This window comes from Dipodomys merriami, unplaced genomic scaffold (assembly GCF_024711535.1).
Source record: "Dipodomys merriami isolate MVZ:Mamm:240054 unplaced genomic scaffold, mDipMer1.0.p SCAF_103, whole genome shotgun sequence".
Lineage (NCBI taxonomy): Eukaryota > Metazoa > Chordata > Mammalia > Rodentia > Heteromyidae > Dipodomys > Dipodomys merriami.
Genome location: NW_027202305.1, coordinates 2151310 through 2292978, shown reverse-complemented (window position 1 = coordinate 2292978; position 141669 = coordinate 2151310). Strand labels below are relative to the sequence as shown.

Below are 141669 nucleotides of genomic sequence, written 5' to 3'. Positions count from 1 at the left end.
ACAGGAGACTAACCTTTACTATAGATTTGGTTGGTAGGAAAAAAAAAAAAGGCTCATTGGGGGTGGGGGGGTGGGGGGTGGGGGGTGGAGGGCAGCACAGAAAACTCCCCAGCAGGGCACTGTCATCTCTGCTTTTCTCCTTGAATGATGCACTTAAAACACCACCCGGTATCACGTTTAAGGAGGTACCAGTAACATGAAAGGCTGGTCAATTTTTACAGTGGAGAACACAGGGAAAATCAGGACGGCTGCCCCTAGATCAGCCTGATCCTGCTAAGATCAGACCTGTACTCCTAACCATGAAGGGAAATAGATTTCTGAGGAAAGTGACAACCAGCATCTGGCCCAGAGAACCTGCCTTAAATGGCATGGATTCCCTGGGAGAGCAGCAAGCCAATCAAGGCAAGGTCCGTTCCCCGGTGGTCTTGCTCCGCAGTGGGAAACCCATTCCAGGGGGCTGGTCTGGAAGTGGGGGGCTGGGGCCCTCACTAGCTTTCTTCACAGAGTCAGGACGCAGGGCACAAGAACACGAACCCTTCCCTCTCTCCAAGTCCTGGCAGGGCAGGTAGACGGGTGGGGTGGTTTCTAAAAGCAGAATGGCCTGCAGTCTAGCAGTCCTGAGATAGATTCTACACCAGAGGTCTGCACAGCTTAGAATTCCCCGAACTTCAGGGCCGCTCAGACTTCCTACTCCTCTTGGCATAATTTTCAAATATTAAACATGAGCGGGTGGTTCGGGGAGTCACAGCGAACGAGGGATCCTGTGCCATTTAGTGGGCCAGGGACAGGGACGATGGTACTGCATCTGTGAGGCTCTGAGTTCAGTCCTCCAGGACAGAAAGGGAAGAAGGAAGGGAAGGAGGGAGGGAGGGAGGGAGGGAGGGAGGGAGGGAGGGAGGGAGGGAGGGAGGGAGGGAGGGATTTTCCTCTTCAGGCCAAAGTGAAGTTTATCTGTCAGTGATTGTTGGTTAGCAGTAATTCTTTTCACTTCAACATAAAAGAAACATCACCTTTTCCTCTCTGTCCTAAGGAGTTAATATAATCAAAACCAAGAAACGATGACAGTCTAGGATTCCCAGGAAAGATAAAAAAGCTGGCAAGGGAAACAAATTGTCTTCAATACATGGATGCCAAGCAATCTGCCCTTCTGATAAAACTCAAATGGCCAAATGGCATCCCCCCCCCCTTCCCAGCTCACCAGCACAGAAGTTAGAGTTTCTGAAGCACCCAGAGTTTTACCCTTATCGCTGATAAGGAGAGATTTGGGGCTGGCCAATACTGAATCTTAGGATAGTTAATGAGATGATTGATGTCTTAGGGTTAAAATTTCTAAGAGATATTTAATTACTTATATTTATTTTACCTTGGACAGAAAAATGTCCTGTACAACTTTTGGCTTTAGGGACCTATTTTACTAAAAGAAAATTTTGTCAGTATGTAAGTTTGAACTCAACAGAATACTGCGCCACTCGAACCATGCCTCAGCTTTTCTTCACATTATTATGCTTTATATCCAAGTCACAATCCACCTACTTATGCTTCCTGCATAGATGAAAGGGGGTCTCACAAATTTCACCTGGAACCATCTTGCCTCCTAGATAACTGGGATTACAGGAGTAAGAATCCATGCCCAACTTTCTGTTGGTTAAAATAGGGTCTCGTGAACATTTTCCTGGGCTGGTCTTAAACTAAATCTTCCAGATCTCAAGTGGCTGGGGCTACAGTACAGGCATCACCCACCAGGGTCTGGTTTGGGGCTAGCCTTCAGCTGAAGAGCTGAGACACAGCGCCCAGGCTGAGTTCAGGCCCTATGACTGGCAAAAAAAAAAAAAAGAAAAAAGAAAAAAGAAAATGTGGAAATGAAGGGTGAAAATTAACATCTGAGTTTTAACTACCTTTGACATTTCCCAGCATAAAACTTTCTGTGCCCGAACTGTAGTAAGGAATGACAGGGTATTCTAATCTCCAGTGAACAAGCCAAAAAGCCAGAAGTAGGGCCATGGCTCAAGTGGTAGAACATTAGCCTTGAACAAAAAAGCTCAAGGACAGTGCCCAGGCCCTGAGCTCAAGCCCAGGATAAGCAATGATTCATATATATATATCAGCAGGCCCTGGAGTTTTTTCTGTTTTCCTTTTTTTTGGCGGCGGGGGGGGGGGGGGGGGGGTGTCCGGTCGTGGGGCCTTAACTCTGGGCCTGGGCACTGTCCCTCAGCTCTTCAGCTCAAGGCTAGCGCTCTACCACTTGAGCCACAGCACCACTTCCAGCTTTTTTCTTATGTGGTGCTGAGGCATCGAACCCAGGGCCTCGAGCATGCAAGGAAAGTGCTCTACCACTGAGCCACCTTCCCAGCCCCCCTGTTTTCCTTTTTTTTTTTTGGAACCAGGATCCCAGATCTCAGCCTTGTGAGTAGCTAGGATTACAGGTGCGAGCCACCGGCACCCAGCTTAAACATTCTTCCTTAAAAGCCCTGTAAGTATCTGCATCCACATTGACATTTGGTCACAACTGATGATCTGTTAAATATTACTAGTAAATTTTCTAAAACAATGTACAGACATAGTTTTTTAATGTTAAATGAATAAGAACACCATAAAAATTTACTAATCCCAACCCGTTATTTAATTTCCTAATTTCAGATAATGCATTTAAACTTTGTGAGAGATATGAAGGAATGGTTATCTTAATGCTCTAGGTTGAAGGGCCTGATTAGAAATATAAAAAGGATCCACACTGAAGGGGGTGACCTAGTTAACACTCACACAGAGGTATAGCCTTCCCTCCAACCCATCACAACTCGAATAGCCGACATTTAAATACAGACTTGGAAAATACAGGGAAACAAACTCTAGAACCCTAAGAGCAATAACCGAATACCATTTGCAGAGCCTGCTGGGCTCAGGGGGGTCGAAATAGGGGTGGGGGGAAGGTGGCTCAGTGGAAGAGCGCTTGCCTAGCATGCATGAAGCCCTGGGTTCCATTCCTCAGTACCACATACAAAGAAAAAGCCAGAAACAGTGCTGTGGCTCATTTGATAGAGCTCTATCTTCGAGCAGGGACAGCACCCAGGCCCTAAGTTGAAGCCCCAGGACTGGCAAAAAAAAAAAGTAGGGGAAAGCGAAAGCGGGGGGGGGGGGGGGGGGGGGGGAGAGGAGGAATAATCCACTACATAGAACAGAACTTCAGGTTGAAGGAAGTCTTCAAAATCCAGCATCTAACAGCTTGTCTCTATCTGCAGTCACTCCAGATCAGAGCACTAATTCCCCCTGTTGTCTCTCCCCTACCCCTTCAGTTACACTTGAGCTCTCTGACTGAAAAGGTCTGGAACAGATTAAAAGCCCAGCCACAAAATAAAGAGCACTGGCATGCTGACAAGCCTGTCTGGGACACACATCCACAGTGGGCCCAGAAAGGGGAACGAGGCAGGAAGAGAATTTCATGAGACTTTTTTGGCACATCTAATCATAAGCTTGTGTGTGCATGTGTGTTTCAGAGGTAGGAGTGGTTTTGTTTTTGTTTTTTTGGTTCTTACTGTTTCACTGAAAACATGCCTTTAAAAATCTTAAATACTGATCTCAGTAAAGAGTTAATCATTTTTCATGAGCCTAAAATTTCCAAAATGCAGATGAATTCATTTCATTAAAAATGACCCCAAGAAACGTGGCCTCCGTCACCCCAGTCCTTAGAACTAATGGCAACATTTATTAAATTTCCTACCTCTCATGGGCTCCTATTTCAACCACAAGGCCTTATTCAAATATTAAAATAGGACCTGAAGTTGTGAATTACTAACATGCCACATTACCTTTTATTTTTAACCCTCAAACAGGTCCAGAAGCCAAAAAGACTGGCATTTAAGCCAAACTGGTTATCTGTCAAAATAACCATCTCTGCCCAGGACCAACTTTGATTTTACTTTGCATTAATCCATAAAGTTGACATTTGAGGCAAACAACACAAGTACTGTTTGGTTGAACTTTTCTGTTTTTGGGGGTTTTTTTGGTTGGTCGTGGAGCTTGAACTCTGGGCCTGGGCCCTGTCCCACAGCTCTTCACCTCAAAAGTGAGTACTCTACTACCTGAGCTACAGCGCCACTTCTGGTTTTTTGATGGTTCACCGGAGATAAGAGTCTTAGGGACTTTCCTGCGCGGGCTGGCTTTGAACCCCGATGCTCAGATCTCAGCCTCCTGAGTGGCTAGGATGACAGGCGTGAGCCGCCAGTGCCCACTTTGTTTTTTCTCGAGGTAGACCCAAGAGGCAGAAAGGTTCCTAGGACTGCTGACGAGGAAGTTACTTGGTGTAGCCGCTCTATATGGTTATTTCTGCTTTCCGCGAGGCATGCGGGAGATGGCATCCGCAGAGTTAACTCCTCTCCCCTGTAAGGCCCATGGAGGCTGCGAGGTCAGCCTCAGGAGGCTTCAAGCGTCCGCTCGGAGCCTGACCCACTGTGTGATCGATGTTGCACATGGTTTCAGTTAGCTGCGTCTAGCTCAAGACGACAGCTTCAAAACCACAGTTTTTAGATTCATTTTCCATGGCTTTGGAAAAAGATCCCAGAAACCCAACTGAGGAGACTGAAACAGTGCAAAAATATATATAACTATGGATAAACAGGCACAAAGACCCTTAGGCACGCTTATGAAATAAACAAGCACGCTCTGCTTTGTGCGAGGTACAATCATTTAGCCATGCAATGTGACAGGAACCTAGCTTACTCTTTTGTTTCCTACATTATTTAAAAGGGAAGGGGCCTTTGCTATGGAGGGAAAAAAGCCAAGAAGTGTGAGGGGATGCTTCCTTTGGACCATTTCTAAAGCCAAGGGCTGCCCCGCCCCCGCTACCACCTAAAGCCGGACCTCTCTTCACCATTTATCACCAGCCCTGGATGGTGCTCATCCCTCTGAGTTAAGACCAGGTCACTGAGAGCCAGTATTCCAGGTTTTCCATGTGGCCCAACAGCCTGGTTTTGTACAAGGTCACTGTGCTTCCCACACAACCAAGAGGAGCAGGGATTCTGGTCTGTCAGCTGTTACAACATCCCCCTCTCCGCCCAGACTGACAAGCCGACTTAGAGCTCAGCGTCTCAAGTTTAAATGAAGAGGTTGGGAAAAAAAAAAAAACAAAAACAAAAACCAGTACTTGGGAAAGTTGGAAAGGCAGTCATTTTGTACAACTACATAACTATGTAACCACATTTAAATGCACTTTCCAAAATTCACACACTCAAGAATTTGAAATGAACCTTTACCAAAGCGAGGGTCGATCCTGGGGTCCAGCCAGGAGGTGGTCTTGTCCTTGTGGTTGATGTAGTAAATCTCTCCATCCTGAGTGGTGGCTTGCTCCCAGCCGTCAGGTAGAGGGCCTGTAACACCAGAGGAAAAGAATCATGGTTAGTTTTCCATTATTGTTACCTAAAAACAGGAAAGGGTGCAAATTTAAACACAAAACACCTCTAGACGCACAACAATGCATGGGACAGATTTTAGCTTGTATTCAGAGGAAAGATACACTTATATACCTGATTCTTCTCCTCAGAGAGGAAACGGAAGAACAATAAAACCCACATCCCCCAAAGACACAAACAAAAACCACACTTCACCTACGACTGCCACGTTCCTCTTATTTCTACTATGTATGTGACTGGCCCCCACCCACCAAGAAAACTGCAATACACTATCATCCCCCACCCCCAAAACCTTAGTGGATATGGTGGGAAGTGGGTCTGTGGATAGAATCTTCAGCTTGCTGGAGTGTGGGAGACGGGCATGGAACAGGAAAGTTTTGCAAGGCAACTGTCTCAAGAAGTGAAAGGAGGTGCCATTTTGAAGCGACAGAATAATATAAAATGGGCAGTTAGCACTTGGGAGTATTTTTCTACTTTCATGAGGATGCGGAAGCCAGGTGATTGGCTTCAGGGAGATGAGGTCCAAAATAACGAAGTATTGGGACACTTCCACCGGAAACACGGACAGTAGCATTGCTTCTACCCTTGTGAAAATGGCTCAAGTTTAAAACGATTTTGAAAGCCGTGTTCACCGCTTAAGAACGCCAAAGTCCTAAGACACACATGTGACTACCCCATGAGCAAGTCCACAGCAGCCCCGGTTCAATCCCAGGACGCCAATAACCCTAGCTGCTTCCAGGCTTGGGTCGGGAAGATCCCAGTTCAAGACCAAGCTGGCGATTCATGCAAGATCCGTCAGCCAGCAGCAGGGGCGCTGAGCTGCCGCCGCCATCCCAACATGGGAGTGTAAGAGCAGAGACGCCTCCACACTCTCTCTACAGAGCTGGATGTGGGGCTGCGTGTGGTGCCTGTTGTCCCAGCGAAGAATTAGCCCCACACAGGCTGGGACAGAAGTACAGCCCCAGCCGGGCTTCTGTGGCTCACACCTGTCATTCTAGCTACTCAGGAGGCTGAAATCTGAGGATTGCGGCTCGAAGCTAGCCCAGGCAGGAAAGTCCACAGGATGGACTTTCATTTATTCCATTTACTAAAAAGCCGGGAATTTGAGCTGTGGCTAAAAGTGGTAGAGCGTTAGCCTTGAGCACAAAACCTCAGGGACAGTGCCCCAGCCCTGAGTTCAAACCCTTGGACTGGCATCAAAAAAACGCAAAACCTAAATCCAACAGTGTAAAAGGGGCTGGAAGCGTGGGCTCCTGAGTTCAAACACCAATAAAGAGAAGGGAGAAGGTGAAGAAAAACAAAACTTTCCATCCTTTAATTAAGTAAAAGGACCGATGGATAACATGTTGGGACTACTATTTCTATAACAGCATTTCTCCCAAATCATAGACAACCTTTAGACTAGTCAAGAGAGACAATAAATTTTTCATCCAAATTCACTTTTTGCTACTGGAGTGACACATTGGGTCTTTTAAGGCTGAACTGCCATACCCTGGTCCTTACACGAAAACCTTTATAACACTTTAAGAAACAAAGGAGGGCTAGGCGCCGGTGGCTCACGCCTGTCATCCTAGCTACTCAGGAGGCTGAGATCTGAGGATAGCGGTTCAAAGCCAGACTGGGCAGGAAAGTCCATAAGACTCTGATTTCCAATAAACCACTAGAAAATTGGAAGTGGCACTGTGGTTCAAGCAGTAGCGCGGTCACCTTGAGCTGAAGAGCACAAGGACAGCACCCAAGCCCAGAGTTCAAGCCCCATGACCGACAAAAAACAAAAGATGGCTGGGAATGTGGCTCAGTGGTAGAGTGCTCGTCTGGCATGCACGAAGCCCTAAGTTAGATTCCTCAATGCCACGTACACAGAAAAGGCCAGAAGTGGAACTCAAGTTCAAGTGGTAGAGTTCTATCCTTGAGCGAAAGCTAAAGGACAATGCCAGGCCCTGAGTTCAAGCCACAGGGCTGGCAAAGAAAGAGAGAGAGAGAGGGAGAGAGGGAGAGAGAGAGAGAGGAAGAGAGAGAGGGAGAGAGGGAGAGAGAGGGAGAGAGAGGGAGAGAGAGGGAGAGAGAGGGAGAGAAGGGGGGTGAGATAAAGCATGTGAGAAATTAGAATTTGGGTAAACAGAAGGAAGTAGTGTGCTATCATTAAACAATGGTTACAATTATTTATCCTTAGGGAAGATACATTTCTAGACGGGATATAAGAACACAGCCTGACTGACAACCCATCCACCACAGCCACCACTCACTTCCTGCAATATTTTCAGAACAAACAAAATACTCTGTCGTAATCTGAGGGTGACAGGACATCCACTCCTGATCTTGCCTAAGAATGCTTGCATTAGTAATAACTAACTAAAACCACCTGCAATGTCTAATCAAACAGGAAAGTCTTGATCACAAGGGTGGAGTGATTAGTATCTCCTCACCTGCCCTGCAACTCAGGAAGGAAGGAAGAAGTCTCCAGGGACACACAACACACCCAGGTGACCGGCTCAAAGTGCATACAGGTCTATCAAGAAATCCTTTCCTTAGAAAGTAGATTCAGTGACCTTTCCAGAATTCTGATCCACACACCAAGGTACTGTTCTAAGTTCTTTGCAAGAAAATTAGTAACTGTGCAATAATTTTATTACATATGGACAATTATTTTCCCCTGCTAAACACACAAGGAAGTTAAGGCCTAAAAACAGTTTACCCAAAGGATGGGAATGTGGCTTAGTTGTAGAATGCTTGCCTAGCATGCAGGTAGCCCTGGGTTTGATTCCTCAGTAACAAACAGAAAAGGCCGGAAGTGATGTTCTGGCTGGGCTTGAGCAAAAGAAGCTCAGAGACAGTGCCCAGGGCCTGAGTTCAAGCCCAGAACTGGCACCAAAAAAAAAAAAAGAGAGCTAGCAAGTAGCAATGACACACATGCATATGTACTTCTTCTTTATGTTCTTTAATACTTTCTAAAATTAGTTTGGTGATTAAATTGGTACTTTTAAGAAGCACCTTATAGGCAGGTGCCATTGGCTCTCAGGCCTGTACTACTATCTACTTAGGGGGCAGAGATCTGAAGGTTGCAGTTTGAAGTCAGCATGGGCAGGTAAGTCTGTGAGACTCTCATCTCCAATAAACTACTGAAAAAAGCTGATTAATGGCAGCATGGCTCAAGTGGTATAGCACTAACCTTGAGCATAAACAAGATCAGGGATGGCATCTAGGCCCCGAGTTCAAGCCCCAGGACCAGCAAAAAATAAAATAAAATTAGTAAGGCACCAATGGCTCACACCTGTAATCCTAGCTACTTAGGAGGCTGAGATGAGGACTGTGGTTCAAAGCCAGCCTGGGCAGGAAAGTCCATGGGACTCCCATCTCCAATTAACCACCACAAAAAGCTGAAAGTGGAGCTATGGCTCAAGTGGTACAGCACTAGTCTTGAGCACAAAAGCTCAGGGGCAGAACCCAGGCTCTGAGTATGAGCCCCAGGACTAGCATTAAAAAAAAAACAACTAAATCTATATTTAACATTTTAATGCCTATATGAAACAAACTCAAGTAAATCTGAAAGCCAGAGATAAACTGATTACTTGGGTAAAGAACCAATAGCCTTGTATTTGAAGAAAGTTTGTAGAAATAAACAGCCTCAAACTATTCTGAGGGCTGGGAAGGTGGCTCAGCAGTAGAGCACTTGCCTTGCATGCACGAGGCCCTGGGTTCGATTCCTCAGCACCACATAAGCAAAAAGAAAAAAAGCCGGAAGTGGCGCGGTGGCGCAAGTGGTAGAGCGCTAGCCTTGAGCTGAAGAGCTGAGGGACAGCGCCTAGGCCCAGAGTTCAGGCCCCACGGCTGGACCCAAAAAAACAAAACAAAACAAAACAAAAAAACTATTCTGAATGAACAGTGACTTAAATTCTTGCACTGTATCAGCTCATATTTACTTACACATGTATATGTACATATACACATACATGTATGAGGACATGTACACAATGCTCTACAAGTAAGATAATGGCACCAGTTGTGTCCATTTGCGGATTGCAAGTGAATTCTCATCTAATCGCCGTAATAGCTCTAGGGAGGACTTCATTATTGAAATTGAGACATAGTAACGTCGAAGATCCCACAAGGCCCACGGTGACCCTGAGGATTCAAACCCATATCCCTGACTCCAAGGCCTCTTGATCTCAGCCCCGACTCCGCGCGGTCTTGTCAGAGGCGGGAATCAGGTTGTTCCTGAGACAGAACACGCATGGGAGGCCGTGTCCAGTGAAGGCACCCAGTTGCTGTTCCGTCCTGAGCACCGAAGGGTCTGCTGTCTCCAGGCTGGGGGGCTGAGGAGCCAGCTGTTCCTGAGTCAAGTGGCCTTGTTCTCCAGTGTCAACTCTGAACTCTAATATTCAAGTGTTCAACCCACAGAGAGCTGTGGAAGCAGACGCACTGTGCAATCCTGGCTTCCTTCTCTCCATGAGCTCCCCACACCAGCCACCACTCCACCCTCCACCGTCAGGTGACAACACGCCCTGCAGAGCTGCTGCCAGGTTCCCTAAGCCAGGGCAGCCGGCAAGGGCACAGGAATAGATCCAGAACGCAGCCTTGAGGAAGGAGTGATGGGCAAAGGTGTCTTTTTAATGAGAGAACCTTGACCCTGACCCACCTCACAAAGGGCAAAGTCACCCAGCACCAACTGCACAGGGAAAGTGAGAAATGAAATGCTGACACCGGGACTCTTCTTTAGTGGATTGAAACAGAGCTCTGTGTGTTACATTTCCTTTTCTTCTCACTCTCTATCCTAAGGGACAGCCTTACTCCTCATTATGCAAATGAGAAAAGCTGCAGATTCAAGTCACTTCAGAAAGAATAATTTAGCCTGTCGCTTTATGCAGGCGTTTTGTCTGTTCATGTGAAATAACACATGCTCAGTCTGGGATAAGTATTTTTGGATTTACAAGCTGCTGCTTTCCTAGTGTCTTGAGGACGTAGAAATATTGCTTTAAAAGGTAGACTAGCCAGATGCTGGTGGCTCACGCCTGGAATCGTAGCTGCTCAGGAGGTTGAGATCTGAGGATCATGGTTCAAAGCCAGCCCGGGCAGGAAAAGTCTGTTAGACTCTTACCTCCAATAAACCACTCAGAAAACTGGATGTGGTGCTGTAGCTCAAGTAGTAGAGCGCTTGCCTTGAGCTGAAGAGCTGAGGGACAGCACCCAGGCCCAGAGTTCAAACCCCATGACCGACCAAAAAAAAAAAAAAAAAAGGTAGATTAAATGGCCCATGGTGGTGACCCTCCGCCCCCACCCATGGTGCCATCACTCCAGAGGCAGAAGATGACACGTTTGAAGCCCTGGAGGTCTCAAGCCCCCTGATCCTCCCACAAATGTAGGCTAAGAACATCACAGCTTGGAGTCCACAGATACACACTCAACCTGAAACCTCCTGCATGGCGGGGAAGGTGGCTCAGTGGAGGAGTGCTGGCCTAGCATGCGTGAAGCCCTGGGTTTGATTCCTCAGCACCACATACACAGAAAAACAGGAAGTGGCGCTGTGGCTCAAGTACCAGCCTTGAGCAAAAGCAGCTCAGGGACAGTGTCCAGGCACAGGACTGGCCAAAAACAAACAAACAAACAAACAAACTTCACACATTCTCTTCACCCTTTACAAAAAAAAAAAAAAGCATGCTCGAAGCTGTCTTCCATCTAGAGCCCAAAAAGTAAAGGAGACTTCAGATACAAGAGAGTAGTGAAAGAACACAAAACCAGAGATCTGTGATGCCTGCTTCATAGCCAAAACTTCAGTCATGTCTGGCTTAAAAGTTACAGATTGCCTTATGAATTAACAACCGAACAAGTCTCTATCGTATAGTGCATGTTATTCTGAAATAAAATGTCTCCAAGTGAAACAGGAAGGACATGAGCAGAGCATGGCTCAGACTGCAGGGTCTGTAAGAAAATAATGACTGTTCTGCGCAGCGAGTTCCGAAGATGCACAGGCATTAGTGAGTGCTCTAATGACCAGTGTCTGGCTCACCTGAGGTCATCAAGGTCTGCTGCACGGAGGGGCTGGTGGAGGCAGCGACGCTCATCTGGGAGAACAGGGCCTTCCTGGGATCCTGCCATGTTGTCGTCTGATCCATGTGACTGTGACAAACCAAACCACAGAGTCAGGGAGTAAATACTGTCGGTGGTACCCTAAAAACACTGGTCTAGCTAGGCCCGGGGACTCACACCTGTCGTCCCAACTAGTCAAACCTAGAGGAGGTCATGGTTTGAAGCCAGCCAGGGGAGAAATCTGAGAAGACTCCTGTCTCTATGAGATAGCAAAAGGCCTGCCTGGAGGCTCGGTTGACTCCTCGGCCCAGCAAGGCACTTCTCACCAGGCTCATTCAATACTGACCTCTTCCACCTTGTAAGTGCAAGCTGGGAAAAAATTACACCTGGACTTTTCAGTGATAATATCTTATAGACCCATAAGACAGTAGCCCAAAGATAAAATGTAGGGTGAACAAACGCAGCAGTGGTACTCACTAGACACTATGTGGAAAATGAACTATACAGCTGGGCACCGGTGGCTCATGCCTGTGATCCCAGCTACTCAGGAGGCTGAGATCTGAGGATCATGGTTCAAAGCCAGCCTGGGCAACAAAGTCCACAAGATTCTCATCTCCAATAAGCAACCAGAAAACCAGAAGTGGTGCTGTGGTTCAAATGGTAGAGCTCTAGGCCTTGAGCTGAAGAGCTCAGGGACAGTACCCAGACCCAGAGTTCAAAGCCCATGACCAAAAGAAAAGAAAATGAACTCTACAACTTGTGGGTGAGGGGAGGGGGTGCATTGTCCAAAAAGAACTGCACTCGTAGCCGGGCGCCGGTGGCTCACGCCTGGCATCCCAGCTGCTCAGGAGGCTGAGACCTGAGGATCGCGGTTCAAAGCCAGACCAGCAGCAATAAACCACAGAAAACTGCAAGGGATGCTGTGCCTCAAGTTGTAGAGCACTCGACTTGAGCTGAAGAGCTGAGGGACAGCGCCCAGGCCCAGAGTTCAAGCCCCGCGACTGACCCCCCCCAAAAAAAAAAAAAAAAAAAAAGAAAAAGAAAAAGACCTGCACTCATTACCTGGCTCATGTAACTATAACCTCTGTATATCACCTTTATAATAAAACTTTTTTTTTTTTTTGGTCGGTTGTGAGGCTTGAACTCTGGGCCTGGGCGCTGTCCCTCAGCTCTTCAGCTCAAGGCAAGCGCTCTACCACTTGAGCTACAGCGCCACTTCCGGTTTTCTGGTGGTTTATTGGAGATAGGAGTCTCACGGTCTCTCCTGCCTGGGCTGGCTTTGAACCGCGATCCTCAGATCTCAGCCTCCTGAGTAGCTAGGATTACAGGCGTGAGCCACCAGCGCCCGGCTATAATAAAACATTTTTAAAGATAAAAAGCAGGGGCTGGGAAGGTGGCTCAGTGGTAGAGTGCTTGCCTTGCATGCCTGAGGCCCTGGGTTCGATTCCTCAGCACCACATTAAGCAAAAAGAAAAAAAAGCCGGAAGTGGCGCTGTGGCTCAAGTGGTAGAGCGCTAGCCTTGAGCTGAAGAGCTGAGGGACAGCGCCCAGGCCCAGAGTTCAGGCCCCACGACCGGACCCAAAAAAAAAAAAAAAAAAAAAAGATAAAAAGTAATCTGCAAATCAGCCATCTAAAAAAAGAAAATCACAAAACCAACACTCAAAGACTTACAAACTTACAAGAGAACCATCTCCTTTTTTTATCTCCTGAAATACCAAATAACATCATTAAAATCTATGAAGTCCAAGTAGAGTTTCCATCTTGGAGCAGGACTGACCGGACATGGGCGTGAAGAAGGTCTGCGTTCTGAGCTGTCCTGTGCTGGCCCTCAGCACACCATGGTGGCGTGCGGGTGTGGGCAGCCCGCCCAGAGCTGCACTCGGGGATCAGGCCCATGTTTGTTGTGCAAGTGTTATTTATAGAGTCACATGCTAGAGGCTGCTCCCAACCCAGCTAAACCTACATGCTTAATTGGCTCTAGGAACAAAGACACATTGTTCAATCTAATCCTGCTTGGAGCTACAGTTTCTATGCCAGAACCATATGCTTTCTACATCTGTATAAGTACCTCCACTTCCAATTACTATTTTTAGAAGTATCAAAAGATCAGAGCTATGCACAGGAGAATCCCTTCATAAGGAGACAACAGTGTTTAGTTAATATTTTTGGTGAGAGAGAGGAGTTTGAGTGTTGCTGCAATGCCCAGCTTGGCCTAGAACTCACAATCCTGACTCAGCCTCCCAAGTCCCGGGTGTACAGGCATGTATCACCATGCCTGGTTGGTAACCATTTCCTATCACCAGGAATCAAACTCTTAAATTCAAGTTTAACTGGGATATCACTGAAGGCTATTAAAAATGAGCAAAAATTAGGAAGAAACACACTGGAAATTACACCATAACACACTGGAAATTATACCATACTGCAAGCCTTTTGTTTCTTGTCCTAACAGAAAAGTCCAGAAAGCACTGCTATGCTGTATGTACTCAGGTGGTTTCAAATATACAAGTACTTCTGGAAGATTCATTGTAGATTCCAAGCTCCACATCAAATAGAAAAAGAGCTCAACGTGTTCAGTGATTACTAAACCTAACTAGATAGAAGAAAAGAAGAGCAATAAAAAGCATGAGGCTAAGCTCAAACCCCAGCACCCCCAAAAGGAAAACGAGGAGGGAAAGAACACAGCTGGGCATCTTTGGTCCATTCCCATAATCAGGATCAGATCACCACTCGAGCCCAGCCTGGGCATTGAAGTCTGAGATTCCACCTCTAAAATAACCAGCAAAAAGCAGGGCTGGGGATGTGGCTCAAGTGGTAGAGCACCAGCAGAGGAAGCAAGTCCAAGGTCCTGAGTCAAACCCTAGCACTGACAAGAACAATCACAAAAAAGATGCTACACAACCTATCATATCTGCTATCAAAGAATACAGAAGTTAATAAACATGGAAATGTATTTCACTGTTACAAGTATAAGCTAATGAAAAATGCTAGAAAGAAGCTGTGGAAATTAAGTATTGGGAGAGTATAACTGCTTGAATGTAAAGTGGTACACTGTGGAGAACAAACCAAACATGCAACATGCAACAACATAAAACTACATAAAAACACATGACCCAACAATCCCACTTCTGGAAGTTACTCACAATCATTGGAAGCAGAGGTTCAGCATAGACTGCTGTACCAATGTTCAAAGCAGCCTTCTTCACAATCGCCAAACATCCATTCACAACCCAAACATCCATCAACACAGACTGCTGTACTAATAATGGTCAAAGCAGCCTTCTTCACAATCGCCAAAGTTACAAACAACCCAAACATCCATCAGCAAATGAACAAACAAATTGTGGTGTGTGTGTGTGTTAAGGAGAACTTAGCCATAAACAGAAAGAATCCAAGACTATTACAGAAAAGGACAGATATTGTATTATTCTACATACTTAAGTATCTGAGAAAGAACAAAGAAGAAAAGACGGTTACTAGGAGGTGTGGGAAATGAAGTAGGAACAGATTTCTATGTGGGATATTCTGAGAAGGCTACTAATGGTGGCTGGGAAAAATGCCAATGAAGTGCGTACTTTTAAATAACTTAAATGGTAATCTTGTGTACGTACATACTACATCTACATGTAGCCTATCACAACTTTTTCTTTCCTTGGTGGTGTTATGGTTTGAACCCAGGGCCTTGCCCTTGGTGGGCAGGCTCTCTACCCCTTGAGCCATACCCTGGACTTTTTTACTTTAGCTTTTTGCCAGGTCCCTCCTGGACAATCCTGCCTTCCACCCACGAGGTGAGATGAGATGTGCACATCACCACAGCCAGCTCTGTTATCAAGAACTCTTTGCAGGTAGGTGAGCAATCAATCATGCAGACAAGCTGGTTTCATTGGTAACCTTCTAAGCACATGCTTTTTTTTTTTTTTCTTAATTTGGTCGGTCATGGGGCTTGAACTCTAAGCCTGGGCGCTGTCCCTCAGCTCTTCAGTTCAAGGCGAGAGCTCTACCGGTTGACCCACAGCACCACTCCCGTTTTTCTTGGTTTATTGGAGATAAGAGTCTCACGGACTTTCCTGCCGGGGCTGGCTTTGAACCGTGATCCTCAGATCTCAGCCTCCGGAGTAGCTAGGATGGCAGGTGTGAGCCATGGGCGCCCGGCTCTAAGCATGCTTTTGAGCTGCACGCTCACCCGTCCTCTGCCCGCCGGCTGACAGACTTGAGAGCATGGCTGTTCGTAATAGCAGGTGGAGGGACTAGTCGAAGGAAAACCAAGGACCCCATGCACCCCGTGCTGACTTTGTAACCACAGTGGCTCCCAGATCAGGGGCTGTTGGCAGGTACACTTGGTTCCTCAGGACTTGTATGGAGTGAGGCAAGGGAATCCCTGGCAGGCAGGGTAGAAGCAGAGCCACAAAGCCACAACAGCAGCAGCACCTCGACGAGCAATCAGCAAGGAGACAGAAACACTCCATAGATACAGGCTTTTGGCTTACTTCCATGCAGAAGGCACATTTTAACTGACGTGGAGAACAGTAGACTTGGGTCCAAGTCAGGGCAAAACAGAGCTGTGGAGGGTGAGCGCTGGGCGCCCGCCCACCGTGGAATCATTACAACCCAGCAGGCCTGCCATTCCCGAGGCTGGGGTCTAGTCCAGGAGGGAGGGGACCGGGAGTCCAACCAAGTCAGCTTATCCTATATGTCACCCCATGCCACTAAAGCCTTGGTACAAATAATGATGATAACAACAAGAACAATAATAAAATATATCTGTTCTTTTGATATTCCCGTTTTTTCTAGTTCCTATCCTCTTTTAATAAATCTCTGATAAGTAGCTGAGCTCTGAGGACTGTGCTTCAAAGCTAGGCCTGCAGTAAAGTCTGAGATTCTTATGTCTAATAAGCTAGCAAAACTGTGGCTCTGGTGGCAGAGTGACAGCCTTCAGCAAAAAACCTCAGGGACTGTACTCAGGGCCTGGGTCAAGCCCCAGTACCTACCCTCTATACACAGAAAACAATTATTTTTGTGTGTGTGTGTGGGGTCAGTCATGGGGCCTGAACTCTGGGCCTGGGTGCTGTCCCTCAGCTCTTCAGCTCAAGGCTAGCGCTCTACCACCTGAGCCACAGCACACTTGTGGTTTTCTGGTGGTTTGTTGGAGATAAGAGTCTCACAGGCATTCCTGCCTGGGCTGGCTTTGAACCAAGATCCTCATATCTCAGCCTCCTGAGTAGCTAGGATGACAGGCGTGAGCCACTGGCACCCGGCTCAAATCAAATATTTTATAATGATTTCAGTGCTATGTAGCTACCCCAGATAAGACACCAATACAGTATGACAAAGACAATAAGTACACTCCTTACACTCCCTCCAATGGGATTCTTGCACCCCCCCACCCTAAGCCTACCAGGAGCCTGCAGGGGGCAGTGCTGAGCACAGGGATGTAGGGAACTGAAGGAACGAACCTAAGCCACTCAGGTCTTGGGTGTAGCTGGTTCTCAGGGCCTGGGAATGTGGGCCCTCAGATCAATCAGCTAAGGCTCCACGTGTTTCTGGAGAGATCAGCTGCTAGCTCTGAGATCAAAGCCCCCAACTCTCTTCCAAGCCAGCCAACAACAAATTTCCCTAGGCTTAAAGCATGCTCTATTAATTTTACATGCTATGAAACAAGCTACAACTTACAAGAATTAAAACATTTAAACTATCTCAAGTTCCAAAACAGACCATGCCCCACTATTCTAAATAACCAAGGACAATCATAAACTTAGTCATAAAATTCACAGATGCTTTGAAAAGCTTCCTTTTTTACTATTTTACCAAAATTCCACAACATTCCTAATTCCTAAAATCGACATTGTAATGTTTTTCTTTCATTATGGCTAATTTCGCTTTCTAAAACTGCGTCCTTTTTGAGGGGGGAGGGGAAGAGGGGTGCCAGGCCTGAGCACTGTCCTTGAGCTTTGTTGCTCAAGGCTAGTGTTCTACCACTTGAGCCACAGTGACACTTCCAGTATTCTTGGTGCTTGACTTGAGATTAGATTCTTATGGACTTTTCTGAACAAGCTGGCTTTGAACCACAATTCTCAGATATCAGCTAAGATTGTAGGTGTGAGCCACTAGTGCCCACTTATACCAATTTTTTCAATTAATAGTATGGCTGACAAAAAAAATGGCTCATAGTATATGCATTTCTAAACGTTTAGAATGGTTGAACACCACTAATATATAACCAATAGAGAGCTACTGCTTCTTAGGACAAGTTTCTGAGTCTAAAATATGAAAAACATACAAAATAGAGTTGAAATAATGTTACAGGAATAAAATGAGGTAGGATAATGCCATAGAAGCTGAGGGGGAAAAGACTCAAATATGACTACACATTTGAGCCTTAGCTCTTCGCATAATGAAGTTAAAAATGATGGGAAGGAATCAAAGCAGTCAAAAAAAAATTTTTTTTGGGGGGGGGGGTCCGGTCATGGGGCCTGAACTCTGGGCCTGGGCACTATCCCTCAGCTCTTCAGCTCAAGGCTAGCGCTCTACCACTTGAGCCACAGCACCACTTCCAGCTTTTTTTCTTTTTGCTTATGTGGTGCTGAGGAATTGAACCCAGGGCCTCTGGCATGCAAGGCAAGCGCTCTACCACTGAGCCACCTTCCCAGCCCCAGCAGTCAAAATTTTGATGAAGCCCAAAGATAATGAGTGAGCAAAGGAGTGTGGGAAGAAGACATCCAAGCAAAGCAGCTTGGATCTGTGTACAGGAATGCTGAAAACACAATCAACATTCTTGAAGTCTTTCATGCTGCACAGACAACCAGTTCTGTGGTCCTAACCATCTTGTTTTCCAGCTTCAATCTAGAGACCTTGATAATACATTTATTTTCAAACTGGCTGACATAACAATGGACAGAACTTTCTACATTTGAGGAGTGTCTGCGGGAAGGGCAGAGTAAGTCTAATGTACCAGTGGCATTTCTGCTATACTAGAACCCTTCAGGAATCCTTGGATTCCTCCTCCAAAGGGAAATACTTGTTCGATTCTTGAGAACTCAGAGGAGCCCTGTGTGCGGATCTGGATCCTGGCGGCTGGCGAGAGTAAATTGCACTCTGATCACTGGGCAGAGCTGTGTTCTATTCTTAGCCAGCAGCAGGGCTGGGCTCCACGCGCCTCACTCTGGCCTCACTCTGGCCTCGGGAGCCAGAGGTCAGTCTCACATTTCACTTTATAATGCTCGCTAGCGGACTGAAGAGGCATGAAAATGACAGCCCCATCAAAACGCAGATCTAGAAATAAAATTCTGCACTAGTCCCTACAAAGGGAAGACCCTGTTTAGCAAAAGGTAAGGAGAAACTCCAGCCAACGATTTAGGGATAAATGCACTGTATCTCAGAACCACAGCGACCAGGTGTCTTAAACTCTGGCCCATCATTTCCTGAAGGTCATGACAATACCTGCAAGATCACTAAAACAAAGCCTCTTCAATCCCTGAACTTCAAACCCAGGTGGTGGGATAATCACAGGCACAAAATTCCTGCAGGCCTGTGAGGCACTATCAAGTGATGTCCCACAGACAATCCACCCGCCCAACACAGACAGGGTGGCACCAAGTGATTAGCAGCCCTTTACAAAAATAGACAAATAATGTTGCAACGCGAGAGCGCTCATTACTGAAAGCAGAAGTTTATCCTGTACTTTAAAATAGGTACTGTAGTAAAATCAGTATGACACGTTGAAAGAACACTGGAGGGAGGGACTTAAGCACCTCGTGTTCAACTGCCTTGATACATTTTTAATTTTCTCTACTTAAAATTACATCTTCAATGAATGTGTGGCTGCCATGGGAGAAATTTGGCCATTCTACCTTGCAAAGAATTTAATTTATAAATTGAATTAATTCTGCACACTGATGGGGAAAAATCATTTGCGAATACCGAGGATGTGTGTGTGCACACATACGCAATCATGAGGCTTGAACTCTAGACCTGGACTGTCCCTGAGCTCTTTCACTCAAGGCTAGCTAGTGCTCTACACCACTTTGAGCCTCAGTGCCACTTTGGGTTTTCTGATAGTTGGAAATACAAGTCTCATGGACTCTCCTGCCCCAGCAGGCTTTGAACCGTGAGCCTCAGATCTCAGCCTTCTGAGTAGCTAAGATTACAGGCACCCAGCACAAATGCTCTTAAGAAATATGCTTTTAAGATCGGCTTGTTGGTGCCACTCTTCTGAGGGCCACAGCTCTGGAGCCGGGCAGCACCCTGCTCCTCCAGGCTGGCTGTCCCTCTCTCCAGTGGAGGCCCCTGGCTGCAGGCGCCTGCACACTGCCACCCTCGGCCAGCCAGTCCGCCTCCATCCTGGGAATGAAGGCCACTCTGTCTTAGACAGGAACTATCAGAGAAACCATTCCTCTGCTCATCGTTCCCACAAGTGGGACATTCCCGCCAGGACAGTTTCCTGGAGGAAACCAACAACTGTCCATCAGAACTTGCTCTTTTCACAGCTACTATTGAAAAGCAGGGGGCATCACAGGCCTAAAGTGAAACCCTCATCCAACTGTAACCCCCAGGCCGGGGACAATGATACAGGACCTGGCTCAGGCTCCAGACTCAGCGAGCACAGACCAGTCCACAAGACGTCTGCATGCCCTCTTCCCTAGTGGCGTCTACACCACGTGAGCTGATAGCAATGAACAAACACTGGAGTAAGACACTGGCACTGCCCTTTACAGCTCATGCGCACTGAGGGAAAATCAGGTCTACTAGCAGCAGCTAAGGACCAGGACGTGGAAGGGAGGAGCACAGGGTGTTTCTGAACTGTGGGAGGAAGACCCACCCTCTCAGATCTGATCCTGCTGCGTGACTACACACCAAGCACATGCTTGTCCACGCTTGCAGCAGCCATGTGACAAAGAGATGCACACATGCAAACTCTCCAAGGACCCTCCAGGCTGTCATCAATGGTGCATCCTCTTACGGAAGCCTTTTTAAAGGATCAGAGCTTTACTTGTGGACAAGGACTGTCCATCACCAAACAATTCAGGGTATGAAGGAGACACCAGAGTGGTTGTGAAGAGCTGGGCATTCATGGTGGCTCACACCTGTAATCCTAACTACTCAGAAGGCTGAGATCTGAGGATCACGGTTCAAAGCCAGCCCAAGCAATCCATGAGACTCTCATTTACAATTAACTAACCACCCAAAAAAGCCAAAAGGGGAGCTGAGGTCAAGGCTAGCAGAATGCTACCCTTGAACACAAAAGCTCAGGGACTGCCCAGGCCCTGCGTTCAAGCCCCAGAGTAGGCACACGGAAAAAAAGGAGTCAAGAGATTAATACAAACTCTCAGCTGTGCATGAAGAGGGAACCCAAACTCCCAGGGCTATAAAATAGTTTTATCTGGACAGAGCTAAATGAGGTAGCTCCTGCTAAGACACGGAGTCACACAAGCAAGCACTCACACACAATACTCCCGCTTCAAGCAGATTTGCACAGGCAAAAGGAAGTTTCTCAGGCTGGAGATGTCAGTCATGCAGTGGAGTGCCTGCCCATTGAGCACAAAGCCTTAGTACCCTCCCAGCAAGGGACGGAGGTTTCTTAAACACCAAATTACCAAGGACTGGACATTACATTTCCTATGAAATCAAAGTGGAAGTCATGTACCCACTGACAAAATATTAACTCTTTCATTCAATTGAATGAATACAGTAACAAAACCATCATGAGCAAGTCGACCATTGCCTGTAAAGGTTAAAGACAATTTTTAAGTTGTATGTGCCCATGAAAATTGGCTCAAAATTAGCTGGATGCCAGTGGCTCACACCTGTCATCCTAACTACTCAGGAGGCTGAGATATGAGGATCATGGTTCAAGGCCAGCCTGGGCAGAAAAGTCCATGAGAGTCATCTCCAATAAACTACTCAGACAAAGCTGGAAGTGGTGCTGTGGCTCAAGAGGTAGAGCGCTAGCCTTGAGCTGAAGAGCTGAGGGACAGCGCCCAGGCCCAGAGTTCAAGCCCCATGACTAACCAAAAAAAAAAAAAAAAGGCTCAAAATTAAAATGGATTGTGGAGGTGATTCCAAATGATGCACAGCATCTATCTGTACTGCGGCTCTTTTATCAGCACCTTTCTCTCCAGACACCGCAAAACTCCTTTTCTGGGTGCCCAAAAAGGAGAATGCATCTGGGTTTTGTGCCAAGAGAAGAGGTGCAAACAAGGGTGGGCCACAGTTCACACTTGACACTTCATTTCCTTTGCAAGTTTGATAAATAAAACTATGAGCTGATGTGGAGTAGTATTTCCTCAAACAGGACAAGTATTTCTTAAAACCAGTTTGCATTCTTAACAAAACAATACCCAAAAGTCAACTATTGGCTCTTTCTGTAGAAAGTTTGGTCTTATAGCTTTCTAGATCTTTCCTACTGAACTACCCAGTCCTCTTGGGGCTCGTCTATCTAGACCCTGTATAGCCTCCTGACCAGAGCTGTCACTTTCCCATTTCCCTCCAGGACCAGTTAAATCAAAGTAAGAAAAGTTCCTCTTTCAAATTATTCCTCCTATTGCCAATACTACTGCTCTGAACTCAATTATGAGTAGTACTTTGAACAATTATAACATCAAGTGGCATGTGGTCAAGTTATAAAGACTTTCAAATATAATGCTAAGTCAACACAAGAATTTAGTAGAGTAAAAGTATTCTTTCAAACAGATCCAAAGACCAACTCTTCTATGAACCTTCAACAATCCCAACACGGGCATCTTATCCAGTTTCCGTCGTCTGGCTTGAGTTAACTAAGAGCAGGGACGGTCCCTGCTCCCATAGTTGGACAGGCTGAGCCAAGCACATGCAAACACCAAACCTGTGAGAACTCAACAGCCATGGAATGAAGGGCCCATGACCGCAGAGGATGCCCAGCACATCTGCTCACGCTCACTATGTGCTGTCACTCCGGTAGACAGGGGGTGTGCCTTGGGGAGGCTAAGCCTCAGCTCTCCAAAGAGGAAGCTGGAAAGCAGAACTGGAGCTAAGAAAAACACAGGGAGACCTGCACAGGCGCTCAGGGACACCGTGAAGGCATGGGAAGTTCATTTAAGTCACCAAAACACCAATGTCCTCAATCTCATGCCACATAAGCCAAACTGTTGGTAGAGTTTTATTTAAATTGGGCAAAATGGTCTCATTTCATTTTTTCTTTTGTTTTGCTGTGGATTGAACCCAGGGCCTCATACAGGGTAGGCAAGAGCTCTACCACAGAGCTAGACTCCAGCCCTAAACGACTTGATTTAATTCACCAAAAGGGATTAGCGGAATGGAGAAATCACTGTACGCTTGGATACTGAACAATTTCCTGGAATCTGAAAGACAGTTTAAGTCCCGTAACCACAAAATCTGTCAACAAAGTGGGTTTAGCAGACATTTAGGCCCACTTGTTCCTGACTGAGGTGACTCTGGGACCTTCCTCCTCTGCTCCACGCAAGGCTCGGGATGACAATGGCACAGCACCGACTTAATCAGCAACTTCGAATCACGGTCTGAGGAAACGCGCCATAAATAGCAGTTCTTGGCCTTACAAAGCTCTTCACAGAACCAATAAAAGTCTACTACCAAAAATGGATGAGCACTGCTTTTTTTTTCTTCTTGTTTTAGGTCAAGAGAACCACTAGGGATTTAGTGCTAATTACATTACTCATTACCCATTTTGGGAGCATGAATCACAGCACTGAAATCTGATTCATTGTTTAAACCCAATTTGGGGATAACAAAAAAAAAAGTTACAGTGAATTCAATCAGTTTTCATAACCACTCAATTCACAAAGAGAAAGGAAAAACAACCTACTTTTTTGTTTCTGTTTTTTAATTGCCAGTCCTGGGACTTGAACTCAGGGCCTGGGCACTGTCCCTGAGTTTCTTTTGCTCATGGATAGCACTCTACCACTTGAGCCACAGCACCACTTACTTTTTCTGTTTATATGGTACTGAGGAATTGAACCCAGGACTTCATACATGCTAGGCAAGCACACTACCACTGAGTCACCTTCCCAGCCCCCAACCTAGTTTTTTAACGCACACAGTGTTGAGAGAAGGTCTTCATTACCTCCTACCTAGTGAAGAGTGCCGAAAGGTTTAGGGCACCCCTCCAACTCTACTGTGGGCACCCACTGCCCTGTGACCTGTGTGCACATGGACACACACACCCCAGCTGGACAATCTGGACAACTTACTAGGCTACAATCTAATCCCCAAAATCAATGAACAGTAAACTAACAGTCTAACTCATGAGTGATAGTATCATGAGTGACAAAACAATGAATACTTTGTTGATTTAACTCAAGAAGGAAAAGAAATCAACAGCCATTAGCACACACATCAGTAAACCTGGTGCCAGTGTCTTTGTCTTGCCCTGAGAGGAGGCACACACTGCTCTTGCTCCTCCTCTATGCACAAGGACAGGCTGTGTGCAAAATCCAAGATGGCAGCCATCTGCAGCCCCCCCAGACCTCAAGGTGACATTGCCTTGTCCATGCCAACCCGGCGCTTCCCAACCTCCACCAGCCTGATTCTGCTCTGGCCATACAAGTTACAATTACCAGGAACAGAAAAGTACCGCCACACAGCATGTTACACAGGACAGAACCCAATCATTACAGCTTCTAAGCTGCTATCCCTATATTCACTTTGCAGTTATTGTCACAAGGAAACTCCTAACTTCCACTCAAAATACTAAACTCTGGGTGTAACAACTGTTACGTGTTTCACAAAGTTTTATTAATAAATTTAAAACCCTAATGCTTGACATTGCATATTCTATACACAAGAGAGAAAGATAGAAGCGGGGAGAGGGGAGAAGAGAGGGAGACATCAAAACTAATGAATGTGGTCCCAACTTCACAAAACAAACCTTTAAAACACCTGCTGCTTAAACCCAGCAAAGATGTTTATGAAACCAAGAGACTGCTATGAAAATGTAACAAGTTGGAAGAAAATTAAACAGATGAACTGGGAAAACCAGTAACCACATCAAAACAGGAAAAGCACTGGTAGCTGAAATCCTGGCTATCAGGAGGCTGAGATCTGAAGATGAGAGTTGTTCAAAGCCATCCCCAATGGAACATTCCATGAGATTCTCATCTCCAACGAACTAGCAATAAAGGACCAGGAAAACCAAGTGGATCTTCTGTTGTAAAGCACCACCCTGCCTGAAGTTACCCAGCCAAGGTTCTCTGTGTCCCCATCCTTAGCCAGGCTGGGGACTGAACTCATTCAGGCACTGGGAGCTCTACCACTGAGCTCCACTACCAGCCCAACCTGGTACTAAGTCACAGCTGAAGACACACAGGTCAACACAGGGCATGCTTTGCCCTCACACCCAGGGGGATGATGCTATCTGCCCATCATTGAAGAAAAGGATTCTCTTCTCCCCCATAAGAGCTCAAAACTAGTCCCAACAGGAAAGGCTGCCCGCATGCACTCCAGCTGGGCGGGGGGGGGGGGGGGGGGTTGGTTTGAAAAGCGATCATATGACATCACTTGGAAGCCAACCAAAGTACATGGTGGGCTCCCCCACAGCCTCTATCAGTCTGAACATGTGGAGAAGAAAAACAGAAACATCTGTATGTGGACAATGCTTTGCCATTTACTTTTTAATCTTAAAAAAATTATTGAGGAGAGCTAGTTAGACTTCAGCCATGACCCCATGGCTGGTGAAGACTGCTTATAGCACTGTCTCGTGGGCCTCTACTGAACCGAACTCCTTTCTCAGCTCCACTCTTGGCCATCCGGACACAGTCCCTGTACACTGCAAACTATTCAACATCCCCAGACTATTCAACATCGGAGCAGGGTTTTTGTTTTTGGCCAGTCCTGGGGCTGGAACACAGAGCCTGAGCAGTCCCTGAGCTTCTTTTGCTCAAGGCTAGTACTCTACACTTCCAGCCTTTTCTGTTTATGTTGTACTATGGAATTGAACCCAGGGCTTCATGCATGCTAGGCAAGCAGTCTACCACTAAGTCACATTTCCAGCCCTCTGAGCAGTTTTGTGCCAGTCCTGAGGCTTGAACTCAGGGCCTGGGAATTGTTCCTCAACTTTTTGGCTCAAGGCTGGGGCCACAACTCCACTCCTGGCTTTCTGCTGGTTAACTGGAATTAAGAGACTCATCTATTTTCCGGCCCGGGCTGGCTTCAAACCAGGATGACAGGCGTGTGCCATTGGCACTTGGCCCTGAGCACTTTTTAGCACCCAGAAGTATTCACGTGTTTTCGATGGCATTTTACCTCCTTCTCTCATTGCTATGCAGTGCTGCTGGCTCTTGTTTTGCTTTGGTCAGTGAGATTTCATCCATTTAGTTTGATTTTTGTTCTTTTTGAGACAATCTCACTACAAAGATCAAGATAGTGCTGAACTTATTATGAAGTCCAGGAGTCCTCCTGCCTCTGCGGGTTGGAGGCTGGAATTACAGGTATGCACTCCCAAGCCCAACTTCAGCAGGTTTGTTTGTTTGTGTTTTTAGGTTGTTAAGAGTTTCCCCTGACATATTCCCATATGTCAGAGTTTTACCCAAACAGAAAAGACACTGACAAAAATGTAAACCTGAAGAAGTTCAAGGTAAATAAGATGGACAACAGCAAGCAGACCACAGTCCCCTTGGACAGGTTACTTATCTGAACCTAAATCTAGCCTTCCTAAAATGCTAACTGCTTCCAAAACTGCTTGAGCTCAGGACATTAAGGGAGGGTAGAAGTAATACTATGACAAGGACAATCATCTGTTAAACAGCATGAGCCACGTTCCTGAGTTACCTACTAAAGAGCACTCGCCAGAGAAAGCAAGAGCAACAACAGCTTACCCCAGTTACGCACCTTTTGGCTAGCCTACTCCAGCATATAAGCAATTTAGATACACATAAATGTTTCCCTGACCGCCATCTGCACTAATGAACGGACGGACCAGTCAAAGGGCAGACTGGCAGAGCACCTGGTTGCTAATCCCACCAGGCCATTTTATTTTTATTTTTTATGTATTTATTTGTGTAAGTGCTGGTACTTGTGCTTGAACTCAGCGCCTCACACTATGGCTTCACCTTTTCTACTGAAGGACACATCTCAGCTTCCAGCTTTCTAGTGGTTAACTGGAGATAAGAGTCTCATGGACTTTCCAACTTCCTAAATAGTTAAGATCACAGGCACAGCCACAAGCACTCCACAATGAGCCATTTTTATGGACACAAAAATCATCAAGAACACTCTTAAGAAACCAGTGAGCCAGGCTCCAGTGGCTCACGCCTGTCATCCTAGCTACCCAGGAGGCTGAGATCTGAGAATCATGGTTCAAAGCTAGCCTGGGCAGGAAAGTCCATGAGACTCTTACCTCCAATAAACCACTAGGAAAGTAGTAGTGGTGCTGTGGCTCAAGCGGTAGAGTGCTCACCTTGAGCTGAAGAGCGCAAGGACAGCACCCAGGCCCAGAGTTCAAGCCCCAAGACGGACCAAAAAAGAAAAAAAACAAAAAGGAAACCGGTGCCAATGGCTCACACCTGTAATTCTAGCTACTCAGGAAGCTGATCTGAGGATCATGGTTCAAAGCCAGCCCAAGCAGGAAAGTCCATGAGACTCTTATCTTCAATTAACCACCAGAAAAACCAGAAGTGGCACTGTGACTCAAGTGGTAGAGTGCTGGCCTTGAATAGCTCAGGGACAGTGCTCAGGCCCCAAGTTCAAGCCCCACGACCAACCAAAAAAAAAGTAAAACCTCTCTCCAAGAACCCACAGAGTGGTTCTGACTACCGGACAAAAACCACAGCTAATGCAGCCTAGAAGAGCCACCAGGGAAGTGGAAACTATTTCCCAGGACTGCAGGTCAAAGCAGTCACCCCACAAAACTTCTAAGGACACCCCTCACTGAGGCCCAAAGCCCCAGACCATACACTTGTTCTAGTGAATCTTAAAAGAATCAGATCAAGTCATATCATGAATACCAAAGCCCCAAAGTTAAAGAACAAAATATTAAATCCCCAAGGGTTGCAGACAGGGCTTAACTGCCCAGCACAGGCTCTGTGGTGCAGTGAGACTGTTAAGATGCAGATTTCATAAAAACCATTCCACAGCAGAACCATCGGTCAATGCTGACCCTCTGAAGAATTCCTCCTGCTCAGCAGATGTCGGCTTTGCAGGTAAGCAACGGGTGAGCCAACTACAACACTCTAAAGGAGACACCAGGAAAAGAAGACATCTTGGGCTGGGAAGGTGGCTCAGTGGTAGAGCGCTTGCCTTGCATGCCTGAGGCCCTGGGTTCGATTACTCAGCACCACATAAGCAAAAAGAAAAAAAGCCGGAAGTGGCGCTGTGGCTCAAGTGGTACAGCGCTAGCCTTGAGCTGAGGAGCTGAGGGATAGTGCCCAGGCCCAGAGTTCAGGCTCCACGACTGGACCCCCCACCCCACCCCCAAAAAAAGAGAAGACATCTATCTTAACCCCTCCCGGGAGAAAAGTTGGTCATCCAGAAACAACAGAAGGCAGATAAAAATGGCAAAATTAGTCACCTCTCAGGATGAATGAATCCGGTGTCATGGCCATTCATATGATTTTGGTGATGGAGATTCTATTTTTTTTTTTGGGGGGGGGTGTCTGGTCGTGGGGCCCGAACTCTGGGCCTGGGCGCTGTCCCTCACCTCTTCAGCTCAAGGCTAGCACTCTACCACTTGAGCCACAGCACCACTTCCGGCTTTTTTTCTTTTTGCTTATGTGGTGCTTGGGGAACCGAACCCAGGGCCTCAGGCATGCAAGGCAAGCGCTCTACCACTGAGCCACCTTCCCAGCCCTATTTTATTATTTTTATTATTAGTATTTTGCCAGTCCTGGGGCTTGAACTCAGGGCCTGTGTACTGTCCCTGAGTTTCTTTTGCTCAAGGCTAGCACTCTACCACTTAAGCTGCAATGCCACTTCCAGCTTTTTCTGTGTATGTGGTACCGAGGAATCGAACACGGGGCTTCATACATACTAAGCAAGCACTCTACCACTAAGCTACATTCCCAGCCAGTGACGGAGATTTTATGACCAGCCACTTTGACAAGACCTTGTTCTAGCAATGCTAACTTCCTGCTTCGACAAGGTGGAAAACAACTGTGTGTGAATTAACAAAGACTGGGAAGGGAGGGGAGGAGGGAAAGAAGGAAAAAGAGGGAAGGAAGGAAGGTAGAACTTGGAAGCCAGAATCTTTGAAACTTTTCAAGGAAAAACAATTCAGTTCTACAACCAAACTGCCCATTAAATGTTAGCTGATATTTTTAGACACAAAAGATCTCAACAGTTATTTCCCATGTGCCCGTTTTCTCAGCAAATTCCTGAGGGGTGAGCCAACTGAGTGTGAACAAATAGGAAAAGAGAGAAACACATTATCCAACCGAGAGTGAGGCAGTGACTCCTGGAGGGACACAAGGGCAGGTCTCGGATGACAACTCTGTCTAACTAGTCTAGGTGGCCCAGGGCAGAAACAAAAAGAACCTGAGGAAAGTGGGCAAAGAGGGCAAAAAAAAAAGAGCAACAGAAATGCACATGCACAAAGAAAAACATACAACTCTAAAAAGTATGTTGTCCAGAAAATCTTGTACTTACACAGCTCCGTCAGAGCAAAACTTACATACTTATAGTATAAAAATGATTGAAAATATGCTGGGCGCTGGTGGCTCACGCCTGTAATCCTAGCTACTCAGGAGGCTGAGATCTGAGGATCCCGGTTCAAAGCCAGCCCGGGCAGGAAAGACCGTGAGACTCCTATCTCCAATAAACCACCAGAAAACCGGAAGTGGCGCTGTAGCTCAAGTGGTAGAGCGCTCGCCTTGAGCTGAAGAGCTGAGGGACAGCGCCCAGGCCCAGAGTTCAAGCCCCACGACCGACAAAAAAAAAAAAAAATGATTTAAAATATCCTAGAGTGGGGGCCGGGGGAGGATGGGAAGGGGAAACAAGGGAGGAGGCTACAATGCTTGATATGAAATGTACTCATTAGGAGCTGGGAAGGTGGCTCAGTGGTAGAGCGCTCGCCTTGCATGCATGAGGCCCTGGGTTCGATTCCCCAGAACCACATAAGCAAAAAGAAAAAAAGCCAGAAGTAGCGCTGTGGCTCAAGTGGTAGAGCGCTAGCCTTGAGCTGAAGAGCTGAGGGACAGCGCCCAGGCCCAGAGTTCAGGCCCCACAACAGGACCCCAAAAAAAGAAATGTACTCATTATTTTGCCCATGTAATTGTAACTCCTCTGTACAGTATTTTCACAATAAAAATTTAAAAAATTAAAATAATAAAATATTCTAGAAATTACACAGGGAAGATCAAGTAAAAGGTATTTCTGAAGGAGAAAAATTCAATAGTGTTACATATTGTATAAATATGAAATTTTAGAAAGCGTAAGAGGAGATAACTGGAAAGGCTGCAGTCTTTTTCTCTGAAAATGTAAGCAAAGACTTTTTACAAAGTGGGTCACTGTTCTTTTTCTTTTTAAACCTTCAAGTATTAAGGGAGTTACTAAATCAATATGTGAGTTACTCCCTTAAAATTAAACTACTTGTTTATATACGGAAAGTATGAAAACAATTATCTTCAAACGTCTCTCACTAGTAGAATCTGGGTACTTCCTCTACTACTTTCTCCCGTCCTGAATTTTTTTATACTCTAATAAGTATTACTTTCATAATAAAAAAATACGAACCTTAGCCGGGCGCCGGTGGCTCATGCCTGTAATCCTAGCTGCTCAGGAGGCTGAGATCTGAGGATCATGGTTCAAAGCCAGCCGGAGCAAGAAAGTCCATGAAACTCTTATCTCCAATAAACCATGATGAAAAAAACGGGAATGGCACTGTAACTCAAGTGGTAGAGCGCTAGCCTTGAGCTGAAGAGCTGAGGGACAGCGCTCAGGCCCAGAGTTCAATCCCATGACAAAAAAAAATGAACCTTATTTAAAAAAAAAAACTGTCAAACTAGATCCATGAAGGAGAGGGAGTACAGTCTCATAAATTCAAAAAGAACCCACAATTCATGTCTCACACAGAAAAAAATTCACATCCGGCTCCATTTCCTGACCCATGTAAGTAATTTCAGGATGTGTGACAAACTGAATTTCAAGCAACTTTCTAGTCTGCGTTGATTTAACTAAATCACACACCAGCATGTAAAAGGCTGTCTGTTCTAAACGTTCTCATGTGTGTATCAAATTGGACCTCTAAACACTCTTGTTGGCCAAATAAAACCTGGACTTTAAAGCAAACAAAACCCCCTCAATTTCAGTTCAGCAAACAACTATAAGAGAAGGAAGGTAGCCTTCAACAAAATGCCCCTCAGCCACCAAGACTGGACCTTGCAGAAAATGAGAGTCCACTGACCAGCATTATTCTCTGAAGAGACACAAACACTTTAAAGATAGGACAAAGTAAGACAGCCTCTGGAAGAAAACCTAGTATTTCAATGCCTATCTCTACCTGCATTGTTCTGTTATTTGCAAGATCACTCAGAAGTATCAGCTTATCCTGTGAGTTGTTAAAAATTATGTATCTTCTCTCACTAGGAGCAGAATGAGGATTAAATGACTTCTCCCCTTTCTTTGTCTAGAGTATTAAGGGGGAGGAGAGATGCTGTTGTGATTCACAAAACTACTTCTTTGCTTTCAGAAGGGTCACACTGAGCAGAGGGCCTGTGAGGGGGTGCTGGCTCCCAGGAAGCAGGGTGCTGAGACACCTGTGCAATCAGAACCATGAAGCAGGGCTTGTCTAGCATGCATAAAAGCCTGGGTTCGATTCCTCAGTACCACATAAACAGAAAAGGCTGGAAGTGGTGCTGTGGCTCAAGTGGTAGAGTGCTAGCCTTGAGCAAAAGAAGCTCAGAGACAGTGCCCAGGCCCCGAGTTCAATGCCCAAAACTGGACAAAAAAAGAAAGAAAAAGAAAAGAACCATGAAGCAATTCTTCTACATAAAACCAGCGATGGCCCTTTCATGGCTTGAAGTTCTGATTAATCCCAGAATCTTAAACAACTGATCATTTATGCGTGGAGGTGCCCAACTACAAAGAACATTTCTGTGCGTCACTAACTTGTTTTAACTGTCAGCTACTGAAATACTGAGCAGGCTTTTTGGCTTATATTTTTCCTAAGTATATGAACATAGAACTTTTGGGGGCGTTCTCTTTTAAATCTTTTGTTAAAAGATAATTAGTCCAGTATCCTGTACAGATAAAGTTTGCGTCATTTGAACATCTAGTCTCTTAATAAAATTATCTTCCTTAGTTCACATCAGAAATACTGCCTTTCCAGAGAGTAAGTTAATCTTTATGTTCAATTTACTGATACACAGATAGGCACCATCTTCCTGCTGCTTTTCTCCTGGGTCTGGAGAGACTGGCCCTCCAGAGCTCTCCTCCCTCAGTCCCTGGGGGAGGAGCATTCCTCCCTGCAGGCTGCCCACACACTGAGTAGGAGTGGAGGGGGGCGCATACTTTCATCTTCCCTCACCACTCCATCTCAATAGCAAGACAAACAGGCAGAGACTGGCCCTCCCCTCAGACAGGGAAATACTTCATGATTGCAGTTTGCAATGTACCCTTGTGTTGTGTGTACGTTGGAAGCTTAACCAACTTTCAATGGCTAAGTTACAAGCCTTTCATTTTTAAGGGGAAATATGCTTGGGTTGTGTATAAGGGAAAAAAAAACCCAAATGACCTTATTCTTTATGAAACTCTTCTTACTTAAAATATCTAATCTTTATTGTATGCCTTTATAGTCTTTCACTGGGCAAAAGGGAAACATACGATGACACTGTAACAAGGAACAGTTTATTTCCGCGGATGCATTTCTGACTTGACTGTGATTAGAGCAGTAGAACACTCATTTCTAAAATGACATGTAGCAGAAATAGAGTCAAAATACTGTATTTACAGCCGACAATTATATCTGCAAGGTAACTGCATTTAATGTTCGCATTTGGCTAAATACTATGCAATGTCAAAAAAATACTGGAAAAAATACTTTAAACTATGGATTATTCTAAACAAAATCACAGCCATAAGAAACCCTGAGTCTTCAAGAATAACACGAAGGCTAGTTATTTAGAAAATAAATTAAAATGAAACAATTGTCTTTTAGACGCCATGAGGACATTACTAAAGCAATGCAAACCCACAAACTTAAATCTGTAGATCGCATTTGTTACATTGAGGTAGGATAGCCATACGTTATACACAGGCAGTTCCTTAGGCATGGTAATAGATAGCTCTATGGTATCAGATTCAATAAAATAAATTAGAGAAGTAAAAGCACGCCTTGCAACCAAAGATGTTATAGAATACTAATTCAGGAAGTTATTCAGCAGCTTATAAAGAAATAGGAAGTTGTGGACCAACTACTTGAAGAACTATTTCCTGTAGGAAAACTGTAAGACAGCTGAAGAAGGCAGTAATTGAGTCATAAAGAGAAGGAATTCTTAAATAAGAACTGAAGGTGCTATGCTAGAGGGGAAAAGGTTCAGACTTTGTTCTTCAGGAAAGACATCGGGTGTGGCATACACAGAGCTTGAAGCGCTGCTCCCATCTCCCATCTCCCGCCACACCATCCGCCAAGGTGAGAGCCAAGAGTCTTCTTTCTGCAAAAGCTCTCACTCTCGTAGGACCTGAGTTAAAAACACAAATGGACGGCTACAGCCCTTTGCGTAATTACGCTGCCTTGGAACGGAAGAGTGCCAGCCAAGTGCAGAAACTCATTCATGGATGGTCACAGGGAAACAACAGTTGTTTCCAAAGTCAACTTTTCTAAGTGTTCTCTCAAATTACATCTCCTTGTATGTTTGGACCACTTATAATCAGTTCTTCATGCCATGTAGAAATCTCAGTAAATAAGATGCTTTGTGACTCAAAATTTAGTTTCAACAAGTATCTGTTCATAACATCTATTTTTCCCTGTTGAAATGAGTATCAAATTTGTAACTAGTTTTTAAATCATCCAACGTCTGGCTGGCAAAAAGAATCATCAAACAAGAGAAACATAAGTAAGTACTGGGGCTGGGAAGGTGGCTCAGTGGTAGAGCGCTTGCCTTGCATGCATGAGGCCCTGGGTTCGATTCCACAGCACCACATAAGCAAAAAGAAAAAAGCCGGAAGTGGCACTGTGGCTCAAGTGGTAGAGTGCTAGCCTTGAGCTGAAGAGCTGAGGGACAGCAACCAGGCCCAGTCAAGCCCCACAACTGGACCTCCCCCCCCAAAATAAGTAAGTACTGACTGCCAAGAGAACTAAACATTAAAAAAAAGTGAATCAGCCGGGCGCTGGTGGCTCACGCCTGTAATCCTAGCTACTCAGGAGGCTGAGATCTGAGGATCGCGGTTCAAAGCCAGCCCGGGCAGGAGAGACCGTGAGACTCCTATCTCCAATAAACCACCAGAAAACCGGAAGTGGCGCTATAGCTCAAGTGGTAGAGCGCTCGCCTTGAGCTGAAGAGCTGAGGGACAGCGCCCAAGCCCAGAGTTCAAGCCCCACGACCGACAAAAAAAAAAAAAAAAAAAAAAAAAAAAAGTGAATCATACCTGCATCCCGCTACTCAGGAGGCTGAGATCTGAGGATTGTGGTTTAGAAGTGGCTAGCCTGGGCAGGTCAGGAAAAATCTGTGAGGCTCTTTGCCCCAATTAACAACCAAAAACTAGAAATGCATCTGTGTGTGTGTGGCTTGTCAAGTGGTAGGCCACCAGCCTCTCGTGAAAAAGCTAAGGGAGTAGGCGCCCAAGCCATGAGTTCAAGCTCAGTACTAGAATTCAAAGAACTTTTGATGATGGGATTATCACATTGAGCTCCCTTGTACCATGAACGTAATCATTTTAAAAATGAACTTTAGGGGCTGGGAATGTGGCTTAGTGGTAGTGTGCTTCGCTGGCATGCATGTGGCTCAAGTGGTAGAGTGCTATCCTTGAGCAAAAGAAGTCCAGGGACAGAGCCCAGGCCCTGAGTTCAAGCCCCAGACTAGCAAAAACAACAACAACAACAAAAAAAACTTTAACAATAGCAACGTGGTACTAAAAGCTTGAGTTTACCATCTTTTGACTCAAAGGACAGATGGTCATTCATGTTACTGATGTTTTTAGGATGACTCTTCAGCTCCTCACAGCATGGGGGCAGCTCTTATGAGGGTGCAGAGCTGGCTCACATTCCTGAGGCGGCTTATTGTTATGGATGGAATGAGGCTCATTCAGTAGAGGAATATAAACTGTGCAAGTCCACAGCAGCTATCATCCTTCCACATCCAATGCTTAGCCACTGGGCTTACTAACCACTTCACCTTGCCTGCTTTCATTGACCTACATTTTCCCCTCAGGGAAAAGTCTTCTACTTCTACAAAGCTGATATGAAAAAGATGACCAGAATGAAAACTCTACTTTCCCTTACTTCCACAGGAGCATTCCTCAAAAACACTGAAAAAACTACTGCCTTCACCTGTCCTCTGGACAGATTTCTCTCCAGGTAAAGCCTTCCTACTTCTTCTGTAACTAGCCCTCCCCCTTGTTTGGGTTTGGTTCACCTTCTTTTACCCCCCCCCAGTGGGTGTGGATGAAGGGGGTGGGAGAACTATACACCATTCATTAAACCTGTGTGTCTGCACCTTACAAAGGAAACATTTCTTCTCAAAGAACCAATGGAAACTTAGAAACAAGTATCTACTGTTCCAGCTGACAATGAAACACTGCTGATTCAAAATAATGAAAATGTAAGCAGAAGTCACCTACAAGCAGTTAACAAGATACAAAAAAGATTTTAAGTGCATAAATGTGTCTCTTTAGCCTGTGTTGCTCTCAGCCACAGGAGAGGAGTGCAGGCTACAAAGCTGTTGAAAAATCTCCCCACAAAGCATGTGACCGAGCAGGGAGAGGCTTAAAGGAGTTGCAGCTTCTCCTCTCCAGGAGGACGGGGTGAGTTTCCACTCTTCTCCCCAGGAGGACGCCCCTCCCTCTAGAAGGGAGTTTGCTGCTCTTTCAATCACTGATGTCTGCAGAACAAATATCTTGTACATGCAGATTAGTTTGCCAGACTTGTGTGTACTTTCCAGTCTCTGGCCCTTTATTGTTCTGGCTGAAACCTGACCCTTTGAAATGGACACGAGGCTGGACACCAGAAAAAAAAATTTTTAAAGAAAAAGTTGCAGAAAAGAGGCAAAAAAACAAAAAAACAAAAAAACCCACCTACTATAGAAACTAAGATCAAACTTTTCTCTCTCTGCTCTTTTCTAGAACAAGCAGGTCATAGAACTATTTCCATTACTGAGTAACTCAGCCTGAAAGGCAGGCAACACAAAACACAGATTGAGACTCACATCACATAAATTTTTAAAGATACACAACAAAACAATATTGCTAATTGTATTATCTGATGATCTAATAAATGTTACTTTCCATAGTAGACTGTCAAGGCAGATCTAAATCAAAACCAGGACTTTCTCAGTTATCTCATCTTGAAGAAATAGGTAAAAATAAGAAATTAAGAACAATTTCAATCTGTAACAAGTCTTTTTTTTTTTTTTTGGGGGGGGGTCCGGTCGAGGGGCCTGAACTCTGGGCCTGGGCGCTGTCCCTCAGCTCTTCAGCTCAAGGCTAGCGCTCTACCACTTGAGCCACAGCACCACTTCCAGCTTTTTTCTTTTTTGCTTATGTGGTGCTGAGGAATCGAACCCAGGGCCTCATGCATGCAAGGCAAGCGCTCTACCACTGAGCCACCTTCCCAGCCCCAATCTGTAACAAGTCTTATACACAATTTTATATCCATTTGACTCAAAAGACCCAGGTGAAATGGAAGTCTTTATATAATTTCAAAATTAGAACATCAAATTCTATCTGTAGAGTTCTATTTACAGAATTCTACTTACAGAATTGTAGATAATTCTATGCTACTTCCATATTATTGCAATGTAACTACCATTTTATTAAAGACAAAGTGCTAGTAAAAAAAATATTAAATGGTCTATTTTTTCGCTTAGAGAAGCCATTCCGTTTTGAAGACCCACTAGACTGAAATAAGACAGACCATGATTAACTAAACATCAAGCCTCAAAATTAGTATTACTCTTCATATTTGGGAGAGAAGCAAGACCCTGGGTTCAATCCCCAGGAGTCCACACAAAGAAACAAACACCATACGGTATTGTCTTGTCCCAGGCCAGCCAACAGGTTTGACACTGCCACTGTGCACACCCAGCGAAGTCTTCAAAACAGAACCCCCGCTCAAGAAAGTGCTCAGCTTTTCCCCCCAAATACACACACACGTAACACAGACACACGCCATTCGTACAGCTACGTGTACATATGTACCATATAGACACATGTATACTATACACGGATACGTGCAGTACGGATCTATACAGCCCCTCGGCCCTGCCCCCCGCCCCTCGGCCCTGCCCCCCGCCCCTCGGCCCTGCCCCCCCACCCCGCCAGCCCCTCGGCCCTGCCCCCCCACCCCGCCAGCCCCTCGGCCCTGCCCCCCGCCCCTCGGCCCTGCCCCCCGCCCCTCGGCCCTGCCCCCCGCCCCTCGGCCCTGCCCCCCGCCCCTCGGCCCCGCCCCCCGCCCCTCGGCCCTGCCCCCCGCCCCTCGGCCCTGCCCCCCCACCCCGCCAGCCCCTCGGCCCTGCCCCCCGCCCCTCGGCCCTGCCCCCCCACCCCGCCAGCCCCTCGGCCCTGCCCCCCGCCCCTCGGCCCTGCCCCCCGCCCCTCGGCCCCGCCCCCCGCCCCTCGGCCCCCGCCCCCCCGCCCCCCACTCACTTGAGGAAGTATCTCTGGCCCGAGGGCGTCTTGGCCATCTCCCAGCCGGCCGGCAGCGGCATGTCGTCGGGAATCTCGAAGGACGGCTGGCGGAGGTGCTGCGCGGCGGGCGCGGCGGCGCCGGGGGCGGCCCCGGCCTGCGCCAGGGCCCCCGGGGACACGGCGCCCAGCTGCAGCGAGGCGGGCGAGGAGTGGGAGCGCAGGTGCTGCGGGGTCAGCGCCCCCGCCGAGCCCGCGTCCGTGCTGGCCTGTGGGGGACGCAGAGGACAGGGACGGTCACGGCGGCGGCCGGGCGGCGGGGCCACCCCGAGCCCGGTCCCCGCCCCCGCGGGGCCCGAGGGGCGGGGCGCCGGTTCGCTCCGGGCTCCGGGCGGCCGGGCCCGGGGCTTGTCCCGACCGGCCCCGCGGGCACGAGCCCGGCCCCCGAGCGGGCAGCCCTCCGACCGACCAGCAACCGGGACCCTTCCGGACCGGCTCACGCGGGCCGCTCCCGGCCGCCATTCCCCGCGGCTCGGACGCCACAAAATGGGAGTCGGCGGCGCGGTCCGCGGAGCCCCCCGCCCCCGCCCGCCCGAGCGTGCGGCCGCCCCTCCCCCGCGCGGCGCCACCGCTGCGAGCGCGGGCGACCCGGGGGCGGGGAGGGCCGGGCCCGGGCGGGCCGACCCCCGCAGCACTCGGGAAACCGACGAGCCTCGGGCCAGGGCTGCGGGGAGGAGCGAGACGACGGGGAGGAAGGGCGCGGGACGGGGCGCGCCGGCCGCGCAGCCACGTCCGCCCCGGGACGCGCGCGGGAGCCGCGGCGGGCGGCCTTAGTCACCGCTTCCCCACGCTCGCTCCGAGTCCCGGCTGAGTCAGCGCGGGGCGCCGTCGGGCCGCGCGCCGTCCACGCCGGGCCTCCGCGGGCGCCGCGGCGCGGGAGCCCCCGGCGCCACCCGGGCCCCGAGCCAGGCGGAGATCCTCCGCCGACTTCCAGGAAAAGTCCGGGGGGGAAGCCCGAGCCCCGCGCCCGGGGCACCGGCGCCCTCGGGGGGAGGGGAGGCGGCGCGGCCCGGCCCGGCCGGGAACAAGAGAACAATTATCCGACTCCCGAGGAGGCCCGGCCCGGCCGAGGGGCCCCGGAGGAGGCCCCGGGCTCCACTTCGGCGACTCGGCCGGCGCGCCCGCGCCCGCGCCCCCGCCCGCGCGCCCGCGCCCCCTCCCCCACCGGCCCGCCCTCCCGCGGGGCCGAGGTGCGGGGCGCGCGCCCGCCGAGCCCCCGCCGCCGGCCCGGCCTCCCCACCCCCTTCCTTCCTGCTCCCGCCAACCTTCCCGGAGCCCCGGGAAGAAAGAAAGGAGGCGGGGGCCGGGCGGCGGCCGCACCGACGGGGCCCGGGAGCTCCAATCTCGGCCCCGGGCTGCGGGGCCCGCGTTACCTGCCGGGAGTGCGCCTTGGGCTCGGGCGGCTTGAAGAAGGAGTCGGGCAGCTTGCGGAGCCGCATGGGCACCGTCGGGGGCACGTTGGCCGTCTTGGGGTTGATGACGGCGTTGAACAGCGCCTCCAGGTCGGTCTCCGAGTCCCCGCGGACGTGCACCACCTGGTGGCCCGCGGGCGGGGCCTGCGGCGCCGCGAGGGGCGCGGGCGGCCCGGGCGCGGACGGCGGGCCCTGGCCGGGGCCCGGGGGGCTCTGCGCGGGCGGCTGCCCGGGGCCCTGCGGGGCCGGCGCGGGCGGCGGCTGCTGCCCGGGGTCCATGGCTCGGGCTCCCGGACGCGCAGCCCTGGCCGGGCGCGAGGGCTCCGCCCGGACGCCGAGGTCGGCGCGGGGCCGGGGGAGGGGCGGGAGCGAGGGCTCCGGGCGGCGGGCGCTGGGCGGCCTCCGGGCTCCGGACTCCGGCCTGGCTCTCGGTCAGGCCCGGGGCGCCGCGCCGCGACCGCGCATCCCCGCGCCGCTGCCCCGCGGCTGCGCCTCGAAAGTCGGAGCGGCCCGGCGCCCTCCCCGACGGAGGCCCGGCGCCTGCCCCCCCGCGCGGCCTCCCCTCCCGCTCCTTCCTTCCTCCCTTTCTTCGCCCCGGCGGCGGCTGCGCCCGACTGAGACAGAAACTCGCTCCGGACGCCAAAACTAAAGTTGAGACGCGCCCGCCCGCGCGGCCGGCTCCGCCCCTCGCCGCGCTTCCTCCCTGCGCGCGCCCGCCCGCCCCGGATCCGCGGCGGCGCCCGGGGAAACTTTCCCGGAGTTACCGCATTCCTGCGGACCCGGGAGGCACGTGACCGCCTCGCCCCGCCCCGCGCGCCCCGCCCCCGGGCCGGGGGGCCGCGGGGACCCGGGGGACCGCGGTGGCCGGGCGCCCCTCCCCGGGCGGGTCCCGGCTCGCCTGCTCGGGACCCGGCGGAGGGGGGGGAGGCCGGGCCGGGTCGGGCGGGCCGCGGGCGACGAAGAGGGCGCCCGGGAACCGGTCCGCTCGCTCCCGTCGGTGCGCCTTTGTGGCTCCGGTCCCCGGCGGGGGCCGCGCGCGGCCTGCTCGCCGCGAGCGCACGCGGGGCGCGTCGTCCCTCCGCCGCGGGGCTGGCCCGGCCCTCGCCCGGCCCGGCCCCTGCGCGCTGGCTGCGCGGCGGCCTCCCCGGGAGGGATCCGAGGCTGCGCCGCACACGCGTCCCTCGCCAGCTTTTGTGGGCTTGCTTCCCAGCTCGGGCTGGCCTCGAACTCGCGGCCCTCCTTCCCCGGCCTCTGCTGGCTTTGAAACCATCGGCCTTCCTGGATCATCTGCCTTCCGACTCAGTAGGATTAGGCCAAAGACCCGCGCCCGGCGCCCCCGGACCCCTCCCGGCCCCTCCGCCCTGCCTGGCTCGGTTCCTCACTCCGCTCCGCGCCGGGGTCGGGGGGTCGGGCCGGGAGTCGCGGCCAGCCACTCACGGAGGCCGCGGCCTCGCAGCCCCCCTGCGTGCGTCCCCTCGGACCAGTCCCCACCCTCCCGCAGAAGGGAGCGAGCGCCCCCCGGGTTGCCATGGGAGCTGCGCCCGCGGCCAGCACTGCAATTAGGCCGGGGGCTGCTTGGCTGGCTGTTGCTCCCCCGCCATTAAGTCGGCCTTCCGACGCCCACCGGGGTCTCCTTCCCTCCCAGGCCCAGAGTTCTCAGGAGTCCCCGGACTGTGGCTGCCTTCCTTCGGCCGGTGCTCCTCCTCCGCCCCACCATCCGCCACCGGAATAGGATGGAGCCTTGGCCCTGTCCCGTCCGTCCTTCCCTCCACGGGGGGGGGTGGGGGGGGGGCTCGGCGCCATCCCGGGAGCGAGGACACAGGCCCTGGCCGAGCCCTGACTGCTTAGCTCCGCAGCTGAATGAGGAAGCCGTCCCCACTCTGTCACCGCAGCAGCCGCAACCCTCGCTCAGTCCTCCACTGCGGATTCATCAGTTAGGCCTGTTGGGCTGTGGCCCGGCCCGCACGTGTGAAGGGCCTCAGACAGGCCCGGCGTGGTGCCCGGCCCGCACGTGTGAAGGGCCTCAGACAGGCCCTGCGTGGTGCCCGGCGGCCGGCGTGGTGCCCGGCCCGCACGTGTGAAGGGCCTCAGACAGGCCCGGCGTGGTGCCCGGCGTGAGGCCCGGCGTGGTGCCCGGCCGCCTGAGGAGGCCTCGGGCGCAGCTCCTCAGACGCTGCCCCGCGGCGCCGCGGCGTCCGATGACGTCGTGAGTGAAGTCGCTTCTGTCGTCGTCTGTCGTCAGTGCGGAAAGCGTTCGTTTGCGAGTCTACACGCGGAGCAGGCGGCCTCCTCCCGGCAGCCTGGCGCGCCGGCACACGGGGGCCGCCAGGGACGTCGCAGGAGGGCCGTGGCCTCAGCGGCCAGAAATGGCCTCCTCTCCACGGCTCCCAGTGCCAAGGCCGCATGCACTTCCAGAAGCCTTCCCTCCGCAGGTGTGCGTCAGGAAAGCCACCTGGGTTCCTGTTTTCCCTTCAGCCCTTTCTTTCTTGCCAGTCCTGGGTCCTGAACTCTGGGCCTGGGCGCTGTCCCTGAGCTCTTGCCAGCTTTTTCTGTGTATGTGGGACTGAGGAATCGAACCCAGGGCTTCATGCATGCTAGGCGAGCACGCTACCGCTAAGCCACCTTCCCAATCCTTCCACTTTTCTTCATCCACCTCTTCAACGCGTCTGACGTTGCATTGTGCCTCCCTCCCACAGACACCAGCCGGACGCACGCCCTTCTGACTCGTCATCTGTGGTGGCAGCACAGTCTTGCACTTGTTCAGCCAGAACACATGAGCTCTCTTAATCACCTTTTGCCATCCCATCCAGCCAACCAATTCCAGTGCGTGCATTTTCTCTCCGATCTCTGGTACGCTGCCACCCAACCCCATGCTGGATTCAACTCCACTTCCCACCACATTCCACACACCTTGGAAGAGCATGTTCCCACTTCTAGTTGTCGTTTTGTTGTTTTTTGTTTTGGGGGGGGCTTGAACTCTGGGCCTGGGCGCTGTCCCTGCGCTCTTCAGCTCAAGGTGAGTGCTCTACTGCTTGAGCCACAGCGCCAATTCCAGTTTTCTAGTGGTTTATTGGAGTTAAGAGTCTCACAGACTTTCCTGCCCAGGCTGGCTTTGAACCATGATCCTCAGATCTCAGCCACCTGAGTAGCTAGAATTATAGGCGTAAGCCACCAGCGCCAGGCCCACTTCTAGTTTTACCTGTATCTCTCAGACTTCTATTCTGAATAGACATCAGAATGATCTGAGTCTACTATTCAAGATGTCTACTGTTCAGAGCCAATCCCTAGCACAAACCATGAACCATTTTGGTCTTTGCTTTCTCTTTTCAACCTATCTCTTGCTACTCACTCACTACATGTGCCTTCTTTTCTCTCTCCCTCCTTCCTTCTTCCCTTCCTTCCTTGCTCTTTTTAACAGGGTCTGGCTACGTAACCCAGGCTCGGCTTTAGCCTCTGGAGTGTTGGAATGACAGGCACCCTAGCAGACCAGGCTATTTTCCAGACAAACGGAATCATTTGTTTGTTCCCTGAAGAAGCCATTTCCCCCCTGTGCCTCTGCAGATGCGATCAGAGCTGTGCTCTTCAGCGATCACTTACTGGATGCCACACTTTTGCTGACACAGGAGAAAGGGAGAAATGTGCCTAGTGGCTAGATCTCCAGGAGCTCCGTGTTCCGTGTGGCTGTGATCATGCTGGAGATGGCTTGTAATCCCTTACCCTCAATCCCTGCACACTCTTGAGTTTCTCTGTCCACTTCTGGCACTCTGCCTTCCTTTCTGCTGAAACTGGAGACTGCTCCTTTTCTTCTCCTATCTCATGTTCTATACACACACAGCTTCAACTGTCTCAGAACTTTCGCTTATTCCCTTGTTTCTGGGTCTTCCTTCCATTTGCTGATACATACATTGAGTAGATGAAATTAAGGTAAAACATTTATAAAAGCACTGACAGACTGTGATTATGTACCCAGCTTCAGTGCTGATGATTATAACACTATTTCACAAGACCATAGTGAGGAGTAAAAAAAAAAAAAATGTAAGCTTAGCCAGTCACCAGTGGCTCACCTCTGTCATCCTAGCTACTCAGAAGGCTGAGATCTGAGGATCGAAGTTCAAAGCCAGCCCCAGCAGGAAAGTCCATGAGACTCTTACCTCCAATTAACCACCAGAAAACCAGAATTGGCACTGTAGCTCAAAGTTGTAGAGGGCTAGCCTTTAGCAAAAAAGCTCAGGGACAGTTCTCAGGCCCTGAGTTCAAGCCCCATCCATGACCCCGCCCCCTCACACACATACAATTAAGCTTGAATGTATTTTCATCAAAGCCTCCTGTAGATTAAGGGACCCCCAGACACAGCTGACTTGTAATCACTGTCTGGAAGTAAAACTGTTAAAGAAAATTTTGCTGAAAAAAACTTCTGGTTGGCCTGGGAAGATGACTGACTATTGAACTTAGGAGCTCTGTTTCATGTGTACATGTAGAAGGTATTTTGTGTGTCTTTGTGTATCAGTGAGATCATTTATTCTTTCATTCCACTTCATGCTCTGAGTTCTCAAATACAAAATGTCCCTGATCATAGTTTGGACGACTATTGCGCATTTTCCTACAGTAGGTGCTAGTCACTGAGCTAGAAATAGACTCCTGTTGAAAAGGGACCTCTAGGGCTGGGAAGGTAGCTCAGTGGTAGAGTGCTTGACTTGCATGCATGAGGCCCTCAGTTCGATTCCTAGCACCATATAAGCAGAAAAAGCCAGAAGCGGTGCTGTGGCTCAAGTGGTAGAGCACTAACCTGAGCTGAAGAGCTGAGGGATAGTGCCCAGGCCCATGACCGACAAAAAAAAAAAAAAAAAAAGGGACCTCCCTGCCGACTGCAAGAAACAATTATGAGCAAGAAAGGGGCTGGGCGCTGGTGGCTCACGCCTGTCATCCTAGCTACTCAGGAGGCTGAGATCTGAGGATCGCGGTTCAAAGCCAGCCCGGGCAGGAGAGACCGTGAGACTCCTATCTCCAATAAACCACCAGAAAACCGGGAGTGGCGCTGTAGCTCAAGTGGTAGAGCGCTTGCCTTGAGCTGAAGAGCTGAGGGACAGTGCCCAGGCCCAGAGTTCAAGCCCCACAACCGACAAAAAAAACAAAAAAAAAGAAAGGGATAGCATGGTCAGAAGCCTTGCCCTCTGAGCCCAGTCTGCAGACAGTCACCTCTACACAGTGTGCTTTTCTGACTTTCTGAGTACAAAAGGGAGATAAATTAGGCAAAAAAGAACCTCAAAAATTTAAACTTTGGTGCTTTCTAACAGGGACAGCAGTATGCAGTCTGAGGGATGCTCAGGCCACAGCAGGGAGCCCCAGCCCCTGGTCCCCAGAACAGCAGGCATTCCACAGTGTGTTGTATTGCTAGACTATGCTATTCAGTACATTAGATTTATCAGTACACCTATCACTTACCTATCACTTAGCATCTTTTCTTTTCTTTTCTTTTTGTCAGTTGCGGGGCCTGAACTCTGGGCCTGGGCACTGTCCCTCAACTCTTCAGCTCAAGGCTAGTCACTTTACCACTTGAGCCATAGCACCACTTCCGGCATTTTCTGCATATGTGGTGCTAAGGAATCAAACCCAGGGTATCAACTTAGCATATTTCTTTCTTTCTTTTTTCTTTGGCAGCCCTGGGGCTTGAACTCAGGGTCTAGGCACTGTCTCTGAGCTTCTTTTGCTCAAGGCTAGCACTCACAAATGAAGGAGCATCTAGAGTTCTGGAGGGGAATCCAAATCTTCATAACCCTACCTAAAAAGCTACCCACTCCTTATAAAGAAGATTTAGAAAGTGGGACTGATTACTGATCACAGACAGAGTTGAAGGCAATGACTACAGACATGTGCTGTGACTCTGGGTCCATCTCTTTGATATGCCCCAATCAAACGTGGCATCTGACAGTGCTTTCAGGTCCCTCCACCCCAGTTCTGAAACTCAGGGGCTTGTACCTAGGGCTTGCCTGCTAGGCGAGCCCTCTACCACTGAGCTATAACTTGAAGTAATAACAACAGGCCGTAAGTGTAAAAGGTGGAACTCTGCTGGAGAAACTATCAGAGGAGGAGAATGACAGGAGAGGATGCTGAATTGGGAGAGTGAGTATGTGCTCTCCAGACTTTGTTCATATATGTAGTGACTGCTATTCATCACTTACAAGATTTATTTTTTTGTGTGAACACACTGGGGCTTGAACGTAAAAGCCTTATGCTCTTTCTCAGCTTACCTGTTCAGCTGGTGCTCCACCACCTGAGTCTTACCTCCAGCCCAGCTTTCTGCTAGTTAACTGGAGAGAGAGGGGTGAACCAAATTAAATCCGTGGTGCCCTACGGATCTAAATTTCGTAGCCTTCTACCCCAGTCCTCAGAGTAAGCACACCTCCACTAATTTGTTTCCTCTGTGCCTCACCTGAGCAAGACTCCTTATTTCAACTACTCCACAGGGTGCTGCATATGTCTTATACCCTGCCTCGTGACTTATTTTGGCTTATGGGATCCAAATGGCTCAGATTTTCCAGCCTTTAGCCCAAGTCTCTCTTTCCAACGTCAAAACTACAATCCTGTGAGACCTTTCTCCTTCAGCAGCCTCTGGAATTTCTGAGGAATGTTCTTGAGTTCGAAAAAGCCATTCACAGGACACTTGTGTCTGCTGTGTGACTGCCAGCTGTCCCGCTCCAGCACCAGTGCTCTCTCAGCTGACAGAGCTGCTCCCCCAAACTGTTCTCTGGGCTGTCCTGCCTCTCCCCAGGGCAATGGTGCCCCAGACATGTCTCTGGTCCTCCTTCCCCCACATGCAGGCCAAGGCACTCACTGAACTTAACAGGATCTGGGGGACCAGGAGAACTTACTATGGGTGTCGCGCTCTGCAGCCAGTCAGGACAACAGACTCAGGGCCCGCCCCCCTCCCCTCCCGCTCTACACCTCCCCTCTCACTCCAAGACCAGCTCATCCCTGTCTGCCAGAAAATGCAAGGTGCCTAGTAAGAGTGGGCAAAACACACGTAAGTCCTGATCTCTGGAGAGACAGATAGGAGACAGATAAGAACTAGTTTAGCAACAGATTACTACCATCAACAAAGACAGTAACACAACAAAGAAAAATGCAGCAAAAATACTCAGCCTCAGAGCTGGGGATGCTGACCTCCCCTGGGGCCCGGGAGAGAGGGTAACTGACTTCCTATCCCTTACACTCCATCTGACCAAGGAACAGCCACCAAACCCAAGGAAGACCTCACATATTTACTTTTTACATTATTGTGCAGCCAACCCCCATCACAGCCCCTCCCCATGTTTCATATTTCCTCGCTACAGAATTAATACAGCCGCAATCCATAGGTACTTAGCTATGTGGCTGGCACCATTATAAACCCAATATATGCACTAATTTGGACACAAAAATGTTCTTTTTATTGTTGGTGGTTGTGGGGCCTGAACTCTGGGCCTGTGTGCTGTCCCTCAGCTCTTCAGCTCAAGGCTAACACTCTACCACTTGAGCCACAGCGCCACTTCCGGCTTTTTCTGCTTATGTGGTACTAAGGAATCAAACCCAGGGCCTCAAGCCTGCGAGGCCAGCACTCTGCCACTGAGCCAACTTCCCAGCCCCCAGGACACCAAAAAGTTCTATGAAGGAATCTGACTAGTTTCTGCATTTTCTGTCAAAGAAAACTAAGGCACCAAGAGGTTGAGTAATTGGCTCAAGGTCACACAGGTGAGGGCAGAATTAAGAATTCAGGCAATCTGGTAGCCCAGCCCAAACTCTTTAAAGTTTTCCCAATAGGCTCCCTCACTTAGATAATTTACATAATCAAGATGGGTCATTCAAATGTTTTTCCCAAAACAATGAAGTAATCTTTCCTGAAAGGTGCACCACTTCTGTGCCTGCCTGCCCTTGTTGGTGGAAAGCAAGGTTGGCTCTCAGAATCAATTCCGTCCACCTCTGGGCTTCAGTCCCAGACCTGGCCCCATGTGCCGGGCCTTCTCAGATTTCTTTCAGCTGCTCTCTTTCATGGCTTCCAGGTGAGCCAAGCAAGCTCACCTTCATCAGGTGACCTTTTCTGGCTCTGTTCACAAATCACCCCTCTTCTGAACTCATGCAACTGTGCCTGTCAATGATCACTGTCAATGATCATTATCCCAACTAGATTTATAGGAAGTGTATGTTTTCTCAGAGTAAACTGATGACTGTCTGGCACAGACTTAACATTCAAAAGGAATCAGGGGGCTGGGTGTGGTTTCAGCAGGAGACAGAAGGACAGTTTGTAGCTAGCCTGGGTCACCTAGCAAGACTTAGTCTTTAAATGAATGAATGAATGAATGAATGAATGATCAAAGGGTCCTCTAGCCCTAGAAGACTATGTGACTGTAAGCAAAAAACAAAGTATTTTTAAATTCTTATTGTGTCTTTATGTAATTTAAAATTAGGTATTGAAAGAGCACATGGTATGTGTACACACACAATTACTATGTATCAATCAAAACGGAAAAGTATTTAAAAAGAAAAAAGGGTGGCAACCATCTATAATACTGGCACTAGTGAGTCTGAGGCAGGAGGATCTTGAGTTTGAGCCCAGCCTGGGCTACTTAGTAAGACCCTGTCTCTCTCCACGTTTCACTCCCCCCCCCCAAAAAAAAAGTGAAGAAATAACCTTCAGTTAAAATAATCTTGGATATCACAACTTTAATATCCTTAACCCATAAATGTGCTATCTGGAATTCTATGAAATCTGCTACTTTTTTTTTTTTTTTTTTGAGGTCCAGTCGTGGGGCCTGAACTCTGGGCCTGGGCGCTGTCCCTCAGCTCTTCAGCTCAAGGCTAGCGCTCTACCACTTGAGCCACAGCGCCACTTCTGGCTTTTTTCTTCTTGCTTATGTGGTGCTGAGGAATCAAACCCAAGGCCTCAGGCTTGCAAGGCAAGCGCTCTACCACTGAGCCACCTTCCCAGCCCGAAATCTGTTACTTTTTAGTGTTCTGTCAGTACTGGAAAATTTCAAATTTTTCTCTTCAGACTTTGTAATTAGGGATGTTCAACAGTAAAGTCTCTGCAAGTATCACACAGAACAGAAATCCACAGAACTAAAACTAGAGGACTTCTAGTCGCAAGCATTTCAACAAGGCATACTCAGCCTGTACCAACTAGTGGTAGTTATTCACTCATAAGCAATGTGCCAAGGTGCGTGTGAGGCGGCGGAGGCTGAGCAGGCCTGCTCATCCCAGCCCTCTGGCCCAGACTCAAGTCCACGATTATCATCCTCACCCCTGTACCTCAGGAACGTGTTTCAAACTGCTCCCTCCTCAAAGCTCAATACCGCTGGCAGGCTTTCCATCACCTATAGGATATGATCACTTTCCCACAGGAAAAAAAATCTGTCAGCCAGGTGTAGTGAGATACACCTGTAATTCCAGCACACAGGAGGCTGAGGCAGGAAGTTCAAGAGTTTAAGGCTAGCCTGGACTGCATTAAACAACAACAACAAAGACCCAAACAGTTCTATGTCCATTCTGTGACTGTAACAGGACACTATACCAAGACGACCTGATCCTTGCAGTTCTGCCAATTTAGTATCATCAGGCAACTTCCCTGCTCACATAGTTCTTGTGTCAGATGGGGGTACCTGCTGTTCTAATTACATGGGATGAAAAAGTTTACAGTTACCAAACACTACTGGGTTCTAAGTGGAATGATGCTTTTCCTAACTCCAGAGGTGTAAACCTTAATGCAATGTAAAAAACATAATTAAATGAAAATCAAGTTCAAAAAGCTAACAATTCATATTAATAATTGGTGGTAGATATTTCAGTTTTCTATTATCACTTCAATGCAGAATTAGCTTCAAAGACAAAATATATGGGAAATTGAGAACTCACTTGAATCTTAACACAACAAATACAATCCAGATTGTCAGTTTCTGGTAACTCGCTGTCACCACTTCACAATGGCTCTGTATCCACTGTGGCAGGGAATCCAGACAAACTTAGACAGGGACTCTTTGTGCTTGCATTTCCCTTCTCTAAGCAGCTCTCTACAAGGTAAACATTTGTCTCTAAATTAGTATGGAAACAGAAAAACAATAAATGAAAAGCCAGTAGATACAGGTCATCTGAAGGATTCAAGACATGTCCCCAACACCAAAGCAGTGGTACAGAACATTAACGTGACGTTTGACAGGGTCCACAACAAAGTAAGAAAATGTCTGCTCATGATTCTTCCTGGAAGGGTAGCACAGACCAGCCGAGTCCTGAAAAATTATTTAGTAACTAATATTAGTATTTTAGTATATTCTGGAAATTACTGCATGCAAGCTATAACATTTTACTATTATGTGTTTTCTGTCAAAACATCAAGAAAACACAAAAATAACACTGATTAAAAATGGGTAGTTAACTAATATTTTAAATATTTACTGACAGCAGTCTACTGTGAAGAATAGGTTTATTCTACACATAAAGGCATAATTCTTATCCTTCAGGAATTTACAGTCCAAAGGGAAACCCCATCATTTGCTAAAAATGCCTTTAATATGCTAGTATTAATTTTTTTTAAATTGTTTTTCTGCCAGTCCTGGGGCTTAAATTCAAGGGCCTGGGCCCTGTCTCTGAGCTTATTTTGCTCAAGACTAGTGTTCTACCACTTGAGACACAGCTCCACTTCTGGCTTGTGTGTATGTATGTGTGTGTGTGTAAGTGTGTGTGACTAATTCAAGATAAGAGTCTCATGGATATTTCTGCCCAGGCTGTCCTTTGAACTGCAATCCTTAGATCTCAGCCTCCTAGCTTTTTTCCTAGTCTCAAGAGCCACCAGTGCCTGGCCTAATATGATATTTATTATGTAAATTCTTTCTTTTCTATGCAAGAAGCAGGGACTATTTTTCTCTCAGCTATTGTGCCCTAAGTTAGCACACTAGTGTTGATACACAGTAATCAATTTAAGTGGATGAATGGAGATACTTAGAAACGATTTCATTTGTAATATCTTCCATGTGATACTGAAATTCAGGCTTCAGAGTCTGTGATACAAAGACATTTATGCTTTTTATTGCTCTATAAATGACGGTTTAACAGACCAGGGAGCTATGTTCTGCTCCCTGGGAGCCATGGATGCAGCTCTAAAATAAGGAGGGAATATTACTAGATAAAAACAACAGAAGCCATGAGGAAAAGATCAAACTCCCCTCTAAACAATATATGTTAACACATCATCAGCTTTTTGTCTGGTCTCAAGAGCACCCTAATTGCTAGCACTAGCTGTAAGGACTCCATTAACAACAAGCAAAATCATTGGTTGCAAATTTCCCCTCCATACTTACATAGGCTGTAACTTTAAAGACAGAAGAGGTAATTTGTATTTTCTTGGTTTGTGGATGCTTTCGAACACTAAGAAGGCAAGAAAGGCATATATAAGATATAAAGCTTATTCATTATCTTGCTCATGTAACTAACTCCTCTGTACAGTATCTTTACAATAAAAATATATAAAAAGAAAAGATATAAAGCTTAATTGATGGGTCAGTGTATGCACAATCATATATAAAAGTGTATTCCTAACACAAATGAATCCTCTTTCCATTCTATTACCACTGATTCTATACTAATATTACCTAAATATTTCTAAAATTTATCTGCCTATTCTTTTTTTTTTTTTTTTTTTTTGGTCGTGGGGCTTGAAGTCTGGGCCTGGGCGCAGCTCTTCAGCTCAAGGTGAGCACTCTACCACTTGAGCTACAGCACCACTTCCTGCCTATTCTTTTTCTCTCTTGTACTCCCTTCATTTCTTCTTCTTCTTCCTTTTTTTTTTTTTTTTGCCAGTCCTGGCGCTGTCCCTGTGCCTCTCTGTGCTCTAGCCAGCACTCTACCACTTGAGCCACAGTGCAACTTCCTTCTTTTTCTGTTTATATAGTACTGAGGAATCGAGCCCAGGGCTTTATACATGCTAGGCAAGCACTCTACTACTAAGCCACATTCCCAGACCTCTTTTTCCCCCCAGTCCTGAGCCTTGAACTCAGAGCCTGGGCATTGTTCCTAATGCCTTTATGCTCAAGTCTAGAGCTCTATCAGCTACATCACAGCTTTGCGTCCAGCTTCTTTTGGTGGTTAAAAGGAGTCTCAGTGACTTTCCTGCCCAGGCTGGCTTCAAACTGTGATCCTCAGATCTCAGCCTCCTGAGTAGCTAGGATTATAGGCATGAGCCACTGGTGCCTGGTATCCATTTCTTTTTCCTTCCTTCCTTCCTTCCTTCCTTCCTTCCTTCCTTCCTTCCTTCCTTCCTTCCTCCTTCCTTTCTTCCTTTTTTCCTTCCTTTCTTCCTTCCTTCCTTTTTTCCTTCCTTCCTACCTTTCTTACCTTCCTCCTCTTTCTGCCAGTCCTGGGGCTTGAACTCTGTGCCTGGGTCCTGTCCCTCAGCTTTTCTACTTCAAGATGAAAGCCCTCTACCATTTTGAGTAGTTTATTGAAATAAGAGTCTCATGGAGTTTCCTGCCTGGGCTGTCTTAGAACTGCAATCCTCAGATCTCAGCCTCTTGAGCAGCTAGGATGACAGGCATTGAGCTACTGGCATTTGGCTTTCCCTTCATTTCTTCTTCTTCTTTTTTTTTTTTTTTTTGCCAGTCCTGGGGCTTGAACTCAGGCCTGGGCACTGTCCCGGAGCTTCTTTTGCCCAAGGATAGCACTCTACCACTTTAGCCACAGTGCCACTTCCGGGTTTTTCTGTGTATGGGGTACTGAGGAATCGAACCCACAGCCTCATGCATGTGAGGCAAGCACTCTACCACTGAGCCAACTTCTCAGCCCCCTTTCATTTCTTTACGATAAAGTTCACTATACTTTCTAGGCTGGGTTTGAACTCTGAATCTTTCTGCCTCAGCCTTCCTTCCAAGTGCTGGGATTAAAGGTGTGTACCTCAAAACTGGATACTATATGATACTCTTTAAAAAGTGTAATTAGGAGCTAGGGTCTAGCTTTATGATAGAGCCGTTGCCTATCATACATGAGGCCCTGGGTTTCAATATCCAGCCTTAAAAAATAGTATAACTATATTAATGTTCTAATTGTTTTGTTAATATCATTTGTCATATGAAAATTAATACTATGTTAATTTTAGGGTATACAGACTATATATACTATGCATTCAGAAAATCAAGAACCCTAATGCTTACTTAGCATCTGAAGGCCATAAACTAAGCTTCTTCAATCAAATAATAAAATTCCACATCTGGGATGGATATGTGGCCTGGAGGATTCTTCAAAAACTTTAGCAAGTACACATGTTTAATGTGTCAAGTAGAAGAGATACAGGCATGATTGGTAAGTATGAACTTCTGTATGTGCCTTTTTGAAATGTAACAAAAGAATTGATCACTTAGTTTACTAAACTGCTTCTGAAGTACTGCTTACTTGATTGGAAGCATTTGCTAAAAATTTAAGGTATATTTTGAATAATCTGTAATAATAGATAAGGATGAAAATATTTTAAGACGGGCTTGGGATTTGGCTCAGTGGTAGAGCGCTTGCCTTGCATGCCTGAGGCCCTGGGTTTGATTCCTCAGCACCACATAAGCAAAAAGAAAAAAGCCGGAAGTGGCGCTGTGGCTCAAGTGGTAGAGCGCTAGCCTTGAGCTGAAGAGCTGAGAGACAGCGCTCAGGCCCAGGGTTCAGGCCCCACAACCGGACAAAAAAAATATATATATTTTAAGACTTCTACCCTTTTGTTTGAACAAGATGTCCCTAAGCCATAATTCACAGTGTGCCCTCAGCATCTTTAGACATCAGGAGTAGACATGACTAGAATAGATGACTGCCATGGAAGGTTAGATGTTACATAATAGCTACGGTACAAGTAGTTTGAAAGCTAAATTGTTTCCTAGTGTATGTGGAAACACTTATAATCAGCTAAAGAAACTTGAAAAATATCCTCCTTGGTGAAATTGGCTGGTGTAGATGACATGATTGGACATGTGGCTCTGGATTCTGAGAAGCTGCCCAGGATGCTTCCAAGTTCCATCTACATTCACCAATTCTGGCTGCTCATTATTATTATTATTGTCAGTCATGGGTCTTGAACTCTTGGCCTGGGTGCTGTCTCTGAGCTCTTCAGCTCAAGGCAAGTGCTCTACCACTTGAGCTACAGCACCACTTCCAGTTTTTTAGTGGTTTATTGGAGGTAAGAGTCCCACGGACTTTTCTGCCCAGGCTGACTTTGAACCATGATCCTCAGATCTCAGCCTCCTGAATAGCTAAGATTACAGGCATGAGCCACCAGTGCCTGGCCTGGCTGCTCATTTTATAAGTGCTCATTATAGGGCTGGGAAGGTGGCTCAGTGGTAGAGCACTTGCCTTGCATGCATGAGGCCCTGGGTCCGATTCCCTAGCACCACATAAGCAAAAAGAAAAAAAAAAAGCGGAAGTGGTGCTGTGGCTCAAGTGGTGGAGCGCTAGCCTTGAGCTGAAGAGCTGAGGGACAGCGCCCAGGCCCGGAGTTCAGGCCCCACAACTGGACCCCCCCCTCCAAAAAAAAGTGCTCATTATGGCCATACGTTTTCATAGAGCTGCTCCCCGCGCCCTTAAAAAGTAGAAGAAACTGTAGATAATAATCTATGGATAGGAAGGTTGAGGAAATCTGCAGCTTTGGCAGTTTGTGCTCTGAAGCCATTTGTTTTGAAGTATGAACTAGAATCTCTTCTCCACAGTGCATGGCAGTAAGCAGTTCCACGTGGAGATGTGGTGCACTGACTGTGGCAGTGGGACACACGTGTGCCTACGCTGAGAGCGACACTGAAGAGAATCCTTAAGAGTGCCAGAGCTGCCTAGCGAGTTCTACATGAGTTTCCAATGATTAGGAGAGACGTAGGCCTAGCTCTTCAACGATCTTTACACACCAACACAGTAATTCTTTTTCATTAAAAGCAGCGATTATAGGAAGTAGAGCTGTGGCTCAAAGTGGCAGAGTGTTAAACTTGAGGAAAAAAAGCTCAGTGACAGCACCCAGGCCCTGAGTTCAAGCCCCACTACTGATGACAAAAAAAAAAAAAAAGAAATCAGAGATTGTAGGCATACAGTTGTTTTGAAAACCACACCAGAAACTAAGTAAGTAAAATAGTTGTCATGCAAGTTTTATGCATGTAAGGAATGGATATAAAATTAAGGTATTGTGTATAAGTGAAATAAGTAAGAATCTGAGAAGCTAAATTTGCTTTCCAAGTGGTGTGAAATTATATAATTGAATTCTGGAACTTTTGCTTTCTGAGGTTCTGTCTTCCTTACCTATAAAAATGATCCAATGGGGGCTGGGAAGGTGGCTCAGTGGTAGAGCGCTTGCCTTGCATGCCTGAGGCCCTGGGTTCAATTCCTCAGCACCACATAAGCAAAAAAAAAAAAAAAAAAGCCGGAAGTGGCGCTGTGGCTCAAGCGGTAGAGCGCTAGCCCTGGGCTGAAGAGCTGAGGGACAGTGCCCAGGCCCAGAGTTCAGGCCCCACGACCGGACCCAAAAAAAAAAAAAAAGATCCAATGTTTCTTTTTTCTTGACCATTTCTTTTATTGTAAAGACGCTGTACAGGGGGTGGCAGTTGCGTGAGCAAGGCAATGAGTGCATTAGTTGTCTATCACTGTTACCTTCCCTTGTTGTCCCACTTCCCTCCCCCACCAGTGTTTTTTGTTTTTTTTTTTTTGTCATTCCTGGGGCCTGAACTCTGGGCCTGGGCGCTGTTCCTCAGCTCTTCAGCTCAAGGCCAGTGCTCTACCACTTGAGCCACAGTGCCAACTTCCGGCTTTTTCTGCTTATGTGGTGCTGAGGAACCAAACCCAGGGCCTCATGCATGCAAGGCAAGCGCTCTACCACTGAGCCACCTTCCCAGCCCCCCCCCACCAATGTTTTCTTAATTGAAAATATATTTACTTTAGTTAAAAGTATAAATAAGCCAGGTGCCAGTGGCTCAGGCCTATAATCCTAGCTACTCAGGAGGCTGAGAGCTGAGGATCTCGGTTGAAGCCAGCCCTGGTAGGAAAGTCCATGAGTCTCTTATCTCCAATTAAGCACCAGAAAACTTGAAGTGGTACTATGGCTCAAGGGGTAGGGCTCTTGCCTTGAGCTGAAGAGCTCTGAGATAGCACCCAGGCCTGGAGTTCAAGCCCATGACTGACAAAAAAAAAAAAAAAAAGTATAAATAAGAAATTTGCCGTAAGTGGAAGCTAGATCTAAAATACACTGGGGCATGATAAATAATAGAGCACTCTTAAGCATTTGCACACACAGTGAGACCAATGGAGGATACTCTTAGGGGAGAAACACAAAGGTGCAATGCCTATATACTTCAACAGTATATATGGAAATAAACTCCAGGAAATGTAAATAAAGAATTTTTGTTGATTTCTTTTCATTTTGTTTATCTGTCTTTGGGTGGACGCAGAAATGGAGGGACAAAAGGTGAACAAATGCAGGAGCAGTCTTCAATGTACACTGTGTTAAAAATGAACTATAGCTGGGTACAGGTGGCTCAGGGCTGTAATCCTAGCTTCTCCGGAGGCTGAGATCTGAGGATCACGGCTCAAAGCCAGCCTGGGCAGGAAAATCCATTAGACTCTTATCTACAATAAAAGCCACTAGAAAACTGGAAGTGGCATGGTGGCTCAAGTGGTGAAGCGCTCATCTTGAACTGATGAAGAGCACAGGGACAGCACCCAAGCCCAGAGTTCAAGCCCCATGTCCGACAAAAGAACTATACAACTTGTGGGTGGGGCCAGGAGGGAACAACTGAGAGACAGTGAGGGAAGGGGGCACTGTCCAAAAAGAGATGTACTCATTGCCTGACTATGCACCTGTAACTCCTCTGTGTATCACCTTTACAGTAACAATAAAGAAAAACTCATAGTGAGAAACCAAAAAATAAAATGTTCAAAAAAAGAAATTTCATTCAAAAGGAAAAGAAGGAGGGACAAAGAAGAAAGGAAGACACTAGACTTATTTATTTATTTACTTATTTATTTATTTAGTGCTGGTCCTGGAGCTTGAACTCAGGGCCTGGGTGCTGTCTCTTGGCTTTTTTTTGGTCGGTCATGGGGCTTGAACTCTGGGCTTGGGCGCTGTCCCTGTGCTCTTCAGCTCAAGGCGAGCGCTCTACCGCTTAAGCCACAGCACCACTTCTGGTTTTCTAGTGGTTTATGGGAGATAAGAGTCTCACGGACTTTCCTGCCCTGGCTGGCTTTGAACCGCGATCCTCAGATCTCAGCCTCCTGAGTAGCTAGGATTACAGGCATGAGACACCGGCGCCTGGCTTCTTGACTTTTTTTGCTCAAAGCTAGCATTACACCACTTGAGACACAGCTCTGCTTCTTTTTGGTAGTTAATTGGAGATAAGAGTCTTAAGAACTGTCCTGCCTAGGCTGACTTGGAACTGCAATCCTCAGATCTCAGCTTCCTGAGTAGCTAGGATTATCAGTGGGGGCTACCAATGCCTGGCTCGGATTAATTGAAAAACTCACTATTACACCAGATGGAAATTCTTACACTTCTTTGGAACAAAGCTAATAATTTTTTACAATTAGCTAAGCGAACTCCAACATACTGAGGCTCTCCTCCACCCCTCTTGAGACTGAGAAGAAAGCAGGTAGAAAGGAAGGTCCAGAAGACAGCAGTTGCTTATAACAGAAGCATGGGTGACAAGTCTGAATTAGGAAACAAGAGATGGATGAGAAATGAGAGGAATGAGAACTGAAAGAGAGTTATAGAAATGTAGAAATCTCTAGCCTAGAAGAGGAGCATGAAGCTACAAGAGCGGATGCATGGTACTTGCATTTTTACATACTGTGTTGTAGAAGAGTACAAGAGAGGGTCCTGGCGGTTGTGTTTTACAAACTGTGGTATAGGAGGCTGCAAGAGATCACGGGAGTTGTGTTTTTACACACTGAGGTTGTGATGTAGGAGGTTACAAGAAGAGATCGTGGTTGTACTTTTACACACTGTAGTCATAGGGTAGGAAGCTACAAGAGGAGATTGTAATAGTTATTCTTTTATACACTGTGGTCATGGTGTAGGAGGTTACAAGAGGAGATTGTGGTACTTGTACTTTTACACACTGTAGTTGTGGTATAGGAGGTTACAAGAGGAAATCGAAATCATTGTGCTTTTACACATTGTGGTTGTGGTATTTAAGACCACAAAGAGATGCTGGGAAACTCTACACGGCTGAACAAAGAATTGGCTCTATTAGCCAAAGACTTGCATATTGTTATCTAGCAACATTACCTCACCAGATCCTTATAGAGAAGCTTTGCTGTTTCCAGGTATGGCTTGAGTGTATCTTCATACTGACAAAGGGATCCACCAAGGCAAAGATGTTTAAAAAGACAAAATAGGAACTCATCTCTATCTGGCTGGCTGAATACTTCATATTTTTCTGAGTCTTCCATTAGCAATACCTAGGATGACAAAATTCTTCTTAATGTAATATTATCCAAGGTTCTAATTTTGTTGTTGTTGGTGGTGGTGGTTATGGGGCCTGAACTCTGGGCCTGGGCGCTGTCCCTGAGCTCTTCAGCTCAAGGCTAGTGCTCTACCACTTGAGCCACAGCACCACTTCTAGCCTTTTCTGCTTATGTGGTGCAGAGGAATCGAGCCCAGGGCCTCATGCATGCAAGGCAAGCACTCTACCACTGAGCTACCTTCTAATTTTTAAGTTTAATTTTTCAACTTACATATTCAAAAATAAATTTAGATTTATAAAACAAAGAAACACTGGGAATCAAACCCTGAGCCTTGCTCAAGTGAGACAAGTGCTTATTAACTAAGCACATTCCAGTCCAATCTTGGATTTTTTTTTTTTTTTTTTTTTGGTCATGGGGTTTGAACTCAGGGTCTGGGCACTGTCCCTGAGCTCTTTTGCTCAAGGCTAGCACTCTACCACTGTGAGCCACAGTGCCACAGGTTTTAGGCAGACAAAAGTTTTGACAATAAAATAAATAAAATTTCACTGTAAGACTTTAACACTCTGTACTTACTTTTCGCAATTCATCAGAAACCATAAATGGATCACAAAAAGAATCTAAACATTTCACAATATGTCCACTGTCTCGTACAATATCTTCTTCATATAACCGATTAAAGAATGACATTGAAAGCTGTGTGCAGGGAACGTTTGTAGCTTCAATTTTTTGTACTTCAGTTCCTAAATATTTTGTAAAGAATGGAGATAAAGTCAACATTCTTAATTAGTTCTGAATAAATCACTGTGCTGAATTCCCAAGAAGCAACTGAATATGGCCCAATGCCTATTTTGGTAGTCATGTGCTGTGTGTTTTAGTCACTGATGGCTGTGTGTACCATGGCAGTCCCAAAGATGATAATAGAGCAGAAAAATTCCTATTGCCTAAGTGATGGAGCTATGATATCATCATAGCTCATACTTTTCTCCTGTTTGTGATGTCGGTGTAAACAACCTATGCACTGCTAGCCATAAACAAGTATAGTTCATACAGTTATATACAGTACACAGTACTGAGCATAAATGACTATGCCCTGGTTCATATGTGTACTGTACTTTCTATAGTTATTTTAGCATGAATGCTTTTACTTAGAAGCAAGATTCCTGTAAAACTTGTTGTGCTAGGCTATAGTATCTACGTCTCATGTTTGGGCTCAAGTAAACACTAAGATGTTTGCACAGTGGCAACATCACCTAATAAAACATTTCTTAAACCATATTCCACTGTGACACAATGTATAGCTGTAACTAAAGACACTGATTTTTATTAAATTCCTATTTTGTGGCCTATTCACACTTCACTAATCATGAAACATTTATAATTAAACCTTACCATTTCTGGACTAGACAATTATAAATTAGGGAATATCTGAAAGTGAAATACATGTTTTATGTGTAATAAGGGATTCTTACTGGGTTTAATGCATTTATCAGAATTGCAAATAAGACCTCTTTATGATTTGTTTTATGCTTAATGTTTTAGAATTCATATTGCAAAAAATATAGGAGATTACTAAGTTTTGGAGGGTATCTTAAAAATATATGATTTTCACTAAAAGTCAAAACAATAATAGAAAAACAACACCTCTGTAATCTCATATACAGTGTTTATTACAAAAAAGGATTTCAGGTTGGGAATGCGGCTTGGTGGTGTAGTGCTTGCCTAGCATGCATGAAGCCCTGGTTTTGATTCCTCAGTACCACATAAGCAAAAAATACCAGAAGTGGCTCTGTTGCTCAAATGGTAGAGTGCTGGTCTTGAGCAAAAGAAGCTTAGGGACAGTGCCCAGGCCCTGAGTTCAAGCCCCAGGACTGGCAAAAAACAAAAACAAAAACTTTCCAAGTCAAGGTAAATTTCAAACCAGGCCCTAGTCAAGTTTCATAAGTTCAGAATTATAGAAATTTGGAATATTAATGGCATTTAATCTACTTTTCTTTTTTTCCAGCCCTGTGGCTTGAACTCAGGGCCTGGGCGCTGTCCCTGAGATGCTTTTGCTCAAGCCAAGCACTCTACCACTTGAGCCAGAGCACCACTTCTGGCTTCTTCTGTTGATGTGGTACTGAGGAGTGGAAGCCAGGGCTTCATGAATGCTAGGCAAGCACTCTACCAACTAAGCCACATTCCCAGCCCTACTCCCTCTCTTTTACACACACACACACACACACACACACACACACACACACACACACACACACACACACACACACACACTCTCTCTCTCTCTCTCTCTCTCACTCACACAGGTACGAAGAGATGGTATTCTGTTCAGAGTAGAACAAGGTGTGGAACCTCTCTATTGCCCCTCCTGTGTAAATCTGCTGTACTTTCCATCTGCAAAGCAGCTGTGTTACAAGTAAGCAATATTGGCAAGCTGACATGCATCTACCTGCAGCACTAGGAGGCTGAGGCAGGGGGGTGGCAGGTTTGAAGCTAGTATCAACAAATCAAACAAAAGCCCATATGACGGCCACTGTTGGCACCACTTAGTTTGACTGTCCAGCTAAGGTCATGCTAGAACCTGTTGTTTGATCCTTAACTGGGCTAAGATAGAGACAAGGACGCCTGAAGGCAGGGACTGTGTATGCCTCAGTAACTTCAAGAGCTATGTTGCTAAGAGAAGCTCTTCTTGTTTCAGAGGTGAATACTCTTGGGGATCAGATAAAGTGAAAAGACCATAGCAGCATAGTTCTGAGCCCAGTTGAAAGACATATGCATAGAGCTGTGCAGTCTGACCACTTTAGAAAACTGGTCCCTAGCCACAGCATGAGAGACAACATGCTTGCTTCCTTTTCTTTTTTGCTTTATTGAAATGAGGCCTCACAATGTAGCCCAACCCAACTTGAGATTTTCTCGTGTCCACCTCCTTAGCTACCATGCCCTGCTCGGAGAGTAGCAGGAGGGCTTAGAAGAACAGGAAAAAGAGGAGATGTAAGCAGCTACTGGAAGAGTGCTGGCAATCTACTGGAACTTCTTTTTGTTGCCAGTCCTGGAGCTTGAACTCAGGGCCTAGGCACTGTCCTTGAGCCTCTCTGTGCTCAAGGCTAGCACTCTGCCACTTGAGCCAGAGCACGACTTTTGGCTTTTTCTGTGTATATGGTGCTGAGGAATGGAACCCAGGGCCTCATGCATGCAAGGCAAGCGCTCTACCACTGAGCCACCTTCCCAGCCCTCTACTGGGGCTCCTGCTTCTGAGACTCAGTGCTGTTCTGACCTACTTTTCAGAGCACTTTTAACTGATCCTGTCAGGCACATGGGAATTTTAGAAGCTTTTTGTGGGGGGTGGGGGGGGGGCAATGACTTATTCAAAAATCAGACAAAGTTCAGTGCTATTTTATAAAGTATGTGCCACTATAGAGGAAAGTTGATCACATTTCAAATGCATTGCCTCCAGTTAACATAAACATGCTTTCCAAATTCAGTGATATATGGCTCTGATTATTCTGCTTTGGAAGTTTTGCATTGGAAAATATTCTGTGCTCAGACACTCAGTTTAATTCTGTAAGTGATCATGCTGTACCGGATTTTTGCTCTATAAATTTTGCAGTAGTATTTAACCAAAAGCAATAAAATATGGCCTGTTAAGTCTAACATCATGAACTGCTTGTAATCTTGTTCTTACTTAAAGAGAAGTTTTGTTTTTGGTTTTGTTTTTTTTGGGGGGGTCTGAACTCTGGGCATGGGCACTGTCCCTCAGCTTTTCAGCTCAAGGCTACCACTTGAGCCACAGCGCCACTTCCTGCTTTTTTTCCTTTTGCTTATGTTGTGCTGGGGAATCGAACCCAGGGCCTCATGCATGCAAGGCAAGCGTTCTACCACTGAGCCACCTTCCTAGCCCGAGAAATTAGTTTTGTAACTTGACAATTTACCCAAAGCATTCCCTTACCATTAGAAAAAAAGCTAACAAAAGCAGTTGCTGGGGCTGGGAAGGTGGCTCAGTGGTAGAGTGCTTGCCTTGCATGCATGAGGCCCTGGGTTCTATTCCTCAGCACAACAGAAAAAGCCCAAACTGGTGCTGTGGTTCAAATGGTAGGGCACTAGTCTTGAGCTGAAGAGCTGAGGGACAGCGCCCAGGCCCAGAGTTCAGGCCCCACGACCAACAAAAAAAAAGCAATTGCTATTTCCTTAGTATTCTCTTTCTAAATGGAATGATGTTTTTATAATATTGAGACTCCAGTCTTACAAGTGTTTGGCCAAACATGATGACTCATGCCTGTAATTCAGCTACTCAGGAGGCAGAGACAGAATCCTGGTTTGAGGATAGCCAAAGTTCTCAAGATGCTATCTCAAAGAACAAGGTGGGTGTGGCACATGCCTATAATCCCAGTTCTGAAGAAGGCAGAGGCTGGAGGACCAGGGACTGAGCCTGGCCTCAGGCAAAAATTAAAAAAAAAAACAGTGCTCTCCTCTTGGTTAAATGTTTAAATGTTGGGAATAAAAGTTCTAGTTGTGTTTCAGTGTATTATGAAAGGGGTAACTATATAATGTTCTACAGAGTCTGTAAGACACTCTTCTATGATTTAATATAGCATTATTAAAAATAATGTTCCATGGTAGCCCACTCCTCAGTCAGAAACCAATACCCCATTTGTCTAAACATCCCCATATTAGGAGAATCTTTGTGGTCCACATGCTTCTTTGTACATTAGACTTGTACATTATCCAATACACACCCTTGTATATTTGAATGTACCAAGTAGTTCTTTGAGTAAAAGTTTTCTCTTACATTTTCAGTGCTCCCTGCATCTAAGAGAGGAAATGGAAGATGCACAAAACTTTCCAAAATAAAGAAAAAGGAAAAAACTGGTTCTCTGTGCTAAGCCAGGACTGTAGCAGTTGACTCCCAGGATAGCGATGCAGGCAAACCTGCCGCAGCTGGTTAAACTTGCTCCTCTTCTTATCAAACAAATGAGTCATTCTTTTTTGTTTTTGTTTTTGCCAGTCCTGGAGCCTGAACTCAGGGCCTTGGGCACTGTCCCTGAGTTCTTTTGCTTAAGGGTAGCACTCTACCACTGAGCCACAGCGCCACTTCTGGCTTTTTCTGTGCATGTGGTACTGAGGAACTGAACCCAGGGCTTCATGCATGCTAGAAAAGCACTCTACCACTTAGCCACATTCCCAGTGCAGAAAAGTTCCTCTTTACAATTTGTATTTAATAAGAATTCCTGAGGCAAAATTTTGTCATAATAGCTAAATAGTCACTTGAAAAGTTAAAAATTTCATTTACCTAGTGTAATCCACTGTCCAGAAGAATCTGAAAGTAACTGCAGATTTGGAATAACATTTGGGTCTTTGAAAAAAGCCTAAAATAAAAATTGAAAAAGAACATGTCAAATACTTTATCATGATAAAAAATCAATTTGCAAAATAGCTTTAGTAAAATCTCACATAATATAAATTAGGAAGGCAACTTTAAATTGGCAAAATATAAATGTTTTATAAAAGAGTCAAATTTTAGGGGCTAGGAAGATGACTCAGTGGTAGAGCACTTGCCTTGCATGCCTGAGGCTCTGGGTTCCATTCCTCAGCACCATAAGTAAAATGAAAAAAGCCGGAAGTGGCGCTGTGGCTCAAGTGGTAGAGCGCTAGCCTTGAACTGAAGAGCTGAGGGACAGCACCCAGGCCCAGAGTTCAGGCCCCAAGACCGGACCCAAAAAAAAAAAAATTCAAATTTTATTATATTTGTTAGGATTTATAGTATGATCCACATTGTTGTCCAAGTAAAATATGTTTAAAACTTAATACAATTCAAAAAATTCAGAAAAATCTCAGGGACAGCACCCAAGCCTGGAGTTCAAGCCCCACCCTTTCCCCTTCCCCCCAAAAGGTACTCTTTTGGTATGTATTTGTATTTGCTGATGGCACTGGGCTTGAACTCAGGGTTGTCCCATAGCTTTTTTTTTTTTTTGGGGTCCGGTCATGGGGCCTGAACTCTGGGCCTGGGCGCTGTCCCTCAGCTCTTCAGCTCAAGGCTAGTGCTCTACCACTTGAGCCACAGCGCCACTTCCGGCTTTTTTTCTTTTTGCTTATGTGGTGCTGAGGAATGGAAGCCAGGGCCTCATGCATGCAATGCAAGTGCTCTACCACTGAGCCACCTTCCCAGGCCTGTCCCATAGCTTTTTTAGCTAAAGGCTGGTACTCTACCACTTGAGTCTCACACTTTTCTACTCTGGCTGGCTTCCAAAAGTGATCTTCAGGTCTCAAGCCTCCTGAGTAGCTAGGAATATAGGTTTGAGCCATGGATGTGGAGCAAGTAAGCAGTTTTTAAAAATAAGAGTATTTGAAGTCAGATATCAAGCCTAGGCTACATACGTGTGTGTGTGTTGGTACTTGAACTTAAGAGACTGCTTTTCCACTCAAGGTGAATCATATGTTTATGGACAGAGACTTTCATGAAAGATCTCGAAATAATTAAGTTAATGAACATTTAGAAACTGTCATGGGCTGAACCTCATTTGCAAAAAATTTCATGATTCTAGCAGTGTGTTCACATGATTGTGTGTTCGTTTTGTTTTTGCCAGTCCTGAGGCTTGAATTCAGGGCTCAGCCCTATCCCTGAGCTAGCACTCTACCACTTGAGTCACAGCACCACTTCCAGCTTTTTATGTGGTACTGAGGAACTGAACTCAGGGCTTCATGCATGCCAGACAAGCACTCCACCACTAAGCCACCTTCCCAGCCTCGATCATTTCCTCACTCTACCACTTGAGTCACAGCACCACTTCCAGTTTTTTATGTGGCACTGAGGAACTGAACTCAGGGCTTCATGCATGCCAGACAAGCACTCCACCACTAAGCCACCTTCCCAGCCACGATCATTTCCTCTCTCCCTCCCTCCCTCCCTCTCTCTCTCTCTCTCTCTCTCTCTCTCTCTCTCTCTCTCTCTCTCCTCTCTCTCTCTCCCTCTCTCTCTGTGTGTGTGTGTGTGTGTGTGTGTGTGTGTGTATGGTCTACTCCTGGACTCCACCCTCCTCACAGCAAAGTCTCCACCCAGTACCTGCATTACCTAGGCAACTGACACACCTGGAAGAGGTCACATCTGCATCCACTGAGGTCACATCTGCATTTGATGTGGCCACACCTTTCTCGGCCCATACCCTAGATAAGGCCTAGCCCAGGCCCAGATGCTCTTTCTCAGTCAGCCCTTTCTTTCTCAGCTCTTTCCCAGCTCTCTTAGCTCTTTTTCCTAGCTCTCTCTCTATCCCTGCTCTTTCCCACCTCTCTCCCACCTCTCTCTTTTCTAGCTCTCTTAGCTCTCTTTCCCAGCTCTCTTTCCCACTTCTCTCTTTTCTAGCTCTTTCCCAGCTCTCTCCCACCTCTCTCTTCTCTTTTCTAGCTCTCTTAGCTCTCTTTCCCAGCTCTGTCTCTTTCGCAGGCCTTTTGCCAGCCGCGTGGAGTGCCAACCTTGCCTGGTCCCAGCAGGTCTACTAAATAAACCTACCCCTTACCTGAATACCACGTGCGTGGAGCTGTTTTTACTAGGCTACCTCTTTTTAAAAACCTAACAGTGTGTTTCTATCTGTGATATGCTGTTACTGGGGCTTGAACTCAGGGTCTCGGGTTCTAACTTCAAGAGCCAAAAGCTGTTGAGCCACATCTCCATTTCTGGCTTTTGCTGGTTACCTGGGAAATAGGAATCTCTCAGGGTAGTCAGCCTCGCTGGCTCTGAACCACAGGCGTGAGCCACCAGTGCCTGGTTACAGGACTACATGTAATGGCACACCCAAGGTGACGCTCGCGAGTGGCTTTTTCTGTCCGAGCTTGTGCCATCGCTGAAAAGTTTTGGCGGGAATTCTTCACGTGAAATTGCTACTGGCAACCTGACGTCCAGTCCTCGGATGGATCTGGGCTTGACAGACAATTCGGAGCAGTTTATGACTAACTGAGGAAGCGAGGTGGCCTCATCAGAAAAGATGTGCTAACTTAAGAGAGAAAATTCAGAACCAGAAAGTTCTAGACAGGCTACTGAAGAGAGAAAAATAACCAGACCAAAAACCAGATTCCTGATGATGGGAAACGAACACGTCCATCGAAAAGACCCTAAGACGACCACTCCAGCGCGCGCACGTACGTCGGCCAGGGCGGTGCGTGCACGCGCCTCTCCGCCAGCGAGGGCCGGCGTGCGCGCGTCAGCGAGGATGGCGCGCGCACGCTCCCGTCAGCGAGGATGGCGCGCGCACGCTCCCGCCAGCGAGGAAGGCGCGCGCACGCTCCCGCCAGCGAGGAAGGCGCGCGCACGCCCCCGCCAGCGAGGAAGGCGCGCGCACGCCCCCGCCAGCGAGGAAGGCGCGCGCACGCTCCCGCCAGCGAGGAAGGCGCGCGCGCGTTCCCGTCACCAGGGCCGACCCCATACCAACCAGAACGAAGTCGTCCTTCCGGTGGGCCTGGAAGGTCTGGTCGAACCCGAACGCCTGCGCCTTGAGTCTGCCCAGCATGGACCTGGGGCACAGAGGCGGGGGTCAGCTCGCAGCGGGCGCCCCGAACCCGAGCCCGCCCCGTCCCGCCACGGCCGCCGCGGGGCTCCGCTGGCCTCGCGGCCCCTCACCACTGGCGCAGCCGGCTGGTGGTCTCCGGGGCGCTCAGAGACGGGAAGAGTCTCTGAGGCAAGAACCTGAAGTAGAAGCCACCTGAATGCGCCGGCTCCCCAGCTGCCATCGAGCTCGCGGAGGTACGGATCGGGAGAGCCGTTTCCATAGCGACGCGTTAGCCGTCGGAGCCGCGCGACGCTCTGGAACCCGACGGCGATGCGAGGGCGGGGCTGCGGCGTGGGGGCGGAGCACGCAGGGGCGGAGCACGCGGGGGCGGGGCTGCGGCGTGGGGGGCGGAGCACGCAGGGGCGGGGGCGGAGCACGCAGGGCGGCGGGGGGCAGAGCACGCAGGGGCGGGACTACGTCGAGAGGGCGGAGCACGCAGGGGCGGGGCCACGCAAGGGCGGGGCTGGTGTGGGTGGGGCCGCGCTCCGCTCGGGCCCGCCCCACCCCTGTCTCCTGGGCTGGGAGGGCGGGCTGCCGTCTCTGCTTTCCTGGACCCCGGGTTTAGCCGTTCTGCCAACAGGCGGTGAAGGGTGAAGCATTGCCCGTCAGTGCTTTGTTAACATTAATCTGCACGGGCTAAAGGGCTAGTCTCAGATGCTGCGACCTCACATGGACAGTTTTCAAAGTCGGTGACTCAAACGTTTCCGAAGAAATAGGTTATTCTGAATTAAGCAGCCTGATCTGTTTTGGAAGGCAGATGCCTGTGTGACTACTTGTGAATACATTTTCTTTTACTCTGTGGCTTCCCCCCCCCTTCAACACTTACATCTGAAAGGTTAAAAAGCAATCTTTTTGCCATACAGCGTGATTGTACAGCTTTTTCTCAGCCGGTGCCGAGGCTCACGGCTGTAATCCCAGCCACTCAGGGAGCTGGGGTCTGAGGATCAGGAAAGTCCAGGAGACTCTTACCTCGAATACTACAAAACAAAAACCTCGTTTTCTATTGAAAAAATTGTATATCTATAGTTTTCGTGTTTTATTGTCAAATAGCTCTCCTAGGTGGGTAGCTCTTTTTTATCCTTGATGGCCTTAGAGCTTAACTTGGCAACCTTTTGGGTTTTTTCCAGCAAAAGCAGAAGAGAGGAGGGGAGAAAAGAAGAGGAATGAAGAAAAAGAGAAATAATCCTTTTAAATTGTTTAATATACCAGAACATTTCTATATCAGTTTATCCTTGTGGGTTATTTCCAATTTTAGGCTACTATGAACACAGCTATGAAATTCTTGTTTATGTCTTCTGTTGCACTTGTATTCAGGATTGCAGATGTTTAGTTATATTAAGTGCTTGTAATTTCACTAGACACACTGACAATGTTTCCAGAGTGGTGAGTTTACCTCCCAAACAACGTGTAGGATTTCGTTATGTTTGTGTCCCTCGCACACTGAATACTCTGCTCAAGACTGGCTGGCACCAGGGAGAGGATGACAACATTTTTCCAGTAAAATGAAGCAGTGATTTCAATTGCATGTGTGAAAAATACAGGTATTGCACTAAGTTGAAGCCTTAAGACTAGCCCTAAGTATACTCATTGCCTGGATATATTTTATTTAAACAACTTGCCTCTTTAGGAATTCGCATAATATTTCATAGATTTAACTTATAGTCACATAATGAGTTTAGAAAATTAAGTAGATTTATAGGTGGTGTTTACATACTGACTTCATAGGCTCCAACTGTATCCCAGCATAGTAGTTTTAGGGTGGACCTGCTCTGCCTTTCCTTCCAGCACTGCAGAGCTGTGTGAAGGTCACTGAGCAGCCACCTCTGAGTCTCACTTTCCTGTTACACAGCCTGGTAGCTTGCTAAACGAGCACCATGGCATTTGCTCATTCCCTGGGACTCTGTTGTGCACAGCAGCAGCAGCAGCACGTGGCTCCAGACAGCTTGTGCCTGTTGGTGGAGACAGGGTTAATTGACTGCTTGTTTCTGGAGGCACAAGGGGGAGTCAGGGAGGGAGGGGGAGTGTGGGCCCAGTGGTGGCCCCAGGAAGGTATAAGCAAGTCAGGGCTGGAACAGGTCTCTTCTGTGACAAGAATCCCGTCTTCCACGTTTTCTTAAAGCTTTTCAGGGCTGTCAGGAAAAGCAGCTCCTTTGCCTGCCGTATGCCTGGGTGAAACTCATGTTAGTCTTTGGCTCCTATTTTTTAAAAAACAACGGGAAGTGGTGCTGTGGCTCAAGTGGTAGAGCGCTCGCCTTGAGCTGAAGAGCTGAGGGACAGCGCCCAGGCCAGAGTTCAAGTCCCAGGACCGACAAAAAAAAAAAGTGGATTTGGACAGTGGCCATCCAGGCTGCCAGGCCGGGCCTGCCCGCCACCATGGGGCACCCGTGGCCTCTCCTCACCACGAGGCCGCGGGAGGGGAGGCACCCACGCGGCTCTTTGGGGAGCGGGTAGGAGGGGAGGAGGGGAGGAGGGGAGGAGGGGAGGAGGGGAGAGGGCACCCACGCGGCTCTTTGCAGATCCCAGAGAGCAAATTCTTGAGATGGTTTTTATTTTTTTCAGAGAGGGGCGGGCTTTGTTGTTGTTGAGACATTGTTGGGACTTGCTCCAGCTCCTGGGGAAGCACCACGGCTTGGCCGAGGCCGCTCACCCGGGTCCCGGGCTGGGAAGGGCGCGAGCTGGCCCTCGCTTAGTGCTCCGTGCTCAGTGCTCCGTGTTCAGCTCGCACAGGCCAGGGGCCGAGGGCTTCCTCTCGGGGACGCACCTGTGGGCTCCCAGGGGGCCGGGGGCCTGGACGGCACACCGCAGGGGGGGGACACCGCAGGGTGGGGGACACCGCAGGGGGGACACCGCAGGGTGGGGGACACCGCGGGGGGGGACACCGCAGGAGGACACCGCAGGGTGGGGACACCGCGGGGGGGGACACCGCAGGGTGGGGGACACCGCGGGGGGAACACCGCAGGGGGGACACCGCAGGGTGGGGGACACCGCAGGGTGGGGGACACAGCGGGGGGGGACACCGCGGGGGGGGACATCGCAGGGTGGGGGACACCGCGGGGGGGACACCGCGGGGGGGGGGACACCGCAGGGTGGGGGACACCGCGGGGGGGGACACCGCAGGAGGACACCGCAGGGTGGGGGACACCGCGGGGGGGGACACCGCAGGGTGGGGGACACCGCAGGGTGGGGGACACCGCGGGGGGGGACACCGCAGGGTGGGGGACACCGCGGGGGGGGACACCGCAGGGGGGGACACCGCGGGGGGGGGAACTTGGCGGAGGCAGGGAGCAGCCACCGAGGAGCCGCACGCGGGACCCGGAGTCGTTATTTGCGGGGAGACGTCGGAGGAACCTGGCGTTCCGGAATGTAAAGTAGAGGGCCATTTTCTAGAGTCGGGACTTGTGGAGGACACGGGAGCGGACGCGGAGCCCTCTGGTGGGGTCCCTGGCTCGGGCCCAGCACCTCACCCCCAGACCACCGCAGGCAAAAAGCAACAAGACCCAGACCAACTGTGTGCCATTAAGATCCCTGGCCTCTGCCTCCCTCCGCAGCCTCCTCATCCCGGCCTCCACCTGGGAGGAAAGCACCTCGGACCTCCCTTCAGTGCTGGTTTGTTGATGGAGACCCAGCTCAGAAGGCGCTGTCGACACGGGAAGGGACCGACACACAGATAGCACCTTTTCATCATTGCTGCCCCTTCTTACCAATGTCCCTCCTCTTTGGTTATTTTTTGCCAGTCCTGGGGCTTGAACTCGGGGCCTGCAGCTGTCCCTGAGCCTGTCTGTGCCAGGCTAGCGCTCCACCTTGAGCCGCGGCGCCACTTCTGTTTTTTCCTGTGTATGTGGTGCTGAGGAATGGAACCCAGGGCTTCCCGCCGCCTTCCCAGCCCCTGTTCCCTCCTGCCTGCCCTCCACTTCCCTCCAGCGAGCTGCGTGCACCGCCCCCCTTGCTCTGAATCTCTTCTCCTTTCAGACTACTTCCCGATACTCCCATTTGGATTAAATTCCCCACCAACATGTCCTTCACTGCTGTGCGCCTTTCGCCTTCAAGTAGTGGTCCCAGCACGGACAGCCCACCCGTCTTGCTCCCTTTAGAAAGCTCACGGCCTAGTTTTCTGCCTGAGGAGTCACAGGAAACTCTCCGTTTGTCCAAGCGAAAAGGAAGAGGGCCGGGTGTGGGCCGCAGGAGCGCCGGGCCAGCCGGCGGAGGCCCGCGCTCAGCGCCGGGTCCACCCCTGAGAAGAGAGGAAAGGAGCTCTAGTTGAAGGCTGAGCTTCCCCCAGAGAACCACGGACGGACGGACAGACGGACGGACGGCCTGAAGTGTAGAGGGGGATGCACAGACTTGCAGTTCCCGGGCCGGTGCGTGGTCACCGGGCACACAGCGGTGAGCTGGGCGTGGGGGGGGGGCGGGCGGCGAGGCCACTGCGGGCCTCCATCTGGGCCCCCTCCTCCCCGTGGGACGTCCGGAGCCGTCCGGGCAGGAACGGCTGCACGCCGGCAGCAAGCTGGACCTTCCAGCCGGGGCTCTTCACCGCCACTGCCCGCGTGCGCGTGCGCGTGCGCGTGCGCGTGCGCGGGCGGCCCCCTGCCTTCGTCCGGACCGCGTGCAGTGGCCGCTCCAGCAGCGCCCCCCCTCCCGGCATGCAAAGCGCTACATGGCTTGGCGCCGCCCACTCGCCCTCCTGTCTTAGTTCATTGGCCCCGTGGTTTCCCGGCTGGGTTCCAGACCGCTTTCCCATGAGCCTTCGGGGTTGGCCGAGCCCCTCAGCCCGGTGGCCTCCCGCCCCGCCTCGAAGCTGAGATCCAATTTCATCTGCCATATTCCGCACTGCACCCTCGGTGCCTAGGCGAGCACCGCGTGGAGGATGTGCTCCGTACATATCTGTGATGAAAGACGAGTGGCGCGAAGGGCGCTGCTGGACTGCCGTAGGTGAAGCGTCGCGCCTGGGCTGACGGCATGGCGCCTGCGCCTGCGCTGACGGCGGGGGGGGGGGGGGCAGGGGGCAGGGGGCAGGGGGCAGGGGGCAGGGGGCAGGGGGCAGGTTGGGGATGCTCCTGCCGGGAGGCAAGGCCTCTTGAGCCTGTACTGTTTCTGCCAGGCAGTGTTCTAACATTTTCCATGTTTTTTTTCCGTCTGCTGTATTCATGAACTTCCTTGTTAAACGGCAGCTCCCGTGTACAACCGTCTACAGATGATAATATATACAAAAACGAACCCTCTATTATTAATTGCATAATTTATCGTACTCCAGAGAGCTTCCGTTTCGGGGCAATAAAGGAGGTACCGTTCACCTTTGCTTCTAACAAACAGCTCGCCAGCATCACAGAGGCGGCCACAGCCACACACGGGATGCGGCCTGCGTGGAACTCAGAGACCCTGGGCTGGGGTTCATCCCGGTACAGAACTGAATGCAGAAAAGCATTAGATCTTTTGGACAGCGAAGTACTCAGTTTGAGTACTTACTGGATTTGGAAGCAGGCTTGGGTTGAAAGAGTGTGCTGGCCCTTCAAGAATAGTCTGGAATGTCTTATCATTTCCTATCAGGTAAGTCAGGAATGCCCTGGTTCCATGCTGCTCTAGAAGGAACTGTGCCACTCAACTCTGGACCTTCCAAACCGGCAGCTCAGCCCGGACTCCTCAATAAAAGACTGGAGTGGCCATCTTCTTGTGACTCATGAATCAGTTGTTCCTTGACTCTGGTTTTTATATTAGTTGCGGCTCCTTACACCGATTTTTAATATTTTTGGCCATTTAATGTGGTTCCTGGACTGTGTGCATCTGACTCTCCTGACTATGTTGAGTGATAATTATCAGCTTCCTGAGGTTATAACAAATGCTGGCGATAACCAGCCTGCAGAGAGAACAGCATTGCTTTCTTCACACTGAAGAGGGTTCGGTCCGCCATGGGGTAGACACAGCTTTAGGTCTCTGGAGGTTCGAGTGCAGACCATGATGGCAAGAGCCCCATACAGCAAAACTGCTTTCCCATGTCTGGGATGTGGAAGAGAAGAGGAGGGACTGGAGTATTGGGAGCCTCAGGCCACACCCCTGTAGCCCCAGGACCGCCCCTCACATGCGGCCCCAGCTCCTAAGATTCCCATGCCAGCTTGGGACCAAGCCTGTCACTCAGGAGTCTGTTCTAGATCCAAACCATAGCAAACTGTGCTCCATCTTGTTTTATGTCAGACCTTCCATAAGTGTCTTCAAGCTATTGATGAAAAATGTTGAATGCAGTAAGACCAGATACAGAAAGCCTCTGGCATAACTGAAACCCTTTGCAGATGACAGATCTTCATGGACCATCGTCTAACCCAGGCCTGGCCGTGTCTGCAAGCACCTCACTGGACATGCTGTTGAACGCCCTCTGGAAGAGAGGTCCTGCTGGCCCATGCCACGCATCCACTCCCTCGGTCTTCCCTGGATTCCAGAGCAGTTTGGAAGTGTCTCGGGTCTCTTCTGGGTGGTATAGGAAGGGGAGTACGGCTTTCTCTGCACTTCAGGAGCAGCTCTAATGTTATGTTAGAAACTAGATAAGATCGCCAGGCGCCGGGTGGCTCACGCCTGTCATCCTAGCTACTCAGGAGGCCGAGATCTGAGGATCGCGGTTCAAAGCCAGCGCAGGCAGGAAACTCCGTGAGACTCTTACCTCCAATGAACCACCAGAAAACCAGAAGTGGCGCTGTAGCTCAGGTGGTAGAGTGCTCGCCTTGAGCTGAAGAGCTGAGGGACAGCGCCCAGGCCAAGTTCAAGCCCCATGACCAACAACAACAACAAAAAAGAAACTAGATAAGATTTCTCTCCCTGTAACAATCATTTGGCTTTAAAGTGTTTTACAACTTTTATCCACCATGGGGCTTGAACTGGGGCTATTTTTTCAAGATGACCACCACTGCTAAAGTAGGGATAAAATACCAGTGCCACCAATTCCTTTTGTCTCTGCATTGGCCCATCAGCCATTACAGTGCGGTGTCCGTCTGTGACAGTGCAGTGTCCGTGACAGCAGGGTGTCCGTCCGTGGCAGTGGGATGTCTGTCCGTGACAGTGCAGTGTCCTCAGTGGCAGTGGGGTGTCTGTCCAGGGCAGTGCGTGTCTGTCCGTGGCAGTGTGGTGTCTGTCCCAAGGCCTGCAAATGGCAAACATCCGTCAGTCCTGACCACTACGACGTAGGCCCTGCAAACGCAGACTCCGTTTCAGCTGAGTTCTCTTTCCTCTTACGTGCACCTCTCCTGTTGGGCCATGGATGTGAGATCAACTGTCAATGAAGTTACTTTGGTTTTAATCCAAAAAAGGTAGGTCAACATAAGTCATTCAAAAGAAACTTTAATTTTACTTTAGAATTAATCTTTCTGGAAATCAGGGGATATAAAAAATCATTGTTTTTGAAAGTGAGAACTTGTCAAAGAGAGATACCCCAATAGAAGCATTTAATTATTTTTAACAAGAATATACATAGAAAAGGTAGACTTTAATATTGCTATGGATTTTCTGACTCATAACAATCAAAAATATTTAGGAGGTGGATGTTTAGATGGGATTAGAAGGCGTACATACATTTCTGCTTTTCATATGTCAGAAATGCAGTGCTTGAATACCTTATCACTTAGAATAATACATTTTTTTGTTTTTATTTTCATTTGTGTTTCACTTGATGCTTGTTTAGGTACTAGTGCTGAAAGATGAAGTGAGGTTAATTATTTAAAACTTCCCAGAGCTGTGTCCCCTGTGTGCCATTGAGAGCTGGACTGGCAGCTTCACACGGACCTGAGGCCTGAGGTGGGGCAGGCGGGGGGGGGGGGGGGGGGGGGCAGGCGGGGGAGGCAGGGGTGGGGGGGAGGGGAGAGGGGGTGGGGGGGGAGGGGAGAGGGGGCAGGCGGGGGGGGGGGGGGGAGAGGGGGGGTGGGGAGAAGGCATCCTAAGAGCCTTAGGGTTCTAGCAGTCATTTCTGGGAGGAAATTACTGTTTGTTTACATTGGATGTACAAAACTGACTCAAACGTGATGAAAGAACTAACATCATCAATGAAATCTCCTCATTTCTAGCTAGTCAGCCACGAAAAGAAACCAAAAACTAGTGATCTGGCTGTACCCAAAGGGCTGCTTTCATTCTGTTCCATTTAAAAGGCAGCATTTGGCTGGTGATTTATTTGGTTGAAGGGCTCTCTTGGCTCCCTAGCCACACATGCTTTCCAAGTCTTTTCTTGTGATGTTCTGATAGCATCTCTGCGGCTTTGATGGTATTTTTGCTTTCCAATCCATTGGGGAAAAGCTAGCTGAAAGCCTTTGCCCAGGTCCTGTGCACATTTGGAAGGCAATCTAAACAGATAACAATGGGATATGCTGCTGTGTGGGGCCTCAGCCAGGTCCTCCTAGGAATCTGGCATCTGCTTGCTAGCCCATGGCTTTAATACATTGTTTTAAGATATATATATATATATATATATATATATATATATATATATATCCCATTTAGCCTTTGTTTTTTCTCAAGCCAAAGAGAAAATAGCCCTAACTCTCTGTTGATGGAATAGCTTTCGTGATAGCATTTTTATTCTACTCTCTAGTCTAGAAGAAACAGATCTATGTGTTTTTTAAACTCCATACTCTTGACTATTTGAACTTTGAACAGTGGTAATTGCTATATAAAATAGAAAATTTTGTATACAAATATAACACATCAATGGCTGGGAATGTGGCTTAGTGGTAGAGTGCTTGCCTAGTATGCTTGAAGCCCTGGGTTCAATTCCTCAGTACCACATACACAGAAAAAGCTAGAGTGGTTCTGTGGCTCAAGTGGTAGAGTGAACAAAAGAAGCTCAGGGACAGTGCTCTGGCCCTGAGTTAAAGCACCAGGAAACAAACAACAACAACAACAAAACCCACCAAATGCAACATATCAAAGGAAATATGATGCTGTGCTTCCTTCCTGTGTTTGAGACAGGGCCTTCAAGGTGTGGCCCCCACGAGAGAATCGTACTGTTCATCCCTCATTTGCTTAGCCATACAATTGATCTCTGAATTGTGGCATTTGCTCTTGTTTCTTGTTCACCAGTAGTACTTCCATACATTTCTCCTGGCTGTTTACTTTCTTTTGTATGGTCTTGTCCTTTACCGTTTTATTTTACTCTATGTATTGAAATCTTATGCACACACCATAACACTCACTCCTGTAAAGTACAGTTCTGTGTAAAGTATACAATGCTGTGTAAAGTACACAGTTCTGTGGCTTTCAATGGGTAAAGTTGTGTAGCCATCACTTTTTTTTTTTTTTGGTCGGTCATGGGGCTTGAACTCTGGGCCCAAACACTGTCCTTCAGCTCTTCAGCTCAAGGCTAGCACTCTACCACTTGCGCCACAGTGCTACTTCCAGTTTTCTGGTGATTAATTATAGAGTCTCACGGACTTTTCTGCTGGCTGTTCTGCCCAGATTGGCTTTGAACTGTGATCCAGATCTCTGCCTTCTGAGTAGCTAGCATGACAGGCACGAGCCACCGATGCCCCGCTTAGCCATCACTTTTTTAGATGATTTTCCTAAGCCCAAATAGAAAATAGAAAACCGTAGCCAGTAACACTCATTTTCTGTTTCACCCTCACCGGCTGCTGGCAAGATTATAATCTATTTTCTGCTTCTGTGAATTCTCATATCACAGACATTTCATATAAATGTAATCAGGTAGAGTATGGCTTGTTTGGACTGGCTTCTTTTACTTAGCATAGTGTTTTCATGATTCATCCATTTTATATCAGAAATTCTTTTATATTGCTGAATAATATTCCAACATATAGACACACATTTATCTGTTTAAATTTGTTGATGAACATGGGCTATTTTCATTTATTAGCTAATATGATTGATAAAATGCAATAAAACAAAAACAGTGTTTTCCTTAAGGTGTGTGTATGTGTGTGTGCTGAACTCAGGGGCTTGAACTCAGGGCCTGGGTGCTGTCCCTGAGCTTGCTTTGTTCAGGGCTAGTGCTCTACCACTTGAGCCACAGCTTCACTTGCATTTGGTGGTTTCTTGGAGATAAGAATCTCAGGAACTTTCCTACGGGCACTGGCCTCAGCTGTGATCCTCAGAGCTCAGCTTTCTGAGTAGCTAGGATTACAGATATAAGCCACAGGTGCCTGGCCTTACTTGTGTTTTGTTATTAAAAACGTGTATTCCTGTAATTCCAGCACTCAGGAGGCTCCTGTATTGTTCAAGGCCAGCCTGCTAAAAAGAAAAAAACAAAACAACTGGGTGGGGAAGGAGGGAAACCCACCAACAAGAGATGATTCACTTTGTAACCACTAGAGGGTGGTATGTCACATTTTTTTCCTTACAGTTTTAATACAAGTTGGCCTGATTATGATACATGTAACATTACATCTAAAAAGACAGTTAAACTGTGCACCGGTGGCTCCTCCTAGCCAGCCTAGGCAGGAAAGTCCATGAGACTTTTATCTCCAGTTGACATCCAGAAAACGAAGTGGCGCTGTGGCTCAAGTGGTAGAGCACTAGCCTTGAGCTGAAGAGCTGAGGGACAGCGCCCAGCCCAGAGTTCAGACCCCATGACTCATAAAAAATAAATAAAAAAGCAATCATCCAGCTTTCAAAGCCAACTGAAGCCAACTGCTTTGGTGATGGCAGAAAGAAGTTGGGCTCTGCTAAGTATGAAAGGGGAAGGGAACGTGGGAGGAGAATTTAGTGTGCGTGGGATTTTCTCATAGCTGCGACCACATGCATGGGAGAGACAACTGAAGGATTCATCATTTATCATTTTGGCTCACAGCTTCACAGGCATCTGCCCATGACCGTGGGGAGAGTGTGTGGAGCAGAGCACCTCCCATCATGGTGGTCAGGAAGGAGGGAAGGAGGGAGGGGGAAGGCGGAGGAGGGAGGGAGGGGTGGGATTTCAACTCTCCTAACACAGCATTGCCAGCTGAGGACCAAGTCTCTGATACTTCACCCCACTTTGAAACCCTGACATTTAGGTTTGCTAACAGCTGGAAGACGATCACTTTAGAAATACAACAGCTAAGGCAATTAACCCTGTCCTTCCATCCCTTCCTTCCGCCTTCAGTGTTTGCCCAGCCCAGTAGGTGAGGGGCAGTAGTAAGACCTGGATACCGTCAGGATTAAGGAGACAGGATGCCAGTACCTTCCCCTCACTGTCTACCAAAGCTTAAAGGATTTAGAGTCAAGTCTCCACATGTCTTAAGTACACAAGAAGCAAATTAAACAACTAGTCATCTGAATAGTACATGTGTTTGTTTATACAAACTTAATCATGTTTGTGAAAGGTTAAAGAATATTTCAGCAAGGTCTAAATCTTGTAAATAAGCCCATACTTGCAACAACCTAAAAATTCCACTTTGCAGAGAGGACTGGTTATACATTCTTAGGATTAAGCCGACTCTGAAGTCAGACTTTTGTTGGATTTTTGGATGGATCTTTTCCTGGCTTCCTGACCTTGGGCCCATTACTCAACAGTGTTACACATTTTAAATATAGACACAACAGTAAATAGCCGCCTGGAGTTGCCAGGGGAATTAGACCAGATCCCACAGATAAATAGCTGGGTGTATTGTAAGCTTTTGAGAACTGTTAACTACTATTCAAAGATCTTTAGTGTAAAAGCACTTCACCCCTATGGCAAGTGTACTTTTTTTCTCTTGCAAACATCCAGAACTTAGTTGGCATTTTCCCTACGGTGGCGGGAGAGGATCTGTAATAATCATTTTGGTAAGACATGCTCTGTGGAATGAATGCTTGACCTCGGAGCCTGGCTGCGGCCCACAGGGCTGTCCAGGCTCCCGAAGTCTCTTGGCACCCCTTGCCCGTGCTCTGGGGCTGGCCATGGGCACTTCAGTGTCCTGGGACCTGTAGTGGCCACAGTGAGACCTCTAAGTCTTGGGTGCTAGGTTTGGCATGTGGTTACAAGCATTTTGGCATATCACCCTGAATGCCAAGTGTACAAAGGGGCTTCATTCATTCTAAACTAACCATAAAGTGTATGCTTTTTGCTGCTATTGTTGTTGCCAGTCCTGGACTTGAACTCTGGGCCTGGGCGCTGTCCCTCAGCTCTTCAGATCAAGGCGAGCACTCTACCACTTGAGCCACAGCGCCACTTCCAGCTTTTTCTGGTTATGTGGTGCTGAGGAATCCAACCCAGGGTCTCATGCATGCAAGGCAAGTGCTCTACCACTGAGCCACCTTCCCAGCCCAAGTGTATGTTTTGGTTTTATGTAGTAGTAGGGACTTTTTTTCCCCCTGATCCTAAAACTGGAACATAGGATTCTAGATTTAAAACATTTTGACAATTTTTCTAATTGTCAGTTTACTTGAAAATAATTTGACATTTGTCATCCTGCTGTGCCCGTGGACACCTCACACAGCAGCTGCAGTCAACAAAACCTGAGCCCTCGATGCCCATTCCATCCCCACAATGCAGAGAGAAAAATAGCCAGGCGCCGGTGGCTCACGCCTGTCATCCTAGCTACTTAGGAGGCTGAGATCTGAGGGTCGCAGTTCAAAGCCAGCCCAGGCAGGAAACTCTGTGACTCTTACCTCCAATGAACCACCAGAAAACCAGAAGTGGCGCTGTGGCTCAAGTGATAGAGAGCTCGCCTTGAGCTGAAGAGCTGAGGGACAGCGCCCAGACCCAGAGTTCAAGCCCCATGACTGACCCCCCCCCCAAAAAAAAGTTCCTTCTCCATCTATTTAATCACTTAACTATTCATTGATCTACATTGCTACACTATTTTTTCTTCAGGTAGTAATCTAATATTATTATTTTATTTACCAAAATTTCCCACCTCAGTTTGGCTCCTGTGTTCTTTGGGGATGTCTCCACTTTTAATTTAGGATTTTTTATTCAGAATGTCTCTATGCTAAACCTATCTTGAACTTTCCCTGCTCCAGTAATCACATCACTAAAATCCTTGGTTCCTTTTATCATGTTGTATTTAGCTCTGAGTGTCAGCGCTTCTTAGAAGACAAAGAAACACAAGTATGCGTAGCAGCCCATATGTGCGCACACAAACCTCTTCCTGTACCCACTCATGCAGATTTCAAATGCACGAAGTCACGCGGGTGCCTCTCTAAGCACACTAATTCCATCTCCAGCCCACTACCACAGCGCTTATCCTGGTATTGTTTTTTTTTGGTCCAGTCGTGGGGCCTGAACTCTGGGCCTGGGCGCAGGCTAGCGCTCTACCACTTGAGCCATAGCGCCACTTCCAGCTTTTTTCTTTTTGCTTATGTGGTGCTGAGGAATCGAACCCAGGACCTCATGCATGCAAGGCAAGCACTCTACCACTGAGCCACGTTCCCAGCCCTCCTGGTATTCTTTTTGTTGGTGGTGGTTTTAGGGCTTGAACTCAGTGCTTGGGCACTGTCTGAGCCATCTTTGTACTCAAGACTAGCACTCTACCACTTCAGCCACAGTGTTATCTCTGATTTTTGAGTGGTTGGAGATGAGTCTCATAGGGCCTTTCCTGCCCAGGCTGGCTTCAAACAGGGATCCTCAGATCTCAGCCTCTTTAGGAGCTAGGACTACAGGTGTGAGCCAGTGGCACCTGGCTTATTCTGGCATTGTTTCACATCGTGGGTCAAATTTACTCCTATGTATATTTGGGTAGCAAAATAGCATGCTTTCATCACTACTTCAGACGGGCATGCAAGAACATTGCTGATTTTTGTTTTTTTTTTTTTTTTTTTTTTTTTGTTGGTTATGGGGCTTGAACGCTGTGCCTGGGCGCTGTCCCTCAGCTCAAGGCTAGCACTTTACCACTTGAGCCACAGCACCACTTCTGGCTTTTTCTGTTTATGTGCGCTGAGGAATGAACCCTGAGCCTCATGCATGCGAGGCAAGCACTCTACCACTGAGCCACCTTCCAGCCCCTGTATGTACATTTTGTATGGTGCAACTTTGCTGAATTCATATATTGGTTCTAAGAGTTCCTTTGAGAGCCATATAAAATATAGCCACCTGAATCAGAACCATGGGTTCTCCCCTTTGGATCTCTCAGGCTGGGACTCCCAGTGATGATCAAGTGCTGGTTGCTTTCTTCTTACAACCTTTGGGGTTCATTTGCTTTCACTTGTTTCTTATGATACAATTTTTACATGGATGTTGATTGCTTGAAGCTTCCCTTAGTATTGCTTTTACTGTATCCCTTTGGTATATTGTGTCTCCATTTTCATCTATTTATTTTGGTTCTGTCATGGGGCTTGAACTCTGGGCCTGGGCACTGTCTCTGAGCTCTTCAGCTCAAGGCTAGCACTCTACTACTTGAGCCATAGCACTACTTCCAGTGTTTTGGTTGTTAATTGGAGATAAGAGTCTCACGGACTTTGCTGCCTGGGCTGGCTTTGAACCACAATCCTCAGATCTCAGCCTCCTGAGTAGCTAGGACTTCATATATGAGCCTCTGGCACCTGGCTGCTTTAATACTTTATAACATTAGGTGTATGTGTGTTTGTGTGTATTGCTGAATTGACCTCCCTCAACTCTGAACAGATGCTTCACATAAAAAATTTGTATGGAAGTGGGTTAATTCTCCAATTAACCACCAGAAAACTGGAAGTGGTGCTGTGGCTCAAGTGGTAGAATGCTCGCCTTGAGCTGAAGAGCTCAGGGACAGTGCCCAGGCCGAGTTCAAACCTCCAAACAGACCGAAAAAAAAAGTATGCAATTGTAACCTCCTTATACAACTACTTCAGAAAGCAAAAACATTTGCTTCCATCTCTTTTAGGTTTTTCTCTTGTAGTTCAAGCTCATTGAGTATCTTTAAAACAACTGTCTTAAATTCTCTGAGAGCTTTTCCTATACTAGTCACAATCTGGTCTTTGCCAGGTACCTTGCGGATTCCAGGAGTTCATGTTTTCCTCTGAGCTCTTGATGCTTAGTGTAGTGTCATCTTGGCATTGAAGTTTTAGGTATTCATTCATTAATCTGGCTTTTTTTTTTTTTGTCCCAACAATTCTAAACTATCTGCTCAGTTTTCTCCTGAGCTTGTATTGCATTATTTTAGCCCTGAACGGTGTAAGTTTTCAAGGAGTCTGGTATTGTTGCACTATAGCTGTTTACACACTAGAGGGCAATCCAAGCCCAAATTTGTCCCAAATTATCGGTATAGTCAGAACTAACTAGACTATCTAGGATGAGTTGTCTGTCCTCAGAAACTTATCAGATGTTGCATCCATTTGTGGGCTTGTGGTGAGGCACTCTCTGGCTGCTCTGGGCAGTCCTTGAGAATGGGCCAGTGGCGGGCCTGTCACGCCTACAGTGACCAGTACTGCCCATCTGTATGACACCCTGAACTCACAGCCTGTCCAGAGCAGCAATGCACTGGGCTAGGACCAAGGCTCAGGCAACTATCAGCTCCCGATTGTTGAGGTGGACTCACAGCCCCAAACCACAGCAACCAGCCTGATGCTCACTGCACAGCATCACCACCTTCTGGTGGTGAATGTCCTCATCACCACCTGAGTTGCTGTGGAGGCCCTATCTGCAGGTATGCCTGCAGACGGCGGCCATCAAAATCCACCCAACACTAAGCTCACTGGCTTGCTATCTTGTTTTACACAAAACTATTATGAGTTTATAAATTTAGTTCAGGGTACAAATGAAGTTAATTTTGGAGGAGATGATAGAGATTATGATTTTTTAAAAATGGAGAAAGACCAACCTGAACAGGACATAAAAGAAAAAGTATACTGTGAAGACAGACTAGGAGTGGAGCCTTGTAGGCTGACATAAAGCATGTGTGTAGACACAAGTGTTAGGTAAGCAGGGGTTGACTCAGAGCCACAGAAGAGCACATTGTCTCCCGTAGCAGGAGGGAGGTGGTAAACTGGTTCAATAGGACGGCCTTTCACTCTGACCACTTCATTCCCACTTAGCAGTAAGCAATTTAGCTGGAAATAATCCAGGCATAGAAACCGTGGAGGAAAAATAAAAAGATGTATGGGGCTATAATTTTATGAAAACACCCATTAAGATCATACAAGTTATGGCTTTGCATTCATGTTTTGAAAAGTGAACTTCTAATAAGTGTTTTCCCAAGTTGATATTCCTTCTAAAATAAGCCCACCACAAAGCAAGTTATCTAGCTGGGGCCACCGTTCATGTTTATGTTATCACACTCAGTCCCTTTGAGTTTTAAATATGGTCAGCTTCCTAAAGATGAATTACCCATCCGGGCACTGGTGGCTCACGCCTGTCATCCTAGCTACTCAGGAGGCTGAGATTTGAGGCGGTTCAAAGCCAGCCTGGGCAGGAAAGTCTGCGAGACTCTTATTTCCAATAAACCACTAGAAAACCGGAAGTGGTGCTCAAGTGGTAGAGCGCTTGCCTTGAGCTGAAGAGCTGAGGGACAGCGCCCAGGCCCAGAGTTCAAGCCCCAAGACCGACCAAAAAAAAAAAGATGAATTACCCAGATAAAGTGGCACTATTAACTGTCTAGCATGCAGAGTTGATAACAAGACCACTTTGTAACATTCCTGAAGTATGCAGATCCTACAAAACCTTGAACAGCTGCTATTTATATGGGATGTTATTAATTATATACCACTGTGCAAAAATTTAATAGAATTTATTACGAATTTCAGAAAACAAAGCTTCGCAACTGCAACTAATACATAATTTGAATAACAAAATAGCCTCTTATTTTTAAATATAATTTATATAGCAGCATGCTTGCTGAAAACAATATATTTCCATTCATTTAAAAATGTATCAATAAAATACGTAATAAAGTATAATTTGTGGTATAAGTGTAAACTAGCCAATTTATCTCCATTACCTATGTTCTGTCTTATTTTTATAGTGTTTTAAATCATTGACGAATGCAGAAATATATATGTACAGGGAATTCTCAAAAAGAATGATTCAGTTCAATATAGTTATTTCATACTTCATCAGCATTTTCTTTGCGTTCTGGATCCAACACCAGGAAGTGGACTGGCCCTTGGCTGGCTATTCTGTAAAACAGTTCCAGAACATTCCTTTACTGTGATATGCAGAGACTTGTAACAGGTGAATCTCCTACTAGATTATAGTTTTAACAAGACTGAACTAATAACTGAACCTTTTTTCGGGACAGGGTTTTGCTGTATAGCCATCCTGAGATTCTTGATCCTTCCTGAGTGTTGAGATTATAGGTGTGCACCTTCATGCCATGTTTCTTAAACCAAACTGCTAAATGCTATAAATCTATTTTAACAAAGCTGAGTGCTACTAGGTAAGGCATCATATCAACAATCCATGATCATCTTTATTCTTTGCTATTGGTGACATTGATGAGATTTCTATCATCTGTTGTGTAAACAGTCAAGCTGAATGATTTTATTTTCTACAGAAGCCCTGGGAAACTGTACTAGATTCTAGGAGTGTTTAACAACTTATTTAAGACAAAAGAATTAAGTTAACGGGAGGGTGATTGTTAAGAGCACGTTAATTTTATATCAAGTAAGCTTCCGCCTCTGAGATTGCAGTTCTGAGGAGTGGAAGCTCACTTCCAGCCGTGCCCCACAGCAGCCCTGACCCTGAGGCCCGCACAGAGGGCCTGACACAGCGGAAACAACTCAGGTACTGCTTGCTGATTGAATGAAGAGAAACTAAAAAAGAAAAGCTGTATGATTGCCAAAAGGGAGATTCTAAATTTTAGGACGAAGCCTGGGCAGCGCGAGCCTTCCCAGGTGGATGACAGTGGAGATCTGCCAGCTACTCAGCCTAGGGTGAAGTGTGAGCTGGGAGCAAAGCTGGAAGGTCTGAATGCCTCTCTCGGGTACTTGGCTTTGCTCTTTTAGGCGACAGACGACTACTGACAGTAAGTTTTCTGAGGAGAGTGCTGTGTTCACATTGCTATTTAAAAGAGATTATTCTGGAGATGGTGGTGTGAAAGATGAGTTGGGAGATCAAATCTAGAGATATTTGAAATGGTCCAGATGAAATGTGACAATTCTTCTTAAGCACATTAACACATTATTGTTGTAAGTGTACATGTTTTGGAGATGTGGTGTGACAATTTAACATATGTACATAATGTTTAATAATCAAATGACGATAGTGAATATTTCCATTTTCTTAAACTTTTGTGTGGATGTGGTTGGGAATTGAACTCTCCGGGTCTCGTGCACACTAGATAAACACTCCACCGGTGAGCTGTACCTCTGCTCCTCAAACTTTTCACGTAAAACGTGTACTTTTCAAATCAAGGTAGTAAATATTTCCCTCTCCTTATGACTTTGTGAGCATCCAGTCCTCCTCTTCTAGATACCTATTACTGTGAACACGATGCGGTCTTCTTTCTGTGGTACTAGGACTGAAGCCAGAGTAAGCACATCACCATGACTCTAGATGGAGAAATTCTCTTTTTTTTTTTTTTGTTTTGTTTGTGCCAGTACTGGGACTTGAACTCAGAACCTTCTGCTCTCATTTGGCTTTCTCTGCTCAAGGCTGGCAATCTACCATTGAGCCACACCTCCACTTCCAAATTCCTAAACTAGTACACTACCATTAGGAGTGGACGGAGACGAGGTGCATTTGGTCCATAAAGTCAGGAAGACTTGCAGACTTTGGGTATGCAACAGTGAGAAGTCCAGTGAGGAAAATATTTGTCTGGAAATCTGGTGGAAGATGGCACTGACTGAAATAAGGATTATGAAGGAGGGCAGGTTTTGTGGGGGAATGTAATGTGTAAGTCCCAGCTGTCAGCAAGCAGCTCTGAGCACTGGGGAAGACTGGCGCGCTCTTCAGTGTGGGAAACCATACTTCCCCACACCGCAGCCGCGCTCCAGTACCACCTGTGTGTGTCTGTCTCTGCATTAGGCCGCAGAGACTGTTTTGATTTACATATGCAGCTTCACAAGATTCCCAATAGTAATGTTTAGTTTTGACCCCACCAGGAACCTGTATGTGGAGGGGCAGCGGTCATGGCCAGATGTCAACTTCCTGGGAGTTTCCAAACAGATTACCTACCTAAAAGTCTGGAACTTCAACGTCAACAAAGAGTTCTTACCATTAAAAAAAAGTTAAGCAAGGTCTTACTGTACTGACGCGTCACATCATGCTATTACCTAAACAGAAGCGAAGACCTTCCTTAAGTACTTACCAGAACTGGTAGTAATTGTAAAGTATTTCTGATAGATGGATTTCTGTAAATTATTTCTTGTACATCTGAAAAATTGTACCATGAGACAAAAAATTCAGTTAATTACATAAAGAGAAAAGATAAAACTAAAATAACTCAATGTTAAAGTCTTATGTGTCAAATATTTAAAACTGAGCAAGACTCATTTTCTATTGACTACAGCCTATACTTAAATTAGGTCCAAACATAGAATATTTTTTTTTTATTTTTTTTTTTTTGGGGGTCCAGTCATGGGGCCTGAACTCTGGGCCTGAGCGCTGTCCCTCAGCTCTTCAGCTCAAGGCTAGCGCTCTACCACTTGAGCCACAGCACCACTTCTGGCTTTTTTCTTTTTGCTTATGTGGTGCTGAGGAATTGAACCCAGGGCCTCAGGTATGCAAGGCAAGCGCTCTACCACTGAGCCACCTTCCCAGCCCAGAATATTTATTGTTGGTAGTGCTTTTTCTACCACTTTAGACATACTCCAGTCCAATAAAAGTAATTAGAGTCACACAAAATTTAGGTTGATAAAGGTGAATTCCTAGTACTTTGACTATTTTATGATAATCTTCATTCAAATGTTGTACTTTACTCCCTTTTTATCTTTATCTTTTTTTTGGGGGGGGGGTCCAGTCGTGGGGCCTGAACTCTGGGCCTGGCACTGTCCCTCAGCTCTTCATCTCAAGGCTAGTGCTCTACCACTTGAGCCACAGCACCACTTCCGGCTTTTTCTGCTTATGTGGTGCTGAGGAATTGAACCCAGGGCCTCATGCATGGGAAGCAAGCGCTCTACCACTGAGCCACCTTCCCAGCCCCATCTTTATCTTTTTTTTAAAAAAAGTAAATTTCATCCTTGCAGCACCTAAGGAAAAAGAGAATTGCTCACTTAACTTCTAAGGCATAAAATGTGAGTAATTTGATCAATACTCATCTTTTTAGCTGTTAGGCTATTTAGTCCACATAGTAATAAGTAGAAAAGAATATGACTGAAAATAATTTGAGCAGAATCTTTCATATGAAGCATTCAAATATACAGACATGTATGCTGGGTGGAGTGGCTGACATTTGTAATCCAGAAACCCAGGAGGTAAAGCCTAGTCTGTGGTCTGGGCTGAGCCAGGTCAAAACCACACACCCTACCAGAAAAAACTGACAGATAAATGGGAGGAGGGTATGGCTCAAGTGGTGAAGGACCTGCCTAGCAAGTGAAAGGCCCTATCTACTGTCTGTCTTTGTCTCTCTCTCTCTCTCTCTCTTACACACACAGACACACAGACACACACACGCCCCTCAAACAAAAAAACTAGGAATGTCTAATAGAAATGAAAAATTTCCCCAAGTTATTAACTTGATTTGGGTATCCTAATTTTTGTTTTTGTTTGTACCCATACTGGGGTTTGAACTCAGAGCCTGAGCAATGTCCCTGAGCTTTTTTGCTCAAGACTGGGAGTCTGCTACTTGAGCTACAATTCCAACTTCTGGTTTGTTGGTGATTAATTAGAGATAAGCATGTCCTGGCCTTTCCTGTCTTGGTTGGCTGCAATCAATATTCAGATCTCAGCCACCTGAATGGTTAAGCTTACAGGCCTGAGCCCTGTGCTCTGTGGGACAGGTGACAGACGCCATGGGATCTGTAAGTGAGGTAGCCTGGGCCCGTAATGCCACGCTTCTCGCAGAGGACGCTGCTCCACACTCACAGTGCAGCCTTTCGTCGAGGTGCTCAAGGGAGTGCAGGATCTTCTCTTCTTCAGCTGACAGTGCAGAGATATTGGACTGCTGGGTTTTACTTAAAGCCAGGCTTGGTGTCTGTAGCTGCTTGCTATTCAAGACAGTAAGAATTTCATCCTCAGGCAGTGAAGTTTTCACTAGCTTTTCAGCCATCAAAAACGCGAGGGTACTATCTGAAACTACAGAAACTTGCCATCAATTATTCTTTGATCTTTTTGTCTGGGGATCAGCCCTTCTAATATGCTTAGCTGTGAAGGCATACAGAAAAACACACATATTCTAGAGGTGGAAAAAAAGGAATAGTAAATTTTTTTTTTTACTAATAGTAAGATACTAATGAAAAATTAAAGTAGCAGAAAAAGTAAAATAGTAAAAAACTTGCAACTAATATTTATAATGCTAAGATTATTTCTAATACTTAGAATATGAAGTATTCCAGTAATTTGCAGAAATCAGAAAGAAAATAGCAAAGCTGTACTATACGGGGAAAAAGAATATGAAGAGTCAGTTCACCAAAAAGAAGTCTATTGTTAATAAAAAGAATATCAAAGTCTAAATCAACAATAATAACTATTTGCCTATCACATAAGCAAAAACAAGAAGTGATTGTGCCTAAAGTTAACACCTATCACTGAAGGAATCTTGAATGATAATACTTTTTTTTTTTTGTCAGTTGTGGGGCTTGGAATCAATCAGGACCTGGATGCTGTCACTTGAGCCACTTCTAGTTTCTGAGTGGTTTATTGGAGATAAGAGTCTCTCAGGGACTTTTCTGCCTGGGCTGGCTTCAAACTGCAATCCTCAGATCTTGGCCTCCTGAGTAGCTAGGATTACAGGTGTGCGCCACAGGCACCCAGCTGAATGATAATACTTTTCAGGAAAATACTTTAACATATATATATATATATATATATATATATCCCTATCAATGATTATTTCCTTTAATCCAGTATTCATTTAATATTCAGTTTTATTCAACAAATATTTATTGGTTATAGCTACCAAGTACTGTAATTTTAATTCTGTAAATCTTACAGAAATAATTGACAATTTAGAAGATACTTTGATGTAGAAAATATTGAGCACAATATTATTAGTTCATGAAAATCTGGTAATAAACAGAAGATGCTGGGGGGTGAGGCGAGTTCAGGTCCCAGTGGTGCTTTTGCAATCACATAATCATAAACACTTGAGAAAATATGTGGAAAACAAAGGTTTAAAAAAAGCTCTGAGAACATTTAAGTAAAACCTACCTTCTTCAATATTACATACCTTCTTCCATGTTAGGAGAACCACTTTTAGTATATTGTGGCTCACTTAAAGTTAGTTGGACATTTTGTCCAAAATTCTGTAACAAATAAAATATTCAGTCAATTTAATTTCACATTTGAAATTTGCGATACATGGACACTGAGAGCTTTTAATTGCTTTATCTTTATCTGTATTTTAAACTACCATTATTCATGTAACTTGGTTCTTTTACTTGTTTAATTTTGGAAACTAATAGCTACCACTAGATTACGGCTTTTCTAGGGTCCCAAGTATTTTAGAAGTATCTTATGTACAATGGGAAATTTCAGATAGTAGAGTTGTCTTGGACATTCCTTCCCTCCCATGTTGAGACAGGGTTTGCGATGGAGGCTGGCGGAGTGCTGGGATTACAGGTGTGCCCCTCCATGCTTTCTTACAGTTGGTTTAGAATCTTCGCTGGTAACTGGGCCATTGCGGTCAAACAGAACACAGCCAGGAAATGCAATCAGCCGCCAATGAGAGCCCCATGGTAGCTCTCTGTGGTTGGGGTAAATAGCGGTTAGCAAGAGCCCAGTAAGTACTTGAAGAGCATTCGCTTTTCAAGTGATTTTTCATTCTTGCAAACTTTTTATTAATACCATACTTACAATCTTTTGCTCACTGTACTTCTGTCCTGCACGCCCACGGATTTTTCTTTCCTGCTCTAAAAGAGTTCTCCGTTTATTATCAACAATTCGTTTTCTTCTTGTAACAGTAGAACCTTAAACAAATGCCAGCACAGGGTCAACAATTATGCAAGTTGAGTAGATAGTATGTATCTATTACAAATGTCCAGGTGCCTTCCAATGTCACAGAAAACTGTACATTTCATATACTTGTTCTATACAGGGCACAGTTCAAAACATTTGAAGCTGGGCACTGGTGGCTCACACCTGTCATCCTAACTACTCAGGAGACTGAGATCTGGGATCACAGTTCAAAGCCAGCCTGGGCAGGAAAGTCTGCGAGACTCTTATTTCCAATAAACCACTAGAAAACCAGAAGTGGTGCTGTGGCTCAAGTGGTAGAGCATTTGCCTTGAGCTGAAGAGCTGAGGGACAGCGCCCAAGCCCAGAGTTCAAGCCCATGACTGATTAAAAAAAAAAAAGAAAAATAGAAAAACTGTCTTGCTCCTGAAGGGTTTTATGGTTAAAGCCGTGACCTCCAGAGGTCCTGGGAGGCAGGCAGGTGAGACAGGCCACTGGTGTGCAGGAAGAGCATATTGGAATTCCAGGCTACACTTCTATTGAAGAAGGAAGCCTGCTTCCTGCGATGCGCGGGCTCACTGCGGCAGCTGCGCCGCAGAGGCCAAGGTGAGGGCCGGCTGGCCTCAGAGCTCTGGGGCTTGGTGCGGGGCTCGTTTGAGCAGGATTTCATCTATTGCAGTGCCCAAACAAGCCCTCACAAAAGGGGAAGGTGCTGAAAGCACATCTTCAGGGCTTTCTCTAGATGTGCAACGGTCACTACTGAAGGGGAGGGGCAGGTACTTGGCAAGGGTAGGTGACGCGGGGACGGCTGAGCACCACTAAGAGCAATGGCATTTAACTGACCTTTTTTAATAGATGAGAAGTACTAAAAATTATCTTTAAATAGTTGTACAAAGGAGCTGCCATTTAAGAAAGCAGTGTATGAATACAATGCATATTTTTTTTCTCGAGAATTTTGAAAAAGCTTAAGATAATGGTATCATTTTATTCCTCGAATGAGGTATAGAGCAGATCAAATCTGAGTTGTCACTATTTTGTAAAGTGGGGAGGGGTTTAGGCACATCTATTAGCTTATAGCTCTTTAATAATTTTAAAGAAAAATAAAGGAATATGCTCTAATATTCACTTACTTAGGATAATTTAAACAGTGTTTTCCACTGTGCACACTTTTATAGAGTGTGTGGCTACACTGGTCATGTCAGACTAGTATGGGACAAGAAGAGATCCTATTCCGTGTTCTTGAAAATGTCTTGAGATGTCATAAAAAAATGGAGGCTGGAAAGAGTTTCTTAGTTCAGCACAGGTTAGGCCAAGCTTTAACTCCTGGATCCAATTATTAGGGAGACAAGTTATTTTTATAAGACCAAACTGTTAATTTAATACCAGTAAGGAAAAGTTGTGCAAAAGCTTTCTTACCAGTGGCTCTCTCGCTTTGGCACAGAATAGTATTCTCTTTTTTCCACGAGGGAATCAGCTGTTCTTTAGTATTTCTAAGATACATTGACTGATAACGTCCCTCATAAGCAGGACTTGTTTGGGGGCAGTGAGTGTCACCCTGCGGGGCGACCACGTGCGGGCTGTTTGGGTGACTTGCTTTCGTGAAGGTGTGGCACTGGGAAGAATAGTAGGATGGGGGAGAGGGCATCACAGTGACCAGGTCTGAGTGAGCATCTGGCTGGGGAGGATCACTTTCCTGGCTCCATGGATTCAGGCTGTGTTCTGCTGGAAGGACGTATTTTGAATTACAACAGTTCTGTGTAATCGCGTTTGGGGAACCTGCAGGCATTGCGGATTGACACTGGCACATGTGTGTATTTTCACCACTTTGGATCTTTGCTGTTGGTTTGGGAGGAGGATGAGGTATGATTAGTCTGCCCTGAGTCTGTACAAAGGAGTTGCCTCTGCTTGTGGACTGTGTCTGGACGACAGTGCCTTTCCTGTTCACATACACAAAGGTGGACTGGGCTCTTGCAGATCCGGCTCTCCCAGTGGCCTTCGCTCCGCCTGGGGGAGGATTACCTTTCTGGGTTTTAGAAACTCCACTCTGTGCAGGGGCTTTGCTTTCTTCTTTTTTAGATGCCGCCCAGGCTTGTTTAATGAAGTTATAACCTGAAGGCGTAGAGCAGTTCAAAGGCACGTGGTCTGTTCCAGATCCTTCTAAATTAGCAACATCTCCAGAGACAGAATCAAGCTTGGGATTCGATCCATCCACAGAACTTACAGCATGGGCGGGGGCGCTGGCTGCGTGGCTGCCAGCGTCACTCTGCCCTGGACACTGTGGAGTCGTTCCCGCTCGGTCCCTCAGGAAGCCGCAGTCCTCAGCACTCTCCGCTTGATGCTCACTTTCATCAAACCACCTTAGTTTTTTACTCATCTTTGGAATCTCTGCGCCTTTTTCCTTTACCTTTGTTAGTTCAATACTATCCCTGATAGCTGCTGCTTTTTGGTTTCTAAACTTAAAGCCTTGATTTGTGATCAGTGTCTGCAGATAATTATGCTTATATTTAGAATCTTTCTTTAAGATGCTTTTAAGAAACCTCACACTACTTTGCTCATGGCTATCATATTTCATTTTCTTGTGCTGGTCAAGTAAGTCGTTTACATTAGACAATGATGCCTTTTGTTTTTTGTCTTTTGAATCAGGATTTTGAGGTATAGCGGTAGCTTTGAAACTGTCTGAAAAGAAAGGCAACTCTTCTTTATTACAATTGAAATATTTTATCTTTTCTTCTTGCATGTCTTCCAATTCATCTAGCTTATCTGAACACTGCACTGGGTCAATTTCTTTTATGTGCATATTGCTCATCGGTACAGTCCTGGCACACTGTCGATTAGATGGAGGAAAGAAAGCTGTTGCCCTTGGTACACATGAAGCCGGGCCTGAGGATGTTCCATTTCCTTGAGTTGACTCAGGTAATTTCTTTTGGTGTGAGGGCGTGGCTGCTTTCTGAGTGGCAGCGGGCGAGCTGGTCCAGGTTCTGCTGACTGGGACCGGAGCGCGCTCCGTGACCGAGCCCCTCTCCTTGCGCCTCCAGGTGGCAGTTCCAGAGCTCTTCTTGTCCTTCCTATCCAGCGCTGCTACAGGTGGGCTGTACACAAAGACGACGGGACTCCTGGCAGCACTCACAGCTCCATCCACAGTTCCACTCACAGCACATGGATTTTGCTCTTTACTACCGAGATGCTCCTGGGGAGGGGCAACAATAGGCTTATTGGAAATATCTGGGGAAGGTGTGACATTTTGAGTACCATGAGCATCCAAATTTGTAAGCCAATTATTTATATGTTGAACTTTTGAGAAAAACAGTTTATTATCATCAGAGCAGTTTAGATGAGCTGACTGTATATTTGCTGATAAGAGGGGAGCAGAATCCTCTTGTGCTGACGGCGCTTCATTAAATGTTAGGTACACCTCTTCGCGCTCACCAGCCTCCAGACTGTCTATACTTGAGAGGGTCTCAGAATTGGTGATCTGATGAACTTGGTCATAAAATTTCTAGGGGAGAAAAAGAACATTGTTTTATACCTTAAAATGTTTTAAATGGCAAACTTTAATGACTTACACTGTTGTTACTGAAGTCTAAATACTGGCCTATTAACAGAAGAATATGAATACAGTGGTAAGGCTCGTGAGGACTCTCCATCTCTCAGGGGAAAAACAGGGGAGTAGCAAAGATCTATAGAAATATATGCGGACTTTAATTTCAACTCCTAACTTTTCCAATTATTTTAAACATAATATGGCTTAGAATTAATTTTTGTGCTGCTATTCTATTTCAAATGTGGAGTTTTCTTCTTTCTTTCTAACTAGAGATTGAATGGCTGAGAGTTTATTTCAGACAAGCAAAGTCACTTTCTGGCCTCAATAATGCTACCAGTAAATATACCAAAGTAATGAAAATGGCAACTATCACTCAACTCTGGGCTTTTGAATGTTTTGTAATAGCAAGTAAAACTTTGGAAAATAGTTATTTAAAAACTGTACTTTTTTCCTGAGACAGTCATTGAGCTTGAATGAGACTGCTAAACGCTTTAAGCCTTGAATTTGCCCTTGTGCTGGAAGGGGAGTTGCCCTGTCCTGCAGAGGGGAGCCTGTGGTCTGCAGTAGACCTGCTTGCTTGTCAGCTCACATAGGCACTTAGTCAGAATATCTATTCCTGGGCCCTGATGATTTAACATTTGGAGGGGGCCCATAAAAATGGTATTTTTAGCTCAGCGTCAGTGGCTCACACCTGTAAGCCTAGCTACTCAGGAGGCTGAGATCTGAGGATCGCAGTTCAAAGCCAGCCTGGGCAAGAAAGTCCGTGAGACGCTTATCTCCAATAAACCAACTAGAAAACCTGAAGTGGTGCTGTGGCTTAAGTAGTAGAGCGCTGGCCTTGAGCTGAAGAGCACAGGGACAGCGCCCAAGCCCAGAGTTCAAGCCCCATGACCGAACAACAACAACAACAAAAGTATTATTTTTAAAATTCTCCTAGGTAACTAACTATAACTATAGGATGGATTTAATCTTGATATTGACCAACTGACAATCTCATAAATGTGTGAAAATATTTACAGGAAGGAATCGGCTGATACTCATTTGTGGAACAAAAAAAGATCAAAATAAATGCCCTGCTAGGAGAGATTAGTAACTTCTGTTATATTTCAAATAAGAATCTCATACAACATGTGATACAATTTTAAGGTTCCTTTTTATAATGAGCTCTATTACTCATACTTCCTTTACATTGTACTTTCAAATAGCTTACATGTTTGTCATAAAGTAACACTCAGTAAGCACAGTATTTTTGAAATAGGAAGTGAAAAAAGAAGAATAGAAGAAAAAGAAAGGAACTTGGGAAAAACATAAGAAAAAGTAAACCCTAAAGTTTTTTTCCAGTGTCTGTGATAAATCTGTGTTGAGTACCTCACACCCTCTCCGGCCCACACTTAACCAACAAGATACACTTCTGTGATAGAGAACACTGGACCGAAGTCTTAGCGGCACATTTACAGTTTCATACTTGCAAGCTGCTCAAGCGCTGGTCTTCTAGGCGCTTCTGCGTCTCCTCCAACTGCAGCTGAAACGTGCTCCTGTTAGCAGCCATGTTTGCCGTGCTGTGGTCCTTCACGTCTTTATCACAATTGGTTTTGGATCTGAGATGTTTCTTATGCTTGTCATTTGACAAGGCTGAAGACAAGGCAGAATCTAGAGCTCTGTGAACAGACATACAGATACTTAGCACATTTAAATAAAATTAGTTTCTATAAGTAGACAAATGATACATTTGTGTTATAGGAGTGCATGTGTCAGATAATCTCATATAAGGATATTGGAGAAATATATAGATATATTAGAATGGTGAACTGAAAGCATTCAATAATACAAAAAACAAAAACAAAAATGGTTGTGAGACCACTGTGCCAATAATGGAGACTGTCAGGTAGGAATGCCCAATTACTCACGACCTTATCCCACCCCTTCTTTTATCATCTGGTGGAGTAGAAGTATCTCCTGTAAATGGTGTCAGGTCCCATGCTTGGTTCTTTAAGAGTATCCCCGTATGGACAAAAACAGTCCTCATTACCCTTTGTTCTGAGTTAAAACCAGGCTAATCCATTCTCCTACAACTGAAGAAAGCTGAAGACTCAAGCAGATAGAAATAATGAACGGTGCTTAAGGAGGTTTGGGAACTTGGCTCTTAATAAACAGTGTTTGTTTTTGGTCTGAGACTGGAACTCAAACTTGGTACCTGACACATTTACTCGCTGGCTAGTGCTCTACCAACATTTGTTTTTACAATGGTTTCAGAAAAGCAAATGTAATTGGACGCTATAGAAGAGGTATCTTCAATACAGCATTTACTTATGTGCCAAGGTATCACATCAAGATTACCTTATCTTCTATCACCTGGAAACCAATAGCATACTTCATTTCCGGATACAGTGCAAAGCAAAGAGTTTAGTGAGACTTCGTTGGGGAGGATGGGACAGAAATGTGGATAATAGAAAGCTGACTGCCTGTGCACTGTGGCTGCTGGTTCGGGTCCTAGGGCGTTGATTACCAGGTTCAATTCACTCCTTACCAACTCGATGAGGATAAAAACATTTTGGCAAGGGACATAGGGCTGCAAGTAACATATATCTATCTCCAAAACCCATATGTATCTTTATTTGGACCAACCAAAATAGTCGAGGTCAGTAATAATTCCATTCCTATCTCTTTGTTCTAATGGGGAGATCAGAAGAGCAAGTTCCTGAACATTGAGGGTCTATTTCTGTCTCTTCCTTTTATATATGCTTCCCTGCTTCTACAGAATTCTTCCCTTTCAGTCATCCTTTCCAAATAAAATAAAGCTAAGTCTACAAAATGTCTAATAAACTCCAATTATTTACCTTTAAAGTTGTCGTCTCTCAACTTTTTCTTCTCTATTCCTTTCTTCTCTACTCGACTTTCTTCTCTTCTCTTCTCTACCTTCTTTCCCCCGTGAGGAAGACTGAATGGATGGATAGGAGTGAAAGGAGAGGGAGAGGTGGAGAGAGAAGGAGAGTGAAGCATGGGAGGGAAAGAAGAAATCACAAAGGAAGAAGAAACAGGAGACACTGGCGAGGGAAAAGCAAAGTAAGTTGGGGACAAACATGGAGAGGAAGATGACTGCAAGGGAGAGGGCACAAGAGGGGCAGATGAGGGAGAAGAGGAAGGCAAGGGGGGGGAAGGAGAGGAGGGGGCGGAGAGCACTAGGGAGGGTGGAGAGGATGATGCTGACATGGAGCGTGGTGAAGGCACAGCAGATGGAGAGCCACAGGGCGGTGGATGGGAGAGAACTGGGGCAGGGGGCTGGTCTGCAAAGACCTGTGGTTGGTGTGACCATGTGGCTTGTAGAACAGATTGCTGAACCGACTGGAAAAGACGTTCAGGCAATGGATGGACCCGAGACAGGGTGGAGAGAGGCTGAGGAGGCTGAGCGGACACGCAGGAAGGCTTCAAACTAGGGAGCGCTTCCAGAGGGGCGGGGGAAGCACCCAGTCGAGCGGGAAGGGACCGGCGAGCAAGGGCAGGCACTAGGGAGGCTGGGGTAGAACGCGGTGCTGGAAGGAGACGTTTGGGTCTTAAAGTTTTATGAAATAACTTGTTCTGTGAGTCAGGATCAGGAATAACTGGAGAACTTAAGGATGGGTGTGGTCGAAAGTTAGGTGGGTCAGAGGGAACAGGGGCTGGGGGACGAGGGAAACTGTTAGAAAAGCTGGGTGTAGCTGGGGCTGGCGGACGCGGGAGATGTTTGAGTGGGTAGGACGGGAAGGGGGCTGGCAGACAGGCCTTTGAGAGAGTGGAGGGGACAGATGGCAGGGGACGGGTCTGGCGGGTGGGAGACACAGCTGGGTAGCTAGGAAGAATTTGGGAGTGGTGGGATGACACGGGGGCCCGGGAAGGGGGCAGCTGATCAAACAAGCCGGGATTGGGTGTGGAGATAGCTGGACAGGAAGGGATGGACCTGCACAAGTGGAAAGCATGGGACAGGCAGGGAGAAAGAGCCTTGTTATGATGTAGAACCATGTGCTGGGCTGCCTCTGTGGGTGTGGCTGTCATTTTTGTCCTTAGGCTGGAGGCATGATCTTCCATGGTCAGCCAGAGCCTTTCCCAGGGGTTGAGAAGTACACAGGACAGCCAGGCTCTGCTCAGTCCTTGAGCTCAGAGGCTGAGATGTACACAGCCCAGCCAGGCTCCCTCTGCTCAGTCCTTGAGCTCAGAGCATTTCCAGAAGTCTGTTAGTCATACGTTCACACAAACATGGGCTGGACAATTTTGTTTAAAACACTGGTACAAAAGGCAAATAAAGGTCACCTCTGGATAGCCTTTTCAGGGTAGCATGTGGTTCTAGAAGCATCCTTCTCACCAAAATACATGGATATTGGAGATAGATATCTAATAATCTCATTTTATTAAAGAGGGAGCACTGAATATGAGTGAGAATATACCATCTTTTACTCTCAGGAACTAGGAAGACTTATTGTATGTTTAGAATTCTAGTCCCTTATTGATACTCCTACATCTCACTATTTCCTGAAGCAGTTTTTATGTTCATAAAACACTTTGATTTTTGTAGTTTAGTTATGTTTATAATAAAAATATTTCCATCAACCTAATACCTAATCCTTAATATTCTACTATCTCATATTTGTACAGTGTTAATAGTTTACAAGGTACTTCCACATATATTACTAATACTATTAAATATCTGTGGAGAGAATTCTAATTTTTCAAGTATAAAACCATAGTGTTCTCTCTGTAGCTTCATCATGCTTTGTTGATTTTTAAACATATAACATTCATGTGATATTTATACACACAGACAGATATGGGTATCATGAAGTCAGATTCACAACTTATCGTCCCCTTTCACGTTTTCCTCCCCTGACCCTATTGACCTTTCCTCCACAGTCGTTAATGTTTTAACTCATACCCCCTACTCTGCTCAAGCCCAGGGGAAAGCTCTGGCTCTTTCTCTTCACTTTTGAGTTGCTTCTAGTTCTTTCTATTCTGGCAACGCTTACACAAAATAAATGCATGCTGCATGCCTGCTTCAAAGTTTTCAGTCACCATTTCTAGAACATAGGTGTGATTCAAGGCCTCCCTCCTAACCCACCTGCCCACTACTTTCTTCTCACTGTCCACACCAGCTGGATTAAACCGTCTGAAGTTACCTTAGCAAGCGCATCCTCTCCCGCCTCTTTTAACACAGTTCTTTTTTTTTCTGTCTCAAGTTTTTTTAATCAGTCTCTAAAAAAATATGCTTTTCATCTGTTAAACTTCTGGCCATGTTTATGCCCTTCTGGAAGTACTCACAGCCCTGGTCTTTCTTCATTATTTATTGACAACTTCCAAAGTACTTTGCACTGAACTAAACACTACTTTGTGCCTGTTTCCTTCCAGGATCATGACTGATACAAGTTGTTATGCTACTACTTCAGGATTTTTTTTTTTTTTTTTTTGTTGGTCGTGGGGCTTGAACTCTGGGCCTGGGCGCTGTCCCTCAGCTCTTCAGCTCAAGGCGAGCGCTCTACCACTTGAGCTACAGCACCACTTCTGGTTTTCTGGTGGTTTATTAGAGTTTCACAGACTTTCCTGCCCAGGCTGGCTTTGAACCGTGATCCTCAGGTCTCAGCCTCCTGAGTAGCTAGGATGACAGGCGTGAGCCACTGGCGCCTGGCAAAATTTGAACTTTTTTTTTTTGGTCAGTCATAGAGCTTGATCTCAGGGCCTGGGCGCTGTCCCTCAGCATTTTCAGCTTAAGGCAGGCGCTCTACCACTTGAGCTACAGTGCCACTTCCTTCAGGATTCTTTAGAAGCCATTTGTTTTCTGTCAACTACTTTTTCCTTAGTTTCTGCGAAGGCATCCCTTTCCACAGCCTAGCAGTGACCCTGGCTGTCCCGGCTGTCCTGAGTGCAGCCTCTGCCTCCCGCTCTGCACAGGCGGCCCCTGCCACGGCGCACCTGCTTCACAGCCCGTAACAGCCGCTGCCTCCACTTCACATTAGCTCAGGTCTTCCTCATGAACTCTGAATCACATATTTTCTGTGTTTGTTGACAGAGCCCCTTCTTTCACTCCATTATTCACAATTGTTCATGATAAACTGCCATGGTAAGTTTTAAATATTTTGATTTTACTCAACTACTTAAAATCCTCTTACCTTAACTTTTGTATTTCTTAACATACAGGTGCACTTTCTTTTCCCATCTCATGGCTAGCCAGACTTTCAGAATTTTGTGTTCTGATTCACCCACATTCTCACTGCTTGCAGTACACTGCTTTGCCCATGCTCCACCCACATCCTCCAGGGTTAACTCCTATTTTCTTCAAAGTTTTGCTAAAGTTGGGTGCCAGTGGCTGACTTTTGTAACCCGAGCTTCTCAGGAGGCTGAGATCTGAGGATCATGGTTTGAAGCCAGCCTGGACAGGAAAGTACATGAGACTCTTATCTCCAATCAACCGGCAAAAAGTTGTAAGTGAGCTGTGGCTCAAGTGGTAGAGCACTAGACTTGAGAAAAAAAAAAAAAGGCTCAGGGACTGCATACAGGCCCTAAGTTCAAGCCCCAGGACTCACACACACACACACAAAAGACTTCTCCATTTCATGAGGTCTTTTCTAAACTTGAGTGAAATGTGAGGGGATGCAGTTTTTGTTTGCTTTTAGCCCTAATCAAGGGAATTACTGACCAGTTGAATTTTAAAAATGGAATGTTATATACAGGAAACAGAATAACATAATTCATTAGAATACTTTCATGTACATAAATGTTAAGTACTATCATCACTAATTTGGCATTTTTCTACCTTTTCTTCCTCTTTTTCTTGTCTGTGCTGGGTCAGACCCGCGCCTCATGACAAGGCAAGCACACTGTCACTCGTGCCTGTCCTTCTCCCAGATACCGGGGATATCTATCGGGGCGGTCTATTCTGTGCTTTAAATGACTCACTCATCAAAGTTTGGAGTGAAACCAGAAGACCTTTTTGAGATGTAGGAAAGAATTTTCCTTACTGAAAATACTTTTAGTAAGGAAAAGGTTCTTTTTAACTTTGTGGCATATCTACCACTAAGTTAGTCTTTTTTAAAACTAAATCTATTACAGTTTAAAGCAATTTCATTTTCCAAGCAAACATTAATAAAAAATTATTAAAACAACTTTGATAATTGTTTCCACAGTGTTTAATATGGGCAGTATTTTTTAATGTCAAAGACTTTTAAGATAATGAATTAGCATTCTAATTTCACTCTTGTAGAAATTCTATTCTTCCCAAATAAATAAACAAAACAATCTAAAGCAGAGAACAGTAGTAGTCTTGGACTGGAACAGAGCACAGTGACAGAGCATTTGCCTGTAGCCAGTGCAGGGGCCCGAGTTGAACAGACCTACACATTCAGCATCAAGAAAGCCATACATTATAATATACAACTACTAATAAAAAATATACTAATTAAAACAGTAATACTTACCTCCAGTTTACTGCTGGTCTGTGAGAAAAGGGAATGTTTACTTCTGGATTTAAATTGGATTCCTGAATTTGTTTGAGGGCCTCTTCTAATGGAGGAACTGGTTTTTGAAAAACTACAAGGAGAGTAAAGGTCAAATAGTAAAGACTCACTCTATATTCAATGGTCTTTTTATAATCCAATTGGTCAGTAAGAAAATAGTATTTTTAAATGCTTGTATAAAGAGAACAGATTTCTACAGACATGGTTGCCCATGTTTGTAGTCCCAGCTACTTGGCAAAAGGCAGAGATCAGAAGGATCATGGGTCAGGAAAATGTTAGCAAGACCCCCATCTCAACAAACTTTGGCTTCCTCCCGACCTCGCTCCTGTTGCTCAATGCTCTGCCTTGGCCTGGGCCCAGGATTGTTAGAACAAGGACTATCGCCTGCAGCTTCTGAGACTTGGAGCTAAAATAAACCTTCTGCTCTTTGGTTTCATGCTATGTACTCCGTCAAAGCGATGCAGAGTCTGATTGGCATTCACATATACTCTGGTCAACTTAGCTACTCTTTCTCATTATTTCCATTATCAACTGTACATCTATCCACTGGCTACTCGTACGCATAAATTGTGTGTGTGTGCCTGCCAGTCCTGGGGCTTGAGCTCTGGTCCTGGGCACTGTCCCTGAGCTCCTTTTTGCTCAAGACTAGCACTCTATACCACTTGAGCCACAGCACCACTTCTAGCTTTTTCTGTGATTAGTTGGAGATAAGAGTGTCATAGACTTTCTGCTTGGGCTGGCTTTGAACAGCAATTCTCAGATCTCAGCCTCCTGAGTAGCTAGGATTATAGGCGTGAGCTACCAGTGTTGGGCAAGCATACATTCTTTTTGGTTGGTGCTGGTGGTGGTGGTTGTGGGGCTTCAAATCAGAGCCTAGACACTGTCCCTAAACTTTTTTTGCTCAAGGCTAGCGCTCTACCACTTTGAGCCACAGCTCTACTTCCAGTTTTCTAGTGATTAATTGGAGATAAGAGATAAGACTTTCCTGCCCAGACTGGCCTCAAACTGTGATCCTCAGATCTCCGTCTCTTTTTTTTTTCTTTTGTCAGTCGTGGGGCTTGAACTCTGGGCTTGGGTGCTGTCCCTGCACTCTTCAGCTCAAGGCGAGTACTCTACCGCTTGACCCACAGCACCACTTCCAGTTTTCTAGTGGTTTATTGGAGATAAGAGTCTCACGGGACTTTCCTGCCCAGGCTGGCTTTGAACTGTGATCCTCAGTTCTCAGCCTCCTGTGTAGCTAGGATTATAGGCATAAGCCCCCAGTGCCTGGCTAGATCTCAGCCTCTTGAATAGCTAGGATTACAGGTGTGAACCACCAGCACCCAGCTAGTATATACTCTTACTCCATGACTTTCTCTTGTAGTTCAGACCCATATTTTTAGGTGCTGATTTGATTTTTTCATATAGATGGGAAACAAGGACCCCAAAATCAGTGCAAGTGACCTTTCACAGACCGATAACCTCTTTCTTTTCATTTTTGTTCTAGAAGGTAGGTACCTGCTCTCCTCCTCTGTGAGAGGGGGACATGAGCACGCTGGAATTTTTCAGTAACTTCTTCAAACTTCTGTTTTCGCTGTTGAAGTATATGTTCTCTAATTTGGTATTCTCTTTCTTCTTGTTCTTTTCGTTTATCTTCAAAAGCTCTATTCCAAAAATAAATAAAAAGGAATAGTAAGTTAAAATAAAAACTTAACCCAGAAACATAGTCTTAAAACACTGTCCTATTAATAAGTGTTTTGTAGTATGGAATGTTGCGTAAGTTACGTATGTCAATCACGTTCACTAGACATGCTGCACAGACTTGCAAGAGGGAGAAGAGCAGGTCAGAGGTTTCAGGGTGGGTGGCGGGCAGGGATGGGCTGTGCCAAGAGTACCTGCAGTTTCCACCAAGGCCTCTCGCCCTTGGAAGTTGTATATATATATAGTTTTTGTTTTTTGACAGGGCCTGGGCGCTGTCCCTCAGCCCTTCAGCTCAAGGCTAGCACTCTACCACTAGAGCCACAGCACCACTTCTGACTTTTTCTGCTTATGTGGTGTTGAGGTATCGAACCCAGGGCCTCATGCATGCAAGGCAAGCACTCTACCACTGAGCCACCTTCCCAGCCCCGATATATATATTTGGGAAAATGCTAGCAAGAATATACTAAGAAGAAAATAAACATGATTTCAAGCAGCTGGGGGAAACAGCCAGCATTTAATTTTGGAATGTTTCCTACTGACCACCACTGGGAACAAGAACTGAAGGTGTCAGTGTGGATGACAAATGGAGAAAATAATACTTTAAGAAATGTTGTGATCACACTTTAGTACATAAAACATACTTAGATGAAAATCTGTCACCATCTTTATCAAACACTTGGGTCATGTACTTTTGGATTCAGAAGTTAAAAGGTATAGATAAACAATAACAGTGAAAGGTATGAGATACACAGTAAATAAGAGTAATTAATTTCAACCACTTGAATAAAGAAAGTGTTAAAGAGAAATACGACGTCAGAAAAAATTACAGGTAGACAATTGTATCTTCCCACGTGTGGTTTGCAGCATATATCCAGTGATGCAGTTAATAAACTCCAGGGATTTTCTGTTACTTGGGTGTTATAAGAATGCAGGAGGGCTGGGAAGGTGGCTTGTGGTAGAGCGCTTGCCTTGCATGCATGAGGCCCTGGGTTCGATTCCTCAGCACCACATAAGCAAAAAGGAAAAAAGCCAGAAGTGGCGCTATGGCTCAAGTGGTAGAGCACTAGCCTTGAGCTGAAGAGCTGAGGGACAGCGCCCAGGCCCAGAGTTCAGGCCCCACGACCGGACCCAAAAAAAAAAAAAAATGCAGGAAAGGCAGGGAAAAACAAGAAAAAATACAGAACTGCTGTCTTTATTTTTATTTTTATTTATTTATTTTTTTTTGTCGGTCATTGGGCTTGAACTCTGGGCCTGGGCGCAGTCCCTCAGCTCTTCAGCTCAAGGCGAGCACTCTACCACTTGAGCTACAGCGCCACTTCCGGTTTTCTGGTGGTTTATTGGAGATAGGAGTCTCACGGTCTCTCCTGCCCGGGCTGGCTTTGAACCGAGATCCTCAGATCTCAGCCTCCTGAGTAGCTAGGATTACAGGCGTGAGCCACCAGCGCCCGGCTGCTGTCTTTATTTGTTTAAAACTAAACATGTTAAGCAGCAATTGGATAGTTTTATTTTACTTTGCAGTTTATAAAGCTTTTTAGTTTTGGGAGGAAGTTATTAATCTGTCAATCACATTTCTGCCCTTCCAGTTTCTTCCATTTTTGTAAGTAAATGAATGAGGATTGTACAGTAGGAAAATGATATAAAGCAAATATTAGAAATTAAGTAATCATAATTTTTAATCATCACAGTGTGATACTGAAAATAAAGATATTTAATCGTGATTTAGAGCTGTGTCCATGGCTTAACAAGGAAAGACTATCACAGTTACAAGTCAGCAAACTAGACAAAACCTGCTATCTTGCTGCCTTTGCAGAAAATCAGTAGCACAACTGAAAAAGCCATTTGAATCTTGATCGGTGTTTTACAAAGCACTGTCATGACTGGATTCGCAGCGCGTTACGAAAGGAAGACCCGATGCCTCCTCGCTTGCGCTTTCTATACTTCTGGAGAAAGCACAGTGACTCACTTTTTTCTCCGGTTAGACTCCATAAAATATTTACGAGCTTGGTTTCGACATATTTTTTGTTGCTGCAGTAATATTTGACGCTCTTCTTCTAAGTTTTTCTCTAGATGGATTTTCATGTCTCTGATGCCAGCAGTAAGTTAAGAACAACAGTTTAAGTCTTCAGTGGGTATGGTGATGAGCAGACAAATATAATTACCACCTGTGCTAATGATGTAATGGTGTTTGTTTGGAACATTAGTGTTAGTATATGATCAGAAAGTGTTTTATATAAAAATTCTTTAACTGGTATTGAAATATAAGGTATACACCACTTTCTCTGGTGTGGGAGGGGATTACTTTTAGAAATCATGAGCTCAATAAGGAGACTGCTGATCTTTATTACACAGATATTTGAAAATTTACTAATGTTACTTTCTTAAGCAGGTATATAAACAAATGAAAGGCTACATTTCCCTAGTATAAAGTAGACAAGCCGGGTACCGGTGGCTCATGCCTGTCATCCTAGCTACTCAGGAGCTGAGATCTGAGGATCTCAGTTCAAAGCCAGCCAGGGCAGGAAAGTCCTCGAGACTCTTATCTCCAGTAAACTACTAGAAAACTGGAAGTGGCGCTATGGCTCAAGCAGCAGAGCGCTCACTTTGAGTTGAAGAGCTGAGGGACAGCGCCCAGGCCCAGAGTTCAAGCCCCACAACCGACAAAAACAAAATAAAATAAAAAAATAAACCAGATGAATTAAATGTTTCAACTGATCCTTTAAAGTATCAAATTAATATCCAAATATTTAAAGATCAAATAACTTATTTGCAATGTTTGGAAATATGATTTATCTATTTACTTATAGGCTAAGAAAAAAACACACCTGGACAATCATATATAGTCACGTGTTAATGCAAAAGTTCTGAGAGAAGAAATGGCATATTTTGATTATCAGTTGAAAGTTATCATATATAACTATAAACTTTCCTAAAATTACTAATATTGTTTTTGTTTTTTGCTTGGTTATAGAGGCCTGAGCGCTATCCCTCAGCTCTTCAGCTCAAGGCTAGTGTTCAACACTTGAGCCACAGTGCCACTTCCAACCTTTTCGGTTTATGTGGTGCTGAGGAATTGAACTCATGGCCTCATGCATGCAAGGCAAGCGCTCTACCACCAAGCCACCTTCCCAGCCCCTTACTAATATTGTTGACTTCCCTAATTTATTTGTTTTGATTACCATGATTTATCAGTGTTTTTCTCTTGTTATTTTGAATGAAAACAGTCATTGCCATGTAATTATTCAATGACTCATCACTAAGTAGAAACATGTGCAACTATACTGAAGGTAGCCCTTGTATGGAGTCTTTTGATTTTGCTTAGGCTTGCCTTGGTCTGTGATCCTCCCTTTTGGACAAGTACCTGGCATTATAGGCATGCAATACCCCTGGAGGTCCTGGGATTTGAACATAGGGCCTCATGGTTGCTAGTCAGGCACAATACAGCGTGGGCCCTTTTTGCTGTGGATATATTTGAGATGGAATCTTGATTTTCTTTAAATTTTTTTTTTTTAACTAGGATTAGACTGAGATCTTCCTATTATACTCTCCAAAGTAGCTGAGGTGACAGGTACATACCAACACACCCAGTTTTTCTGTTGAGTCTTCTGAAATTTTTGCTCAGGGTGGCTCTGAATCACAGTCCTCCCAATTTTAGCTTCCTGTAGCTAGAATTACAGGTGTTAGCCGTGATTCCTGGCTCTTAAACAGATTAAAATGAAAGCACTTCTCTCCCTCTATCTCTACATATATAGTTTTAATATATATGTAATACACACACATATATTATATAAAATTATATATAATCTTTATGTATACTAGCAAAAATATAAGCCAACACACATCTGATTTTATTTTTTGGCCTTTTGGTTGTCTACTGATCAGTAACAATTTGTTTACTTTAGCTATATATTATGTATATTTTAATAATATAGGAAGTTATCACAATTCTAGAATAAAGCACTTTTATGTTCTTGAGCCGGTCCTAGGGCTGGAGTTCAGCCTGGGCGCTTCCCTGAGCTCTTCTGCAGGAAGCCAGTGTTCCACCACTTGGAGTCACAGCTCCATTTCTGATTTTTTGGCAGTTAATTGGAGATTAGAGTCTCTCCAAGGGACTTTCCTGCTGTGCTGGGTTTGAATTGGGATCCTCAGATCTCAGCCTCCCGAGTAGCTAGGATAACAGGCATGAGCCACCAGTGCCTGGCTAGAATAAAGTCTTTTGGGTAATATTCACCTGATAGAGTAGTAAATTGCTGATGTATTCATAATTTGTGTGTGTGTGTTTATGTCAATGTTCACATGACATTTATTTAAAAAAATGAAAATGATGAAAACACATATGTTTTTTCAATGAGCTATTTCCCCTGTATTCTGATTCGAGACAAATTAGTGTCACAGTAGTTCAGTGCTCAAGAAGCTACAACGTCAAGGGGATGAATCACATTCATAGACTACCTCTGAAAAGGCAATTTAGGGGAGCAGCAAGAGCAAATGACAAACCCCTAGGGGTGAATAATGGAGATGAGAGGAGCCATGAACTCCTGCTGCAAGGTCTGGTTCATGAACTTGGCTCAAGGAGGAGAGGCAGAGAAGCCTGAGTGTGTGTCACCTCTGTGGAGCTCTGCGCCCACACCAGTCTTCCTTAAAAATGAAAGCAGCAACCCCAAGTTGGAGACAGTGCGGTTAAGCAAAAGGGGGAAGGGATATTCATGATCAGTTTGGAAAGGGAAACTGTTTCCTGAGAAGGAAGATGGTGGTTTCGACGGACCATCCCTGCCAACTCTGAGAAAAGACGGCACCCTAATTATCCAAGGTTCTGGGAAGGAATAGCAGGCTCCACTTCAGTTTTCTACAGTGTCACCCGCACTCAATGTGGTCTCACTCAAATCTTTGGGAAAGCTCAGAACTAAGCGCCGAGTGTGAACGTCCCGGTACCTCTCCCTCTCCAGGGCCGTCTCAGGCCGGGGCCTCTTAGGACAATTCCGATCACTGGCCGTGCGCGGCCTCCTGCAGGGCCATGGTTAGCTGGGTGGCCAGTGGGTAATGTGCCTGGTGGCCAGGCAGCTCCCCAAAGGACACGTCCCACCCGCAAGTCGGAAGGAGGGTGTAGCAGGGGTGGGCGCACAGCTGGGGAGGGGTGCTACGGGACAATGGCCCTCCCACACCAGGGGAGGGGGGTGGGCCAGGCCGCTCCCAGCCGACCCTGCCCCATCCCCGCCTTGACCCGCGCCCCCCTTTACCCGCACCCTGCCCCGGCCCCCACCCAATCCAGACCCGGCCCCTGACCCCGATCTAGATCTAGACCCAGCCACGGCCCCAGGTCTAGATCTAGACCCAGCCACGGCCCCCAACCCCGATCTAGATCTAGACCCAACCATGGCCCCCACTCCAATCTAGACCCAGCCACGGCCCCAGATATAGATCTAGACCCAGCCACGGCCCCCAACCCCGATCTAGATCTAGACCCAGCCACGGCCCCAGATATAGATCTAGACCCAGCCACGGCCCCAGATATAGATCTAGACCCAGCCACGGCCCCCAACCCCGATCTAGATCTAGACCCAGCCACGGCCCCAGATATAGATCTAGACCCGGCCACGGCCCCAGATATAGATCTAGACCCGGCCACGGCCCCAGATATAGATCTAGACCCGGCCACGGCCCCAGATATAGATCTAGACCCAGCCACGGCCCCAGATATAGATTTAGACCCAGCCACGGCCCCGATCTAGATCTAGACCCGGCCACGGCCCTAATCTAGATCTCGACCAGGCCATGGCCCCACTCCAATCCAGACCCACCCAGCCACGGCCCCAAATATAGATCTAGCCCCAGCCATGGCCCCCGATCCTGATCTAGATCTAGACCCGACCATGGCCCCCACTCCAATCTAGACCCAGCCACGGCCCCCGACCCCGATCTAGACTCGGCCACGGCCACATCTCTGGTCTAGACCCGACCACTAACCCTGATCTAGACCCAGCCCCCGACCCCGATCTAGACACTGCCATAGCCACAGTCCTGATCTAGACCCGACCCCTGACCCGGCTCTAGACTCGGCCACAGCCCTGATCTAGACCCAGCCCCCATCCCAATCTAGACCCGGCCATGGCCTCCTATCTAGACCCCGACCCCGATCTAGACCCAGACCCATCCCAAACGATTCCCGGCCATGGCCCCCGGTCTAGATCTAGACCCCGACTCCGACCAAGACCCGGCCCCCGCCCCGGCCTCCGCCCGCAAGGATACAGGTAGGTGCCGGGCCGCGGCCGCCCGCAGCTCTCGCGGCCGTCCGGGCCCAAGCCCAGAGCGCCCGGCCTCGCCGCCGCCATCCTTCACCTGGGCGCCGCCGCCGCGCTCGCCGCGGGCGCCTCCGGCATGGCAGCCCCGGCCGCCGCCTCGCCCGCACCCCGCCCCGCCCCGCGTCACGGGCGCCCGGGGCTCGGTCGTGGCAAGCCTGGCTTCGCGGCGGCACTGGCGGCTGCAGGGGCGACGGCGGCGACCGAGCTTGGCGAGAGCGGAGGCTGCGGCTGCGACCTCGCCGCGGCCATCTTGACAACCAACGGACGCCGCGTCCTTCGCGACGGAATCCAGGGGGCGGGCCTCCGCCCCGGAAGCCAATGGAAGGAGGCGGCGGCGGGGCTGGCGCCAGGGCAGCCAATGGAAGGGTGCGAAGGCGGGGCTGTCGCTCGGACAGCCAATGGGGGGCGCCGGCGCCGGCGCGGAGCTGCTCCGCGCGCCGGGGGTCCCGGGAGGTTTGCGGAGCTCCCCTTGCGCTGGCGCCGGCCCGGCTCTGCCTTCGCGGAGCGCGTGTTTTCCAGGGGGTGGGGGGAGTCGCGGAGACCGAGTGGAAAATCCCCAGGCCCGTGTTACCAGCAGGAGCCGAGCCGACGTTTTCCGGGGTAATTTGGGCGTGCTCTGTTCAGTACGGAGTCGTCCCGCGGGGCGGGGCGCCGCGTGGAAATTTCCTCCCCTCCGTCCTCCCTCGAGGCCCCCCGCCCCGCCGCCCCGCCCCGCACCGCCCCGGTCACGGAGGCCCCGAGGCCCTCGCCCGCCCCGGCCTCGGGCCGCACCGTCAGCCGACCGCCCGAGCGGAAGTCCAGATGCGGGGGGGGGGCGCCGCTGTCGCCCCGGCCTCGGTCCCGGTGCAGCCTGGGTTCCAACCGTCGGACCCGCGCTGCGGGGCCCGTTCAAGACCCCCGGCCCCCGTCGAATGTCCCTTCGTTGTTGGGCTTCCCAGCCGGAAAGCCGGACGGACTTTGTGCAGACTTGAGTGCACGTGGGAATGCGTCCGTCCGTCTGTCCGTCTGTCTTCCCCAAGTCCCACGAGGAGCCCAGCTGTCCAGCGCGAGCACGCGCGCGTCTGGCTGGGACGCGCTGTCTGGTGCCTGTTTTCCTGTGAACGCAGGCAGCCCGGCACGCAAAGGCGGTGAGCGCGCCCCGGGTCCGCACCCCGGGCCCCGCACCCCCCCCCCGGCCCGCACTCCCGGCCCGCAACCCAGGCCCCGCGCCCGCACCCCGGGCCCGCACCCCCGGCCCGCACTCCAGGCCCCGGGTCCGCACTCCCGGCCCGCACCCCAGCCCCCGGGCCCGCGCCCCCGGCCCACACCCCGGGCCCCGCGCCCCCCGCCCGCGCCCCGGGCCCGCACCCCCGGCCCGCACCCCTGGCCCGCACCCCCGGCCCACACCCCGGGCCCGCACCCCCGGCCCACACCCCTGGCCCGCACCCCCGGCCCACACCCCGGGCCCGCACCCCCGGCCCACACCCCGGGCCCGCACCCCCGGCCCGCACCCCTGGCCCGCACCCCCGGCCCACACCCCGGGCCCGCACCCCCGGCCCACACCCCGGGCCCCGCACCCCCGGCCCGCACCCCGGGCCCCGCGCCCCCGCCCGCGCGCCCGCCGGTTTGGACGCAGGCCCGGCCTGCCGCGAGCCGTCTCCCCGCGGCGGTCCTCCGGTGGCGTATTCTCACTTCCCTGAAGCGTCAGCTCTTTTTTGCCGCGTGGTCAGCCGGAAGCCCCAGCCACGTGGTCGCGCAGTGGTCGGCGGATCCACTAGCATTCAGGGTGGGAGGGAGGCACCGGCCCACACGCCCCGGCCCAAACCGCCCCTGCCCCCGGCGAGGCCCGCCGCTGGTGTGTGCTGCTGGTGTGTGCCGCTGGTGTGTCCTGGTGTGTGCCGCTGGTGTGTCCTGGTGTGTGCTGCTGGTGTGTGCCGCTGGTGTGTGCTGCTGGTGTGTGCCGCTGGTGTCTGCTGGTGTGTGCTGCTGGTGTGTGCTGGTGTGTGCTGCTGGTGTGTGCCGCTGGTGTGTGCTGGTGTGTGCTGCTGGTGTGTGCTGCTGGTGTGTGCTGGTGTGTGCCGCTGGTGTGTGCTGGTGTGTGCTGCTGGTGTGTCCTAGTGTGTGCTGATGTGTGCCGCTGGTGTGTGCTGGTGTGTGCTGCTGGTGTGTCCTAGTGTGTGCTGCTGGTGTGTGCTGATGTGTGCTGCTGGTGTGTGCTGGTGTGTGCTGCTGGTGTGTCCTGGTGTGTGCTGCTGGTGTGTCCTAGTGTGTGCTGCTGGTGTGTGCTGATGTGTGCTGCTGGTGTGTGCTGCTGGTGTGTGCTGGTGTGTGCTGATGTGTGCTGCTGGTGTGTGCTGCTGGTGTGTGCTGCTGGTGTGTCCTAGTGTGTGCTGCTGGTGTGTGCTGGTGTGTGTGCTGGTGTGTGCTGGTGTATGCTGCTGGTGTGTCCTAGTTTGTGCTGCTGGTGTGTCCTAGTGTGTGCTGCTGGTGTGTGCTGGTGTGTCTTGGTGTGTCCTGGTGTGTGCTGCTGGTGTGTCCTGGTGTGTGCTGGTGGTGTGTCCTAGTGTGTGCTGCTGGTGTGTCCTGGTGTGTGCTGCTGGTGTGTCCTGGTGTGTGCTGCTGGTGTGTCCTAGTGTGTGCTGCTGGTGTGTCCTGGTGTGTGCTGCTGGTGTGTGCTGCTGGTGTGTCCTGATGTGTGCTGGTGTGTGCTGCTGGTGTGTGCTGGTGTGTGCTGCTGGTGTGTCCTGGTGTGTGCTGCTGGTGTGTCCTGATGTGTGCTGGTGTGTGCTGCTGGTGTGTCCTGGTGTGTGCTGCTGGTGTGTCTTGGTGTGTGCTGGTGTGTGCTGCTGGTGTGTCCTGGTGTGTCCTGGTGTGTGCTGCTGGTGTGTCCTAGTGTGTGCTGCTGGTGTGTCCTGGTGTGTGCTGCTGGTGTGTCTTGGTGTGTCCTGGTGTGTGCTGCTGGTGTGTCTTGGTGTGTGCTGGTGTGTGCTGCTGGTGTGTCCTGGTGTGTGCTGCTGGTGTGTCTTGGTGTGTGCTGGTGTGTGCTGCTGGTGTGTCCTGGTGTGTGCTGCTGGTGTGTCCTAGTGTGTGCTGCTGGTGTGTCCTGGTGTGTGCTGCTGGTGTGTGCTGCTGCTGTGTGCTGCTGGTGTGTCCTAGTGTGTGCTGCTGGTGTGTCCTAGTGTGTGCTGCTGGTGTGTCCTAGTGTGTGCTGCTGGTGTGTCCTAGTGTGTGCTGCTGGTGTGTGCTGGTGTGTGCTGCTGGTGTGTCTTGGTGTGTCCTGGTGTGTGCTGCTGGTGTGTCCTGGTGTGTGCTGCTGGTGTGCGCTGCTGGTGTGTGCTGGTGGCCCAGCTGACCGCCTCAAAGGGTATTTATGCATTTGCTCACTGGAGGGGAATCCACAGCGCGGGAGGCCCACCCAGGCCCTCCAGTTGGTTTAATATCGGTTAGAACCTTGCCAGGCAGCGGCCTCACTCTTTCCCTGTTGTCTTCCCTGAGGCTATTTTCCCCCATCATCTACAGAAGTCGATTCTTGCTCGGTAGCAGTTTTCTGAATCTATGTCTCAGCAAGCTGTAAAAGAACCAAGAATTTTAATGCGCAGGTTATTCAAATGGCGAACGCTGTGTCATCTTTACTTCAGTTACACAAGACTTCAAGGAGAAGCTTGAAATGAAAGCTCTGTTCCTGTTACGGATGATTCAGGTCATCAGTGTGTCAGTGTTGGAACTGCACACAGAGCCAAGCGAAATAGCAGTAGAGATCCACCTACAACTTGATTCCTTTGGTTTCCCATTGCACGGTGTCTACGTGTGCCCAAAAGCTGAAGCCATTTAATCCCCACTCTACAAGGAGGTAATTAACCTGTAGAAGGTTAGGTCACAGTAAGGGGGTGATGAAGTCCAGATGCTAACAGGGCGGCCTGTAGTCCAGCTGCCACTTTTACATAGTGAGTTCTGAAGAGAGAGATGTATCTCTTCATGAAGCAAACATTTGTGAGCATACTGTGTATCAGGCACTAGCTCCTACTGTGAAAACTGTGGCATGGTCCTCAGTCGGAGAGATGGAGGAGCAGCATCCAAGTTAGGAAGTTTTACTTTACCTTTTAGTTTTAAAATAGTAATTTCCTAGGCATGTTTCCAGAACAAAGAGAAGGAGCCATTTTCAAGGAAAATTTTAAGCTATCATGGACATGAATCTAGGACCACCCAGAAGATAGTAATTTTCAATAGCAACACTGTTGGTTGCATAAGCAAATTCTAAGCAGTATATCTGTGAACATACAAATCAATCGGAATCATGTAAATTCGGTGTGGTTCATAGGATGATTAATGGTTTAGCTAAACACAAAACATACGATGTCTGAATTACCAGTTTTGGATGACCTCACTGAAACACTTTTACTTAGTTTTGAGAAATAATAACTAATGTAATATCCTCCCCTCCCCATCAGCCAGTTCTACTGCCTTACTTTTTTGTGTACACTGTTTCACAGTTATTGAGATACGTTGTAAATTGCCCTTTGAGAGGCATTTTTCACTCATTGGCTGATGTTCTATCTCCTGAGCCATACCTTCAAACCCTTTTTTCTTACAAAGATAAAGTCTGATTCACAAAAAACTAGACAAATTTTTTAAAAAAACATGCCTTAGCTGACAGTCCATTGCCTTTCTAGCAAAAGCATGGACTTGGGGTGTAGAGATGAAACATAAAAAGTCTTTCTATGGCCAAAAGGAGGGCAGCTCTCTAGAGGCTGCCTTGTTTTTCAGATGAAGGGTGGAGAGAGCCTGGAAACCAGCAAGTCTTGGCTTCTATTTTTGTTGTACACCTTCCAGAAGTTTCTAGCCCAAGACTACGGGGTGTAGTTCTTTCCACTGAGATGGGACTGGTATTTGAAGAAGTGTTTTCATTTATCCAGGAAAAGCATAATAACTCCATCTCAGGCTTTATTCTGGTGGTTGAATGTATGTTTTTATTTGTGGAGAAGCCATCCAAAGGCTCTGTGCTCATTATCCTGTGGTAAAAATCTCAGCAATATTATTTTAGCTATGATGGCCTTGTGAGTTAAGAGGCTTATCAGAAGTTTGAAAAGGCTAATTATTCCGTGAAATATAACTTATGGGACAATTGAAATGCTTATCTCAAAATGTTGAGACTGCTTAAATGCTATTTTAAACTTAACCTGTGAACTTTTCTTTCTTTAAGAAAAGCTATAGGCTGGTGGCTCACGCCTGTAATCCTAGCTACTCAGGAGGCTGAGATCTGAGGATCGCGGTTCAAAGCCAGCCCGGGCAGGAGAGACTGAGACTCCTATCTCCAATAAACCACCAGAAAACCAGAAGTGGCGCTGTAGCTCAAGTGGTAGAGCGCTCGCCTTGAGCTGAAGAGCTGAGGGACAGCGCCCAGGCCCAGAGTTCAAGCCCCACGACCGACAAAAAAAAAAAAAAAGAAAAGCTATAGGCTTTTGGTTAATAATATTTAAGTACCATGAAATGTATTTAGCATTATTTCAAAACCAATTTCTGGAGTTTCATACTTAAAACAAGAAAAAAGTGTAAGAAAACCAAAAGAAACTAGTTATTTAATTTTGCAAAACACTTGCTAACATTTAAGAGCCTCATTTCAACTTGAATTTTTGAAAACATGGCATATCAAATATTACAGAGGTTAAAAGAAAGATCAAGAGTTTAAAATAGAGCTGTGTGACAATGTTTATGTCTTTTGGGGGCCAAATACCTTTAAATACATAGTGATTGCTATAATTCCCAGTAAGTGTAAATAATGAAAAATTGATTATTTCATTTAACAAGCCATTAAAATATATAACTTTTACCAAATAATGTTTCAATATCAAAGAAACTAACAGTGTGTCAACAAATACAGATAACCTTTGGAATGAACTGTAGTTGGTCTTTTAATAATACCTGTTTGTTTATTTATTTTGCCAGTCCTGGGGCTTGGACTTGAGCCTGGGCTCTGTCCCTGAGCTTTTGCTCAAGTCTAGCACTCTACCACTTGAGCCATATCACCACTTCTGGCATTTTCTGTACTGAGGAATCAAACCCAGATCTTCATGCTAGGCAAGCACTCTACCACTAAGCCACATTCTCAGCTCCAGATACCTGTTGATTTTACAAAGCAAAATTCCACTTTTTCTTTTTTTTTTTCCTGATAGCTTTCAGATCTCAAAGCACTTAACCTTTAAAATCTTTAAATAACTTGTACAAAAGCAATAAGTCTCTCCCTCCCTCCCTTCCTTTCCTCCTTCCCCTCTTCTTTGTGTATTAGTACTGGTGCTTGAACTCAAACCTTGCACTCTCTTTTGGCTTTTATGCTCATGGCTGCTGCTCTACCATTTGAGTCACACCTCCAGTCCAGCCTTATGCTGGTTAATTGGAAATAAGAGTCTCACAGACTCTTCTTCCCAGGTAGGATTCCAACTGTGATTCTCAGCTCTCAGCCTCCTAAATAGCTAGGATTACAGATGTGAGCCACGAGCTCCTGGCTCTCTGTTTTCTAATAATTGGTGGCAAAAAAAAAGTCCATTTTGCTAGAAATGTAGATATCTCAAGAAAGTTCAAATTGCAAGATTCATTGAGGAGGGATGGCTCAGCCTTTTATTACTCACATGGATTTGCAAGTGTGAAAAGGAAAGGCCACAGAGTCACAGGAGTGGAAATGATCCTTAAATTATTTTGGAATTTGGGAAGAAAAGGCAGTAGAGTTACTAAATTAACAGATATGTGTTATCCATGTCCAAAATTTACCCTAACATCTATTTATGGAAATTTGAACTTATCAGCTCATATATTTTATGTCCTGAATTTCAGTCTTTCCTAGGGTCTTACTAGGAGTAGATCATTTTTATGCATTTTTATTTTTTTAATGTATAGGGTTCTCTAGTAGTTAATATTGTAGAAGAATGTACCTAATGCAAAAGATGAAAGTTAGAGTCATGACACGGTTTGTAAGGAAGACTGTGACAAATCCTGTGAGATTAAAGCTAAAACTGCAAGAGAAGAAAAACATTTCATGTGTAGTGAGTTTTAACAAAATAGCCATAATTACAAAGCACTGCAGCTTTATTCCAGGGTGGACATGGAAAGTGCGCATTAGTGGTTTGTCTGGGTTATTTTATATGTATCCTTATCGTCGTAGGCCAGGTACTTTATGCATTTGACACACAGTAATTGCTTAATGAATATTTGGTAAATGAATGGATGGGTCCGACCCTATGGTGTGAACGGGCCCAGACTGAAGGGGAAGCGAGGGCTCTGGTGGTGGCCCGTTGGTGGTGTTAACCGCGTTCATCCCGGTGGTGTTACCGCAGTTCATCGGGGCTGTTCTGCTAGTGCGCTGCACTGGTTCACCCAGGGCTGTTTTCCTGCTGACCCCGAGGACATCTCACCTTTGGTTCTTTTCAGGGAGGAGAGGGGGTTATACAAACTAGAATATTACATTAAGTTCAAAATAAGAAATGTAGGAGGTGTAATACAAAATAGGCAGCAAAATAACAAAAAAAATGTTTTCACATCAAATGAGAGAGCTCCTGCATCACTGCAACCATTTTTTCAAATATTTCTTTTTTTGGGGGGGTCATGGGGCCTGAACTCTGGGCCTGGGCACTGTCCTTCAGCTCTTCAGCTCAAGGCTAGTGCTCTACCACTTGAGCCACAGCGCCACTTCCGGCTTTTTTCTTTTTTGCTTATGTAGTGCTGAGGAATCGAACCCAGAGCCTCATGCATGCAAGGCAAGCGCTCTACCACTGAGCCACCTTCCCAGCCCCTCGAATATTTCTTTTTTGAGATGAAGTCACTACATAATTCACAGTACTGTGGCATAGTTAGACTTAGCTAAAGTCACAAGCATCTTTTAATCTTCACAATGATAGTCATCATTACCTTAACGTACTTAGCTTGTGAACGCTATGACCTTTAACAATAAAACTGTTTCTTACAAATCGGGTGACGTGTATGATTCTTTTGCTTAGTATCAGCTGTTCCTTTTTTCTCATTCCCTCCCTCCCACTGCGGCCCTTGAATTGCTCGTCTATTCCCTCAATACCCAGTGCAGCTGATGAGCCCCTCTGCTGTGATTTTTCACCTGCTTTCCACTGATTCTGCACTGCCGCCATTTTTTTGGCCCGTATTTATGTATGTAGAGGAGGAAGGGGTGAGGAAAGTGGAGCAGAGGCTCGGGCCTATTCTGATCTGTCAGAAAGGAACTTCAGAAAGCTCACTTCAGCATGGCTGGTTCTTTGCACAGCACCAGCAAATGCAGTTTATTTTTTATTAACAATGTTGAACTGGGTGCTGGTGACTCACGCCTGTGATCCTACCTAATCAGGAGGCTGAGATCTGAAGGTCATGGTTTGAAGCCAGCCTGTGAAAGAAAGTCTGTGAAACCCTTCCCTTCAATAAACTACTCAGAAAAGGCGGCAAGTTGCACTGTGGCTGAAGTGGTAGAGCACTAGCCTTGAGCACAAAGAGACTCGGGGACGGTGTTCAGGCCCTGAGTTCAAGGCCCAGGACCAGAAAAAAAAAATGTTGGGAGCCAGGGGTATGGCTCTGTTTGTAGTCTAGCAAGTGTTGAGGCCCGGTGTACAAACCCAGCACAGCCCTCCCAACAAGAAAGAATGTTGAAACAGTTGTTTTCATGGTTAATCCTATGCTAAATGCAACATATGCTAATTAAATATACAGTTATGACTTGATATAAATTAGAATATTCATGTTTATACATTTATCCCAAATCATATGAAATTCTTTATTTTTCACCATGATTGTTTCCAATAACTATAATATTTAGCAGTATTTTTATTATGGTTAAGGAAATCTGCAAAATTCTATTGTTTGCTACACACGAAGTACCAAGAAACTCCTGAGGGATGCAATGAAGAAGCAACAAGCCTCTTTGGATTCTTTATCCAATCAAGTACAGTGTTTCCGCAGCGTGCTGCTCTCTGGTGAGCACAGTGACTCACAGTTAGCTGCAGGTGTAGTCATTTCAGTCTTTGGTGCACTCATGTTCAGATGTCTGTTCGTTAAGTGCTTATGTAGAGGAGGCACCATGGAGAGCCGTGGGCAAACACAGTGAAAACATACCTGCACCCCAGGGATGCCCAGCCAAGCGGAGAAGAAGCGCTTAGCTACTGAAATAGCAGATGCTGTTAGAATGAGAGCCCATATCCGGAGTCATGAGTAATGAATACATGTTTTTTAAAAAAATTATTGTTATTATAAAAGTGATGTAAAGAGGGATTCTAGTTATATAAGTCAGATAAAGAGCACATTTCTGCTGGGTGCCAGAGGCTCATGCCTACACCCATTTGAGGTAAAGTTTTCCTTTTATTACACAAAATGTTTAGCGACTTCAATCAATATTATGGTTTTTAATTGTTTAAAAAATTTATTATTTATTGAAAAATTTAAAACACATTAGTAAGAGTTGTAGATTCAGTATTTTGGATTTCGGTTCCAGTGCCCAGACCTTGACTTAGTGGGAGGCCCTGGCCGAGGGTACCTTGCTTTTCCACTGAGTTCTGTTCTTGCAAGTACAGTTTATGCTAACCTTAAAGATAGGAAAAAAGATAGCTGCAGAACTATACAATATCAATTTTTAGCCTACAGAGATTGGAAAATAATGAGGTACTTTGCTTTGGAGCTTACTACTTTGGGTTTATTGTGATTGCACGTTCTTTTGATGATAAGCGATTTCATATGATTGTATAAGACATGAATAATTTTATAAAACCTCTTATTGGAGTTCCAGGAAGATCTCCCTCAGTGAGAGGACCCATTCTTCAGCTGAGACCCTCTACATCTGCCCCGAGCATTCTGTACTGGGATTTGGAGTAGAAATTTCCACCAGACACTGATGTGTGCACTGATGGGTGAGGTGTGTGCAGTCATATGTATAGATATGATATGTGTGTATATATATATGTATATATATATTCTGGACACTTACTTCATGCATAAGAAAGTTGGTGGTGTTGCACCTTTATTAAGAATCTGTTGTCTGCTGTCTGTATTGTTGGTTATCCTGTTTGAAGAAAAAGAACAAATAAAACATGGCCAGCAAAAAAAAAAAAAATCTGTTGTCCATTAAAGTATCATTCTAAGTAGATACTATCTGCTTCTTCTTTGAGTTAAGATATTCTTGACAAGAATATTCAAAAATTTGGAACTAAGTGGGAAGTCATTTTAAATTACTTAAATTCTTTTGCCCGCAGATTCAAAACTGGATCTGAACAGCTGCAGAGAAGAAGGCGTCTTAATTTTACTTAGGGTGCGATGCATAACTAACTCTTATGTGGCAAAGCGTTGCTTCCCCAGCTTCCGCCACACATTTTTGGGTCTGTACGTGGGATGTTTCTGAGGAGAATGATTGCTCTCGTTTCTTCCCTTGCACTTGGATGGGTACCTGCGGGACATTTTTCACAGCACCAGCAGATGCTCCTGTGAGCGCCGCAGGCGGAACACACGTCGCCCTTTGTGTCTGAGCACAGGCCTTCAAGGTGTGTGTGGGAGAGGATCAATCGAAGGCCAGCAGAGGGCGTATTCAACATTTTGTAATGTTATTCCTGAGCAGAAAAAACGTAAGCTGAAGAAGAATAGGGTAGCTTTAAAGTGCTACAATTATGCATTTGAAAGAGTGATAAAGACTACCATTAAGTGAATTATGTACTTATGTAAGATTGTTGTTTTTAAAAATAATAGTACTATTTCTAGAGGTTTAAATCATTGTTGAAAAATTTCAGTGGGACGCTCTTCTCTTTCTCTAGTCTTTGAATAAAGCATGAATTTCATAATGTCAAATAATGAAAATAATTGTGTATCATGTTGGTATTTCTGGGCCTCTTTTAGGTAATGTGTGACATGGATTTCAGAGGATGTGGATGGACTGTGATACAGAAGAGGATTGATGGGGGAGTTGACTTCCAAAGATTATGGAGTGATTACCTGGATGGGTTTGGAGACCTTTTAGGTCAACTTTTATGTATTTCACCTCAATATTAATTATTCTCTTCTGGTTTTGGTATGTCTATAGACTATAGTTAAAATTAGTTAAAATTTCATTACAAATAAGCAAATCTATGTGAATACCAAAATAGAAATTAAATTATCCTCCCCCCCCACATCAGTTTTTTAACAGTCTTCAATTGATGTCAAAAGGCCTCCTCCTCCTCCTCCTCCTCTTCCTCCTCCTTTTTTGTCAATTGTGGGGCTTGAACTCTGGGCCTGCGCATTGTCCCTGAAGCTCTTCAGCTTAAAGTTAGCACTCTATCACTTGAGCCACAGCTCCAGTTCTGGCTTTTTCTGTGTATGTGGTACTGAGGAATTGGACCCAGGGCTTCATGTGTGCTAAGCAAGCACTCTACCACTAAGCCAACATTCCCAGCCCTTACAAGGAGTTTTAGAAGGCATTTGGCTTATGGTCAAATCATGGCCACAGTACAGCATGCAGCCCATTACTGTGTTTGATTAGCATTATCTTCGATTTCCCACAAATGTTCCCTCCTGAGTTAAGCAGTCATAGATTGACACAGGCTTCCAATCGTCATTTTTCCTTACTTCATGCTGTTTTTTTAAATTTAATTTTATTTGTTTTTATTGTGAAAATACTGTACAGAGGGGTTACAATTACATGGGCAAGGTAATGAGCACATTTCTAATCAAGCATTGTAGCCTCCGATGCTGTTTTCTTTAGGGTGATGGTACTACCTCATTCTGACTACCTCATTATTAATCAAAACGCGTACCTCTTAGTTAGTACCTAATTAAGGCAGGTACTTCTCATCCAGATGGAGACTGCCTTGTCTTTGGTGTAGTTAAAAAAAACACATTGGAGATGAAGGAAACCACCATGTTCAATCTTAAATATGAAGTTGGAATAAAGAGGAAAGAAGACAGAGGCCCTTGAACTGAAGAGGTAGACTGCCGCGTAACACCGCCTGGACTGAGTCCACTCAATTCCTAGCTAAAAGGCTCCTGTAAGCCCTGGAAAAGGACTTAATACCTTAGTTATAGTTTTAAGCGGGTCAGTGCAGTTGTATTATCCTCAGACCCTTTGGAGTTGTTTTGTCTAGTTTCTTTTCCCTTCTGTAATTTCTGAGGATATCTGCACCTGGCTGTGCCAGGGTATGTAGAAGAGCCTTGGCTGGAATGTGAATGGACAACCACGACGCCTGAAGGGGGCGCTCTACAACTCCCGTGAGCTCACGTTCAGTTCCAGCATCCTCCCGGACTGGAGGAAATGAATGATTTCAACTGAGTCATGTTTAGGCTTTTTTTTTTTTTTTTTTTTTTTTTTTTTTTTGCTGGTCCTGGGGCTTGAACTCAGGGCCTGGGCACTGTCCCTGAGCTTCTTTGTGCTCTACCACTTCATGTGTAGTAATTAACAACAAAATAACCATACTTACAAAGCGCTGCAGCTTTATTCCAGGGTGGACATGGAAAGTGCACATTAGTGGTTTGTCTGGGTTATTTTATATGTATCCTTATCTTCCTAGGCCAGGTACTTTATGCATTTGACACACAGTAATTGCTTAATGAATATTTGATAAATGAATGGATGGGTCCAGCCCTATGGAGTGAACGGGCCCAGACTGAAGGGGAAGCGAGGGCTCTGGTGGTGGCCCGGGGGTGTTCGCGCAGTTCATCCGGGGCTGTTCTGCTAGTGCGCTGCACTGGTTCACCCGAGGCTGTTTTCCTGCTGACCCCGAGGACATCTCACCTTTGGTTCTTTTCTGGGAGGAGAGGGGGTTGGACATAAGAGTCTCACAGACGATCCTGCCCCTGTTGGCTTTGAACCCTCAGATCTCAGCCTCCTGAGTAGCTAGAATTACAGGCCTGAGACCCTGGGGCCTGGCTTATTTTTAGGCATTAAAAAAAAAAAAACCCCAGCAATTTACAGGTTGAATCGCCTGCATTTAATGGGACAAATTGTTTTGTTACCATCACAATGGTTTTGTAAATTTCTGTTGACATGCCCCAAGGCAAAACTTGGCTTTTCACTTAGTCTTTAAATGAGCTCTTGAATTTGACTTGGGGAAGCAGCAGTCTGATCTTCTCCAGTCTAACGGGGTAGAAGTAGGAAGACTTTTCTCTTTGTGGTAAACACTGATAATTTGAGTGAGGCCAGCCATTCCCTGTGGTTATTTATGCATCTCGAGTCAGTTGCTAAAATGCAAAGATAATGGGTTCCTTTTATTTATATTTAAATACATTCAAACCAAGCTCTCTCTCTCCCCCTTTTTTTTTTTTACAGAAGAATTTTGGCTAGGACTAAAAAAGATTTTTTATATAGTAAGTCAGAAAAATATCAGTTTTGTGTTGTATGTGACTTTGGAATCTGAAGATGACACCTTTGCTTATGCATCCTATGATAATTTTTGGTTAGAAGATGAGACAAGATTTTAAAAAATGCACCTAGGAAGGTATTCAGGAAATGCTGGTAAGTTCTGTATTTTTATTGTTATCCAAAAGACTGAAATAGTACGGATTCAATATCAGGCAGAGATAAAAATAATGTTCTTTTCTATAAATACATATGTATATTTACATATCACACATGTATATATGACACACAATTGGTAACAGGGTAGGCTGACACAGTCTGGGGCTTTGAAGTTCTGTTCTAAACTTTGGAACACCAAATGACTTTGTTATGCTTTATATTCTTTAAAACCATTTGCCATTTGTAATCTCACTTCTCTTTTGGATGGACACCCAGTTGGGAGGGTAATATTCCCATTTTCTGAGAGGCTGACAGAAGTCATAGAGCGTAAGAGCCAATTGCTCCCCGTCCTCTCTACTGGACAGAACAGAAACCTGAAACTTAAATGATCGGCCCAAGAGTCCAAGTTGATAGGACAAAGTAGTGTTCTTTCCATTCTATTCTGGTCCGTTTACTCATTTTCAAATAAATTTAACTTGTTAGAAGTTGGTATGCTTGGCGCTAAGTTTATAATTAGTTCTGGAATTCTATAGGTATTAGAGTGAAGAGTTGTTGCTGACAGTGGTACCTTGCTCTGTATTTTCGGGGTTACACATTAAAAAACAAATTCTGTGTTCCCAGCCCTTTGATCACAATAGAGAGGGTAAGAGAGGAGACACTAGAGACAAGAATGCTGATGGAGTTTGGGTAGTAACGGGGTGGGGGGGAGGGGAAGAGGAGAGGTAGGAGAGAGGGGGAGAAAGGAGGGAGGGAAGTTTTAGGAGAGGGAGAAGGAGGGGAAGACAGTGAAAGAGAGAAGAGTGATTCCAGCTGATGACATGTAGACATCTCCATGGAAGGGCAGCTCTCTCTGATGCGCATGCCCTGCAGAAGCCGATCAGCCACTCTCGGCCCGATGCCACGTGTTGAGAATCACCATCACCGCCTGGCCATGGAGAATGGCATCGTGTTTGCACATGGCGTTGGCAAACAGCAGCTCCGTGTCCGGGAATAGAGGGAGGAAGATGACGGGAACAGAGTGGCCTTCGAGGGGCTAGTGTCCCGACTTCAGGTGGAGGACGGAATTCAGATATTTAAAGCGACAGCATAGAGTTCTCAGTGCTTCACCTCTCTCCGTGTAAAGAACTAGCTAAATGTGGAAAATGCTGTGTCAGGGAGTACAGACGAGGTTCTCTAGAGAAACCAGATCTAGTGAGGCCATTCCATCTCTAAGAGCACGCTTTTTCCACCACGGGACCTTCAGAGTTGGCCGTGGTTGTTAATAGCTTTCAGCTGTCGCCCACATACTCTAATCAAAACAGTGAGGGAAACAGGTGCCGGCAGAAGGTAAGGACGGAGATACAGGTAAAACAAGGGGTGCATGTGGGCACACCGTGGCTTTGGCTTATTAACTTTGAGCAAAAATAGAAGTATAAGCTTGAGCATTTGGCCATCACAGTTGTTTCATTCAAAGTACAAATATTCCTGATAATGAAACTGGAGAGAGCTTCCTGTGGGTTCTTGGGGACAACGGTGCCCCGGTCTCTGACTAATGAGCGTGGTGGGGGCGAGTGAATGTACTGTACTACTTTTCTCTTTTTGGGGGGGGGTCCGTTATGGGGCTGAACTCTGGGCCTGGGCGCTGTCCCTCAGCTCTTCAGCTCAAGGCTAGCACTCTACCACTTTGAGCCACAGTGCCACTTCCAGATTTTTTCTTTTTTGCTTATGTGGTGCTGAGGAATCGAACCCAGGGCCTCAGGCATGCAAGGCAAGCGCTCTACCACCGAGACACCTTCCCAGCCCTTCTGTACTACTTTTCAAGGAATATTTTTAAACAGATGGTTAGGTATAATCTGTCAAGGAGGCCATATGCTATATAATCTTTCTGATGATTCAGTTTTTTCCAGGGAAAGTATTCATGAAATCATAAAATTTAGGGACTACTTGCTAAGCATTATGTTTCTAATCTGAACTTTAGAAAGGTATTGTAGTTTGTGAGAACTGTATTTTATTTTCATATATATATATATATATATTTGCAATGTATGTCTTTTATTTCCTATCAAGTGCAGAGACAGAGTTTTAATAATTAGCAGAGCTGGGGATATGTATGACTAGTGATTTTTTTTTCAGGCTCTTCAAAATATTTATCTCAAGAGGTGCCAAACATTTAGAAGGATAATGAAACATAGACCTCGATATCCCTTTGTGTTTTACATAGTGCTTCAGGCATATTAGTCAAATATTTTTGGATGTGAGTGGACTGTAGGTGTTATGGGTTTGCTAAGAACTTTTTAGTTTCCTAATTTTATGGACTTTTACTCTGGTTGCTTAGTTGACTGAGTTGTCTTGGCTAAGATACTTAATCTTTGGAGGCATTGTGACTAATAGTCATACACACAATGTACAGTGTTAGCCCTTTGAAAACAATTAGCTCATGGAGAATGTGAAAAGCCATGAAGAAAAGCACACCTCAGGAGTATACTTGAATTTTTCTTGAGTGAATTAGGTCTTCTATATCAACTTGATGGCCTTTAACTAAAATCAAATAACTTCTAAAACTATGGATGTTTCTTCTTTTGTATTTTATTGTGATTACCAGGTGATGTATGGAGGGTTACAGTCAGATAAAGAGCACATTGCCACCCCTTCTCTCACTCTCTCTGTCTGAATCTAAGTTTCTCAAAGGTAAAAATCTTGCCTGCCTCTTTGCAAATTGTTTCCCTTCCTTAAAGTATCCAGCATTGTATCAGTCATTTCTAAGTATGACACGTCTGTACCTAAATTATTCGCCTAAGTTATTTAGTCTATACATTTCATTTTGATTAGCATATCTATTTTAGGACATCTGTCAGTTCATCATCAAACTTTAGCATATTGCAGTCTGGATGTGAGAGATTTTAACAGAGTCAAAAAATAATTTAAGCCTTATTTCTAGATGTATTTTTTTTTTTTTCATAATGGACTGGTGATAGATAATTCTGGAATTAAAAAAAAATCTGTTTTACTTCGGTGATGCCTTCTGGGGTCTCACAAAAGTCCTTCAGTGTCCTTCAGATGTTGACAATAAGGGTTGTCACCCCGCGTGCCTGCCATTGGTCAGTCTGTGAAGTGCTGCCGGCGCCTTCATAACAGCACTGGCTGGTGGTTCAGCCAGTGGGGCAGTGCAAACCTCAGTGGCATCCCTCCCTCCCCTGGGAACGCCGCCCGGGCTGGCATCCAGTGGACCATGGGGACCAGAGCCGTCTCCATGAACATCCGAAGGACTCACAGTCCTGATTTTAAGTAGCCTCATTTTAAAGTACAGTGCTGGCTCCAGAATTGTTTTTTGATAATATATTAAAGATTTTGCATGGTTTCCCCCTTTTCTTTAAAACTTAGGGTTTTAAACAGGGTAGCCAAAATATAACTATCATGGATATTTTGGTATTGTGAATTTAGAGAACTTCTAGAAAAAAAGCATTTATAACAGAAATCATGGCACATTGTATTTCTTTTTACTAACTTTATGAACAATATGCCATGTGGTCTGTCTCAAGTGAATCATTTCTGATGTTTATGGTGCTTTTCAAGGATTTTTTTTTTTTTTTTGGTGCCACTCCTGGGTTTGAACTTCAGGCCTGAGTGCTGTCTCTGCGCTTTTTTGCTCAACACTAGTACTCTACCACTTGAACCATAGCACCACTTCTGGCTTTTTCTGAATAGTTTATTAGAGTTAAGAGTCTCATGGACTTTTCTGCCTGGGCTGGCTTTGAACTGCGATCCTCAGATCCTAGCCTCCTGAGTAGCTCAGATAACAGGCGTGAGCCACCGGCCCCCAGCAAGGGATAACTTTTTATGTGGATGAATATAATGGCTTCAGGTTTTGAGAATTTGTAACTATATCTGGACAATGCTACAATATGTACCTGTACTGCGTTTCCTGTCAGAATGAAATGTCAGCATTTCCATGTTTGCACAGACACTGCAGAGTGATATCATTCATCGTCTTGTGACAGTTTATGTATCACTGGACTGAAGGAATAGTCAGGAAGCACAGACATACCCACACACGGGCGACCAACATTCAGAGGTAGCCTACATTTAGTGTTTACGAGGTGCTAGGTACTTGTTTAGTGTTTACACTGTGTTCGAAGGAGTTGTTGCTGAAGACAGTTGGAGCCAAAGAGACACGTATGTGTGAGTGAATGGGGCTGGAGCCTAGCGCTTCTCCTGTCCTTTGCGCTCCGACGTCTGCCCACGTCTGCCATGCTGGGTCAGCTAGCGGCCGCTTGTCTGGCCCTGCCCTGACTTGCTTCCAGCTTCGTTGTGCCGCCATGATATGGGCTCACAGGACCGGTGCTTTCAACTCAACCAGCAGAACTCAAACCCTTTGAAACGGAAATGACAAAAAAATAGGTAATACTGAACTATATGAAAGGCTGTTTCCACTGGTCCTGGTTCTGGACACCAAATATAATTCATGCTTTCTGTTTACTATAGAAGCTGAGTTTAAGAAATTAAATACTGGGGCTGGGAAGGTGGCTCAGTGGTAGAGCGCTTGCCTTGCATGCCTGAGGCACTGGGTTCAATTCCTCAGCACCACATAAGCAAAAAGAAAAAAGCCGGAAGTGGCGCTGTGGCTCAAGTGGTAGAGCACTAGCCTTGAGCTGAAGAGCTGAGGGACAGCGCCCAGGCCCAGAGTTCAGGCCCCACAGGCCCCACTTGTCATGAGGCACTTAACAATTAAATGAGTTGAACAGCTGGGAATAAGGCTTGAGGTATTTTATTTTTCACAAATACAGAAGCATTTCTATTATTTAATACTGAAATGGAAAACAAATGTCAGAAAAGAACATAAAAGAGATAAACAAAACTTTGATGATATCTAAGTCACATAAACTTCTTTTTTTTTTTTGGGTCCAGTCATGGGGCTTGAACTCGGCCTGCGCGCTGTCCCTCAGCTCTTCAGCTCAAGGCTAGCGCTCTACCACTTGAGCCACAGCGCCACTTCCAGCTTTTTTCTTTTTTGCTTATGTGGTGCTGAGGAATCGAACCCAGGGCCTCATGCATGCAAGGCAAACACTCTACCACTGAGCTACCTTCCCAGCCCACACACAGACTTCTTATAAATCACAAGCTTACTGTCCACATCTTAGCAAAGAGTCAGTGCCAGAGTCCCAGGCACTGGGAGGTGAGCAAAGACTTTTCCTGGCCTATATGTAGGAGAACCATCCAGTGACCTCTCCCCGGCACAGCCCTGCCCCTTCAAGTTATGTGTTACTTATTCTTTTTTTTTTTTCCCTTAAACTTTGACTATTTATAGAAAAGACATTTTCTGAAGTAATCATCTCCCGTGAGGTATATTTTGGACATTGAATACGTGAATCAGTGGCAAGGATCTTTCTCCCATTCTGTGGGTTTATCATTCTGATACTTTTCCTTTGTTATGCAGAAGCTTTAAAATTATATCCAATCCCATTTGTCTGTTCTGGATAGGTTTTCTGAGCTGCTAGAGTTCTATTCAGGAAATAGTTGCATGTGCCTGTCTCTTGAAGTCATTTTCTTATGTTTTCCTATAGTAGTTTCTAAGGTGGAGTTCTTTTTGTTTGGTCCGGTAATGGGGCCTGAACTCTGGGCCTGGGCGCTGTCCCTCAGCTCTTCAGCTCAAGGCTAGCGCTCTACCATTTGAGCCACTTCCAGCTTTTTTCTTTTTGCTTATGTGGTGCTGAGGAATCGAACCCAGGGCATCAGGCATGCGAGGCAAGCGCTCTACCACTGAGCCACCTTCCCAGCCCCTAAGGTTGAGTTCTTATGTGAAGGTCTTCAATCCATTTTGAATTGATTTTTGTGCAGGGTGTGGGGTATACAGAGGTCTCATTTTAGTCTTTTATGTATAGATAACCAGTTTTCCCAGTATCATTTATTGAATAGGGTGTCTTTTCTTCTCATCTGTTTGGCATCTTTGTCCAGATTCAGATGGTTATAGCTGCATGGCTTCCTGTGTCTTCTATCACGTGTCTGCTTTTGCCCCAGTGCCATTATTCTATGGCTTTGTTGTATAATTTGTGGTCAGATATGATACCTCCAGCATTGTTCTCTGTGATCAGGATGTCTCTAGCTATTTGGGGTCTTTTATGTTTCCATATGATTAATTTCCCCCCTGTTTTCTGTAAAGAATGTTTTTGTGATTTTGATGCATTGGATCTATAGACTGAATTTAGTATTGTAGCCATTTTCACAATATTAATTCTGCACATCTATGTGTATGGATCTTGTAATGCCTTCCTCGGTTTTTAAGTATAGAGTTTTGTCAAAGGCTCTTTCTCCATCCATTGAGATGATTGTTAGGTTTTTAAAAAGAGGTAGGTAAGTAAGAACCGCACCAGCACGCACGTGATATTCAGGTAAGGGGTAGGTTTATTCAGTAGACCTGCTGGGACCAGGCAAGGTTGGCACTCCACGTGGCTGGGAAAGGCCTGGGAATGAGAGAGAGCTGGGAAGAGAGGAAAGAGAGAGAAAAGAGCCAGAAAAGAGCAGAGAGAGGGGTAAGAACAGTAGCACTCACGTGGTATTCAGGTAAGGGGTAGACCTGCTGGGACCAGGCAAGGTTGGCACTCCACGTGGCTGGGAAAGAGAGAGAGCAAGAAAAGAACAGAGAGAGAGCTAGAATAGAACAGAGAGAGCAAGAAGAGAGCAGCAAGAGCAAGATAGCATCTGGGCCTGGGTTAGGCCTTATGTAGGGTATGGGCGGGGAAAGGTGTGGCCACATCAAATTCAGATGTGACCTCTTCCGGGTGTCCCAGTTGCCTAGGTAACGCAGGTACTGGGTGGAGACTTTGCTGTGAGGAGGGTGGAGTCTGCTCGCCATCCAGGTGCAGACCTTACATTCCAGCCTTTTAATAATCATGAAATAGGACGAGGATTCTCTCTGGCTACTTCCTGCTGACAAGGGGTGTCGACAATAGGGATAAAAGGCTGGAATTTGGTCTCCCAGAGAAGGCAGTGAGCAGCAGCTGTCCCTTGGTGGCATGAATCCTTAGATGAAGTCAGGAGAAGTCTCATGAGCATTGAGGGGCTGGAAAAAAATACTAGAGAGCAAATAAATGGCAAGAGGAAGGACTTGGGGCTGAAAATGTTGGTAGAAATGTCCCTAGTTACTTCTGACATCTGGCGACTAGGTAGAGAATTCAGGTGACAAAGGCAAGAATATAAATTCCTGTTCAGTTAATAGGTAGACAGGTATAGACATTGGCTGGGTAGGCTTCTTACTTCTACTGACCTCCCGGCTCAGGTTAATTTTGAAAGGGCAGGCACAAAGTAGCTGATGTGACATCATCTCCTCTTACTCCTTTCCACGTTCTCTTGTTCCCTAGACTGGCTGAGTCTAGGTGCTCGTTGCTGGGATGGCTTGTCCCAGTTGGTATTCAAGATTTGAACTCAAGGCCTGGGCACTGTCCCTGAGCGCTTCCGCTCAAGGCTAGCACTGAACCACTTTGAGTTATAGTACCACTAGTATTTAAGGAGGTTTGAACTCAAGGCCTTGGCACTGTCCCTGAGCACTTCTGCTCAAGGCTAGCACTGAACCACTTTGAGTTATAGTACTGAAAGACCCCCTCCCCAACCAACCAGGCCCTGAGCCTCTTTGTAGGGGAACAGAGTTTTGTATCTAACCAAGCTATTTCTGGCTTCTGTAACATGCTTTGCTTTTCTATTACCCCACACTCCCCCTTTGATAACTAACCTCACCAGTTAATCAACAAGCCCACACCCTACTAACTAACCCCACCCCGCAGTCAGCCCCCTGGTGTGAGCGAATGATTAGGCGTCGACTCGGACAAAGGTCACTTCCTCATACCAAGGGCCGGAGACACACAAACGGCACGTACACCGAGGGACCCCCTCGAACAGTGATTGGCCAAAACACATGATTTGTTTTAAAAGGATTGGCTGCCTGCGTGCAGACCAGGTTGTAATACTTTAAATTTACTGGCTGAAAAAGCGCGGGCACTCCTGTAACGGACAGAGGAGTCCCATAAAAGGACCATCCCCGGGACTGCTCGGGGTTCCCAGCCACTGACCCGAACCTTGCGGATCTCGAGGTCACGTGCACCTGGGAACCTGGGCATGCCCAAATAAAACCCTCTTGCCTTTTGCATCTGGTGTCGTCTGACTGGTGCTTGGGGCAGGGAGGTCCTGATATGGGGGACACCCGAAGTCGGGGGTCTTTCATCTTGGGGGCTCGTCCGGGATCGCCCCCTGACCCACTCCAGCTCGGACCCACCAGGAGGTAAGCCGGCCTTTGTCTTTGTCTCTGTCTGTCTGGTGTTTGTCTCCGCGCAGCGTCTGTACTATTACGCGTAATAGCTCTGTATCTGGGCGGCTTGAGAAGGAGCTGACGAGCTCGGACTTCTCCCCCGCCACCCTGGGGGACGCCTCAGGGATTAGAGGGGCTCGATTTTTCGGAGCTCATGTCTGGAGGAAGGAGGGAACGTGGAATCTCTCTCCTTCCCGGGGAAAGGAGGGAACGTGGAATCTCTCTCCTTCCCGGGGATTTTGCTTCCCCGTCTGAAAATCTGCTTTCGGTTTGTGACCGGAGCCGCGCAGCGTTTGTCTTAACCTGTCCGTTTTTGGTTCTTTTTGTGTTCAGTGTTGGTTTAACTCTTGTTCTTTTTAACATGGGTCAGGCTGTTGTTACTCCTCTGTCTTTAACCCTAGACCACTGGAGAAGTAATCTCTCTCTTCCTGGCCACGCCCTGGAGTCCTACTCCAGGGTGACCTGGAGGAAGGAGGGAACGTGGAATCTCTCTCCTTCTCGGGGAAAGGAGGGAACGTGGAATCTCTCTCCTTCCCGGGGAGTTTAGCCGTGGTCGGCCACTCCCATCTGAAGTTGCTTTTTCTGTTTGGCGCCTGTCTGTTTTTGTCTGTTTCTGTTTAGTGTTAATTGTCTCTGTTGTCTGTTTTGTTGCCCTTAAAGGGATGGGGCAGCAACTAACAACCCCCCTTAAGTCTGACTATAGATCACTGGAAGTTACAGCCTAAGCCGAGATTGTCAGGTTTTGGGAACTTGCTTGTTTGTCAATTATGAAATTGCCACTGACCACCTGCGAGTGGCCCCAGTTAGATCTCAGCCTCAGGCCTTGGCTTAGGGGGTCTGAGCGTGGGGGAGAACCTGTCAGTCTGAGGGGATGGCCGCTAGGGACTTCTTTCCCTTGCCCCAAGATGACTGGGAATTCTCCTCTGCCTTGGAAGGCCCCTGGGTCAACGTCTGCAGGAATCTAAGAGAAAAATTTCTCTGGAATGAGTAGAGGGGGTGTTGAGTCCCCTGGTAAGTGGTGAGATGTCGCCCCATTCACTGAGACCTGATTTTGTCTTTGTGACCACTTGTTTGTCTTGTTAACTTTAGTGTGTTTGTTTTATGTTTTCTGGGGTAGGAAAGTTCTGGGTGAGTGTGGCAGGCTCACCCAGCAGACTCTGGATTCAGCTTGCTGAGTGAGAACAGCACAGAGTTCCGGTAGGGATAAACTGGGGCCCATTAGTCCCCAACTCAGCCTTTGGTTCTTGTCTAGTTCTGTTTTAAAATTGGTACCAGTTTTAAATGTGGATCCTCGGTTTTTGTGTGTATCTGTGTTTTTGTTATTTATTTATTTAAACATCTCTGAGGGAATAAAAGCTCCAACTGGGCTTGGTCACAGACCTGCTATGCCCACCCTCCCTGCGGGGCATGGAAGGTTACTGGGCTAGTTTGGTTCCCTTCAAGCCTCAGGCTGCACCTTCTCCCAGTGGAGGCTGCTGGAGGACAGGCGAGGGCGTAGAAGGCTGTGTGCCTGGTTTGGACTTTTCAGCTAGTTCTGTCTAAAATTGGGTAAAATAAATAAATAAATAAATAAATAAATAAATAAATAAATAAATAAATAAATAAATAAATAAATAAATAAGGCCAGTTTTGTTTTAGGTGACTCCCTCCCCCAGCCCTCCTCCAACTCAGAAGAGATTCAAAAGCCTTGCTAACAAGCAAGCTCTGTGAAAATGAAGCCCAACAAAGGTACCTAGTTCTAAAAGAAATACTGTCTTAAATTTTTGTTTAAAAACTTTAGAAGGCGTACATACAACTGATTTTGATTTTTGCGCACTTTAAGATCTGTGTGTTTTGTGTGTGTCTGTGAACGTGTTCAAAGATGAAAATTGTCAGCATACTGTAACAATTGGGTGAGTTTAAATTTAAAATTCAAAAGATTATGAGGTTTGGACATTACCAAAAATTTTAAAGAATCTTCACATTGTTTTAAATGGCTTTTTAAAGATTCTTTAACTTGCAAATTAGAAAATCTGGTATTTTAAAAGCTAATATTTTAAAATGCATAAGTCTGTTTATACTGTAATCAAGTTATCTGGCTTAACAAAATGCATTGGCAGTTTGGCATTTAATTCCCTTGGCTAAAATTTGGGGAAAAATAATAAAAATTTAAATGTAAAAGTTAGTTTAACACTGTCAAAGATGTTACCTGTTCTGTCTGTCTAAAACTGTGTATTTCATTCGAGAACCAAGAGAAGAGACAGGGGGAAAAACTTAGAAGCCAACAGAAGACCTATCTTTAGGGGTAAGGGGTGAACAAGCAGAAGTGCAGTTCAGCTGGTCATGCATGGTGGGACAGGCCCTGGGAGGAGTCCACCCATGGTGAGGCAAGCTGGCACAAACGCAGTTCATCTAACCCTAAAGAGTCAGATTGGGTGTGTGCCTGCCTATTCCATAGGAGGGGCCAAGTGGCCCATCGTTGTTCTGTCTCTTTTCCCTGTGGATAGCCACTGAAAACATGATTAAAATGAGTGATGTGATGATCTGATTAGTATTGCTAAAACTTCCCCTTGGATGTGTTAACATTAAAATTAGGAAGGCCTTAAAAAGAGGGTTAAAAAGTTATTTGTATAATGTGACTTGCTTTTAATGTTTACAATTAGGATGTTTTTAAAAGTCATAAAGACACTAAGTCTAACTTTTTGGTTCAGTTATGATAATTGTTATTTTCTCATTAAGGAAAAATTGTCATCTGAGTTTAAAAATCTTAATGTATGTCTGTTTTAAAACGAGCCAAGAGGCAATGAGTGACACTTGGCCTCAAGATTTCAAGGGATCTTTTCAAAACGCAAATAATAACTAAAGTATAAAATATTAAAGGTGGTTAATAAGAGGTTTAAAAAAAAATAGGGAATGGATTTTTGGATATAAAGTTTAAATGTAAAATTGTTCTTGACATTGGCCTCAATGTGCACAAAGGAAAAATTAGGATTACCAAAATAATTGCTATTCTAGTTTGCTCTTATAGGTTTTTCAAGTTTCCAGCAAAGTCCAGAGCAAAGCACAGAGGATTCCTACAGTTTGTCAGATATAACTTTGACTCTTAATAAGTTTCAGGTAAGAGCATGCTTAAAAGCTACTTCTATGTTGACCACCTTGTTGCTTTCAATTGGAGTAAAGTGGCCTTTTATAAGACTCATTGATCTGCAAACTGGTTCAAAGCCAGCCCGGGCAGAAAAAGGTCCCTGTGAGACTGTCACCTCTACTCAGCCAGCAGAGTGCTGAAAGAGCAAGCAGAGATGCTTTGGGACTCACAGTGGCAGAATACTAGCCCTGGACTGAAGAGTTAAGGGACAGCATTCAAGCCCCGAGTCTGGGACTCAAAGTGGCAGAGTGCTAGCCTTGAACTGTAGAGCTGAGGGACAGTGCTCAGGCCCCGAGTTCAAGTCCAGAAACCAGCTAAGGAAAATGCCAATGAGGCATTTATCCAGTGTAGAGAAGACACTCCTGGGACAAAAACAATGGAGGAGCATCCAGAGGCAGTAAGCCACTGCTTGGATGGCAGAAATGTCAGATCCTAGAGTCATTTGTGCGTGGCCCTTCAAAACTGATCAGAGCCGGGAGGTCATAGGAAGATAGTTTGGAAGCATGCCTAATGTTCATGACTACCTTGTAAGGGACAGGAACTTGCCAGTCCTCTGTGATAGTAAAAAGCTAATGTTATAAAATGTGGGGGGTAGTTTAAATCTTAACCCCTTTATGTGCCAAAAGCTCTAATTGGCAGTAATATTGAGCTGACACCAGTTACATGAAATTCATCTTCTCAGGAAAAAGTTTGTAAACCTGAGAGTGTGTTTCTATTGATATCTGTCTAAAGGCCTGCAAAGGTAACTCAGGCATTGTGTTAGGGTCACTAGAGATCACATTCCTAAGTCATCCAGAAAGATGCTTTTACAAACCAAAGTGCTAAACAAGCTACACTGCTATAGCTGGAAAAAAGGTCTGTGCAGTTGTCAAAAGTTAAATATTGTTCTTAATGACATCTAACCCTGATGGCCTCTTTGTAAAATAGGCTAAGGTTATAGGCTCCTGGCTAGGTAAGATCAACGCCCCTAAAGTCAGCTTGAAGAAGTTACAGAAGATGGACCTTCGCCCTTCTACCCCCATTTTAAGATCAAGGGTCCAGAGTCAGTTTTGGAAAAATGAGGCAAAATAGATAAAATAATTTTAAAAAAGGGCATAAAAAATAGTGTTAACTCTTGTAGGTGTGCAAGGTGTGGAGACTGCATTTGTCAGAGATGGTTACAAGACTAAGCCTTCTGTGTCTATTTACTAAAATATCTGGTTAGTAAAAAGTTGTGATTTTGGTAAATTGTCCTGAGCTATTGTTTAAAAGATCTTAAAAACCAGCAGGATCAAAGCCTGCCAAGCCTATGCAATGTATCCTTAACCAGTCTGTGTAGGAATTTACAGCCGAGCATGAGGTGTGACAGTCCCTTGGAGCCACTGAGAGATCCTGCTGTTGCTGCTGCTGCTGCTGCTGTTACGGTTGCTGCTACTGCTGCATACCTTAATGGGTAAAGTTCAACGACGGCCTGACAGTCACTTGGAGGAACTCCTGCTTGATTCCATCACCTGAGTCTGCTTCCTGGTTGACTGCTGCTAAATCTAAGATCTTGTGGGACATTCTTTTGGGTGATATCCAGAAACCCTCTCTTCCCACAGTGGATATTGGGGACAAGGATATCACTGGCTTGCTTGTCTTAGGCACTTCAGTGCATAATGACTGGAAATCCACTCTATGGTCACAGCCTAGTTTGGCTCTGGTATGGTAATAACCTGAGTGTGTTATCAATGGAGGTAATACTCTTAGCCTTAAAATCTAGCAAGCTTCTGCATCACAGTGGTGCCTTAAGGCTGTTCTAAGATAAAGGTTCTGCAAGCCAAAGGAAAATTGGGCTTGTAACACTGGAATTACCCCGTGTGTGTCAGCAGCCGTTTTTAACCCAACTAGGGATTATTGTGTACTAGTGCAAATTTGGCCCCGCATCACCTACCATCCCGATGAATTTGTCCTCCAGTATTTCGAGAACCCTGTATACAGGGACAACAGAGAACCTGTAACTCTCTCCCTAGCTGTTCTTTTGGGCCTTGGAGGAATAATGGCCGGAATCGCCACAGGAACCACAGCCCTGATGAAGGCAGATCAATACATGCTCCTACATCAGGCTGTAAATAAAGACTTAAAGACCCTAGAAAAGTCTGTCCGGGCGTTGACAGACTCCGTAAGCCCCTTAGCTGAGGTAGTCCTCCAAAATCGAAGGGGGTTAGACTTGCTTTTTCTAAAGGAAGGGGGCCTATGTGCAGCCTTAAAAGAAGAGTGTTGTTTTTACGCTAACAAAACAGGAGTAATAATCGAGACCCTAGACAAACTCAGAGAGGCTAGATAAAAGAAAGCGGGAATTTGAGTCCCAACAGAGCTGGTATGAAGGATTATGGAACAAGTCTCCTGGTTCACTACCCTATTATCCTCCTTGATGGGACCACTTATACTACTGATGCTAATCCTTACCTTAGGCCCTTGCATTGTGAACCGCTTGATACAATTTGTAAAAGACTGCCTATCGGTAGTACAGGCCCTAGTTTTGACCCAACAATATCAAGCCCTCAGACAACAGGGAACTGGTAGTTAAAATAAAAAAAAAAGGACAAAGCCTCTAAGGTTAGAGGCACTAACAAAAGAAATGGGGGAATGAAAGACCCCCTCCCCAACCAACCAGGCCCTGAGCCTCTTTGTAGGGGAACAGAGTTTTGTATCTAACCAAGCTATTTCTGGCTTCTGTAACATGCTTTGCTTTTCTATTACCCCACACTCCCCCTTTGATAACTAACCTCACCAGTTAATCAACAAGCCCACACCCTACTAACTAACCCCACCCCGCAGTCAGCCCCCTGGTGTGAGCGAATGATTAGGCGTCGACTCGGACAAAGGTCACTTCCTCATACCAAGGGCCGGAGACACACAAACGGCACGTACACCGAGGGACCCCCTCGAACAGTGATTGGCCAAAACACATGATTTGTTTTAAAAGGATTGGCTGCCTGCGTGCAGACCAGGTTGTAATACTTTAAATTTACTGGCTGAAAAAGCGCGGGCACTCCTGTAACGGACAGAGGAGTCCCATAAAAGGACCATCCCCGGGACTGCTCGGGGTTCCCAGCCACTGACCCGAACCTTGCGGATCTCGAGGTCACGTGCACCTGGGAACCTGGGCATGCCCAAATAAAACCCTCTTGCCTTTTGCATCTGGTGTCGTCTGACTGGTGCTTGGGGCAGGGAGGTCCTGATATGGGGGACACCCGAAGTCGGGGGTCTTTCAGTACCACTTGCAGAGTTTAGCTGGGAGACGGAGTCTTAGGGATTTTTTAGCCCGAGATGGCTTTGAACTGAAATCTTTGCCACAAAAGCCCTTTATTATTTCCAATTAAAGCAACAAGGAGATCAAGTAGAATAAGTAGAGCTTACCTGGTTCTTATCAAGAATTGCCAACAAATATTCTGAAATGACAAAACTCATTAGATGTGATGAAAATTTTAGCATAGATATGCCCAGTATTTTAGAACCACGTAGTCAGTAGTAGAATACACAACACAAACAAAAAAGGCAAAACTTAAAACCTAAAATTTCGACAACGTTTAGACATCTTTGCTAACAAAGCACATCAGATGGTTGGGCCTCAGTTACCAGGGCCTGTGAAAAGAGCAACTTGTTAGCAAGGCACCTTAGAATAGATGGAGTAGTAAACTTAGTGGAAGGTTAAGGGTCAGATGGGGCCAATCCCTTAACCCACCACGTGGCCAAGATGGCGGATTCAAGATGGCGAATCTCTGAAAGAATGCAAAGAAAGCCTGAATAGATTAAGCCTACATTGGCTAGCCTTTGAGAGGGAACCTAGAGGGGGGGCGGTCCCTGGGACCCAGCCTGCGTGGCACTCTTCAAGGCACAAGCCAAAAAGTTGTAGAAAAAAAGGGTAGAAAGTTGCCCATGAATGGCAGAGAGAGAGAAAAGAGTCCGAAAGTAAACAGACTTCTGATCATTTACCATTGCAGTAGCAAAAACTGTGTACTTCTGAGAATGGCATAAAAATGAGGCTCTCTGGCTTTCCAGGGAGCGAGGGAGACATTTCAAAGGGGTTTCACGGCTCAGGCGTGATTCATAGCACCCCATTAAATGAGTAGGACAGTCAGTGTGGTGAGTGAAGGAGAGCTGACCAGGCAGAAGCGGCGTCCCGACTTCCCCCAGAGCCCTCTAGAGAGAAATGGCCAAGCCCCCAAAGCCAAGCGTCCTCAGCTTCAGAGGTGACCGCCTTTCAGCTAAAGGCCGTAGGAGCTCTCTGGTGTGGCGCCACGTCTGGACAGAGACTGAGCGACAGAGTAGTTTCACTCACCAGAGTAGAGATGTGGTGTGGACTTGGATGTGAAGGCAGCAATGGTATCGATGCGTTGATTCCGCTGCAGACAGACTGGTTCGCAAAAGGCCGTCAGAACTGCGGGTATTCCTCAGAGCAAAAAGGGAAGAACAAAAAAAAAAAAAAAGAGGAAAAAAACAGAGAAATCCCAGCTTTCCTGACTTTAAGCTTTTATCCGAGTCACGGCACCATTTATGTTAGGTTTCTAAAAAGAGGTAGCCGAGTAAGAGCAGCACCAGCACGCACGTGGTATTCAGGTAAGGGGTAGGTTTATTCAGTAGACCTGCTGGGACCAGGCAAGGTTGGCACTCCACGTGGCTGGGAAAGGCCTGGGAATGAGAGAGAGCTGGGAAGAGAGGAAAGAGAGAGAAAAGAGCAGAGAGAGGGGTAAGAACAGTAGCACTCACGTGGTATTCAGGTAAGGGGTAGACCTGCTGGGACCAGGCAAGGTTGGCACTCCACGTGGCTGGGAAAGAGAGAGCAAGAAAAGAACAGAGAGAGAGCTAGAATAGAACAGAGAGAGCTAGAAGAGAGCAGCAAGAGCAAGAGCAAGAGAGCATCTGGGCCTGGGCTAGGCCTTATCTAGGGTATGGGCGGGGAAAGGTGTGGCCACATCAAATTCAGATGTGACCTCAGCGGATGCAGATGTGACCTCTTCCGGGTGTCCCAGTTGCCTAGGTAATGCAGGTACTGGGTGGAGACTTTGCTGCGAGGAGGGTGGAGTCTGCTCGCCATCCAGGAGCGGACCTTACAATGATTATGTGATTTTTTTTGTCCTTAATTCAGCTGATGTACTGTATTATTGATTGATTTCAGTTGATGTACTGTATTATTGATTGATTTATGTATTTGAGCCATTTTTGCATCCTTGAAATGAAATCAACCGTAGTGCATGATCTTTTTAGCATGTTGTTCAACTTGGTTTGCAAGTATTTTATTGGAGAATTATGTGTTTGTGTTCATTGTGGCCATGTGGAAGAGAATCTCAGGAGAACCAAGGAAGTAGGGTAATGATTAAAACGAAGAGAAGGGAACCATTATGGGCTAGATTCCTGAGTAGGCAGTCTCCATAGGTCTCAATGATTGTCTGGAGTTATCCCAATCCTGGGCCCCGTAAGTGTGATTGATGGCTGTTAAGTGGGTGTGCTAAACCTTTTGTACTTGTGGTCCATTCTGAACATAGTCCCGTGGGCTGTGGCAGCCAAAGGAAGCCTTTACACCAAGAGTCACAATTGCTTGCAGTGAGATGCTGTCAGGTTTTTCTTCACAAGAGTAGTAAGCGGGCTGGGAATGTGGCTCAGTGGTAGAGCGCTTACCTAGCATGCATGAAGCCCTGGGTTTGACTCCTCAGTACCACATACACAGAAAAAGCTGGAAGTGGTGCTGTGGCTCAAGTGGTAGCCTGCTAGGTTTGAGCAAAAGAAGCTCAGGGACAGAGCCCGAGGCCCTGTGCTGGACAAACAGGGAAGCAATGTGAATCCTAGCCCTGGATTTCCTCAAGACTTTGGAGATGCGACACTAATAGAGCTGATGCATGGTCTTTGATTTATTCTTGAAATGGACTTAGGAGTGGTTTGGAGTCAGGGGCCCTGCTGTCTTGATCCTCCAAACCCCACTGTGATGAGGGCCACAGCGCAGCCCGGCTCTCCAGGAATTCATGGCCGGCCTTGACGGTTTCGTGTTTCTACTAGGGACGCACGAGGTGGGCTGCCACGCTAGTGGAGGTGCTAAGGTGGGGTCCCCGCGGGACTCACTGGACGCGTTAGAAACCAACCCCAGTCCTCAGGGTAGTACTGCCCGAGCTGGACACCGGTGGAGCCGGGCGGCGCAGGCAACGGTGCAGGCCGCGGTGCAGGCCACGGTGCAGGTGGCGGTGCAGGCCGCGGTGCAGGTGGCGGTGCAGGCCGCGGTGCAGGTGGCGGTGCAGGCCGCGGTGCAGGTGGCGGTGCAGGCCGCGGTGCAGGCCGCGGTGCAGGCCGCAGTGCAGGTGGCGGTGCAGGCAGCGGTGCAGTGCAGGCGGCGGTGCGGTGCGGTGCGGTGCAGGCCGCGGTGCAGGCCGCGGTGCAGGTGGCGGTGCAGGCAGCGGTGCAGGCCGCGGTGCAGGTGGCGGTGCAGGCGGCAGTGCGGTGCAGGCGGCGGTGCAGGCCGCGGTGCAGTGTAGGCAGCGGTGCAGGCGGCAGTGCGGTGCAGGCGGCAGTGCGGTGCAGGCGGCGGTGCAGGCGGCGGTGCAGTGTAGGCAGCGGTGCAGGCCACGGTGCAGGCAGCGGTGCAGGCCGCGGTGCAGGTGGCGGTGCAGTGTAGGCAGCGGTGCAGGCCGCGGTGCAGGCCGCGGTGCGGTGCAGGCGGCGGTGCGGTGCGGTGCAGGCGGCGGTGCGGTGCGGTGCAGGCGGCGGTGCGGTGCAGGCAGCGGTGCGGTGCAGGCGGCGGTGCAGGCGGCGGTGTGGTGCAGGCGGCGGTGCGGTGCGGTGCAGGCGGCGGTGCGGTGCAGGCGGCGGTGCAGGCGGCGGTGCGGTGCAGGCGGCGGTGCGGTGCGGTGCGGTGCAGGCGGCGGTGCGGTGCGGTGCAGGCGGCGGTGCGGTGCGGTGTGGTGCAGGCGGCGGTGCGGTGCGGTGCGGTGCAGGCGGCGGTGCGGTGTGGTGTGGTGCAGGCGGCGGTGCGGTGCGGTGCGGTGCGGTGCAGGCAGCGGTGCGGTGCAGGCAGCGGTGCGGTGCGGTGCAGGCGGCGGTGCGGTGCAGGCGGCGGTGCGGTGCAGGCGGCGGTGCGGTGCGGTGCAGGCTGCGGTGCGGTGCAGGCGGCGGTGCGGTGCGGTGCAGGCGGCGGTGCGGTGCAGGCAGCGGTGCGGTGCAGGCGGCGGTGCAGGCGGCGGTGTGGTGCAGGCGGCGGTGCGGTGCGGTGCAGGCGGCGGTGCGGTGCAGGCGGCGGTGCAGGCGGTGGTGCGGTGCAGGCGGCGGTGCGGTGCAGGCGGCGGTGCAGGCGGTGGTGCGGTGCAGGCGACGGTGCGGTGCGGTGCGGTGCAGGCGGCGGTGCGGTGCGGTGCAGGCGGCGGTGCGGTGCGGTGTGGTGCAGGCGGCGGTGCGGTGCGGTGCGGTGCAGGCGGCGGTGCGGTGTGGTGTGGTGCAGGCGGCGGTGCGGTGCAGGCAGCGGTGCGGTGCGGTGCGGTGCAGGCGGCGGTGCGGTGCGGTGCGGTGCAGGCGGCGGTGCGGTGCGGTGCGGTGCGGTGCAGGCGGCGGTGCGGTGCGGTGCAGGCGGCGGTGCGGTGCGGTGCAGGCGGCGGTGCGGTGCGGTGCGGCGCAGGCGGCGGTGCGCGGTGCGGCGCAGGCGGCGGTGCGGTGCGGTGCAGGCGGCGGTGCGGTGCGGCGCAGGCGGCGGTGCGGCGCAGGCGGCGGTGCGGCGCGGTGCGGTGCAGGCGGCGGTGCGGTGCAGGCGGCGGTGCGGTGCGGTGCGGTGCGGTGCAGGCGGCGGTGCGGTGCGGTGCGGCGCAGGCGGCGGTGCGGTGCGGTGCGGTGCAGGCGGCGGTGCGGTGCGGCGCAGGCGGCGGTGCGGTGCGGTGCGGTGCAGGCGGCGGTGCGGCGCAGGCGGCGGTGCGGTGCGGTGCGGCGCAGGCGGCGGTGCGGTGCGGTGCGGTGCAGGCGGCGGTGCGGTGCGGTGCGGCGCAGGCGGCGGTGCGGCGCAGGCGGCGGTCTGGCCGGGCTCCTCTGTCTCACTGGCTTCCTGGTCCGTGCGGGACACAGCTCAGGGGTTTGGTGAGGGCCTCGTGCGTGGCGGGGTCAGGTCCTCGCGCTCCGCACACAGGACACGGAACGCCACGCGGGGACGCCACGCCGCGTTCAAGGCGCTCGAGCCCGCCCGAGCCGCAGGGTTTTCTCCGCACGCGACCCGCTGCGTGGGGAGGTCGGGGCCGCGGAGGCCGCCTCGGTGGGAGCCTCGCCCCCGGGTGCCGGCCCCGCCGACCGGGCAGCCGCGCCCGCCCTCCGCCCGCAGCAGGCAGGGAGAGCAGCGGCCGGGGCGGGGCGGGGCGGGGCGCGGGGCGGGGCGATGCCACGCGTGAGTCCTGCGCCGTGGAGGGCCCGGCGCCGGCCCGGGCGGCGTCCTGCCCTCGGCAGTTGGCCATCTCGGTGGCAGTGGGAACCAGGGAGCCTGAGGAGGCAGAGGACACCGCGTTGCCTGACCGCCGTGATGGGTGAGGCCCGGCGCCAGGCAGGCCTTCCTCGCGCGGAACGTGGACGCCGCGAGGGCCGGGGGCCTGCCCCACGCGGGGCCGGGTCCTGCCTCATGAGGAGCCGGGGCCTGCCCCACGCGGGGCCGGGGCTTGGGCCTGCCTCACGAGGAGGGAGCCGAGGCCTGCCCCACGCGGGGCCGGGGCTTGGGCCTGCCTCATGAGGAGGGAGCCGGGGCCTGCCCCATGCGGGGCCGGGGCCGAGGCCTGCCTCACGCGGGGCGGGGGCTGGGGCCTGCCTCACGAGGAGGGAGCCGAGGCCTGCCTCACGCGGGGCCGGGGCTGGGGCCTGCCTTACGCGGGGCCGGGGCTGGGGCCTGCCTTACGCGGGGCCGGGGCCGGGGCCTGCCTAAGGAGGAGCCGAGGCCTGCCTCACGCGGGGCCGGGGCCGGGGCCTGCCTCACGAGGAGCCGGGGCTGGGGCCTGCCTCACGAGGAGCCGGGGCCTGCCTCACGCGGGGCCGGGGCTGGGGCCTGCCTCACGAGGAGCCGGGGCCTGCCTCACGAGGAGCCGGGGCTGGGGTCTGCCTCACGAGGAGCCGGGGCCGGGGCCTGCCTCACGAGGAGCCGGGGCTGGGGCCTGCCTCACGAGGAGCCGGGGCCTGCCTCACAGGGACGGGGCGGCCGCGGGCAGCAGCTCCGCCTTTGGAAGCAGTTACTGACAGGCGGAGTCCTGGGCGCCCAACGGGACGGTGTGTGTCTGCTCCGCGATGTTTCCACGCGGTGCCGTCCTTGGACGGGTCCCTTCTCTCCTCCCGTGCTCTGGCCGAGCCGCAGGCGGCACCCCTGGCTCCTGGCGGCCCGGGCCCGATAGCCGGGGGACCGGCCAGGAGCTGGGCGGCCGCCCGCTCAGGCTTCACAAAGATCTGAAGATCACGGTTCAAAGCCA

At 47.4% G+C, this 141669-nt stretch overlaps 3 protein-coding genes, 2 long non-coding RNA genes and 1 pseudogene across 15 annotated transcripts in view; 2 read left to right on the top strand and 4 right to left on the bottom strand.

Moving 5' to 3' along the window:
- The window catches only part of LOC138809903 (transcriptional coactivator YAP1), a 58465-nt gene extending 19233 nt beyond the window's left edge, over window positions 1-39232 (bottom strand). For 2 of the 4 annotated variants that reach the window (XM_069997021.1, XM_069997011.1), the window contains exons 1-4: window positions 38577-39231; window positions 37165-37412; window positions 11407-11516; window positions 5247-5360 (exon numbers count right to left, since the gene is read on the bottom strand). In XM_069997021.1, the coding sequence (XP_069853122.1) occupies window positions 5247-5360; window positions 11407-11516; window positions 37165-37412; window positions 38577-38894 (790 nt within the window). In that variant the 5' untranslated portion in view covers window positions 38895-39231. Of the gene's footprint in view, window positions 1-5246; window positions 5361-11406; window positions 11517-37164; window positions 37413-38576 lie in introns of all 4 variants that reach the window. The other 2 variants (XM_069997002.1, XM_069997030.1) reach the window with 2 other exon arrangements.
- A 7891-nt stretch (window positions 39233-47123) lies between these two features.
- Window positions 47124-65804, bottom strand: LOC138809899 (cilia- and flagella-associated protein 300). Of its 2 annotated transcripts, XM_069996977.1 has the most exons (7): window positions 65644-65804; window positions 65456-65537; window positions 62326-62401; window positions 57618-57784; window positions 56866-57038; window positions 49940-50006; window positions 47127-48871 (listed from the first exon to the last, which is right to left on the bottom strand). In XM_069996977.1, the coding sequence occupies exons 1-7, from the start codon at window positions 65790-65792 to the stop codon at window positions 48743-48745; spliced, it is 843 nt and encodes a 280-aa protein (XP_069853078.1). In that variant the 5' UTR covers window positions 65793-65804; the 3' UTR covers window positions 47127-48742. The 2 variants fall into 2 exon arrangements, with proteins under 2 accessions (XP_069853089.1, XP_069853078.1); XM_069996988.1 differs by lacking the exon at window positions 49940-50006 and having other exon boundaries at window positions 47124-48871.
- Window positions 65805-72425: 6621 nt separating this feature from the next.
- LOC138809861 (centrosomal protein of 126 kDa-like) lies at window positions 72426-107656 on the bottom strand. 6 transcript variants are annotated; one of them, XM_069996918.1, is made up of 11 exons: window positions 107355-107656; window positions 103075-103194; window positions 100929-101074; window positions 99393-99504; window positions 93422-93614; window positions 89832-91911; window positions 88317-88429; window positions 87691-87766; window positions 86388-86597; window positions 84673-84737; window positions 72428-72695 (listed from the first exon to the last, which is right to left on the bottom strand). In XM_069996918.1, the coding sequence occupies exons 1-11, from the start codon at window positions 107435-107437 to the stop codon at window positions 72522-72524; spliced, it is 3372 nt and encodes a 1123-aa protein (XP_069853019.1). In that variant the 5' UTR covers window positions 107438-107656; the 3' UTR covers window positions 72428-72521. The 6 variants fall into 6 exon arrangements, with proteins under 6 accessions (XP_069853027.1, XP_069853019.1, XP_069853053.1 ...); XM_069996923.1 differs by lacking the exon at window positions 72428-72695 and adding an exon at window positions 82225-82540; XM_069996926.1 differs by lacking the exon at window positions 86388-86597 and having other exon boundaries at window positions 72426-72695.
- Window positions 107657-107908: 252 nt separating this feature from the next.
- Window positions 107909-117272, top strand: LOC138809892 (uncharacterized). 2 transcript variants are annotated; one of them, XR_011366971.1, is made up of 3 exons: window positions 107909-108007; window positions 111025-111236; window positions 117147-117272. It is a non-coding gene; the product is annotated as an uncharacterized lncRNA (long non-coding RNA). The 2 variants fall into 2 exon arrangements; XR_011366967.1 differs by lacking the exon at window positions 117147-117272 and adding an exon at window positions 112587-113142.
- A 671-nt stretch (window positions 117273-117943) lies between these two features.
- LOC138809619 (angiopoietin-related protein 5-like) lies at window positions 117944-124110 on the top strand (annotated as a pseudogene).
- A 3103-nt stretch (window positions 124111-127213) lies between these two features.
- Window positions 127214-137116, bottom strand: LOC138809857 (uncharacterized). Its single transcript, XR_011366960.1, has 3 exons — window positions 136545-137116; window positions 135623-135654; window positions 127214-130655 (listed from the first exon to the last, which is right to left on the bottom strand). It is a non-coding gene; the product is annotated as an uncharacterized lncRNA (long non-coding RNA).
- Window positions 137117-141669: the final 4553 nt, after the last annotated feature.

Excerpts from the sequence above, each read along its gene's own strand:
- LOC138809861 (XM_069996918.1), bottom strand. The coding sequence starts at position 107,437 with ATGGCGGCGGCGAGGCCGGGCGCTCTGGGCTTGGGCCCGGACGGCCGC. Across the intron at positions 103,195-107,354 it reads CCGCGGCCCGGCACCTACCT|AGACATGAAAATCCATCTAG; the intron begins GTATCCTTGCGG and ends TGCTGGCATCAG. Across the intron at positions 86,598-87,690 it reads TTCTCCTAACATGGAAGAAG|TTTCAGATAGTACCCTCGCG; the intron begins GTATGTAATATT and ends AAGTTTCTGTAG.
- LOC138809899 (XM_069996977.1), bottom strand. The coding sequence starts at position 65,792 with ATGGAAACGGCTCTCCCGATCCGTACCTCCGCGAGCTCGATGGCAGCT. Across the intron at positions 65,538-65,643 it reads ACCAGCCGGCTGCGCCAGTG|GTCCATGCTGGGCAGACTCA; the intron begins GTGAGGGGCCGC and ends TCTGTGCCCCAG. Across the intron at positions 48,872-49,939 it reads TCTTTAAAGTTACAGCCTAT|GACTCGGCTGGTCTGTGCTA; the intron begins GTAAGTATGGAG and ends ATAATTTTTCAG.